The sequence below is a fragment of the Trachinotus anak genome, unplaced genomic scaffold, assembly GCF_046630095.1.
Source record: "Trachinotus anak isolate AG129_WGS33_773 ecotype Australia unplaced genomic scaffold, CSIRO_AGI_Tana_v1 ptg000043l, whole genome shotgun sequence".
Lineage (NCBI taxonomy): Eukaryota > Metazoa > Chordata > Actinopteri > Carangiformes > Carangidae > Trachinotus > Trachinotus anak.
The window spans coordinates 193,692-336,727 of NW_027273894.1; the positions used below are offsets into that span (position 1 = coordinate 193,692).

The 143,036-nt window shown below is 43.0% G+C and overlaps 4 protein-coding genes, 1 long non-coding RNA gene and 1 pseudogene across 7 annotated transcripts; 3 read left to right on the forward strand and 3 right to left on the reverse strand.

Annotated features, from left to right (window-relative positions):
• Positions 1 to 19,031: 19,031 nt before the first annotated feature.
• On the reverse strand, positions 19,032 to 22,394 carry LOC139615216 (uncharacterized). Its single transcript, XM_071473012.1, has one exon. It carries the CDS (start codon positions 20,058 to 20,060, stop codon positions 19,293 to 19,295), a length of 768 nt encoding a protein of 255 aa, XP_071329113.1. The 5' UTR covers positions 20,061 to 22,394; the 3' UTR covers positions 19,032 to 19,292.
• A 17,646-nt stretch (positions 22,395 to 40,040) lies between these two features.
• Positions 40,041 to 72,786, reverse strand: slco4a1 (solute carrier organic anion transporter family, member 4A1). 3 transcript variants are annotated; one of them, XM_071473011.1, is made up of 13 exons: positions 72,638 to 72,786; positions 56,107 to 57,207; positions 54,413 to 54,503; positions 53,370 to 53,491; positions 53,105 to 53,216; positions 51,412 to 51,566; positions 49,246 to 49,501; positions 48,904 to 49,066; positions 47,068 to 47,243; positions 45,780 to 45,844; positions 45,525 to 45,673; positions 42,725 to 42,925; positions 40,041 to 40,287 (listed from the first exon to the last, which is right to left on the reverse strand). In XM_071473011.1, the coding sequence occupies exons 2-12, from the start codon at positions 56,951 to 56,953 to the stop codon at positions 42,755 to 42,757; spliced, it is 2,307 nt and encodes a 768-aa protein (XP_071329112.1). In that variant the 5' UTR covers positions 56,954 to 57,207; positions 72,638 to 72,786; the 3' UTR covers positions 40,041 to 40,287; positions 42,725 to 42,754. The 3 variants fall into 3 exon arrangements, with proteins under 3 accessions (XP_071329112.1, XP_071329110.1, XP_071329109.1); XM_071473009.1 differs by lacking the exon at positions 72,638 to 72,786 and adding an exon at positions 58,503 to 58,591; XM_071473008.1 differs by lacking the exons at positions 40,041 to 40,287; positions 72,638 to 72,786 and adding an exon at positions 58,503 to 58,591 and having other exon boundaries at positions 42,498 to 42,925.
• Positions 72,787 to 76,783: 3,997 nt separating this feature from the next.
• LOC139615222 (zinc-binding protein A33-like) lies at positions 76,784 to 79,618 on the forward strand. Its single transcript, XM_071473017.1, has 2 exons — positions 76,784 to 77,170; positions 77,527 to 79,618. The coding sequence occupies exons 1-2, from the start codon at positions 76,919 to 76,921 to the stop codon at positions 78,703 to 78,705; spliced, it is 1,431 nt and encodes a 476-aa protein (XP_071329118.1). The 5' UTR covers positions 76,784 to 76,918; the 3' UTR covers positions 78,706 to 79,618.
• A 218-nt stretch (positions 79,619 to 79,836) lies between these two features.
• LOC139615221 (zinc-binding protein A33-like) lies at positions 79,837 to 84,094 on the forward strand. The gene is made up of 2 exons (XM_071473015.1): positions 79,837 to 80,375; positions 82,122 to 84,094. The coding sequence occupies exons 1-2, from the start codon at positions 79,962 to 79,964 to the stop codon at positions 83,217 to 83,219; spliced, it is 1,512 nt and encodes a 503-aa protein (XP_071329116.1). The 5' UTR covers positions 79,837 to 79,961; the 3' UTR covers positions 83,220 to 84,094.
• A 1,535-nt stretch (positions 84,095 to 85,629) lies between these two features.
• Positions 85,630 to 86,745, forward strand: LOC139615225 (uncharacterized; annotated as a pseudogene).
• Positions 86,746 to 128,638: 41,893 nt separating this feature from the next.
• Positions 128,639 to 130,634, reverse strand: LOC139615224 (uncharacterized). Its single transcript, XR_011687310.1, has 2 exons — positions 129,022 to 130,634; positions 128,639 to 128,798 (listed from the first exon to the last, which is right to left on the reverse strand). It is a non-coding gene; the product is annotated as an uncharacterized lncRNA (long non-coding RNA).
• Between the last annotated feature and the right edge of the window lie 12,402 nt (positions 130,635 to 143,036).

A 143,036-nucleotide genomic window follows, 5' to 3' on the forward strand; every position in this document is an offset into this window, starting at 1 on the left:
TAAGTGAGGAGCAGGAACTGCTGACAATGAGAATGAGAACTTAATCATACTAGTAAATTACAAGCTTGAGCCGAAGACAGAAGCAGCAGTTTTCTACTAAATGATCTTCTGTTTATTCAAATATTAGAAGAAAAACAACTTGGAATAATGAAAAGCTTTGTTCATGTACCTGAAACAAGAAAAGACTAATTGAAATCCAAAGGAGACAATATTCAATAAAACAATCAATGAGCACTGAAAGGCTGCTTCAGGGTTGTCATTATACTTTAATTAGCTCAGAAGATCTTTGTGTTTCACAGACATGGTGGAACACTGCCATGATGAGTGTCCATCTACATCTGAGTTGGCCTTGCTGAAGCTCTGAGTGTGTTCATAATGCTATTGACTGTGTGAGCTCATGGATACAGAAGTGATGGATGACATCAAGACCACAGACCCTCTGTTCTCCACTGGGACTCACAGTGGATTAAGTAGGAACTGAAGCTTCTGCATGTCTCCAGCTTCTGTACTGATGGCCAGCATCAAACAACATACACCAGTTCAATTCAATTCAATTCAGTTTTATTTGTACAGCACCAAATCATAATCTACATTATCTCAAGGCTCCGTACAAGGTCAGGTCAGACCTGAGTTAATTATAGAGAGAAACCAACAGTTCCCACAAAGAGCAGCACTTGGTGACAGGGGGGAGGAAAAACTCCCTTTAATAGGAAGCTTCATCAGTTCTTTCTCGCACCTGACCAGGCTGGGACTGGTCCAACTATCTGGTGCTCTGGGCTTTCACAAGGCTGATGATGTCATTGGTTCCCTTTGTGCTCCATGTGCCAACGACAGTCGTTAGAGTGACTGTCTTAGTGGAGAGTTGGTTTCGACTTCGTTAGAGCCCTATTGTGTTATAACGACAGTCGTTGGAATCACATGCCACTTGTGAACAGTTGTTTTTCTTAGAGGTTAAGTTGTTGAATCTCCTTGGAAGGGATGAAAGGGCAGCATTGTAAATTGGAGATAGGTGGTGTCTGAGGCCTCCTCCCCCGTTGAGGGATGGTTTCTCTACTTTCACATAGATGGCTTCTTTCACTCCTCTTTCGAACCACCTGTCCTCTCTGTCCAGGATGTGAACATTGCTGTCCTCAAAGGAGTGGGCTTTCTCCTTAAGATGTAAGTGGACAGCAGAGTCCAAGCCTGAGGAGTTAGCTCTTCTGTGTTGGGCCATGCGTTTATGCAGTGGTTGTTTTGTTTCTCCAATGTAGAGGTCTTTGCATTCCTCATTGCATTGGACTGCATACACCAGATTGCTTTTTCAGGTGTGTGGTGTTCTGTCCTTGGGGTGTACCAGTCTCTGTCTGAGTGTGTTGCTGGGTTTGAAATACACAGGGATACGGTGTTTGTTGAAGATCCTCCTGAGTTTTTCTGATACCCCAGACACATATGGGATGACTATGTTGTTTCTCTTGTTTGGTTTTTCTTTCTCAACCATTTTGCTACTTTTCTTTCTGGAAGCAAAAGCAGTTTTCACAAAGGTCCAGTTAGGGTAACCACAAGTTGTGAGGGCGCCTCTCAGGTGCTTGTGTTCTACCCTTTGGGCCTGTGAGCTGGTGGGTACGTTATCAGCTCTGTGTTGCAGGGTTCTGATAACACCAAGCTTGTGTTCCAGGGGGTGGTGTGAGTCGAAAAGTAGATATTGGTCTGTATGTGTGGGTTTTCTGTATACCCCAATGTGGAGGCTCCTGTCCTTTTTCATATGGACGTCACAATCTAAGAAGGGCAGACTATTGTCCTTGACATCCTCTCTGGTGAACTTGATGTTTTTGTCCACTGAGTTAATGTGTTCGGTAAAAGCTTGCACCTCTTTGGTTTTGATTTTAACCCATGTGGCGTCCACATATCTGAACCAGTGGCTCAGTGTAATTCCTTCAAAGGAGTTCAGAGCCCTGTTCTCTACCTCCTCCATGTATAGATTTGCCACAATGGGGGATACTGGTGAACCCATGGCACAGCCATGTTTTTGTCTGTAAAATTTTCTGTCAAACTGGAGATATGTAGTGTTTAGGCATAAATCCAGAAGCCGGCAAATGTGTCCGGGTTTGAGATTTGTTCGGTCTTGCAGGGAGTTGTCCTGTGTGAGTTGTTCTCTTACTGTGGCCGAAGCCTCCATGGTTGGAATGCAGGTGAAAAGAGAAGTCACATCATAGGAAACCATGGTTTCATCTGGCTCCATTTTTAAGTTCCGGACTTTACTCACATAGTCTATGGAGTTTTGGATGTGGTGTGGGGTGTTGCCCACCAAAGGTGCCAGGATATTGGCTATGTGTTTGGCTATGCTGTATGTGACTGAGTTTATGCTGCTGACAATCGGCCTGAGCGGGGCCCCTTCTTCATGGATTTTGGGGAGTCCATATAGGCAGGGGATGGAGTCAAATGGACAAATGAGAATATTCACAGGCATAAATAACAGTGGTTATAATAGTGATAATGAGCAGTTGTAGATCTGAATCCTGCTGCTCCAGAAACAGAAACAGAGACAGAGACAGAGAGAGGGAGAGAGAGAGAGAGGAGGAGGAGCACAAACTACAGGAGAGAAAAAATACAAAGTTAATGACATAAAGTAGTATGATATAAATGTGTAAGGAGAAAAAGAGAGGGATAGAGAGAGAGCGAGAGAGAGAGAGAGAGAGAGAGAGAGAGAGCTCAATGCATCATGGGAATCCCCCAACAGTCTCGCTCTATAGCAGCATAACTGAACTTACAAACCCGAGCCAGCCCTAAATGTGGAGAGGGGGTCTGATCCTGAACCCAGACTGGGAGCTGGTTCCACAGGCGAGGAGCCTGATAACTGAAGGCTCTGCCCCCCATTCTACTCTGAGAAACTGTAGGAACCACAGTAGACCTGTGTTTAGAGAGCGAATTGTCCTGTTAGGGTCACAGGGAACTATAAACCCTTAAAGGTATGACACCAAACTTCAGAGAAAAAAAATCAAATTCATAGGAAATTATCCAGATCTGCCCCAGAATGTAATGGTTTTGTTCCTGGTTCACATCCCATCCCTCCTCTAGTTCAGTGTTTTTTGTGTAATCCTGCTGACAAACAACATATAAGGGTGAAAATACAACCTCCTTGGTGGAGGTAACAAAAGAAATCAAATGTTTTTGATTAAATCTCAAATGAATCAGAAACATAAGCAGCGAGCTTAGAATCAATGTGATCAGATTTATTTTTTAATAAAGCTTAAGGCTGATGATAACGATGTCATAATGATGATAATGACTGGTCCTCCACTGGAAGGTCTCCAAGACCCAGAACCTCACATTCACAGTCTCAGGGCCAGAGTTCCCTTTACAGGACCCTGTTTACCCCAATAACATATAATAATGGGATGGTGGACATGAGCTGCTTAGCAGGGACCTGACAAGAAATCCCACTCTTCTCCTTTATCATCTTGTGATGTAGGCCAATCAATGGCCAACCTGGCTACGCCCCCTTGCACAAATATGTGGTGGAAAATTGGTGGAAAGCTGATATACACTATAATAGACTAATGTATGTTTGTATGTATAGGTTATGTGAGGGACTGGGTCATATATAATCAAAATAATAACACTAGGAAAAAGGTTGAACCGAGTCATTCCTACATTGTGATGGTGGAAAACAGGATATGGGGATACTGCCAAAGGTCTAGTTTTATCCTGTTTTAGTCAGAATAAAAGCATGGACCTCTAAACTGTAAGATGGGTTTTTTTCATATTTGGCCGTCAAAGAAGTGTGTCAGTTTGGCAATAAAACCTGGCTGCTGTTGAATGCTGTTTCTCTGCTGAGTCTATTCTTCAAATTAGAATTTTTCAACAATCTGTATATGTATATGTGTCTCATATACATCAACCTCGCAGGGTGTGGGGGAGGGCTGAGCCCCCACTGATTCTGACCTTACCCCAGACCTGATTCTGACCCTACCCCAAACCTGACCCTATTATTCAGTGCAACAGAAATGTTTTGTTCCTACACTGAACAAAGCTAAAGGCAATTATACAAATCAAAGATACTGAGAATATTACAACAAATCAATAAATGTATTCCATCTTTTAAAATAAATTTAATCGAGTTGAGTATCTACTTATAATCTGTGTAAAATGTAAATATGGTGGTTGATTATGGTAAAAATCCAGTTTTCTTTTGTATCTGTTTTGGTTTTGACATTTATTCCTCTCTTTTGTGATCCAAGTCTGATTGTGATTTGTTATCCTGCAGATTCAGAGCATCATCTCCAAAGTACAGAACAAAAGAAATGGTTGTGTATGGGATGTGATCTCCAGCTGTCAGACCACCTCTGATTTAAAGACAGTCAGGTTGCCTGTAGCTCAGTAGCTGACACAGTATTTTGTTTTTCAGACAGTGAAAGAAAAATCCTGCGTTAACTAAAAACTTTCAAAACAGAAGTTCTCACTGAATTAAACGTTATATAACTGTATTCATCTGTTCTGCAGTCATGTAGCTCCCTCCATGAACAAGCCCAGCTGGTCTTTGGTTTCTGACTTAGGGCATTGGTTCCCAACCTGTGGGCCAGGGCCCACTGGTGGGCCGCAAAGGTATTGCAAGTGGTCTGACATATCATATATTTTGAAAAAAATATAAAAAATAAAATCTAAACAATGTTTTTAAATGTCTTCAAACAAAATGATCTCTAACAGCTTTAAGACAGACTACAGGCCTCTCATTGGCCTGTAGTCCGTTACTGTCAGAAGACCATATTGTATTGTTATGGGCCAAATGTGGGCCAGAAACATTTGAGAGATATTCAGTTGGGCCATGAGTTTAAAAAGGTTGGGAACCACTGATTCACACACATTAAAACGAACATTTAAATCAAAGCTGTGACTGTTAACCAGAGAGGGGTGGGTGGACGTATGTACAAGCACGCATTCTGTTGATAGATATATTTAACCACCCTTCAAAAACCCCACAATTATCCACAATACACATGAACAAATATCCTCCCTGCTCCAGTCTTTATCAACAGGACATGGTCACACCAGCAAATAATTAAATTCATATATTTAAATGTAAATATTCCTGTATCGATACATATTCCTCTTTCAAAGGTACTTTTTTTAAACAGCAAAGAAATGAAATACTTTATGAAGCAGAGCTTTAACCTTAGACTCTAATGAGCAGTAACACAACCTGCCTGCTATCTACTGTTGATACAAATCAAATTAACACAAGAGACACAAAAGACCTAAAAAACAGTGAACACACCTCACTGACTGCTTGTTACAGAAGGACTCATATAAAAACTCTTCCATTCTCATTATCTTTGTATTCTATGAGGAAAAATATCCACTCTCCATAACTTCACAGCTAACGTCAACGTCACATTTTAAAAAGAGTTTGCAGTCATGATGCACAATGTTGAGCTAAATACTAATATTACGATGACAACACTAACACGCTGAGGGTCAGTGCCAACCATAAAGTCTCATAAAACACTCGCTATTACTGTTGTTATTGTCAAGTCTAACAATAGCATGGCAACCAGAAGCAAATAAAACTCTGTCAATAATAACCCCCCACCCCCCACTCCCTCCTCCTCCACGGAAGACACAAAGAGAATAAAACCTGTTTTCATGTCAGGTGACATCTGCTGGTGATGACATCAGCACAGCTGGATTCACATGTGATATCCACAGCTGTAGTTTACAGCACAAATAACAACCCACCGTCAGTGTCACCATAGTTTGTGTTATTGTAGGTTCACATGTACATTCACTGTTACTGTGAGGACATCAGCTCATCAGGTAGGTCACTGTACACACATGGACTCATCTTCCCAGAATCCTCTGCTTCTCAACTTCCTGTCAAACCTAGTGACACATGACATGATTTCATCAATAAAACTGCTGGTTTTGTTAAGGGGACGGTCTAATCTTTGTAAGATTTATCCGACCCCGCGAACGTGTTTCCCTTCATACAGTTTTAGACCCTGGATTTCAGTTACATAGATTCTGACTGTTTGAACTTTTATGTGTCATCAAGTAAATTATTAAAGTTATGACAGATTGAATACTGTAACAGACTGTACGAAAACACAAATGAAAAAAACAACAAAACAAACAAAACTTTTTAACTAATTTTTCAAAAAGCTCAGGAAAATGTTTTGTGCTGTTTTGACCAAAACACTACTCCGTCTTCTCTGTCTTCACCTTTTAAAAGTGTCCTTGTTAGAACAGGGAGGACAGGCAGAGGCAGGTGACTCATCATCCCTGTGTCTGCAGCATCATCCTCCTCCTGATCAAGAGCTAAATAAATTAAGAATTTATGTTATGTTTAGCATTTTAATTAATTCATAGTGTAGTGTGTAATCATTCTGTCTGACCTCCTGTTGGTCGGCCCCAGCTTTCATGTCCCCCTGGAGGCCAACAGCTGATATACAAAGATCACACAGTGAGCTCAGTGAGGAGGATCGTCTGGTCAGGGCGGAGGCTTGTGTTAATCTCACTGGTCAGCTGGAGCTTGTGCTGAGATGGATTCATTCTACAGCTATAGATGGATGAAACTACCTCAGAAGAAATATTGGTAGTTGTGTTGCCTCTACCTCTTCTGATGATTTCAATGTGATGACTCTCTGAAGGACGATGACCCCTGGTCCGCCACCTCAGCCAATCAGGACCTAGTTGTGTCACCACCTGCCGTGTGACAGGACTGTGACCTTGCAGCCTGATGAGGTCAGTGTTTCTGTCCAATCCGGTGGACAGGGGAGTGCGTTGTATGTGTGTGAAACTGGGGGGGGGGGGGGGGGGGGGGGGCATGAAACTTACATGTCCTGTCTTTGTTCTATGAACATCTTCTGCAGATGTCAAAAACTTGTAGTCTTCCCTCTGGTCTTTGGATCTGATGCTATTTATTAACCAGGTCACACATTTTTCACAAAGCTCAACAGCAGAGGATGGGACAGTGACGGGGGCAGAGGGTGGGGCAGTGATGGGGCAGTGATGGGACAGAGGACAGGGCAGTGATGGGACAGAGGATGGGGCAGTGATGGGGGCAGAGGATGGGGGCAGTGAGGGGGCAGAGGATGGGGGAAGTGATGGGGCAGCGGATGGGGGCAGAGGATGGAGGCAGTGATGGGGCAGTGATGAGACAGAGGAAGGGGCAGAGGATGGGGGAAGTGATGGGGCAGAGGATGGGGGCAGAGGATGGAGGCAGTGATGGGGCAGTGATGGGGCAGAGGATGATCTAGTTCATTTGAATCGGTGTGAGCTGAACTTTGAAGTGTGAACAACACTGATCATGTCTGTGGTCAGATTTGAGTTCTAATGGTTTTAAAGTCGCCTCATTGCTGCTACTGTTGATAATGTTGGTATGTGGAACAAACTACAATAATTATTAGTTTTACCTCTTTGTTTTATCTCTTTCACCTCACAATGTTTCTGAATCCTCTCTCTCTCTTTGAAATCCTCTGGACTCAAACTCATCTTAGGTCACCCTAATGGTACAAAAGTGGCCCAGTTTGTATCAGTGTGCCACATTATTTTTTTCCAGACCAATTTAAGCAAAAGTCACCCAGTTGGGTGGAAAACTGCTCAATCTGACAACACAAGTGACAACATGAGCTGTCAGGTTTCACAGAGGGTTTTGTGTCCACTGTACCAGATGTTTGTGTACTGTACCAACCAGTACATGTGTGTCGTTGATTATTTCACCCAGTAGACAGAGACTGAAGTGTCTGCTTGACTCCTTCTATCAGTCTGGAGACTGTAACAGCCCAGGACTCAGACCTGAGCCACAGTGCACAGTAATGATTCATAATGAAAAACCCATGTGTAAGAGTGCATAATCTGTTCATTCATTATCTCAGTCAGGCGAAAGAGTTAATGGAATGACATCTTGAAGTATGTGAAATAACAAACTAATAAATAAAAAAGGTAAAGGGAAAGACATGCTAGCTGCAGCTACATTCAGATTTGAAATAAAAGGTCAGTGTTAGTTTTATTTATAGCTGTTAGTCATATTAACTCAACCTCACCCTTCTTATTTTTAGGTAATTTTTAGTCAAATCAAACTCTGGACATAAAAAAAAAAACAAAAACAAAAAAAGAAAACAGCATCTCAGCTCCCAAGTCAGTTTATGTCTGATTGGCTGTTTACATCTGACAGGCATCCAATCACCACCGCACACAGATCCTGCTGTTTGCTGTCAGCTGTTAGATGAGTCGTTTTCCCTTGTGATGCCAGCTCATGGGAAGACTCTGGAAATAAATAGCATGTAGCCTGAGAGCCATATAGTGATTTCTCTGTATAGCCTCAGATTAAAAAGCTACATATGCTAGCCTATGAAGCTAACATTAGCCTTGTCATGCAGTGTGTCCATGCTACGTAAACACTTGCACTCTCTGTAAAGTGGATGAGCGAAGCGGCCCCCTCCCGGCCCAGGTAAATGCAGACAGGACAAATGCCATGAATGTTGATGTGTACATCAGCTGCTCAGTGATGTGTGTTCTGAGGTGATTGGTCCTCTCCTGTAGGGATGGTGGTCGTCCTGCTCCCTGCGCAGCCTCTTATCTCAACATCCTTTACACTATGTGTGATTTCCTCATTTAATGAGCACTTACTGAGAACAGCTGCTGCTGAGAGTCCGGTGATGCCACCACCCTGAATGGCAGCCTGAAGTAACAGCTCCCTCGCGAAAATAGTTATTTCGCCCCTTTAAACCGTTAAATACTAAATTTTCAGAGACTATTCGAACAGACAAGAGGGGCAAGAATGGGGAAGAAACAAAAAAAACAACAAAAAGCCCCTGCAGACGAAGAAAATTCGGAGGATGAATCTCCTTCACAGGAAGAAGATGGCGGAGCTAATGCTAACCCCAACTCAAGTGACGCTGCAAGTATGGCCAAAGTTCTGGAGGAGATTCGGGACTTCCGCAAAGATACAAGAGAACAACTAATCGATATCAAATCAGAGATGACTAACGTCAACCGGAAAATAACGGAGGCAGAGGCGCGTATTGAAAAAGTGGAAGACCGTGCTCAAAACCTGGAGCAGGTGTTGAATAAGGTGATAAAAATCGTGCAACAGCAAGAAAACAAACTACTTGACCAAGAAGGAAGATCCCGACGGGAGAATCTACGGATTTACAACATTCCCGAAGGAGCCAAGGGGTCATCGATGGTGGAGTTTGTGGAAACACTACTGCGGGACACGTTGGGGATCCCCCCGACCGCAGAGCTCCACATTGAGAGGGCGCACCGCGCGCTCGCGCCAATACCCACCGGAGACCAAGCAGACAAGCCGCGGTCAATAATAGTCAAATTCCTCCGCCACAAGACCAAAGAAGAGATTCTGCGCAAGGACTGGGGAAAGAAGAAGGTTTTCCTGGACAAGAGATTAATCTACTTCGACCAGGATTACCCCAAAGCAGTCATGCAGAAAAGGATGGAATACGCCGAGGCAAAGCGGGTGTTAAAGCAGGGAAACATCCGCTTCCACACTCCGTTCCCGGCTAAACTACGAGTGTTTTACGACGACGGGGCAGTACTCTACCAGACAGCGAAGGAGGCGACCACGGACATGAAGAAAAGAGGATTTCCAGTCAGCGTGATTACGCCGAAGGAGAGTCTGGCCAAGCAGCTGTCCCGCACCGCCTGGAGAGCAGTCGGAGGACCAAGCCGGCCGGGGATGGATGAGGAGCGAGAGGAAAGCATCAGGGAGAGGCTGCGCGCCTACAGAAGGCAGCCCTCATTCATGTCTCTAGAGGAGTTATAAGTTTGGTTTGATTTCTACCCCAAATAGGTGAGAATACACACAGACGAGGGATGCGTAACGACACTGTGTAATGAACAGAGACTTTTTTTCTTTTTTTCCGAATGCCATGGTGGGGGCCCTCAGCCCACAGGAGGGAGAGGCTTTTCCCCCACAGCCACAGACGTTTTACCTAGCTCAGCCCAGGGACATCTATCAGAGACCCCAGCCTTGGACTCATTTTTTTCATGTTCGACGTTATTGTTTGTTCAGGGAGTAGATCTGTTCAGTCTCATTTTGTTTAATCTGTTGATACTTTTACAAGTAACTACACATGGCTAGTGACAAAGTAAAATTCATCTCTTTTAATGTCAATGGGCTCTTGAACCCAATTAAACGTAGTAAAATCCTGTCTAAAGTGAAGAAGGAACAAGCCCATGTAGTCTATTTACAGGAGACACACTTGACAGACAAGGAGCATATAAAATTAAAGAGAATGGGCTTCACTAGTTTGTTTATTTCTTCATACAAATCAGGACATAGGAGAGGAGTTGCTACCCTCATCTCAAACAAGCTAAATTTTGAAAAAGTATTTGAGAGGGGCGACACAGAGGGTAGATTTATTTTAGTAAAGGGAAAGATAGATGGGAATCCAATTACCTTATTCAACATATATGCACCCCCAGGGAGTGATATCAGCTTTTTTAAAAAGATCATTAATATTATGGTAACAGAAACAGAAGGCCTTTTGACCACCTTCTTGTCCAAAATTGGACACGTCTAGTATGTACCCGCGATATGAAATCCCTTTATGAAAAAGTAAACACACTCCTTGAGGAGGTAGGCTTAATTGATATCTGGCGAGACCTTTTCCCTAATAGAAGAGATTACACTCATTATTCTGCTCCTCACTCTCTCTACACAAGAATAGACTATTTCATTACATTTGGGAAGGATAAAGATAAAATACACACCTGTGAGATCGGGACAATAGATTTAAGTGACCATGCACCAATCTACTTATCTGTTGATTTTAATCTGAGGCCAAAAAATAATACATGGAAACTGAACTCAAGTCTGCTGAATGACCCGTCTTTTAAGGCACAAATTAAATCAGAAATTGGTCTCTTTTTAGAGTTCAATGATACAGGGGAGGTCTCACCTCCAATGTTGTGGGATACTTTGAAGGCTGTTCTAAGAGGGAAAATTATTTCTATATCCTCATTTAATAAAAAAAAGAGGAACAAAAAATTAGAGGACTTAAAAAACAAACTAAAGGAATTAGAAAGAAAACATAAATTGGACCTGGCACAGGATACATTAAGAGAAATCAGAAACATCAGGAATGAAATCAATAATCTAGCCACACAAAAAATCAAGAAAAACTTAATGTTTCTGAAACAGAGACATTATGAAAGTGGATCTAAATCTATGAAAATATTAGCTTGGAAGCTGAAAAAAAAGATAGTCGAAAATACAATTCATAAAATTAAGGACCCAAGAACAAAAACAATAAAAAATAAACTAAATGGAATTCAGGAGGCCTTTGAAGTATTTTATAAAACCCTATATACTGAAGCCTCTGGAAAGAGTGTAACCCAAATTGACAATTTTCTGAACTCCTTAGACCTACCCACTCTAGATGAAGAACAAAACAAAATAATGACCACAGATATAACTGAAGAAGAATTAAAGACTGCAATCAGCAGGCTTAAATTAAGTAAGTCATCAGGATCTGACGGTTACACATCAGAGTGGTACAAAGAATTTAAAAAAGAACTAATTCCTGTCCTACTTCCCACACTAAATTGGGCCTTAAAACAGGCACAAACGCCACCTAGCTGGAAGGAGGCAATCATTTCAGCCATACCAAAAGAAGGCAAGGATAAAATGGAATGTGGATCTTATAGGCCAATTTCTGTTCTCAATATAGACTATAAACTGTTTACCTCTATCATGGCCAAACGATTAGAAGAATTTCTACCAACATTGATACATAATGATCAAACGGGTTTCATTCACCAACGCCAAACACAAGACAACATACGAAAGACACTACACATTATGGATCATATACAAAAAAATAAAATTAAAGCAGTGGTGATGAGCGTCGACGCCGAAAAGGCCTTCGACTCGGTCAACTGGAATTTTCTTTACAGAGCTCTCCATAGATTTGGCTTCCATGATACAGTTATTAAAACCATACAGGCACTATATGATAATCCTACTGCTAGGATTAAGATCAATGGATATTTGTCAAATAGTTTTACCCTGGAAGGGGGCACTAGGCAGGGTTGTGCATGGTCACCCTTACTCTTTGCATTATATTTGGAACCACTAGCCCAGTATATTAGACAAAATGAAGACATCAAAGGAATCACTATTAAAGGGACGGAATACAAGCTGGCCTGCTATGCGGATGACATTTTAATTTATCTTGGACACCCAACATACTCTCTTCCTAAGTTGATGCAATCATCTGAACAGTATGGCCAATTATCAGGGTACAAAATCAATATAAGTAAAACCCAGTTACTCTCATATAACTATAGCCCACCAGAAAAAATCAAGAGTAGTTACCCCCTGACATGGCAAACAAAATCTTTTAAATACCTAGGCATCAATTTACCAAAAGATCTTAAAAAATTATCAGAATACAATTATCTACCTATACAAAAGAAAATAAAGGAAGACATAGCAAGATGGAACTTAATCCCTTTCTTCAGCCTAAGTTCAAGAATTGAGTCTATTAAAATAAATATACTGCCTAGACTTTTATACTTATTTCAAACACTGCCAATTGAGATTAACCAAAACAAGTTTAATGTGTGGGATAAAATGCTATCTAGGTATATATGGCAAGGCAAAAGACCAAGGGTCCGTCTCAAAACCTTGCAGTTAAATAAACAGAAGGGAGGTTGGGGTTTACCTAATCTTAGATATTATTATTTTGCAGCACAGATGAGAGCAGTGATATGCTGGTGTAATCCCTCATATACTGCACAATGGAAAAACATAGAAGAAAAAACACCCCCCATCCCCATACAGGCAATCTTAGCTGATAGCAATATACAAACCCACATAAACAACATTGATAACCCATGGGTGAAATGGACCCTTAAAACATGGAAAACTATCATAAAGGAACTTAAACTCGACAATGATATTATAGCCCTCAAATGGTGTGCTTACGAGTCAGAGTTTACACCTAATAAATCAGACTCAAGATTCAAGGACTGGGTAATTAAAGGAATAACAGCCTTATGCAGAGTAATGAAAGATGGAAAATTGCTCAGTTTTGAAACACTTAAAAGAACTCATTCATTAGAAAAACAAGACTTTTATCGATATTTACAATTGCGGCACTACGTTGATACAAAGATGAAAAATGTAACAAAGGCAAACACGTTTGAATTGTTTACAAAAGCCTATAATTTGGAAAGGTTTGATAGAACTGTCTCATGCTTGTATAAGGGGCTGTCAAATTTGAAACCATATTCAACCTCATATATTAAAATAAAATGGGAGAACGAAGGAGGGATAATTATAACTGAGGAAGAATGGACAACAATGTGGAGGTACCAATGGATCTGCACCAGCTCGCAGAGGTGGAGAGAATTCGGCTGGAAAAGCCTGATTAGGTACTTCATCACGCCTCATCAGAAATCTCACTATGATAATAACTCCCCTGTCTGTTGGAGGAACGGCGGAAATCAAAGAGCACACCATTATCATGTTTTCTGGGACTGCCCTGTCATAAAGGACTATTGGAGGGAGATACACAAGGCCCTACAGGATATCTTCAAATGTGAAATACCTTTTGGAAGTAAGACTATGTTTTTTGGACTCGTACCTGGTGAATGGCCAAAAAGGGATAAACATTTAATAAACATCTTGCTGGTGGCCTGTAAAAAGAGTATTACCAGGAAATGGTTATCACAGGACAGCCCAACTTTAAATATCTGGATGGACATTACGATGGACATTTATAAAATGGAGAAGATAACAGCTTTTGTTAATCATACATTGGAGAAATTTGCTTCAATTTGGGAGAACTGGGTCAATTATGTCACGCCACATAGACCTGATTTTGATTTCACAAATTAGTGACTTTGCTATATAAAAGAATCACTCCCTATCAGTTCATAGTTCTGTTTTTGTTTTTTTTGTTTTTTTCTCTTTTCTTCTCATGCAGATGTAAAAAAAAAACAAAAAAAAAACTATGTTGGCATTTAGGACAGACAATAGATGTAAGGAATATGCATGTGAAATACCAATTGTCAATGTCTGATTCTGATTGTCAATAAAAAAAATAAATGACAAAGAGAACAGCTGCTGCAGCCACTTCACTTCAGACACAGCCTTCATTTTCCTCAGGCATTATATATATAAAAAAAAAACACAGAATGATGCCTCCAGTCTCATCCTGAAGCTGCTGTTTTATTCATATTGTAACAACAACAAAATTAGAAATATTTAATAGCATTCAGTTTAATTTACACAGTCATGTATGATTTTTGGTGAGTTTTACTAGTCTGACGTATCCAGCACTGTGCAGAATGGTCTGACTGCACCCATCATCATTCTGCTACGGGGGAAACACTCTGGCTTGTTTGCATTCCTTTAAACCAATCACAATCATTTTTGGCAGCGCTGATCCCAGGATGCAGCGACTGTGCCCCTACAAAGTGTCAGAGGGGAACTTAATTGTTTTGTTAATTCCCTGCAAAGAAAACGCATCAAAATACAACAAAGTCATGTGTCGACTGTGTGATTGTTCGATTCTTCAAGTGTAGGCTGCTAGCTCGGAGGTTGTTGTTTCCTGTACAGTGAGTCATTCTGCTATCAAGGTAGCTCTTCAACACCTGGCTGCAGACCAAACAAGCTAATTATTTATAAAGTATTTCAAACTTCCAGCAGCAACAGTAACATCCTGCTCAAACACTGATGATTCAGTCAGAACAACCAAACCAGTACTTTTACTGCAATACTTACACGTAGCTGATATTATTAATAATGTACTTTTACCATAGTGGTAGTAGTAGTAGTAGTAGTAGTAGTAGTATTTCTTCATGCAGGACTTTTATTTGTATTGGAGTGTTTTTGCATTGTTGTATTTGTACTTTTACTCCAGTAAAGGATCTGAGTACTTCTTCCACCACTGACTACACGAGTAAGTATTTAGGGCTGATTTTCATTCCTGTTCGTGGCTAAATTATTACTAATGATAATGTCACAGCAAGATTGACACTGGAGAGTTGGTCTCTTGACTGTCCTCTTACCTTGGTGCCCCAGTGGCCTCTAAAGGTCCACATCTTACTCTTCTTCTGTGTTTTATCTGAAGTGTTGATATCAATCAGAAGATATATTTGTGGTTTTAAGAACCAAAAACCATCTCAGTGTAGTTTTCCATCTCCTCTCTCAGGCTTCTCTCTGGAGCTCCCTGAACAACATTTTGACTGTTGTCATGTGGTGTGAAATTCATGTGATCTAAAGACACTGTGTTCACAATGTTTATTTCCTGGTTAGCTGACACTTGGTCCTCAACAGTCACACCTCTGACACATCAGGTCTGTTTTTCTGAAACTCCCTGTGTTGAAACACTGGACTATATCTCAACCAGGAGCAGTGGCTTCCTGGAGTCTTCCATGTTGCTGAGCAACCAGCCTCCAGTCTATTTTTTTAAACTAACTGTCTTCTGGCTCCAGTGTCAGTGAACACTCTGCAGATCCTGTGAAAAGACATTTGGCAGCTTGGCAGACACATTAACTGACAACATTTTCTAATTATGTTCATCAACAGTGTGAGGATTATGGTCATGTCACAGTCTACATGCCAACAGACATGTGTTCAGAAGGATGTCAGGAGTAACTGTGCCAATGTGATGAAGTTCAATTCAATTCAATTCAATTTTATTTGTATAGCGCCAAATCATAATATACATTATCTCAAGGCACTTTACAGGGTAAGGTCAAGACCTTGCTTTGTTACAGAGAAAAACCCAACAGTTCCCACAAAGAGCAAGCGCTTGGTGACGGGGGGGGGGGGGGGGGCAGGAACAGCTGTGTAGGTAATGGTGTTATCAATAATAATGACAGATAACAGTGGTTAATAGTAATGATGAGTCGTGGTGGATCTGGATCCTGCTGCTCCAGGGGCAGAGAGACCTGCAGAATGAGGACAGAGAGAGGAAGAGAGAGGAGAAGCACAAACTACGGGAGAGAAAAAAATACAAAGTTAATGGCATAAAGTAATCGAGAGAGAGAGAGAGAGAGAGAGAGAGAGAGCCCAGTGAATCATGGGAATCCCCCAGCAGTCTAGCTCTATAGCAGCATAACTAAGGGGTGGGTCAGGACATACCCGAGCCAACCCTAACTATAAGCTTTACTAAACAGGACAGTTTTAAGCCTGATCTTAAAGGTAGAGAGGGTGTCTGCCTCCCGAACCCACACTGGGAGCTGGTTCCACAGGAGAGGAGCCTGATAGTTGAAGGCTCTGCCCCGCATTCTACTCTTACAAACTCTGGGAACCACAAGTAGACCTGCATTTAGAGAGCGAAGCGGCCTATTGGGAAAATAGGGAAGTATAAGCTCTTCAAGGTATGATGGTGCCTGACCATTAATGGCTTTGTAGGTGAGGAGGAGGATTTTAAATTCTATCCTGGATTTTACAAGGAGCCAATGCAGAGAAGCTAACACAGGAGAGATGTGATCTCGTTTCCTAGTTCCTGTCAGTACTCGTGCTGCCAAATTTTGGATCAATTGGAGGCTTTTTACTGAATTTTTGGGACATCCTGACAATAAAGAGTTACAGTAGTCCAGTCTTGAAGTAACAAATGCATGAACTAGCTTTTCAGCATCCTTTAGCCACAGAATGGGTCTGATTTTAGCAATATTGCGCAGGTGGAAGAAGGCTGTCCTAGAGACTTGTTTTATATGTGAAGTAAAGGACAAGTCCTGGTCAAAAATGACACCAAGGTTTCTGACTGTAGCACTGGAGGCCAAGGTAATGTCATCCAGTGTCAGTATATTATCACATAGTGTATCTCTGAGATGTTTTGGGCCAGTTACAATAACTTCAGTTTTGTCTGAGTTTAAGAGTAAGAGATTACTGGTCATCCAGGTTTTTATGTCCTTAAGACACACCTGAAGCTTGGCTACCTGGTTAGTCTCACCTGGCTTCATGGATAAGTACAGCTGGGTGTCATCTGCGTAACAATGGAAATTTATCTGGTGCTTCCTAATAATATTTCCTAGAGGAAGCATATATAGAGTGAAGAGTATTGGTCCTAGCACAGAACCTTGTGGAACTCCATGACTGACTGTAGTGTTGATAGAAGAGTCATTATTAACATGAACAAACTGGAGTCTATCTGACAGATATGACTTAAACCAGCTTAGTGCGGTTCCTTTAATACCTACCATATGCTCTAGTCTCTGTAATAGAATCTTATTATCGATGGTGTCAAATGCAGCACTAAGACCTAGTAGGACAAGTATAGAGACAAGTCCATTGTCTGAGGCTATGAGGAGATCATTGGTAACCTTAACCAGAGCTGTTTCTGTGCTATGATGGACTCTAAAACCTGAATGAAAATCTTCAAACAAACCATTCCTGTGCAGATAATCACATAACTGGTTTGCAACGACCTTCTCAAGGATTTTGGAAATAAAGGGGAGGTTGGATATAGGTCTATAATAGGCTAAAACATCTGGATCAAGAGTAGGCTTTTTAAGTAGAGGTTTAATTACTGCAACTTTAAAAGCCTGCGGTACATAACCAGTTGATAAAGATAAGTTAATCAGACTTGATATAGAGGTGTTGATTAAAGGAAAAACTTCTTTGAACAGCCTTATTGGAACGGGGTCTAGAAGACAAGTCGATGGTTTAGATGAAGAAACTGTTGAAGCAAGCTCAGAGAGATGTACAGGAGAAAAACAGTCAAAATATAAGCCAGTTACAGTGGACTCTGAGGCTGCTAAACTGGACAGTGCATCTGAGCCAGCTGTGGGGAGGAGATGGTGAATTTTTTCTCTAACAGAGACAATTTTATTTGTGAAGAAGCTCATAAAGTCATTGCAACTGAGGGCTAAAGGTATAGTTGGATCAACAGAGCTGTGGCTGTCTGTCAGCCTGGCTACAGTGCTGAACAGAAACCTGGGATTATTCTTGTTTTCTTCTATCAATGATGAATAATAGGATGTTCTAGCTTTACGGAGACTTTTTTTATACGCCAATAGGCTGTCTTTCCAAGCCTTTAGAGATTCTTCCAGGTTAGTAGAACGCCACCTTCTTTCTAGCTTCCTTGAATTTTGCTTTAAAGCTTGTGTTTCTGAGTTGTACCATGGAGCTAGCTTTGTCTGACTCACTACCTTCTTCCTCAGAGGGGCTACAGTATCTAGAGTTGCACACAGTGAGGCTACAGTACTGTCAACAAGATCATCAACCTGTGTGGATGTGAAGTTAAGAGAGCTGTTCCCTACTGCATTGATACATGGCAGTGGGCTAAGTACTGATGGGATTCTTTCTTTAAATTTGCTAATGGTATTGTCAGAGAGACACCTGCTGTAATGGACTTTTTTCCCAGATGCTGTGTAGTCCATGACTGAAAACTCAAATGATAACAGAAAATGGTCAGATAAAAGAGGGTTTCTGGGAAATACTGTTAGATATTCAATGTCAATCCCATAAGTCAGAACCAGATCAAGGGTATGGTTAAAAGAGTGAGTGGGTTCATTAACATGCTGAGAGAAGCCAATTGAGTCTAATAATGAATTAAATGCAATATTCAGGCTGTCACTTTCAACATCTACATGAATGTTAAAATCACCCACCATGATAACTTTATCTGTGCTGAGAACTAACTCAGATAAAAAGTCTGAGAACTCAGATAAGAACTCAAGGGGCAGGTGGACGATATACAGTAACTAGTAGGACTGGTTTTTGTGTTTTCCAGTTTGGGTGTGACAGACTAAGAATAAGGCTTTCAAATGAATTATGATTAACTTTAGGCTTAGGATTCATTAATAAAATGGAGTGATAAATGGCCGCCACCCCTCCTCCTCGGCCTGTGCTTCGAGGGATATGAATGTTAACATGAGTGGGGGGTGTTGATTCATTTAAACTAACATATTCATCCTGCTGCAGCCAGGTTTCAGTCAGACAGAGCAGATCAATGTGATGATCAGTTATCAGATCATTGACTAGTAGAGATTTAGATGAGAGTGATCTGATATTCAATAATCCACATTTAATTTTCCTATTATTTGGTTCTGGAATAACAGTTGTATTAATTTTTATTAGGTTTTCATGTCTAACTCCTCCTCTGTTCACTTTTGATTTATTACATTTAAATTTAGGTGGTCGGGGGACAGACACAGTTTTTAGGGGGTGAATGGCAGGCGACTGCTCTAAGAGAGGCGCAGAGAAGAGTGTAAGACTGTGACTCTGCCTCCTGGTCTCAGCTCTGGATTGTCATGGCTTTGGCTTTCTAATAAACTCAGTGAAATTTCTAGATAAGAAAACAGCTCCATCCAGCGTGGGATGTATGCTGTCTCGTCTAATCAGACCAGGTCTTCCCCAGAAAGTTTTTCCAGTTATCAACAAAGCCCACATCGTTAGCGGAACACCACCTCGATAACCAGCGGTTGAACGATGACAAGCGGCTGTACATATCATCTCTGGTCAGATTGGGTAGGGGCCCAGAGAAAACTACGGAGTCCAACATTGTTTTAGCATAAGTACACACCGACTCCACATTAATCTTAGTGATCTCCGATTGGCGTAATCGGGTGTCATTAGTGCCGACGTGAATTACAATCGTATTGTATTTACATTTATCCTTCGCCAGCAGCTTCAGATTTGATTCAATGTCGCCCACTCTGGCCCCAGGAACGCATTTGACTATGGCCGCTGGTGTCGCTAACTTCACGTTTCTCAGAATAGAATCACCAATGACCAGAGTTTGTTTCCCAGTGGGTGTGTCGCTGAGGGGGGAGAACCTGTTAGAAACGTGAACAGGTTGGTGGTGAGCCGTGGGCTTTTGTTTAGGACTAAGCCTCTTCTTGTTCCGAACAGTCACCCAGCTGCCCTGACCTCCCGGCTGCTCGGGAGCTGCTGGGGGGAGAGAAGGAACTAAAGAAGACGTTACACTGGGTCGGTCCGCACTAGCTACTGGGGGCTGGCTAACTGGAGAGGCTAAAGATGTGGTTTCCATGGTGCGGAGCCGGGATTCCAAATCATTGAGCCTCGCCTCCATAACTGCGAACAAACTACATTTATTACATGTACCATTATCGCTGAAGGAGGCAGAGGAGTAACTAAACATGAAGCAGGCTGAGCAAGAGAGGGAGAGAGAGAGAGACAGAAGCTATCGCTAACTGCTAAGCTAAAGTGGTAAACAGAGCTAGAGTATAAACAGCTGTGTTTTAATGAGAATCTCACTAAGAGAAGGAGAGAGCTAAGAGTGATCGAACAGAAGTTCGACAGTACAACAGATAATTAGCAGTTGTATACAAAAATACAACTAGGATCAGCTGAATTCAGGGAGAGCAGCAACAAACACAACACCACCAACAACAATACATGACATGGTGGCATGACACAATACGCTTACCGCAGCACGTCGAAGTGTGAGAGGACTTGTACTGATCAGTGTTGTCTTCATTTGGAGCCAGACTGAATTGTGGTGGTGGGGGCTTCACTGTGAAATCAGTTGTTCTGTCTGATGTTTGTTGTCTCCTCTCTCAAGGAACACAGACTTCATAAAACATTTCCACTTGTTGTTATCGTAACTGAAATGGAACAGTTTTTCTTTCTGTTCCATTGACTTTATGAGGTTCAGTACAGCGTGATCATTTCCTCAGAACTGTGTTAATTCACTGCAACACAAAAAAAAAGACATTGAACATTTTCTCTGAGCTCTGCTCCTCATCTTTCTGTACTTGTGAAATAACTTTAAATTAAAGTCTGCCCAAACTATAATATATGGTTATTATAATTATTAATCTGAGAGCATTAAGAATGACATTCATCTATTTCATGTTCATCAAACACCTGACAAACAGCGGAATATTGTTGAGTTTTAATGTGTCCCCTGAGCAACACAGTACAACATGATGAGGGTTACTAGATGAAATACATGTAGGAAACTTTAGCAAGTTGTACTGTGTAGGTCAGTTAAAACTTTAAATAACAGGTGTGCTGTGGGAGATTTACCTGGAGCTGAGGCTGACTCTGCAGTGAAGGTAACAGATGCTCATTTATATTTACACTTCAGCTTAAATTAAAATACTGTGTTCAAACCCAAACAAACCAAGGATAAAGTTTTGATGAATGTGCAATCACATTAAAATACTGAAATATTATAAAGTTTGAGCAAAGAATATCCTTCAGGATAGAATAAGTTTTCCTTTAATTTTCAGCTTCAAACAGCTTCTGTATGGTTTCAGGAGAAATCACCATCCACAGTTTTTTTGTTTGCCTTTCCCTCTGTGTCCTGCAGTATGCACAGCTTTAGTGTCCAGTCTTCCTCAGCCTTCATCATTCTTCATCCTCCCTCATCATCCTTCATGTGGCAAATATACACCACACAGCCTTGGGTCATTCTGTTGGATGAGTTCTTTGTGGAGAGAGTAGGAACTGGCTGTAGTAATGTCAGATTATTAGACTCAATTGTTTAAACGATGCTAAGTTTGTACTGAGGGGCCCAAAGTGTACCAAAAAGAAATCAAGACTCATCAGACCAGGCAACGTTTTTCCAATCTTCTATTGTCCAGTTTTTTTGAGCCTGTGTGAAGTGTAGCCTCAGTTTCCTCTTCTTAGCTGACAGGAGTGGCATCTGGTGTGGTCTTCTGCTGCTGTTGCCCATCTGCTTCAAGGTTCGTGCATTCAGAGATGCTGTTCTGCAAACCTCGGTCGTAACGAGTAGTTATTTGAGTTGATGTTGCCTTCCTATCAGCTTGAAGCAGTCTGGCCATTCTTCTCTGACCTCTGGCATCAACAAGGCATTTTTGTCCAGAGAACTGCTGCTCACTGGATATTTTCTCTTTTCAGACCATTCTGTAAACCCTGGAGATGGTTGTGTGGGAAAATCCCAGTAGATCAGCAGTTTCTGAAATGCTCAGACCAGCCCATCTGCCACCAACAACCATGCCATGTTCAATGTCAATTAAATCACCTTTCTTCCCCATTCTGATGCTCAGTTTGAACTTCAGCAGGTCATCTTGACCATGTCTACATGCATTGAGTTGCTGCCATGTGATAGGCTGACTAGATATTTGAGTTAATGAACAGATGAACAGGTGTACCTAATAAAGTGGCTGGTGAGTGTATATCTTCAGGTGTTCTTTCACCTGCAGTAGGTGATGTGACTTCAAACTAATCTGAGAGCAGCCTGTTCAAACTGCTGTCGTCCATAAACCAGCATGAACATGATTGTGGTGCTGGTATTGGGTACTGGAAACTTTTAAAAATATGTTTCAAAAAGCATTGTCAGCAGGCCGGAGTACATACTCAAAAAAGTGATATTTTATTTAAAAAATACTACAAAACAGAAAACAAAATCAATCCTGGGCAGTTCAAAAAGAAAAAGAACCTAAGCCATGACAAACAAATTCTAAAACTGCAGCCTCACAGCAAGCTGCCACCTGCTCTACATCTCTCTCCCCTTTGACCACTGAATGGCTTGTATTTAATCTTCTTCACCTATGACGGTGACAGCAGTCCAAATCCCCACGCTGCCCGACATAATTGATGGAGTGAGTAAAGCTGTAAGCACTCAGACTGTGATTGTGAACCGCAACTTGGGAACCACCTTGGAAGGAGCTGTTAATGCTCAGACTGTGGTCATAAATCGCAACATGGGTCACATCTTGGAGAAGCTTGCAGCTTTGAAAAGGAGAATGGATGGAGATGACCAGAATGGACTAACAGAGTAAGCCGTGTCTATTGAAATACGACTGCTCGCCCTAACCCAAACAATCATAATCTAATCTGCGTTCCGGCCCCCGCAGCACCAGCCTTGGCCAAGGCCGGTGCTGGAACAACTCCCCCACGAGATCTCTGCAGTGAGACGCTTCTACTCCTACCCCCCCCCCCCTCCTCCACGGACACCTGTGGATTGTTGACTCCGTCCGGGACCCGATCAAGGATGTCTCCATGGCAACTTGCTGTGTTATCGCGATGACACCCCGCGAACTGAGGCTCTGATTGTGAACTAGACGAAGCGACTCCCCAGGCCTATGCACACACACACATTCACGGACACCTCTTACATGTACATATGCAACTCACAACCCAACCCCATCCCACGCCTTCGCCGCTTCCTCCCATCCAGCGCGGCGGGCGGGGTCCGATAGCTGCGCCTAAATGGCAGCGGCTGCGGCTGGCTGCCTGTCTGCACTGGAATCACCTCCTCCCCCCTTTCCCCCCTCCCCTGGAGCAAGTTGTCTTGAGTCACTGTGTTGTAAGATGTGTTTGTTTATATATGCCTATGTTGCTGAGGTTTTTTTCCCGAATCCCACACTGTACCCCCCCCCCCCCCCCCCCCCCCCAGGAGTATAGTTTGGGTTCTGTTATTTTTTCTCCTCTCCTCTCCACTTGTTTTTTCCCCATTCCTCCTTTTTAAATGGCGCCGCAGATGGCTGCCTCGGTGTTTTGGTGCGCTCTGCACCATTCACCAGAACAAATTCCTTGTACGTGAAAACATACTTGGCAATAAACCTGATTCTGATTCTGATTCTGATTCTGATTCTGGAGCATACCATCCTCTCAGGTATGGGGGGGATCTAAAATTCTAAACATCCCAACCCCATACTACCAATACCCACACTAAATTATCCTAAAAGGACCTGATAACACACATCTGTTTCCTCTCTCCCTGGCTGAGCAGCTAATTAACCCCACTCAGACAGACAACTGAAAATATGCAAAGTGGGTTGACCCTTCCAACATAAACCACACAAAAATATCTCAAAACTCATATACAAAACAATCAAACCCCAAAAAATTAATAGAAACATTTACTCAAAATACCAATACCCCAACAATGATAGTAACAACACAATGATAATGTGGGGGATCAGGGCACAGTGAAAAGGGGATGAAGCAACCTTTTCACAATGATCCTGAATCACTTTGACCAAAAACAGGAGAAAGTTGAAACAATTTTCCAGGATTTTTTCATTGCACTTCCTCGTCCTTTTCTGTAACAGATTTTTCACCTTTTACTCTTCATCTCCTACCTCATCCTCCTCATCCTCCTCTCCAACTCTACCTGCCCCCCCCCCCCCCCCCCCCCACTATTCTTCTTCTCTTTCTTCTTTCTTCCCCTGTGAGGTTGACGTTGACCTTTGAGACGACTGCACAGACACAATGTCCCCTCAGTACAAGCAGCAGGTGGTGTCGATAAGAGCTGTTAAAAGCTTTGTGTCCATGACGTAGGTACATCAGAGATTACCTGCCACTCTCAGCTGCTACACCTGTCAAGTATGGTTGTACGTTGAATATACAGTTTACAACATACAGTATAGTTTTATAATAGCAGTGTTAGATTGACCATTGAATTTCTTAGTAACTCTGTAGACAATGATGCATAAGTCACAGTTGGAGCTCCTCTATGGTTTGTTTTGATTAATGAATGTGTAAGAAAATATCTGGTATTTAGAAAGATAGAAATCTGTGGACATTAAAACCTTTGTGGTAGAGATTAACTACAACTCCCAAAGTATTTCTGTACAAACAGAAGAAACAGACTTTACAGGCTGCAGCATACTCATTTTACTTTACTCTGGATAAACTCAGCTACAGTGGTGCTGTGTTTTGTTCTTAACCTTACTCTAGAAGCATCATTGTGTTTTGTGACTGCTCCAGTTACTGGCTTCTTCACAACAGTCTCATGGGAGTTGTATATTTAGAGCCATCTGCCGTTATGATAGAAAAGCATGATTCTTTTCTGAAATAACTAGAACTGGAGACCATAACCTATAGAGTCCAGTAGGATCTTTCAGGGCTGGACTGTGGTCAGGTCAGTTCAAACTTCACTGGGCCAACCACAGTCCACTGGCTGAATGTGGTGATGGCTGAAAACAGAGACAATCCCAGACAAACTTGGACATCTAGTCAGTATTTCCCTGTTTAGCTGATTGGCTTACATAGTGTTTATATTTTCAAACATAAATAAGACTAACATGAAGGAGAAAAGGATAAGGACTAATATTCTCCAATGGAATTTGTTTTGTTTGCCTGATTTTGTTGACTTGCCTTGATGTTATGGTTCGTGTCTTTGTGTGTTTGTTTGTTGTCTAAGGTCATACAGTCACTGCTGCTGACTCCAGTGTGTATGTACTGTTATCAAAAGGTAGGTTTGACATTTAACTAAATGTAAGTAAAGGAAACGTCATTAAGCTACTTCCGTTACAGGTAACAGCAGTGTTAGCACCTGGCAGTGGGCCAAGCAGGAGGTATAGTATCTGCCAGCACCTCATAATATCCATCCATTCATCCATCCATCCATCCATTTTCTTCCGTTTATCCGGGGTCAGGTTGAGGTGGCAGCAGGCTAAGCAGAGAATTCTAGGCATCCCTATCCCCATCAATGCTTTCCAGCTCCTCCTGGGGGATCCCAAGGCGTTCCCAGGCCAGATGGGATATATAATCCCTCCAGCAAGTTCTGGGTCTATCCCTGGTCCTCTTCCCAGTTGGACATGCCCCGAAAACCTCCAAAGGAGGTCACCCAGGAGGCATCCTTACCAGATGTCAAACCACCTCAGCTGGCTCCTTTAGACTTGAAGGAGCAGCGACTCTCCTCCAAGCTCCCACCAGATGTTTGAGGTCCTCACCCTGTCTCTAAGGCTGAGCCCAGCCACCCTACGGAGAAAATCCATTTTAGCTGCTTGTATCCGTGATCTCATTCTTTTGGTCACCACTCAGAGCTCATGACCACAGATGAGGGTTGGAATGAAGATCAACTGGTAAATCAAGAGCTTTGACTTCTGGCTCAGCTCCCTCTTCACCACAATGTTCTGGTACAAGGTCCACATTACTGCCGACATTGCACTGATCCACCTGTTGATCTCCTGCTTCATGGGAGGACACCTTATTGTTATGTATGTTTATCACAGCTTGAAAACATTGTTTACATATTAACATTAACAACATCATTAAGTTGTGTTTATCTGCTAATCAGCGATGCATGAGGAGTAATGAGACTGATGAGAATGAATGAGAAACACAACATCTAATAACACTGATAATACATCACATACACACATCAGTCAGGTCATCTCACTAACAAGCCAGCTGAACCTGGCTGCTGTTTCAAAATGGTGGCAGACAGGTGATGAGGTCAGCTGATGAGCAGTGAGGACAGACAGGTGATGACTTTCTGACTCCCTCCTTGCCACATGTCTTTCAATAGGTGACATTTATACTCATTATAACTTGGTTAATTGTAGAGTGTTTGTTGGACACACACACTACACTGATGCTCATGATTAACATCATAGTTTTTATCAAGTATAAACACAATTTAATCTGTTAGGGTTAGGGTCAGGTGTGATTCTCTTCTATCCAATCTTCTGACTTGAGGCCAGTTTGTGATAATTGTGATTTATGTGTATTTCACTTGAAGAAATTCCTCAGATCTGTGTTTTCTCTGTTGCTGTAAGCTGATATGAAATGTGAGACAATAAACATGTCCACTGACCTGGTTCTCACAGGAACTGGAGCAGAGCTCAGGTCTCATTTACTGTGTGAGTGTATGTGATCAGTATGTGTGTGTGTGTGTGTGTGTGTGTGTCGGTGGAGCACGGAGTAATGAAAGAAAGACACACTGAGATAAACAGACATGTGGAAGCTTTAAATGGTTTTATTTGGGCTGTAACATGCACTCGTCTCCACCAGGGGATTTGTAGGTGTTTAATGGGAGGTGGAGATGAAAACAGCCTCGTTCTGGATAATGATTAGAAGATGCTTTTGCATGATTTAATTCGATAATATGTGGGAGGAAAGGCAAACCAGTAAACAACAGAGACGGAATAACTAGCTGTTAATTTATTACCTTAATAACATTAATCATGTATAAACACAAGATGAGTTAGGGAGGGATTTAATGAAGATGAGCGGTTTTCTTGGAGGAGTTGACAAAATAAAATAATGACTGTTATGTAACTGAAAAGACGCTTAAAAAAAATACAAAGACAAAATACATCAGATGGATTAGTGTACATTCACCCAGTTCATTTTTCAGTTTCAATCAAAAATGAAAAAAGAAAAACACATGAACATGTTACATTTCATAAAACGGACATTCTAGCCTCTTGACTTTTATTTTGAAATATTTACAGCTGTACCACCTGACTTCCTTTCTTTATTCTTCAATTCAACAAGGAAAACTTGCAAACATCAAAACTGTACAGTTTCTTCTAATTTAATGTTTTTCTTTGAGTAATTAAAGTTTATTAAGTACAGCACCTTTCACTGAGTAGAATCAAAAAGTAAAAGTCAAATTATTAAAGGATATCAAAGTAAAAGTAGTAAATGAAGAAAACAAACAATAAAATATAAGTAACAAAACAGACACTAAAAGACATGAGACAATAAACAATACATGAGTATAAAAACACAAGGTGACACAAAGGCCAGTTTCCATTTGTAGACATCCAAGTACAAGTTGAGAATCTGTCCTCTGAGCAGCTTTGTTTTCAGGACAGACTGGAGGCTATCGGACAGTGAAGAGACAGAAGTTAGCTGTTAGCATGCTAACTTCAGTAGAAGAACAGCCTTCATTCAGTTCAAACCAAACTTCAGCTCTCACAATAAAATCCACTCTAAGTCATGTTCTTTTGGGTCCAAAAATGTTTAGCTGGTTGTAGCAATCGTTTCCTTTTGTGAGACAGACAAGAAATGCTTCAACTTTTTTTCTCCATGAAGTTACCTTGATTAAGACTTGACTCCTCTGTATGAGCAACACACACAACACCCTAACACCCTAACCCTAGGATTGAAGTTAATAACACTCTGTTATTTCATCCTCACTTGCAGTTTGCAGTTGCTCCCTGTTTGCTTTAGTTTCAAATCTTCCCCTACACATCATGCTGGCAGACCAAGTCTTTCTTGGTCTTTACACTTTGGACCACTTTCTTTGGGGCCTAATGTACCTGGGTGTTTCCTGTCTATAGCTCCTATTTCCACAGACTTTATCTCAGAGAGAGATGGAGCTCCTTCATGGTGAAACAGAGCACACACAGACACATAGTGTGTTGTATCGACTGAAAACCTGATAAAAATCACTCCACCTGCTCTGTGTTGCTAAGATAAGGTAAAATAGCCTTTATTAGTCCCACAGTGTTAAAGCAACAAAATGGCAGTGCAGAGAACAGGAAACGAAAGATAAATAATAACAATATAATAATATACAAAATATATAGATACAAAAAATTACATATTTACAACAACAGTAGCAGCGTTTGTGGGATATTGACAGATGCGTGACGTTGTTATGGTGGTGAGTTGTCCGTTGTGAGTTGTCCGTTGCTCAGTAACCGTGTGTGGTTACTGAGCACAGTGTTTGTTGAGATATCTAAAGAGAGGTGCTGCTGTTTCTTTTTAAAGACATTTTGCTTTTGTTACGTCTGTGACTGGAGAAGCTGAATTGTGGTGAAACTATGTGGGGGAGGGGCGAGGCCAGACTGCATTGATTTCCAATAGTACTTCCCTTTAACCACTTTGTTAAAAACACCCTTGTAGCTTTGATTTACTTTTAATGAGACATACAGATCACATATTATTAAAGGTCCTTGTTTTAACTTCTCCAGTGTTTTATCTGAAGTGTTCTCCATCAGAAGATATATTTGTGGTTTTAAGAACCATCTCAGTGTAGTTTTACATCTCCTCTCTCAGGCTTCTCTCTGGAGCTCTAGTAACAACAGGCCAGTCAGCCAATTAGAAGAAAGGCTCTGAGCCTCTCTTCTGATTTGCTGATGTAAAGGGTTAACAACTAAGTTCATTGAGTGTAGAGGTTAAAAAAACAAAAATGTTAAAAATACATTGAATTCATAGAGAAGAAATTATTAAAAAAACGGTGTGCTGTAAATGGAAAAAATGTTGTAATTTAAGAAGTTAGACAGTTCATTATGTGTTAAAACAAACACTGAGTGCATTAAAAATTGTGCTTGAAATGGTTTAACAAAAAAAAAGAAAACAAGACACCCCTATAAATGTTTTTATAAATTTCATTTTATCGTATCAGAAAATGGGATTTCAGTGCTCATGTCATTGTACTGTTGTTGTTTTCGGTAGTAGCGCGATACTCTGTCATGTCAATAGGGGGCGCCTTACGCCGGAGAGAAACTCCAAACCCCTCGGCAGGTCTTGCAGAATAAATTCTGCAGTCCTGCTGTACAAAGGCCGATGTCGCTCTGCCTTTTTGTCTTCACATACAGGTGGGGTTAACTTCTCCGAATGTACATGTCTGTGTTTTAAAACAAGTTTCAAGAGTATTGACGTTATGTGTGGAAAGAATGGAGAGTTTCAACCGAGCAATTTTGAGTTCTAACTGCTTTAATGTCAGTGTTTGGGTGACGGTTGCTAACTGCTAACGTTGTTAACACGGTACAATGTGAAATGTAAACAATGAAGAAAGGGGTTTGTTTTGTGTTGTTTGGTTATGGTGACGGGCAGAAGCGTCACGTTTATTTATGGTTTGTAATAATTGATAATGTGCATGGTTGGTTTATGAGAATAAATTCTGCAGTCCTGCTGTACAAAGGCCGATGTCGCTCTGCCTTTTTGTCTTCACATACAGACCGTGGCGGCAGAGGCCATCGAGTCCCTCCCTGACACCCCTAGGTCAGGAGGGTAATACTGACTGTTTTCTGAGTGATAATATATAAAATATATAAAATATAGCAGATTTCAGGTAAACACTCAGAGAAACCAAATCCTGCAGAGTTGGATGGTGGGTCCAGGTGGGCGGGGCTTGGTGACTGCTTTGTTGTGACATCACAAAGTTCCAGAAGTCCTGACAGCTGGTTTTAAGGCTCAGTTTCTGAATACAAGCTGTGTGCATTTCTCTGTGGACTGAGGCTTTGTTACTTTCACAGTATTAATATAGAACGTAGACCTGCTTTATAATCAGAAACACATGGACATCTACCTTTAGGCTGTATGGACCTTTAAAAAACCTTTAGACTGTTTTATATTTTTAATTTACGGACCTTTAACAGAAAGTGATTTTCCTCCAAAAGCCCAAACCTGCAGCAGTAGGCCATGAGTCCTTAGAGGTCCACATGGGGGGTTCAGAGTGGATGGACCAGGATCACACTGTGCCTCAGACAGGGTCCCTTCATGGAGCTCAGTCCCTCCATCACTTCCTTCCTGTATACTGTGGGTCCATGGATTTTCAGTACTTTGAAAGATGGAGTTGTGCTATTCTCCATCAGAACCAAACAGTCCTCCTTAGACCTTCTGTGGTCAATTCACTGCTGTGTGACATACACACTGAAGATAGTGTACAGAGATCAACACACATCCTTTCAGTCACAACTATTTGTGAACTTGTGTAGAGGCTTAAGACTGGTCATGGGAAACATTTTTACTTGTTACTGTCAAACAGACGATACTGAACTCTGTGCCATGTTTTCCTCTGTCAGTTGTTTACATGTCCTTGTCTTGGAAACACTTCACAAACACAACAAACCCTCATTCATCTCTTAGAGCAGACACATATCACTCATCTTGTGTGTGGATGTACTGGACGTGTGAAATGAATTTGTATGATGTAAATAATAATCTCCACCAGGAGGTTATGGCTTCACCTGTGTCTGTTTGTCAGTCTGTTTGTTTTTCAGAAGGATTACACAAAAAAGGATTACACAAAAAGTACTGAACCGATTTACAATTTAGCAGACGCTTTTATCCAAAGCGAATTACAGAAAGGGGAACAATCAAGGTTTAGTGCGATAAGAAGCGTTAGCGCAGCAATAAGTGCTAGTGACGATTCTTTAAGTGTAGATTTGTTATGTAGTGCTAGGAGAGAAGGTGCTCTCTGAAGAGCTGGGTCTTCAGGAGTCTTTTAAAGGTAGAGAGGGACGCCCCTGCTCTGGTAGGAAGTGGTAGTGCGTTCCACCAACGGGGGACAACGTGAGAGAAGAGTTTGGATTGCCTTGAACGAATGGGTGGCAGAGCCAGGCGTCGTTCGTTAGAGGAGTGCAACGGTCGTGAGGAAGCATATGCCTGTACCAGGGCGTTCAAGTAGGTAGGTGCAGTACCAGAGACAACTTTGTAGGCAAGCATTAGAGATTTGAACTTAATGTGGGCTGCAATAGGTAGCCAGTGGAGCTCGATGAGCAGCGGGGTGACATGTGACATTTTGGGTTGGTTGTAGACCAGGCGCGCTGCTGCGTTCTGGATCATCCGAAGTGGTTGCACTGTGCGGGCTGGGAGGCCCGTCAGGAGGGCATTACAGTAGTCTAGTTTTGAGATGACCACAGCTTGTGTCAGGAGTTGAGTAGTATGTTGAGTTAGGTAAGGTCTGATTTTTCTGATGTTGTAAAGTGCATAACGGCATGACCGGGCAACTGAGGCGACATGATTGGAAAAGGTTAGTTGGTCATCAATCATAACCCCTAAGTTTCTCACCACCCTGTTGGGGGCGAGGCATAGGGAATCCGTTTTGATGTTGATGTCATGGTGTACTGTAGGTTTAGCTGGGAGAACCAGCAGTTCAGTTTTTGAAAGATTCAGCTGGAGGTGATGTGCCTTCATCCATGTGGCGATGTCTGAGAGGCAATCAGAGACCCGTGCTAAGATCGAGGGGTCATCAGGAGGAAATGAGAGATACAGCTGAGTGTCATCTGCGAAGCAGTGATAGGAAAAGCCATGTGAGCGAATGATCGGACCCAGGGAGGTGGTGTAGATAGCAAATAGTAGGGGCCCCAGCACTGAGCCCTGGGGGACCCCTGTGGTGAGGTGATGCGAGGTGGACAACTGTCCAAGCCAGGATACACTGAATGAGCACCCTGTCAGGTAGGATTCAAACCAGGAAAGAGCCAAGCCAGAGATGCCCATGTTAGAGAGAGTCGAAAGGAGGATGCGATGGTTAACTCTGTCAAAGGCAGCTGATAAGTCAAGTAGAATGAGGACAGAGGACTTTGCAGCTGCTCTTGCTTCTTTTAAGGCTTCCATCACAGACAACAGGGCAGTTTCAGTTGAATGACCACTCTTGAAACCAGATTGATTTGGATCAAGAAGATTGTTCTGTAAGAGGAATTCTGAGAGTTGTTTAGCTGCTGCCCGTTCAATAGTTTTTGATAGGAATGGAAGAAGCGAGACAGGGCGATAATTCTCTCAGCAGGGTTGAGAGAGGGTTTCTTGAGTAGAGGTGTTACCCGAGCTGCTTTGAATGCAGTGGGAAAAGTGCCGGAGGTCAGTGATTCATTTATCATGTGTGATAGTTGGCGTGATGGTTGGGCTAATGGTTTGGAGGAGGTTTGTTGGTATAGGGTCCAACGAGCATGTAGTAGGACGGCTACATGTCAACAGTTTGGATACCATACTCTCAGAGAGGGGTGTAAAGCCAGAAAAGGAGGTGCTAGCAACTGTGCTTGGTTGCGAAAGTGCAGTAGCTGATTCAGTGCCACCCAGCTGAGTTACAGAGAGACATGTAGTAGGACTGCTACATGCAGGCTGGACTGAGAATTGGCTGCTGATTGCTGCCACTTTGCCTGTAAAGAATGATGCAAATGTATTGGCGGTAAGGCAGGTAGGAGGAGGAGGAGGCGGAGGGTTGAGTAGTGATTTGAAGGCGGGGAAAAGTTTCCGGGTGTCAGTGACACTGTTGACTTTGTCGTTGTAAAAAGCAGTCTTTGCAGCAGAAACGCTGGTTGAGAAGGAGGATAAGACTGTCTGGTAGCTTTTGAGATCATCGGCTAGTTTGGATTTGAGCCATTTTCTTTCAGCAGCTCTGAGTTTGGTGCGCTGTGAACGGAGGGTGTCATTCAACCATGGGTGGGATTGGTTGGATCGAGCAGGCCTCGTAGATAAAGGACACAGTCTGTTCAGGCATGAGTTCAGAGTAGAGATGAGTGAATCAGTGGCATCATTAACCTTCAGAGAGGAGAATGTGCTGAGTGGAGGTAAAGCAGAGGCAACAGTAGAGGAGAAGTGGCTTGGTGATAGGTTACGGAGGTTACGGCGGAACGTAACCATAGATGGAGGAGCAGAGGGTTGCTCTGATAGAGTGACATTAAACTGGATAAAAAAAGTGATCTGATAGGTGGAGAGGCGTTACCACCAGGGCATCTGCGGCACAGTTTCGGGTGAGAATCAGGTCAAGGTTTTTGCCAGCTTTGTGAGTAGGAGGGCTCTGGACCAGCTGGAGGTCAAATGAATGTATTAATGACATAAAGTAATCAGAGTCTGGACTGTCTAAGTGGATGTTCATGTCGCCTAGGACAAGCAACGGACAGTCATGATCAGGAATGGATGACAACAGGGTATCTAGCTCGTCTGTAAAGCCACCCAGTTGGCCTGGTGGACGGTAAATGACAACAACGTAGGCCTTAACAGGGGCTGTTACTGCAATAGCATGGTATTCGAAAGTGTCGTAATTAGTAGAGTGCGACAGCGGAGTGAATTGCCATTTGTTGGAAATTAGCAGACCAGTCCCTCCTCCTCGGCCAGGGCGGGGGGTGTGGGAGAGGGTGTAATTAGTGGAGAGAGCAGCTGGGGTGGCTGTGTTCTCTGGTTTGATCCATGTCTCAGTGAGAGCAAGGAGCGTAAGAGAAAGGTGGTTGGTATAAGCTGTAATAAAATCGGTTTTGTTAACTGCAGATTGGCAGTTCCATAAGCCCATGGAAAATGAGGCAACAGTGTGTGAGGAGTGTTTTAGAGGCCGGAGGTTACCTGGATTTCTGCGTCTTTTGACAGAGTGTTTTCTGTGCGGACCGGAGACCACGATAGGTATGGAGTGGCACATACTGTACTATTAAGACTGTGGAGGGAATAGGACCGGTTCGCTTTGCTCGGTTAACTTGCACAGGTAAACTTGCTTGTCTTAGCCTCGTCCGTCTTCACTGAGGACGGCTGAACGTTCAGTTAACCGTGCCCTTGCACACTTCTGTCCTTGTCTTTACCTATGCAGTCTATCCGTGGCACGTCAACTCCTGTGCACATTGTTGACTTCACTATCTGTAACACCCTGTTCCCTGACATACTTCAGCAACTCCCCAACATATAGTTATCATATTTATTATGTTGAGATCTGTGAGTTTGAACAATTTTGTGCAGATATTCTTCAATTATAAAAGCAAGACAGAGCTGTGTAGGTGTGTTTGGCCTTGGTGAAGGTGTGTGTTCTACTGAGCTCTACTTCCAGAATGTTGTTGTATTGTGGAAACAGTGGTTTACACTACACACTGCACATACACATGCGTTGCTGTGTACACACCTGTCTGAGGCAAATAATTAACAAACACAGTCGCTCTGTTTTCTCTCTGTGTCTCCTTTAACAACACATTTGGTTTTTACAAGAGTGGAGAACAGTTCATTAACAGACACACACACACACACACACACACTCTGTTGTTGTTGTTGTTGTTGCTGTGAGTCAGAGAAGGCTAGCTCCATGGTACAACTCAGAAACACGAGCTTTAAAGCAAAATTCAAGGAAACTAGAAAGAAGGTGGCGTTCTACTAACCTGGAAGAATCTCTAAAGGCTTGGAAAGACAGCCTATTGCCATATAAAAAAAAGTCTCCGTAAAGCCAGAACATCCTATTATTCATCATTGATAGAAGAAAATAAGAATAATCCCAGGTTTCTGTTCAGCACTGTAGCCAGGCTGACAGACAGCTACAGCTCTGTTGATCCATATATACCTTTAGCCCTCAGTTGCAATGACTTTATGAGCTTCTTCACAAATAAAATTGTCTCTGTTAGAGAAAAAATTCACCATCTCCTCCCCACAGCTGGCTCAGATGCACTGTCCAGTTCAGCAGCCTCAGAGGCCACTGTAACTGGCTTATATTTTGACTGTTCCTCTCCTGTAGATCTCTCTGAGCTTGCTTCAACAGTTTCTTCATCTAAACCATCGACTTGTCTTCTAGACCCCGTTCCAATAAGGCTGTTCAAAGAAGTTTTTCCTTTAATCGACACCTCTATATCAAGTCTGATTAACTTATCTTTATCAACTGGTTATGTACCGCAGGCTTTTAAAGTTGCAGGAATTAAACCTATAGTTAAAAAGCCTACTCTTGATCCAGATGTTTTAGCCAATTATAGACCTATATCCAACCTCCCTTTTATTTCCAAAATCCTTGAGAAGGTTGTTGCAAACCAGTTATGTGATTATCTGCACAGGAATGGTTTGTTTGAAGATTTTCATTCAGGTTTTAGAGTCCATCATAGCACAGAAACAGCTCTGGTTAAGGTTACCAATGATCTCCTCATAGCCTCAGACAATGGACTTGTCTCTATACTTGTCCTACTAGATCTTAGTGCCGCATTTGACACCATCGATCATAAGATTCTATTACAGAGACTAGAGCATATGGTCGGCATTAAAGGAACCGCACTAAGCTGGTTTAAGTCATATTTGTCAGACTCCAGTTTGTTCATGTTAATAATGACTCTTCTATCATCACAAAAGTCAGTCATGGAGTTCCACAAGGTTCTGTGCTAGGACCAATACTCTTCAGTCTATATATGCTTCCTTTAGGAAACATTATTAGGAGACACCAGATAAATTTCCACTGTTAAACAGATGACACCCAGCTGTACTTATCCATGAAGCCAGGTGAGACTAACCAGGTAGCCAAGCTTCAGGTGTGTCTTAAGGACATAAAAACCTGGATGACCAGTAATCTCTTACTCTTAAACTCAGACAAAACTGAAGTTATTGTAATTGGCCCAAAGCACCTCAGAGATACACTATGTGATAATATACTGACTCTGGGTGACATCACCCTGGCCTCCAGTGCTATAGTCAGAAACCTTGGTGTCATTTTTGACACCAAGGTTGCAATATTGCAAAAATCAGACCCATTCTGTGTCTAAAGGAAGCTGAAAAGCTAGTTCATGCATTTGTTACCTCAAGACTGGACTACTGTAATTATTTATTGTCAGGATGTCCCAAAAATTCAGTAAAAAGCCTCCAATTGATCCAAAATGCGGCAGCACGAGTACTGACAGGAACTAGGAAACGAGATCACATCTCTCCTGTGTTAGCTTCTCTGCATTGGCTCCCTGTAAAATCCAGGATAGAATTTAAAATCCTCCTCCTCACCTACAAAGTCATTAACGGTCAGGCACCATCATACCTTGGAGAGCTTATACTTCCCTATTTTCCCAATAGGACACTTTGCTCTCTAAATGCAGGTCTACTTGTGGTTCCCAGAATTTGTAAGAGCAGAATGGGGGGCAGAGCCTTCAGATATCAGGCTCCTCTCCTGTGGAACCAGCTCCCAGTGTGGGTTCAGGAGGCAGACACCCTCTCTACCTTTAAGATCAGGCTTCAAACTGTCCTGTTTAGTAAAGCTTATAGTTAGGGCTGGCTTGGGTATGTCCTGACCCATCCCTTAGTTATGCTGCTACAGAGCTAGACTGCTGGGGGATTCCCATCATTCACCAGGCTCTCTCTCTCTCTCTCTCTCGACTACTTTATGCCATTAACTTTTTTTTTTTTCTCTCCCCAGTAGTTTGTGCTTCTCCTCTCTCTCCCTCTCTCTGTCCCCATTCTACAGGTATCTCTGCCTCTGGAGCAGTAGGATCCAGATCCACCACGACTCATCATTACTATTAACCACTGTCATTATTATTGATAACACCATTACCTACACAGCTGTTCCTGGTCTCTCTCTCTCTCTTTTCTCCTCTCTTCTCCCCCCAACCCCCTTTTTTTAATCTCCTCCTAAACCCAACCAGTTGAGGCAGACCCCCCCCCACCCTGAGCTTCTGTTGGAGGTTTCTTCCTGTTAAAAGGGAGTCTTTCCTCCCCCCTGTCGCCAAGCGCTTGCTCTTTGTGGGAACTGTTGGGTTTTTCTCTGTAACAAAGTGAGGTCTTGACCTGACCCTGTAAAGTGCCTTGAGATAATGTATATTATGATTTCTATGCAAATAAAATTTAATTGTTGTTGTTGTTGTTGCTCTGTGACTCTATTGCAGTGTTGGTCAGAATCTAAACAGGCTCATGTTGAAGTCAAAGTGTGCAGCCGTTCTCATGAAAGGTCAAACGCTCTGTATTCCAGAGGAATCATGGGAAACTGAGAGTGTACTGGTTACTGAGTCTGTGTGTGTGTGTGTGTGTGTATGTGTCTTTCCAGCTGCTCCTTGTATTGATTCAGTGTGTTTTTATGTCCATGTCTCTGGATCATATTCTACAAGTTCTTTATTCCACAGGTTCCTCAGTCTCTTCATTCAGCAGGTTCTGTCAATGTGAACGACACAACAATATGTTGACATAAAACATTTACTGTGTAATACCTTCAGTATTTTTAAAGGCGAGTTCTCCAGGACTTTAACTGAAGTAAAATGGAACGAACAACCTTCACTTGTGTTGTCGTAATATTTAATCTGATCTGTGCTGCAGTGATGAAGCTGAGGCCTGTGTTTATGACTCCATCAGCTCAGCATCCATTAAACTGAAGTGGTGTCGTGGGACACAAACGTCCTCGATGGTGGTGGACCTGATCACTGGTCAGAGGATGAGGAGGTGGGACAGGAGGAAGAGAGAGTAGGTGGATGGAGGAACCAACAGCTGAAGGAAGGAGTGAGAAACCACACTGACCAAAACTATCAAGGATCCAGTTTCCTGTCCATGATGTCACAAAGGAGCCGCCGGGTGCTGGTTATTGAACGTCTCATAGAAGAGACAGAGACAAAGGTCAGATCACTGATGATGCAGCAACTGTCAGGTCGTACCATCATCATCCTCATCCATGTGCTGGAGATGAAGCTCAGAGAAAGTTGGGCTGTGTGTGTTTGTGTTGATGTTTACTTCCTGTGTGTGTGTCTGTGTGGGCCACTGTGATTAAGACTGAGGTGAGCGTTTATGAGAGCTGGATAATAACTATGTACATGAAAACATGATGTCATGGTGATAACAAGATGTCATAGTTACTGTTTGTTTAATGCTATGTTGAATGTTTTTATTTTCATTAATTCATTTTGTTTTGTCTCCTTGTTAAAGAGCCTCTGACATCACTGTATGTTGACACATGTGACCGTCAGCTAACAGCACACACACTGATGTAGCTGCTCAAACACTGTCACTTAGCACCACCTGGTGGTCAGACCTGGGAGATGAACTAAAGATACATGAGGACACTGTGCCCAGTCACTGTTCATATCATCAGTACAAGTTTATGTTTGAATTCCAGGTTTTTTTGGCCTGATGAGGTCAAATGATCATTTAAAATTTCATCAAAAATGTTAACTAAAACTAAAGAAGAAGTAATGAACACAGCTTTCATCACAGAACTTTTCTACACATGAATCATCAGGTTTATCTTGTGACCCTCTGAGGGGTCTCACTCCCAGGGTTGGGAACCACTGGACTAAAGTACACAGTGTAGATAAAGTAGGTCAGACACTGATGTCACCTTTGATACTTTTAGGGGCTTTTGGCTAAGAAGCTTCTTTCTGTACCTACAGAGGATTTTGAAGGAATTTCAGTTTGTTATGGATTCACTGATCTATAAGATATAATATGTAGATATCAGGAGAATAGAACAGCCTGAGAGAAAACCAGGAAAACAACATCTGACTCTTTTGGATTTTTTTTTCTCTATGTCTGTCATCATTACCATCCAATCAAATTAAAGTGCAGCTTATGTTTTCATATATTTGTAATGACTGGTTTGTAGGGATTCGTTTTTTAGAGTACACTGGGACTGTACCTGTCTGTCTGTTCCCCTTTCATTCTGAACTCGGACACTTCAGTTGTAAACCTTGAACTATGCTTTGTGGTTTCAGTGTGGTAACACCAATAACACAGGAGAGTAGTTCATTCACCAAAATGAATGAATGAATGAATGAATGAATGAATTAGTGGTTAACACTGTCGCCTCACAGCCGGCCGGCAGCAGTGGGCAGGGTTTCCTCCAGGATCTCCACCTACCTGCCACAGTCCAAAAACCACACAGGTTACATTAAGTGGAAACTGGTGTGAATGTGAGCATGAATGTAAAACCTGTGATCAACCCTTCCAGGCTCCACCCCCCTAAAAGGGGGGTTAAATAAATCAAAACTAAAAAATAAATAAATAAAATTAAGAAATTTCAGCCGTTATGTCATGATTGGGAGTTTTGCATCCTGTGATTTAATACCTCATAATTATATCTCATAATGAAGAGACCCAGATATCATAATTACAATTAGTCATAATAATGAGATGCAGACATCATCATTTCTTTATATTGTGCTCCTGTGAATAAAGCAAAGTGTGTTGTGTCATAGTTTACAATGAACTGTACATTATTCATAATGTCTGCGTGTATAAAGCAAAGCTTTGATAAAACAGTGAAATAATTCAAATGAGTGTGAGATAATAAGACATCACTGAGAATGAGCCTTTGAGTGTGTGTGTGTGTGTGTGTGTGTGTGTGTGTGAAAACATGGAGTGACAGTGGAACTCAACAAGTCGTGAGCTCCCAGTCATCATGGAAACACATCCTCTTCAGCTCCTCAGTGGACTGGACTGATGGTGCACAGAAAACTGTTGTGGGCATATTTAGATGCGCAGAGGTTCACACAACACAACAGGGTTAAGACTGAGAGCAGAACAGTATAAAACAGCTCATCCTGTTTATTCTTGATCTAAATCAGAAGATATATTTATGGTTTTAAGAACCAAAAACCATATCAATGTAGTTTTACATCTCTTTTTTTAACCCTGATTTACCCTTTTCAATATCAGTTACAGAATCTATTTTTCCAAAATGTTGCAACAATGGTATTTATTCAGTATCTGCTTCTTATGAAGGAAGGAAAAAGTTGTAAATACATTTTGTGGCTTGAACAATGCTCTGCTGCTGAGTTTTGTTTTATTTGGTTGTGTTTCTCTGTATTTTGTTTGTTGCTTTTCCTGCCTCATGTTGTGGCAATGTTTTGTGTCCTCTTCTGTTCTAAGGAGATCACACACACGCACGCACACACGCACACACACACACAAACACCACACACATATACATATACATATACACACACACACACGCACGCACGCACACAAACACCACACACATATACAGACACACACACACACACACACACACACACACACCATAATAAAAAAAGATTTGAGTCACAAAGAATGATCTGTTCAGCTTTGTAATTAGAAAACACTTGACATCTTTGAATCATTCCATAAAAAGATCATTGATTTCAAGTCCACAGCTTCTTTTTTAAAAACAGAACATTTAGTACCAAAAACAAAATAAAAAAGAATAAAAATCATTTTACAGAGGGGTTTGTTGTAGCTTCTGAGCTACTTATTGACTGAAAAGCACAACTAGGAGAACTGCAGATACACATTCACATGGAGCTCTCACTCCTCAACGTCTTCCAGGGTATGGAGGTCAGTTCAACACAGGCAACACACAGCAGGTTGTTTCACCATCACATAAACAAGAGAGACGAGAGGAAGCGTTCAGGACGGAGCATTGGAGCCAGGGCAGATTCCTTCATCATCACACAGTGAATGCATCAAACAAATACATGTGCTGAAATATTACAAATAAATTATTTGCATAAATACGGTCAATGATAAAAAATAAAAATACGAGAGTTGTTAGGCCAAGCTGCTTTGGCACATCTCTGGACTTGCAGTACTATGTTAGGTCCAAATATTTGTTATACTGCATTTCATGCCAATTGTGCACCACCTTGAACTTACCAGCTACATCCCAATATCCACCTCCAAGGCACCATCACACCAGCATTTACACCTGCACCCACAGGGCTGAAATCCAAACCTGTACATCTTCAACTTTGGGGAATTTTTACAGAACAGAGGCCGCGTCCCAATTCAGAGGCTGCATCCTAATTCAGAGGCTGCATCCCAATTCGGAGGCTGCATCACAATTCAGAGGCTGTGTCCCAATCCCATGGCTTAAGAGTAGGAGAGTCCAAGATGGAGCTCATGGCTTAGCTGTGTAGCAGCTCCTCCTCTGACAGAGAACACCCTGCTCCAAAAACAAATTGTATTTACCTTTCTTTTGGCAACCAAGCTAATGTGCATGCTACATGACAGCTGGCTCGCTCGCTCACTCAGAGAGCTTTGTTCTCTCATCACTTCACTGGATGAAATAATGTTCAGAGATCAAAATGTCTCTTAAATTATAGAGAAACTGACAAGTGATACAAATGTTGATGGCTAATGTGTTAGCAAAGTTTAGCACTTTACCAGCTAGCCCTGCTAACAGTCCCAGAGTCAGTTTCCCTGATTCCGAGAAGACACAGAGAGGCGACGTCTCCATCATCCTCTGTCTTTCTGACAAAGTTAGGTTTATCTCTGTGGTTCACACTAAGACAAACTTCACTGCAGCTCTTTCTGTTAGAAGCTGAAACCCATGTGATTTCTTCTCCCATCATTTTTCCACCTCTCTGCTGTAATCTCTCCTATTCATCATCATCATCCTCGGCTCCTCTCTGTCCTGTTGGAAACTAAATGCAGCCACTCAACTCGTCCATGGACGCAAATCTTGTCAGCCATCAGGCATTGTTTTAAAAACCCTGTCATGCCTGTGTGTTATCTGTTAGCAGTCTAAACAACAGGAAGCGATTAACAGGAGTCAATCACACAACATGCTCCTGAACAGTACCGTTAGTCAACGGTGTTAATTAAAATGTCAGTGGGACCCTTAATGAAGTTTTCTTTGAGCTAACAGGCTCCAATTCAGCTTTCTCCAAGGTCAGGTCCTCTGTAGACAGCTGCAACAGATCACGCTAAAATTCACCAAAGCTGAACTTGTGTGCAGATTTAACCTCATGAGGAAAATTATTGCAGCAACACTACAGGAAATAGGAGCTTTTGTTCTATAATTTTAACATTTTAAATGCTGTCATCAGGCCTTTGTGTCAACATATACTTTCCAAACTTCTCAGTGCTTTTGTTTTGATTTAAAGTGCAGGTTTGCAAATTCTATAAAAGAGACGCATCAAAGCTGTTATTACTAAACTGAGAGCAATCAACACAGCAAAGCTATATATATATATATATATATATATATATATACACACACACACACACACACACACACACGTGGGTGTAGCTTTGTTGGTCTCCTCAGTCCTACTTTTAAATAGAAGTCAATTACTGGTCATAAATATATTATACATGTGTTGAATTATCAAAAATACACATGTGCTTTTCTAATTGAAAATATATTTGTGCTGCTGTGACCAATATGTTCACTTTATATCAATGTAAGTGCCTTTAGATACTCTTCAATTAAATGAGACGTGATGTGAAAACGATTTGGCTTCGTGATTATTGTCCTGAACAACAGAGCAGGAGGAGGATAAATGCTTCATACACATGACAAATAATACACACCACACAGGTATCAGCTGTTTCATTGGCTTCTGAAGGACGATGACGATACAAAAACAGTGATGTCATCAGATGCACATTCGAAAAACCTCATTTAAAGATATCTGTAGAAAATTTCCAATAGTACATAGAAAACTGTGTGGCACTGCCCTGTCAATCAAACACACACACACGTACACACGTACACACACACACACACACACACACAAAACATGTGTGTGTGCAAAGGCATTCTGGGGCTCTTTGTGTGTTGTGTGTCTGTATTCATTTTGTCCCTGTGTGGGCATGTTTACATCTACACATGTGTATGTGGGGGCTGGTGTCATTATGGCTGAGAGAAGGCTGTTGGTGTAAAGTGATTGCCTGCCCACCCCCCTCACCACACACACACACACACACACACACACACACTGTGCATTAATCAGCACCTCAACACATACATACAATTGGATGAACACTCTGTGTTGTCAGACGTCATAACCGGGCGTGCAGGTTGACGATGACACCATCTTCCGGCAGGTCTTTGACGGGCAGGTCGCTCATGTTTCCCACGCCGTGGTCGGTGCTCTCACAGCTGCTCTGAGGAGACTCAGGGGGGGGCTGGTACATGATGCTGGCTAACAGGAAAAAGATTGTCCCCAGAACCTGGAGAAGAGGAGGACAGATGATAGATCCTTTACCTGAGGACCAGATATTTACATATTCACATCATCACAGTGTCTTTTGTTTGATGTTGTACAGCACCTGTCTAAAACGACTCTACTCTGTGACAGGTGTGAAGAGACGAGGTTTGGTCAACTCCTTTTTTTTCCTTTTTTTTAAAAGATTTTATTTGACATGGACATCCCAATTGCATTGGACGAACCAGATGCATTGCTTGAGTGTGTTAGCGTACATGCTAATTCTCAACACTTGTCCATAGGAGGCTTTTAAGAAAAAATTATAATAACAATAACATTAATGACAATAATAATATTGATAACAATTAAAACATAATATAATGAAAGAAAGAGGTACAATAGAATGTAAAATATTACAAAGACCGTAAAAGAAATGTTATATTCAGAATTAAATACATGAATGAGCGATGGAGCAAAGGCAACATGACCAGACAGTAAACCAGTAATAGGCTATTCATGTGAACAGTGTTTTTTAGATTTTAGCCATTGCTTGAGTCCTCTGTTGAAAATGGTACTATTGGCGTCTAGTTTTAAATTAATAGGTAGGGAGTTCCAAAGTTTAGCCCCCTTTGCGGAGAAAACAGACTGACCGAAAGAGGTGTTGTACATTAGGACAAGACAATCACCACTGCTGTGGGCTTGTGTGATCGTCCTCTGAGCACTCTGATGCCTAATGACTAATTTGGAAAACAGTTGTGGTGCATGATTATTCAGACATTTAAAGACTATTTTAATATTACAAAAATTCACAAAATTCTCAAAGCTAAAAAGGTTATATTTTCTTATAATATCACAGTGATGCCATCTCATAGGTTTCTGCTCCATGACTTTTATTGTCTGCTTATAAATTGAACTAAGAGGTTTTTATGCAGTTGGAGAAGCTTGTGACCATGACGTAATGCAATATGGCAAATGCGAAAAAATCACTGTGTGCATGTATAGTTTTGCAGTTTTGACATGGGAGGTTCCTTCTAATGTCACAAAAACAGTTCAGATTTGGTTTGACATTCTTGCAAATGTACTTAACCTGACTGTCAAATTTTCAGTTCTTATCCAAAATGGTGCCGAGATACTTCATTTACTGCTTCAATTACTTCATCCTTTTGCCTAACGCCACACCCAAACATTTTTACTTTTCTTACTTGTAGTCTTCAGACCAACCTGTCCTCCAACCAGTCCTCCAACCAGACCAACCATTCCTCCAACCAGTCCTCCAACCAGAACAACCAGTCCTCTAACCATTCCTCCAACCAGTACTCCAATGAGAACAACCAGTTCTCCAACCAGTGCTCCAGCCAGAACCACCATCAACCCTCTGAAATAACCCACAGCAGTGTCTTCTGAAATAGCTTTCCTGACAGTAGGTGTACTGGATCTTGGATGTCATGGTTACAATAATAAAAATGGAGCTAACCTAAAACTGTCATGGTTTGGTTAGGTTTAGGAAAAATTGTGGTTTGTGTTAAAATAAGTACCTCCTTAAAATAAGTACTTCCTTGAAATAAGTACTTCCTTCCTTAGATGATCTTTGTTGTCATGGTAGCAATAATTTACACATGTAGGGTCCCAAAAGTGGTGCATCAAACCTTTGTTGCCATGGTTACAATAATAAACATGCACTTAACCTTGAGCAACTGTCATGCTTTGGGTTAAAATAGGTACCTCCTTAAGGTAAGTACTTCCTTAAAGTAAATACTTCCCTAAAGTAAGTACTTTCAGTGCACTGATTGAACAGATGCAGTACTTCGTGCTTATACATCAGGGTCTGTACTATGGGTCATAATAACCTGCTGACAGAGGGTTAGGGTTAGGGTTAGGACCTATGGGCTCGTTTGTTACAGGACAGTGTCAAATGATATGCACTGTTTGGTGGGATTGGTCGCCTTCTTAGCGACTCTATTCTCTAGTCTATGGATTAATTTAACAGACACTCCATTGACAAGTAAACAGTGCACTGTGTAGTATGTATATATATATATATATATATATATATACATACATAGTATGTAGAGGACATTTATCAGCTCCCTCTACAGACATTAAAGGTTTTCTACTTTTTCACATGTGGGTTAAATTGGTGGAATTCCCCTTTAATGTTTAAAGTAAATGCACCATCGTACTTTCTTCATTCTTTGTCTCTTTTAGTTTTTAACAGTGAAAGTACCAGCTCAGCAGTGAAGTGTTGGTCCAAACAAAATGTTAGAGGTCCATACAGTCTAAAAGTAGATGTCCACGTATTTGCTGATTATAAAGCAGGTCTAGGTTCTATATTATATATCCACATCCTGGACTCAGAAACTAACGTATCTTCAAATATACTGTATCTATGATGGATATCAACACTTCAAGTAAAACACTGGAGAAGTTTAAAGATGCACCTTTAACAGTGAAGAAGAACCAGCTCAGCTGGGTCCAAATATAATATTAATGATGTTTAAAGAGTAAAGTAATATTCTGTCCATGTCGTCAGTTTTTAATAAAGTTTTCAAAAATACAAAATGAACTTCTGAAGACTGTCAGTGAAAGTGCAGTAAATGACGAGTTACCCTGTGTGTTAGTATTACCTTATAAATGAGACCAGCTACTAGTGTGTACTGGCTCATGGCTGAGTTCTGATAGAGGTAGCAGGAGCCCTGCTCACCACACTGGTCCTGCCACAGTAAGCAGGAGATGTCAATCACAGAGCCAAACGCTATGGGTCCTGGGATACCACCTGAGGAGCACAGCAGCACAGATTGGACAAAATCATGGCATCTGTGTGGAGAAGATACAGCACTAATTCAGACGTTACAGGTAAAGAAACACTGCAGCTGACTTACCGAGTGTGCGCACAACAATCCACTGGATGCCCAGTCCGAAGGACCTCTGGCTGTCTGGGACACACCTACACAGCACAGTGTGGGTCAGATGTGCACTCTGAATGTCAAACTTCATTATAATACCCTGACACTTTTCCTCTGCTTCCTCAGTGCCACAGTTTGTCTTGACAGTGTAATGATAAAACATCTTCCTGTCACAGACACTGCATCATCTGTTGGACTCATTAATGAGATAAGCACAACTGTGGCAACAAACCTCATAGCATGTATCTCTGTTCCAGCCTGAAATCACAATTTTCATTCATCTGCAACCACAGAGGCAGGAACAGAGATTAAAGTTGGCTTTTTCATAATTTCTTTTTTTTTTTTTTAAATATGAGATGATTGATAATTTTCTAGCGTAGGCAGCAGGGTGGATGAGAATACTCTACAGCTCCTCATGTTGACTAATAATATTTAAACATCTAATGTCACTGAGCAGCAGGAATTTATAAATAAAGTAATCATCACATTAGTCAGTATTTATTGGGTTATATTACAAAAAAAATTTAATGAAACTTTAACATGTAGACGAGCAGACCACAGTTGTGCGTAAAACTGGGTTTTTTTTAAAGGCCCAGTTTGACTTTCTGAAATACACACAACTGCAGGGAGCTCTGTCATCACATGGAGCTACAGAGAACACACACACACACGCACACACACACAGACTCACATCCCCTGGTTGTTGCTCCTGTCAGTGCTGAAACTTCTGTGTGACGCTTCGATCTGTGATTGTATGTTTTTGAAACTAATTTTGGGGCTCAGGACAGGTGAGTCTACAGTGTCTCTGCTCAGAGAGACAGAGCATGTTCACCTGTTCACTTCATGTGACCTGGGAGTAAAGGCTGATTGTTCTGTTTCTATTGCTGACACAGACCCGCTGTTGATGGTCTTTTTATGACCAGAGGAAACAGGCTTCGAATGATAACGAGCTGTGACATTATATTTTCAGTCAGGTCTCAGGTGGACACAGTGGCTCTGTTTGACTTTTGTGTTCTTAAGTTCTTGTTACTTATTGACTGACAAAGTCGCTCTGAAAAAGTCAAGTCCAAACAAATTTGAACTGACATGTAATTCAAGTTTGAATGTGACCCATAGAGCTTTGCTCACTACTGTCCAGGTTATCTGTTACCTGAGTTCACTGATTCACCGTTATTCAATAGTGATGTGAATTTCAAAAACGGCCAGTGAGCAAACTTCAGTGTCAGCTACAACCAGACACCGTTCTCTCACTGCAGCCACGCACCTGAGTGTGGCAGTGAGAGCTGGGATGCTACAGAGGAAGGTGAAGGAGATGATGATGAAGAGGAAGGAGAGGAAGGCTGGCATGTGGTGACAGGAGCTGCCGCACTTCCCTGCCAGAGCAAAGCCATCCTCACCCCAAGACACGTTCCCCACCACACAGCTACATCCAGAGTACACCTAAACACACACACACACACACACACACACACACACACACACACACACACACACACACACACACACACACACACACACACACACACACACAGTATAACATTAAGGAGGTCATTAGTTCACACAATGAAACCAATAACACAACATACTTGTAATTTTCTGTTTATACTCTACACATCTTTAAGAATTCAACTAGTTTCACATCAGTGCAGAGGGTTAGGGTTATGTCAGACAGTTCCATCAGATTTACATGTCTGTTCCTAAAATGTTTCACACTGATGAGAAGTTATTTTGAAAACTGGAGAGATTCAAAGACACATAGACAACATCGATAATCAGACAAACACAGTAGCTGTTCCTCCTCCTCCTCCTCTCAGAGACACACCTCCTCTCAGAGCTTCTTGTTCAGTCCTCATGTTATTCATGTGACGTTGGCATTGTGTATTGAATCTAACAGTACAGGTCTGTCACCTCGTCACTGATGCACCTGAGCATCAATCAGCGTAAATAATCCAGCCCACCTGGTGTTTCTGTCTGTCACACTCATGTCCTCATACCACACACAGAACTACCAGCAACATGTAACACAGTAAAAGTTCTGCACTGACAAAGGTCAGTGTTTCTACTGATGCAGTACCTTCTCCTTAATTTTATTTACTCTGTAACCAGCCTCATATTTAACTAAAAACTATATCTACCACATAAATGAGGCAAAAGTATAAAGTAGCATTGTAGCTGCACTGTACCTTTGTACTTAGAGTACTTGAGTAAATGTACTCTGTTACTCTCCACTGTCATATATGATTAACCCTCCTTTTATCCTTGGGGTCAATTTCCCCCCTTTTGATGTTTAACATCTAAGAAATGGTTGATATCACTTTTTTTGCTTCATATTTAATGATTTTTCCTAATGTAATGGGGACGGCAGGGTAAACATAAAGTTAACATGATTACATGTTTTCAGTGTCCTGTACACAGTTTGTACACATCAGAGGTGTTTTCTGTGTATAAAACATGTAAAAAGAATCAAATATTTTACACACATTTGTTTTGGTTGTTTTTAGGATGATACTGAGGTCACTGTAACATCCAATTTTATAGTCTTTAAAAAACTTCCCTCTGCTCTAGGGCCTTAATCTAAACCACATGACCCACACCTGTAGTAGTATGAGAAAACATAATACCCATGAGAACTTTGATATTTACCTGGGGGGGAGGGGACATGTGGTTCTGTGAGGACAGTGATCAGGAGGAGCAAACATAAAATCTTGTACAGCAGCTTTCTAAATAATTTCTCTTGGTGCTCTCTCTACATGCCATCTCTCAACTGAAAATGAGAAACTGATGTCACAGCTGTTTGACAGTGACAGTGACACAGAACAGAATGTGTCTGACACAGAGGATAATTTTGAGGAGGACCCTGATGTTGAGGCATCCTCTTCTGATGACACCTTTAGTCCTGAACCTCCTGTTGTTTCTCAAGCACCAGCAGACACGCTCCAGGCCCCACCAGACATCTATGTCCAACACCCAGTTTACTGAACTGAAGTAACTTCTCATGATGCAAACAGCCTCTGCTAAATGACTGTGACTGACTGAGTTCATTTTAGGTTCATCCCATGAATGTGTGTGTGGGTGTGGGTGTGTGTGTGGGCGTACTGACCTGTTTGCCGGTGGAGCGTTCAGTGTGGTTGATGGAGCTGCAGCCAGCATGGCAGGGGGAGTAATACATCACACTGTCGGCCCCACACACAGGGTTATACAGCTCTCTGACACAACCACAGCCTGAGTTACAGCCCACTGTCAGGTTCTCCTCTAGAGAGGAGCTGCAGACGGGGGGGGGGGGGGGGGGCATCAGTCCACTCATCTTATAAAACATCTCCTGTAACTTTTTAATTTCTCAGAGGGAATAAAAATAAGTGTAAAATAACAAAAGCTAACAGATGAATAAATCATGACTGCAGCTGGTTCACACATTAAGTTTAGTTAAGTTAACACTGTGCACCTGTTCCTGGACCTGTCATACAGGTGCTTGTACTGGTCCAGCTGGTGTTTCTCCATCACACCGGACTGGTATGGTGCTGTGACGCCAGCCATCGGCACATTGGGGCAGTGGATGAGGAAGATGAAGATGGCGAGCAGGCTGACCATTGCACACATCATGCAGAAACGGATGATACCTCGACAGCGCAGGTTCAGTCTCTTCACAATGTAGCCGCCCAGGAAGGTGCCACCACCTCCTGCTGGAACCACCATGTATCCTAGGGGGGACAACAAAGACCCAGCTGTCCAAGACCAGTAGAGACAATTTGGCTCAGATCAGTGACCTGAAGTCACAAGGTTCAATGTTAAAGGTGATTCCTGACTTCTTTGAGCACCACAATCAGGTGAAAATCTGCTGCTAAACATTAAGTATGTAAAGTTTATAAAGGATAAATTCACTGAGCACATTTCCCTGCAGCACAGATTAGATACACTCAGATTATAATTTAATATGAGACTGAATCAATCTATTTCCCTCCATCATTTATAATGTACCACAACAGATCAGGGCCACTGAATATAAACATGTGATTACAGAGCATTACCTTGGATATTAATGAGAATCAGCTTAATTAAAAGCCAAGTTTCTTTGATTGACTGGGCATGTTTGATTGATCACTAAATCTGATTGCAAAATATAATCTGATCATCTGATCCACTGCAGACTGATGCAGCAGAGACGTCTGTGATGGGGGAAGAGATGATGTCACACAGCAAAAAATAAATCAATCAAATCATAAATAATCACTTGTTAGGATTTGGTCCTGTGTTCCCCTGTGTTCTCCTGTGTTTTCTGTTCTCCTGTATTTTCTGTTCTCCTGTGTTCTCCTGTGTTCTCTATTACCCTGTGTTCTTCTGTGCTCTCCTGTGTTCTCTCTTCTCCTGTGTTCTCTCTTCTCCTGTGTTCTCCTGTGTTCTCTGTTCTCCTGTGTTCCCCTGTGTTCTCCTATGTTCTCTCTTCTCCTGTGTTCTCTCTTCTCCTGTGTTCTCCTGTGTTCCCCTGTGTTCTCCTGTGTTCCCCTGTGTTCTCCTATGTTCTCTCTTCTCCTGTGTTCCCCTGTGTTCTCTGTTCTCCTGTGTTCCCCTGTGTTCCCCTGTGTTCTCTCCTCTCCTATGTTCTCCTGTGTTCTCTGTTCTCCTGTGTTCCCCTGTGTTCCCCTGTGTTATCTGTTCTCTGTTCTCCTGTGTTATCCTGTGTTTTCTGTTCTCCTGTGTTCTCTGTCCTCCTGTGTTCTCCTGTGTTCCCTATTACCCTGTGTTATTCTGCGTTCTCCTGTGTTCTCTCTTCTCCTATGTTCTCCTGTGTTCTCTGTTCTCCTGTGTTCCCCTGTGTTCCCCTGTGTTATCTGTTCTCTCTTCTCCTGTGTTCTCCTGTGTTCTCTCTTCTCCTGTGTTCTCCTGTGTTTTCTGTTACCCTGTGTTCTTCTGTGTTCTCTGTTCTCCTGTGTTCTGTGTTCTTGTGTGTTCTTCTGTGTTGTCCTGTGTTCTCTGTTCTCCTGTTTTCTGTTCTGGGTTCTCTGGTCTGTTGTTCCCTCCAGTTCTCCTTTAGTTTTCCTCTCCACCTGTTTGTGATGCAGTCATCACCTCCACCTCCGGCCAGTGTTTCAGAGCAGTTCACTTCTCCTCTTATCACCAGATCGTTCCTTCACTCTCAGTGTTCTCACACTCAACCTAAAACCTCCCGTGTCGTGTTTGTGTTGGTTTTTAACTGTTCTCCTCTGTGTGCGTCAGATTCTACCTGTTCGTCTTCGTTTCAGTATACCTGCCTCCTGTGGATTCCCTGGTACCCACCAGAAGGATCTCCAGTCTCCACTTCTCAACATCACAGTTCATTATCTAAAGCTGCTGAGAAGTGTTTGTGTAACTCTGGTGTAGTTACATGATGAAATGTCTCAGAAACATTTCCTTGTTGCTTCAGAGGAAAGTAGGTTAAAGTAGGTTAAAGTAGGTTAAAGTGGTGGATGATATGTATTTGAAGTTTCCATAGGAACAGTCAAGAGGTCAGAGGTTCTCTGATTGGATGTTAGAAAAACAGATGAGAAATTTAAAAAATACACAGAGCAGAGATTTTTATTTTCATTTGTTGTGTCACATGTTGTGTGATTTTACATCTGTATTAATCACTCACCGAACCATGTAGCTGCCTCTGACGCACTGAGACTAAACTGAGACTCCAGGAACTTTGGACCAAAGGTGGACATGCCAGCGATGAGGGTGGCCTCAGTAGCTCCAGCCAAACACAGGAACAGGAAAGTAGGATTCTTTAAGAGGAGTAGGACAGATCTGGAGAGTAATAAGACCAGAGAGAAAGAGAGAGACAGAGACTTGTAGCTCATCAACATGAACACCACCAGCAGAAGCAGCACCACCACCACCAGCAGCAGCAGCAGCAGCAGCAGCACCACCACCACCACCATCACCATCACCACCATCATCACCAGCACCACCAGCAGCAGCAGCATCACCAGCACCACCACCACCAGCAGCAGCAGCAGCAGAAGCCTCACCACCACCACCACCAGCAGCAGCAGCAGCACCACCACCACCAGCAGCACCAGCAGCAGCAGCAGCATCACCACCACCACCACCACCAGCATCACCTGCACCAGCAGCAGCAGCAGCAACAACAGCAGCATCACCAGCAGCAGCAGCAGCAGCACCACCACCACCAGCAGCACCACCAGCATCACCAGCACCACCACCACCAGCAGCAACAGCGTCACCAGCACCACCACCACCACCACCACCACCAGCAGGAGCAGCAGCGTCACCAGCAGCAGCAGCAGCAGCAGCAGCAGCAGCACCACCAGCGGCACCACCAGCAGCACCAGCAGCAGCAGCAGCACCACCACCACCACCATATAAATGAAGAATTTTAATCATCAATGAAACATAAAAAAACATTTAATTAGCCTTCTGATGTTTAAGCTAGTTGAATATAAGCGAATATATCTAATACACACCTGGGCCTGTATTCACATATCACCTTCAGGCTAAAAGTTTCTCCTAACCTGCTGATTCAGGAGATTCTCCTAAAAATAATATGTGTGTCAGTCCTAACGTTAGGACCACATCACCTGACTCACTGAGACCAGATCACAGAGAAATGTAAACGGGCTGTGGTCACCTCACATTGCTGTGCTGCTGCAATACAGACAACTTGGAGATCTGAGGCAGCTCTGAGGCAGCTCTTTGACAGGATCATGTTCATCATGTGTGTGATGCCCACACACCCACAGCCGGGACCACAGTGACATCACCACAGGTACAACAGGGGGATCACAGCCTCTCCGTCAGATTTTATTTTTTGATTATTTTTAAATAAAACAGTTCTTTCCACTGAGTGAATTGAATGTAAGTTTTTTTTATTGTAAATTAAATTCTCCAGGTCGACACAAACCTGATCAGACTCATGAGAATCCACTACTTTAGTAAACAGCACGTGATCCGTGATTATTTAATTTTGTTCATGTGTTCTCACAGGCACAGACCGGTCTTTCATCAACCAATCACTGTGGTTCTTGCGAGCAAGCTTGTCCATGGGAACTGACGTCACCACAGCAACAGAGTCTCAGTCCAAGCTCAGGAGTTTTTGTTTCCTTAGTAAAGTTGGTCTCAGCAGCTTTGAGAAGAGGATTCGGGAGAAAACGTGTAGTTAGAAACTTTTAGTCGACTCAGGAGAACTCTGAATGGAAGATCAAATGTTTTGTGAATATGGGCCTGGATCACCAACACCATGATCATAGAAGCCACACACCTCATGATGATGTCACTAAAACCATCTTTACTACACCCAGACCAGATCCTCTGCACCACCTCACCTCGGCATGTCTTTGACCGACTTTCCAAACTGAGGGTCTGAGGCCGTTGTGTGGCTCCCATCCTTCAGTTGGTGGGCCTCAGACACCCGCATCGCCACATACTCCTGAGAGCCTGAGGAGGAGGAGAAATAGCAGGAGGAGGAGGAGGAGCAGGAGGGGGAGGAGGAGCAGGAGGGGGAGGAAGAGTAGTGAAGGAGACAGTGAGCGACAATGTGAGACTGAACATTACTGCATACATCTGTGTGTGTGTGTGCGTGTGTGGTACCTGGTAGCTGTCGTGGGTAGCCCAGGATGGGGAACGCCACCAGCAGAGCGGCAGCTCCTCCTGCCAGGAAGCCGATCCACCAGGCGCCGACCCACAGAGGGTTCTCTGGAGTCATCTCTGTCCTGTGACATCACACAATCACTGTTTGAGATACTTCAACAGATGGTGACAGCACTTATTCTACACACACCTGTTCTACACACTCCAATAACATATACTGTAGGTCACTACAGTCACTGCCTCCATGTTGTCTGGGTGAATTGACCCTCTGGACACAGTCCTCCAAAATTACACAATGGAATCAAAGAAGTAGTGTCCATGGTTTGACAGACACACAGATTACACAGACTCTACAGATGTAAGTGATAGATAGATAGATAGATAGATAGATAGATAGATAGATAGATAGATAGATAGATAGATAGATAGATAGATAGATGGATTAGGTTACATGTGATATGAATAAATATGTTTGCATGAATTCAAAGGTAAAGGTGAAGTGAAGTAAATGAGGTGAAGGAAACATGAACAAAATAATCAAACAGAAATTAAATCATAAATTTAATCATCAGCCTCATGTATTAAACTTTTTTTTTTTCTTATTGTGAGGTGAGGATGCACCTGATTGACAGCAGTAACCATGGAGACATGGACAGATGGTAACCACAGAATCACTTCTGTTTGAGTCACTGCATTAAAGACTGAGTGAGTGTGAACGGGACAGAGCAGACATAATGTGTCGACACAGTGTGTCCTCGTGTTATATTAATGTCACAGGTACAGGTGTGGACCTGTGTTATCAGGATCTGATTCAGAGACACGTGCAGGGGACAGGTGCTGAGCTCTGAGAACAAGAATGTGTGGTAGAACTTTACCATTCACTTTACACAAAACACTACAGAGGTTCCTCAGTGATGAGCAGTAAATCTGACATCATCATGATCGTTCTGCATCATCACTGACAGCTGTGGAGACACAGTCTGTTCCCGCCTCTTCTGTTCTATCACACTCTGGTTTCTCCTCCTCATCCTCAGCTAACTCACCTGAGCTGGATCTCAGTGTAGATGTTCAGGAAGTATCCTCCCAGCAGGTAGCCCGCCGCCGGACCCACAATGGCTGCAGTGTAGAAGATTCCTGTGGGGTGCAGGGGGGGCATGGGTGTATCAGTACAGTGACTGTCTACTTCCTACATCCTGTTTTCTACTTCCTGTTTCCTACAGGTTACAAAGGCCCCATTGTTCTTCACTGCAGAGTTCATGTTGAGAGAGAAAGTGTGTGTGTGAGAGTGTGTGTGTGTGTGTGTGTGTGTGTGTGTGTATGTGGGGTGATGTTGGTGGTGATGATGATGATGATGGTGATGATGATGGTGATGATAATGGTGATGATGAAGGTGGTGACAATGGTGGTGATGGTGATGATGATGATGATGATGATGATGATGATGATGATGATGATGATGGTGGTGGCGGTGGCCACAGATGATGAGTTGGTGACAGTCTCACAGTCAGGTGATGATGATCATGATGAAGATGAAGATGAAGATGAAGATGAAGATGAAGATGAAGATGAAGATGAAGATGATGGTGATGATGATCCTGAACAGGAAGCCACTGTGTCACTTCCAGCCAATCAGCGGCTCATGAGTCCGGTGACAGAGCTGAACTGTGATGCCCTGGATGGAAGCTGCTGTTACATTGTCACAGCGTCATCAGAGACATTTCATCTGATCCAGGAGGAAACACTTTGAGTTCAGCTGGTGAGTAAACTGTTAGATCACAGGTCAGTGTGGGACAGACGTGTTCATATGTTGTTGTGTTATGTTCATATTCACATTCACACAAACAGCAGATGTTTGAATATTATTAAAGATGTAGTGCAAGGTCTGCCGCCTGCATAATGTGTTATTTATATATATATATATATATATATATATATATATATATATATATAACATATATACCGCATTTAAATGTATATACACTATGTGTGTGTGTGTGTATATATATATATATATATATATATATATATATATAAACTTGACATCACCTCCACATATAGAAAATTATAAAGCTATTGTGGATTCATTTTCTCATTTTCAAATTTACATTATGATTTCAATATAGTCCCCTACAGGCCTCCATAGATTACAGTGTGTTAGCATATGTGTGATTATCTGAGCTGAAAATAACATGAAATACAGAGACACAATAAATAACAAACATAAACAAAACTACTACATCATCATCATCACAAGAGGTTGCACAAGGTTACAAATAATTTATCTAAAGCAAGAGACATTATCCATGATCTATTATTTCAAATATTAAAATAACAGAGACGCAGTGGCTGAACATGAAAAGTGCAGAGAACATATCAACCAGACAGAGTCTCTGAGTCAGCTGAGAAAATCTGCTGATTCAAGTTTTTGACCACAAGTGAAACTTCCACAGCTTAAAAGACACAAGATTATTTGATTTGTTTAGATGTTTTATATTTGACTCATGCAAAGCACTATACGAATAAAGTATTATTATTTTATCATTATAAGTTAAAATTGTCACAACTCTGAAAATCACAGTCTCTCAAATTAATAATCTTTACTCATTAAAAACATTGTGTGGCAGAAAAAAACATACACAACACACAGAGGCCAAGACAAAGATCACTATAACCTATTATGAGTCTTTATCAACCCAACAACCACCTGCTATGATAATGAATGACTGATGTGACTCACCTATGTAAACAGGAGCATAGTTGGACTTGACGTTCTCATCCAGGTATGTGACCCCCAGCGTGTAGAGAGGTGTAGCTCCCACTCCATGCAGAAACTGGCCCAGCATGAACACAAAACGATAGCTGGACAACCCCCCCCCCTCCCTGTCCTGGCACGGGCTGGTGCGGTTGGCGGAGCACATCCCAGTTAGTTCGGGCAGGCTGACCTGGTAGGGGGGTGTGGTGAAGTGAGGCAAGGCAAACACCAGGGAACCCAGTGCCATGATCAGCACCCCCCATCCCAGCCAGCGAGGCTTGTGCCCCGTCCCGCCGAAGTAACTGACAAAGGCCAGGCAGACGCAAGCGGCAATGTCGTAGGAGCTGGCAATGAGTCCGGCCTGGTAGCTGCGCAGGTCAAACCGCCTCTCAATGGAGGTGATCACTGTGTTGATGAAGCCGTTGATGATCATCCCCTGGAGGAAGGAGGCCACGCAGAGGAAGAAAAGCACCCATCGGGGGGTGTTGAAAACTTGAATGGCTTTGGGTGTCAGAGCCCCCCAGCCACAGAGCTGATCCAGGTCAGTGGAGATCAGCTTCAGCCCCATGGGAGGCTCTGCACAGGGTCCTGCCTCCACCCCATACAGCTGCCCAGGAAGTGTGGAGGCCCCAGTGAAAATGGGGGGCTGAATGGGGCCATCAGCTCCAGGGCTGCTGGGGCTTCTGGGGCCTGAGACTATGGGGCTGTCTGTCTGGGAGTCCACAGGACTGGGGGTGTCCAGAGAGGGACCCCCACTGAGAGGGCATTCCTGTAGGTCCAGGAGCTCCTGCTTGGAGCTGAAGGAGGCGTCGGCATTAAGCAAGACGGGCATCGCCCCTCTGAGGGGCCCTGTGGGGGTCCTGTGGCACGGAGGAGGACAGACGTGGGAAGTCTTTGTGGGGGGGCACAGTGATATATTGTCTACCACTGCTTAGAGAAAAAATAAACGTGGATCATCTGAGGCTCGAGGTGAATGTGGTCAGGGCTCAGTCAGTCTCCATGTGAGGCTCCTCAGGTGTGTCTGTTTACCTGTCTGTACACAGGTGGACAGGTGGGACAGACTGTGTCATAGTGACAGATGACGTCCTGTAAGGACCAGAAACAATAAATACATGTGTATGAACTGAACACTTTAAACAAGACACTGAAACTTTACACAAACACACACACACACACATATGGGTAATGAAGCATAACAAGCACTCTCTGCTCCAGCAAGCAAACACACACAGATCACAGCTTTCAGAAAACAACCAGAACAACTAAGTGCAAATCAAGCTGTTTTTCACTTTATTAATTAATTAGATCAGCTGGAGACACAATATCTGAGTTTTCCTCTGATGACCACAAAGAACTAATAACACAAATGCACGTTGGTGATTTACTTCACAGCTGTGTGTGTGTGTGTGTTTGAGGACCTCTGTCATGAATAAACACCATGTAAATGTTTGACCTCCACATTCCACAAGTAAATAATTTGAAGAGGAAATTGAACTGCTCTTCACCAACTTCCTCCTCAGTCACTGGCCTGTCGACATGTGAGCTGCTGCTGATCACAGAAATATTTCATTTTCAAACTTATCAAAATTATCCATATGTAATTTATATATTTATATATTCAAACAGACACAAAGGAACTGTGTGTGTGAATTTACAGACTGAACGTGAACTGAAGGACACTCGAACTGAAGGACACTCCTACTGACTCTTACTGAACCAGGTTTCACCAGCTTTTGTGTAAATCACCCAGAGCCTCCAGAGAAGCTCCAACTGTTCTCATCTCTATCAAATCAAATCAAATCAAGTTTTATTTATATAGCGCCAAGTCACAACAGAAGTAATCTCAAGGCATTTTCCAATTGGAGGGGGTCAAGACCTTCTCTATAAAGTATAGGAAAGAAAGAGACCCAACAATTCCCACTGAGAGAAAGCACTTGGCGACAGTGGCAAGGAAAAACTTCCTTTAAGAGACAGAAACCTCAGGCAGAACTGGGCTCCAGGTAGGCGGCCATCTGCCTTGACTGGTTGGGTTTGAGAGAGAGAGGGAGAGAGAGAGTAAGAGAGAGAGAGAGAGAGAGAGAGACAGAGAGAGAGAGATGCACGAATAGAAGTACCAGTAATAAGCAGTAACAGCAACTATAATCTCTATAAAAACAACATCTTCTAAACTTGTCTGTGAACAACAGCTCTCACTTTAATTACACACAGGAAACTCATTAACTGAAGTAGTCAAGCTTAGGAAATAAAATGATATTAATTGGCAACTCCAATTAATATAATATAATTGTCAATAAAAAAATCATTTGTATCAGGAACACAAAACTCTAAATGTATATAAAATAAATCAAATTATAAATACACAATATTATAAAGCCTCCTACCTCCAGTCCAATACACATTAAACAGAGACGGTGAAAGAGGGACAGAGTCAGAGAGGGGTGTCCCTGGTAGGTTCTAAACCCGTCTCCCAAAGCCTCTTATAGTCTGGTGCTGAGGCAGCACGTCAGCTCATTCACACCCCCTCAGTGGAGCCTGAGAAATAACTGAAGCTTTGCTGCCCCCAACTGGAGCTATCAGCACTGTTGCTTTATTTTCAGCCTAAGGTTTGAAAAATTATCTGATAATAATAATAATAAAAATAATAATAATAAGAATAATAATAATAATAAATAATAAATTAAGGTCCTGTTGCCTTATCAGTGCACTTGGCTAATGATGTTCTCTTTGCTAACGAGCCATGCTGAACAGATAATGAAGACAGATTATGGATGCGACACCACAGATAAGAAGTTGAGGATGAAGACGAGACTGTCTGCTGACTGATGTTAGTCGGTCACATGTCTGAGGCAGCGGAGGCGTCCAAAGTTCAAGTTCTCTGGCCTTTGGTTCAGAGGTATTTTCTGACCATCAGCTTTTAAAGTCAAGTAGGTCCCATCCTCACAGTGAAAAAACCCGGACAATTTGGCTAATCAGCAGCTAACAAGGCACCATGAACACACAGCATGTAAATAAGACAAGTTGCTTTTTTGTTAGAGACTGTCTCCTGTGTTAACACAACCCACACCAGTCTGTCTCCAGTGGAGTCGAGATTATTACCAACCATCCTTCAGCCTCCCTGCAGGACAGAGAACATCTGACTCTCCAGAGGGACAGTAACAGTTAGAGAATGATCACATTTCTTTCTCTGATTGTGTAAATCATTACTGTGCATCACCGTAGCACACTGAGCAGATGTTTCCCACAACAGCTCTGATCAGTTTTATTATACCTGCCAAACACTAAAAAACAGATAGCAGCTACACGGTTAACAACTAATGCTAACCGGTTAAACATCCACCAAGCTGAAGACATTTTCTTGGCTGAGACCAACAAAGGGAAAGGAGAGTGAACATGGACTTGAATTTGTTGGACACTAAACAAATGATGTTAATGAATGAACGCTAATGAATGAACACTAACAAATTCTTGCTTCATGTCTACTGAATGCAACTATAAAAAGCTAACAAATTAGCCATAGAACAAATGTGTTTTTTTCTGCCCCCTCATGGCCAAACTCTACCACACCGGTTTCAACAGCTAATATCTGTATGTTCATGTGCACATAATGACATGCTCACTGTGCTTGTCATTCAAATATTTTTTTCATTTTTACCTCTGAACTAAAACGTACCGTGTAAAGTGGACTGACCGTTATTCTACATGAACATCACTGAGGACAGAAAATCTGAAGGTCCTGACAGGCTGCTGTCAGCTGTTGTCTGTCAGCTGATCACCCATGATAAGAGGAAATACTAAGAAGGTTTGGGAGGGAAGCCAGAGCATAAAATCCAATTAAAACGTTTCCGTGTTTGATAGGTTGATGGATGACCAAATAAAGCTTTCCCGTCCTGGTGGTCTGATCCAGGAGGTGAACTCTTCAGGGTAAAGGTAGAGGGGCTGAGGCATTAAGAGTTTTATAAGCCATCATGAGAGGCAGGGTAGGGGAGACATCCTCTTGTAACAGATGAGCCCACAGGTCGTTTGTCAGCAGGTTATTATGACCAATACTTGGTTTTGTTGCTAGGCGACATCTAGTGGTCACAATAATGATGACAGGAGCAAAGGGAAAAGTGCGGTGACGTAGTTTATAGAGTGACAAAGTCCACGTCAGGAGGAGGTTGGGGTGGATGGATGGGTCATAGCATGACCTTTCATTGTTATTATTGTAACCATGACAACAAAGATCGTCTAATGTTGAAGAAGTACTTATTTTAACCCAAATCACCATCTTTTCCTAAACCTAAACCAAGACATGACCATTATTATAGTAACCATGGAAATGAAGGTAGGTACGCTGCTCTCTGTACAGTCTCAGTCTGTACAGCGTCTTTATTATTGTAACCATGGCAACCAAGGTCCAGTACGCTTGTCACCATAGGGGTGCTATTTCAGGAGACACTGCTATGGGTCATATCAGAGGGTTGATGTTGTTCAGGTTGGAGGACTGGTGGATTAGACTGGTGGATCAGGTTAGAGGACTGGCTGGAGGACTGGCTGGGGGACAGTCAGTGGATTGTGATCAGGTGACAATGAGACGAACAGAGGTGGGAGTGTCTTGGAAGTTGAACCAGGGCACTTTGTTAACAATGCACTCTGGTGAGGTAATACCCTCCTGTCCTACTGTTTGTTTGTCTGTCCATAATTGCTTATGAATCAAACAAATCCAGATCCGGAAAAGTTCTCAGTGGGCTGTTTTTTCTTATTTCATTTCTATCTAATTCTATATCTTGCCTTTTAATGTCTGTTTTCAAAGTGAGATCAGAGTGAGAAGCGGTAATCTTTATCCTACCTACCGGGTCTTTTATGTTCACAGCAGAAACTTATTTTCCTTGGACTGGAGAGCCTTTCCTCCTCTCTGGTACACAAAGGCTTTTGAAGTATCAAGAGGAAGTCTCTCATGTGGCTATTACAACATCCAAGAAAAACGTCTCACACTGTCAATCTTATTCAAAGATGCCACAGTTTGTGTGAGATGTCACGACAATGGAGTGTTATGTCGTTTTACAATAAATAAACAGTATTTACTGCAGCAGAACATCAGTCTGGGTAAACTGCACAGAACAGATACTGAGACTGGAGAGGAGTCAGCTGTGAGAACCACTAACCCTGTTTGTACTGATGTGATTCCAGGAACTAGCTCTTTGAACCTCAAATGTGAAAAGCATACATCCCTAAATTAAGCTACAGCACCATTGTGTATTTGGCCTTGTCGACCCTGAGCATGTTTTCAGGCCAATGTAACAAAAACCTTACCATTGTTTGTAGAGAGAAGATATTCACAGTCTTGATATCAGCCTGAGAACTCAGAGTCTCCTACAGTCAGCTTCATCCTCCTTATTCAGGACTTGTAAAAGTGGATCTGCGACTCATTTTGAAACTAGAGCAGCACAGAGATGTTTGATTACTGGGAGACATGATTGATAATAGTTACCGGTTTGGGGGGCACCTGAGAGACACCCTCAGGTTCAGTGGTGCTATGACATCTTTACAGCTACATAATATGAAGATAAGGCAGTTGATCAAAGACGTTTGGAGCCTGGGAGGTGTCATGGAGAACAAAATAGAGACAGTACAGAAATGGAGGTCTTTGTTGATGTTAATTATTTTGTTATCAGGTCCTATGAACTTTATTTGTGCAGGTACTTAAGTCATCATAATTTAATTCTGTCATTGTCAATAATATCCACCAACATCCAAAGTTATAGCTCTGACATCTACAAAATACAACCAGTATTCCAACCTGATCAACCAGTCCTCCACCCTGATCAACCAGTCCTCTACCCTGAACAACCAGTCCTCCACCCTGATCAACCAGTCCTCCACCCTGATCAACCAGTCCTCTACCCTGAACAACCAGTCCTCCACCCTGATCAACCAGTCCTCTACCCTGAACAACCAGTCCTCCACCCTGATCAACCAGTCCTCCACCCTGATCAACCAGTCCTCTACCCTGAACAACCAGTCCTCTACCCTGATCAACCAGTCCTCTACCCTGAACAACCAGTCCTCTACCCTGAACAACCAGTCCTCCACCCTGATCAACCAGTCCTCCACCCTGATCAACCAGTCCTCTACCCTGAACAACCAGTCCTCCACCCTGATCAACCAGTCCTCTACCCTGATCAACCAGTTCTCTACCCTTATCAACCAGTCCTCTACCCTGAAGTGGAACCACTGTTAAAAACTGAGAGAAGCAGGCTGATTTAGTGACAGACAGGAAATCATGTCACTTACAGACTGACAGACTGATCCTCACTGGGCATCAGACTGCTACTGCTGGACCTCATCTCAGTCAGTAGAGCGTTTGACCTCACCCAGAAAAAAAATAGACAAACTGGCTGCACTTTTGTCTGCCTCACGCTCTGTGTGTCTACTGATCTGGCTCTCTCGCTGGTACCTCACAGCTGTATACTGACACCAGCATGTACTGTTTGCTGTAGGTTTGTTCGCAGTGTGTTTAATATAATAAGTGAGGAAATGTTCTAATTTTACTTTCTGACTTGTTGTTAGTGGTTTTATCTGCACAAAGTCAAACTAAATTAAACATGACGGTGTATACCCATCTATTGTTTTTATGAACACTATATAAACAAAGTTACACTGCTGCTGATGGTCGGGTTTATCTGCCTCAGGGTTTGCTGCAATATGTGTTAAACACAGCAATGCTTAGGGCTAAATGCTAATCTCAGCATGCTAACATGCTCACAGTGACAATGCTAACATGCTGATATTTAACAGTTATAATGTTTACCATGTTCATCATCTTTGCTAGCATGTTAGCATGAGGCTGATGATATTGTCATTACTTTGCAGGTTGTGGATCATAAAACAATTTAAATTTTGATCTAAATAATGTCAGAGTCAGAGGATCAGTGAAGGTTTTACGTCTCATCCTGAGGAGACATGGATGTTGATTTCAGGGCAATACATCCAACAACAATCAATACAATTAATGAAAAATGTGTTAACTTCATGAACTCAGCTCAAGACTCACCACACGCTAAATATTACATTTAAAGCCATATAAAGCCAACTGCTAAAGGCAATGGTGTAAGATTATGTAGCCTGTTAGCATTGAGCCTTTCATTCACTGACTGCAGATGAGAGCTTAGCCTCACTGAAAAGTCAAGTTTGTTTAATTTAGAGAGTAAAAGATGCCAGAGCATTCACACTGTTACTGCTTGACACATTTGACACTTGTCAGTGTTAAATGGGTCCATAAACAAAGTCTATTTGCAACATCTTCTGGTTATTAAATACAGCTCATTAGGTGGGTGTTGCTTGGTGCGTATGTAGTTTTAGGTTTAAAGTCTAGCACAACACTAAGGTATACAACATTACAGAAGGAAATTAACACTTTCTGACACAGTCCAGGGTTGGATCTATTGCATCCGGGCTGTTGTACTTAGTTGTTCTTCGACAGACACCCTCTCTGCAAAGCTGTAGCCTTAATCATAATCAGAATCAGAATCAGAATCAGAATCAGTTTTATTGCCAAGTATGTTTTCACATACAAGGAATTTTTTCTGGTGATTGGTGCAATTGATCAGCAACAGTGGGGCTCTCTAGCCTTGTTGATGAGGCTAATAGCAGATGGGAAGAAGCTATTTTTGTGGCGAGAGGTTTTGGTCCTGAAGGACCGCAGCCTCCTGCCAGAGGGGAGTGTCTCAAAGAGTTTGTGTCCAGGGTGGGAGGAGTCAGCTACAATCTTCCCTGCACGCCTCAGAGCCCTTGAGGCGTACAGGTCCTGGAGGGACGGAAGATTGCAGCCAATCACCTTCTCAGCAGAGTGGATGATACGCTGCAGTCTGTTATTGTCCCTCTCCGTGGCAGCAGCGTACCAGATGGTGATGGAGGAGGTGAGGATGGACTCGATGATGGAGGTGTAGAAGTTCACCATCATAGTCCTTGGCAGGTTGAACTTCTTCAATTGCCTCAGGAAATACATCCTCTGCTGAGCTTTTTTGATGAGGGAGCTGATGTTTAGCTCCCATTTGAGATCCTGTGTGATGGTGGTTCCCAAGAAGCGAAAATGCTCCACGGTAGCCACGGGGGAGTCACACAGGGTGATGGGGGTGGGTGGGGCTGGGCTCTTCCTGAAGTCCACTATCATTTCCACTGTCTTCAGAGCGTTTAGCTCTAGGTTGTTCTGCCTGCACCAGGTCACCAGACGCTCAGTCTCCCACCTGTAGGCAGACTCATCGCCATCAGAGATGAGTCCAATGAGAGTGGTGTCGTCTGCAAACTTCAGGAGCTTGACAGACTGATGGCTGGAGGTGCAGGTGTTGGTGTACAGGGAGAAGAGCAGAGGAGAAAGAACGCAGCCTTGTGGGGATCCAGTGCTGATGGTCTGGGAGTCAGACACGTGCTTTCCTAGCTTCACGTGCTGCCTCCTGTCAGACAGGAAGTCGGTGATCCACCTGCAGGTGGAGTCAGGCACGCTCAGCTGGGAGAGCTTGTCCTGCAGCAGAGCCGGGATGATGGTGTTGAAGGCAGAGCTGAAGTCCACAAACAGGATCCTGGCATAGGTCCCTGAGGAGTCCAGGTGCTGGAGGATGAAGTGGAGAGCCATGTTGACGGCGTCGTCTACAGACCTGTTGGCTCTGTAGGCGAACTGCAGGGGGTCCAGGAGTGGGTCAGTGATGGATTTGAGGTGGGACAGGACAAGACGCTCAAATGATTTCATGACCACAGAGGTCAGGGCAATGGGTCTATAGTCATTTAGTCCTGTGGGCCTTGGTTTTTTGGGGACAGGGATGATGGTGGAGGATTTGAAGCAGGCTGGCACGTGGCAGGTCTCCAGTGAGGTGTTGAAGATGTCCGTGAACACTGGAGACAACTGATCAGCACAGTGCTTCAGGGATGATGGAGAGACAGAGTCAGGACCGGCTGCTTTGCGGGGGTTCTGCTTCTTAAAAAGCCTGTTGACATCTCTCTCCAGGATAGAGAGAGATGTTCCTTTGGTAGGGGAGGAGGGGGGTTCTGATGTGGCTCTGATGTGGAGGTTAGTGTCAGGCTTGTCCCACTGTCTTTCAAAGCGGCAGTAGAACTCATTCAGATCGTTGGCCAGACGGAAGTCATTAATGGAGTGGGGGGGTTTAGGTTTGTAGTTAGTGATCTGTCTGAGCCCTTTCCAGACAGAAGCAGAGTCATTGGCTGAGAACTGGAGCTGAAGTTTCTCAGAGTACAGTCGTTTAGCTTCTCTCACCGCTTTGCTAAACCTGTACTTGGACTCTTTAAACTTGTCCCTGTCCCCACTCCTGAAAGCTTCCTCCTTTTGCCTCCTGAGCTGACTGAGCTTAGCTGTGAACCAGGGTTTGTCATTGTTATAACTCACCCTGGTGCGTGATGGGATACAGCAGTCCTCACAGAAGCTGATGTATGACGTCACAGCCTCTGTGAACTCATCCAGACTGTTGGAAGCAGTCCTGAACACCTCCCAGTCAGTGCAGTCCAAACATGCCCGCAGATCCTCTATGGCTTCACTGCACCACTGCTTTGATGTCCTCGCAACAGGTTTACACAGTTTTAGTTTCTGCCTGTATGTGGGAATCAGGTGGACCATCACATGGTCAGAGCGGCCCAGTGCAGCCCGGGGGACGGCGTGATAAGCACCACTGATTGTGGTGTAACAGTGGTCCAGAGTGTTCCCCTCTCTGGTCGGGCAATTAACAAACTGTCTGTATTTGGGCAGTTCATGACTGAGGTTCCCTTTGTTAAAGTCACCAAGGACAATAACTAAGGAGTCCGGGTTGGTCTGCTCCACACACAGTATCTGGTCGGCGAGCGCCCGCTGTGCCTCCTGCACGTTGGCCTGTGGTGGGATGTAAACACCGACCAGGATGATTGAGGTGAACTCACGGGGGGAGTAGAAGGGCCTGCAGTTTATGATGAAAGTCTCCAGGTCAGGAGAACAGTGCTGCAGGATCACTGTCACGTCTCTGCACCAGCCACTGTTTGCATAAAAGCAGATTCCTCCACCTTTGGTTTTGCCGGACAGCTCTGTGTCGCGATCCGCTCTGAAGAGTTGGAAGCCGGCCAGCTCCAGCGCAGAGTTCGGAATCGATCCACACAGCCACGTCTCCGTGAAGCACAGGACGGCAGATGAGGAAAAGTCTCTGTTCTTCTGCACCAGTAGCTGAAGTTCATCCAGCTTGTTGGGCAGTGAACGCACGTTGGAGAGAAAGATACCTGGGAGAGGTGTGCGGAGTGCGCGCCGGCGGAGACGCGCAAGCGCACCGGCACGTTTTCCTCTCCTCCGGCGTTTCACTGCGAGAGCAACGGTCAGTGCACCTCTGACCAAAATGTCCAATAATCCCGCAGATGAGTCGAGAAAAGTAGGAAAAAAATCCACTGGAGTTGTTTCTCTGATATTAATGAGCTCTTCTCTGGTGAAAGAGCTCCGGAAACCAAAGCAGAAAACTGGATTTATAAAGAAAATAAGGCAAAAAAATGCGCACCAAAACACCGAGGCAGCCATCCGCGGCGCCATGGCAACAGAACAATAATAATAATCTGTCATTTTGTGGCTGATTTTCATTTTAATTTCCGAAGCCTAAAATCAGTTATGTGAAACGTTATTTAACCAGTGTACTGGCACTCAGGCCAGTTCCTATCTGTTGATTTGGTCAGTTCCAGTCCTCCCAGTACAGTAGTCACCCGTCTTAAAACCGGGGCCTCACTGTCACTGTGGGGAATTAATGGGATGGGACAAAGTAGGCACTGACCCAATAAAGTATGCTTGGCTGCAACTGAGAGAGCAAACATCAACTAAGCCCACAGGCAACAGACTCTGCTCATTTACCCCTCACCTCTCTGCTGTTCATCCACTTCTCTGTGTCCACGTTTACGACTCCACAATGGCCTGACAGAGAGGACGGGAGCAGGAAGCTGCAGAGTACAGACACTCTGACTGAACTCTGCTCTCACACCACTCCAACTACAGCTCAACAACATTTGCATAATACTCAAATAACTTTGTACTTCTCTCCAGACAAATAAGATTTCCTGTTTTGACTAATGTTTTGACTATTTTTCAGGGGAGTTTTATGATGATGTAAGTTCATGCATTTTGACAGTATGTAGCGATCCAATCATGACCTATCAAAGAAAAGCAGCTGAGCTTTTGGAAAAAGTCACTGCTAACACCAAGCAACATTAGCATACAGTGTACCTGGGGTTTAGGGTTTGTGTTGCTTCAATTAGTGCACAAAATGTGAGACAATAGTTGTTTCTGTGGATCCTGGGCTGGATTACCAACCACAACTGCCCCCGGGTCCCAGACCTTTAGAGAGCAGGAAGGAGCATGTTAATACAGCCCAGTGGCCCCACAGCGCTTTAGTAATCTGACCATGTATGGACCTATTTTGGTTCTAGCTGTTTGAATGTGGTTGGATAAGTTGGTCAATTTTCTACGTGAGCTTTAAACTAAAGATCTAATAACTCACATATGCTCAGGACGAACAAGGATTATTTCAATAAAGGCCAAATGCTGTTGTGTCACATGCTCAGTGCTGGATGAGGATAAATAGCACACAGACAGACACACGTGTCCAAATCTAAATGTTGTATGCATCTGACAGAGGCACACACACAGTCATACACACATCAACCTCTTGCCCTACATCTCACAGACATGCCAGCACATTTGACCTTGCTGCCTCCTGTTGGTGGTGAAATCAACCGAAAGAAATGACCTAGAGAGCCAGCCAATGAGGGGCTTAGATTTCAGATGTTAGCATAGTCTAAGACACAACTTGTTCAAAAGGAAGCACACATGTGCATGCAGGAACTACTCAGTGTATTCTGACTGTCTGCACAGCCTGTGGCTGCACTTAGCCTCAGCAGTGTGTCTGCCTTTCAAGGAATGATGGAGGGTAACAGGATGCAGGAGGGAAATTACTGCAGTAAAATGTGTATTGTTAATAATAAGAAGGGATACAAAGAATACTAGTGTCACCATGAACACCTAACTGAATTAAAACAACAGGAAACAACAGAAAAAAAAGAAAAGATGACTAAATGTGGGCTGGAGTACATGTAGATGTAGTTCATCTGGTTCTGTCAGCGAGATCTGAGAAGAGGATGTGGGAGAGTCAATCATAAAGTTATGAATCCTAAAATTTCTAGGAGCTCGACTTCCCATTACACCATCATTTCACAAGATGAGAATGACAGCAGTACAGAAACTAATGTATTTATATTTGTTCTGTGAGTGACATGTGCAGTGCAGTATTCATGTAATCTCCAGATGTCTACATGAGGACAATATTAAAGGTCCACACATGTAAATGTTAATGTTGATTTGATTATAAAGCAGGTCTAGGTTCTACATTAATACTGTGAAAGTATCAAAGCCTCAGTCCACAGAGAAATGCACACAGCCTGTATTCAGAAACTGAGCTTTAAAACCAGCCAACAGGACTTCTGGAACTTTGTGATGTCACAACAAAGCAGTCACCACCCTCAGCCACACCCCAATCCCCACCACCTGGACCCACCATGCAACCTTGCAGGATTTGGTTTCGTTAAGTGTTTACCTGAAATCTGCTATATTTTTATTGGATCACTCAGAAAGCAGTCAGCCAATCAGAAGGGAGTCTCAGATCTTCTGCTCTGATTGGCTGACTGATCTGTTGTTACTATAACTCCAGAGAGAAGCACACTTCAGACAAAACACAGGAGAAGTTAAAATACGGGCCTTTAAAAACATAAAATATTGTAGTTTATTTAATTTTTTTTTTTTTTGTGGCCTTTAACAAACAATGTGTCCCATGGGCTCTAGAAAGTCACAGGAGAGCTGCAAGGTGGGAGTCTGTGGGGACTGACTCAATGTTGGAGCCAGACTCTAGTGGTCATTAGAGGAACTGGAGGTTTTAGCTCTTCACTGTTGATGCTTCATGTCTCCAACCTGGAGGTTGATAACTGGTGAGCATATATGTGCCAACATTATGGTAATTGACTCAGTCAATGGAAACCTGATCAATTATGTGCATAGAACAAGATAGAACAAGAGAACAGCTCTCAGGATGGTACAGTGGTGACCATATGCACACTGTTAAATTAGATTACAGTTCAGTCATGTTTGTAATAACAGGTTTATAATCAACAGAGATAAAAGAAATGGAAAAACAGTGACAGAGACACCTGACCCCAGCTCTCTACAACCATCATCTCATTAAATTCATGTTTGTTTTTATCATTTGAAATTCAGAACACAGAGCTGCAGCCTGTGATTCTCCCTTTTATCCCACTCATTCATGCAGAATCAAAGAGGCTGTTTGTATGAATGAATGAATGAATGAATGTTTCTGAAATATTAGCAGGTCCAGAGAGGGTACTAAGAGGATTGCAGAGGGTCATGCTTATTTATAAAACAGTGGCTAATGAAAGACTTTTGAACAAGCTGGTTGTGCTGCACAAGAAGTGCTGTAGCTGACTTGGCAGACAACATGGAAATCCTCTGTGTTTAAAGTTATGTAACTCAGATGTCACTTTAGTGGACAAAACTGCATGTGGAGCACTGGTGAGTCCTCCATCCTGCTCTCTCCTATCTGCTTCTGTGAACCGGGTCAGATAATCTCTTCAAATTAAACTGCAGTACTACACTGTGTTATCACTGTGCTGCCTCCAAAAGAAATCTGATGTTCCACATTAGGAACACCTTGTGATTTTACACTGTACATTACAGAAGACTTAGACTGAGTGATACAGCTGTGTTGACAGAGTCAGTCACTGATGAAGTCCTGACTGACCAGCCTTTTTGTGGTGAGGTGATGAGGCTCAGCCTTTGATGAGAGGACTGACAGGTCTCTGATGTTTGACCAGAAATGCCGAGTCACTGGTCTAACAGCCCCCCCACACACACACACTCACTGACTTTAGTCCAGATAAGACCTGGACCAGAATAGAGTGTGCTCAAAAGTGCACAGTGGTGACCAGAGAAGAACACACCATGTTCACATACAGACATCAGAATAGAGCAGACATCGTTTCACCCCCGGAAAATGAAGCAATGGGCAGTTTACAGCATCTGGTTATGAGTAATAGGAGGAAAAACAGGGTCCAGTCAAACTGAAACTTAGAGTCAGTGGGATGACTTAGTCACATCTACTCAGTCTGTGATGTTACTATTAGGTTTGTTTCCATATGTTCACACCCTTTACTGTTTACTGGACTTACACATGACAGTGTCTCCTAATCAGAACCATGCTTCTTCTGTGACCTGAACCCCTGACATTTCAAAAACATGATTATCCACTTTATCAGAGTTGAAAGGACTGATAACACTCTCATATCTGTGAGAGCAAAAAGACCTGGAGCAGGGGAAACAGTTAAAGCTCAATAATTAACATGTTGTATCTTGGTTTCATCTGTTCCTCCCACCTCTATGCTAAGCTAAGATAAAAGTCTCTGTGCTAGCTTTAGCTACAGAGCCCAAAACAGTTTTTGTACCAGGCTGTAAACATGTTTTAACATTTTAACATGGGAGTCTATGGAGACTGACTCACTGTTGGAGCCAGACTCTAGTGGTCGTTAGAGGAACTGCAGCTTTTAGATCTTTACTGTTGATGCTTCATGTTTCAGACCTGGAGGTTGATAACTGGTCATTGACTCAGTCAGGTGGAAACCTGATAAATAATGTGCATAGAACAAGAGAACAGCTCTCAGGATGGTACAGTGGTCTTCACATGCTTCGACCCCAGCACACATACTGTTAAATTTGATTACAATGCAGTGGAAACACATTCTAAATGTAAATTAACTGGAGACCGACACCATCATGACCCTGACATCACAGGGTCATGATGGTGTTGGTCTCCAGTTAATTTACATTTAGAATGATTATGAGTCTGACATGAACACTTTCACTTTTCTTGATAGTCACCTTGTGTTTTGCCAGTTGAACACCTTTAGTGTTAAGCAGTAGCATCAGCAGAGAAGATGCATGAAGAGAATGAACAGTGAAGCTGATATCAATGAGACCGTGAAGCTGGATTACATACAGTCCTCCCACCAGAACAACCAGTCCTCCCACCAGTCCTCCAACCAGTCCTTTAACAAGTCCTCCAACCAGTCCTCCAACCTGAACAACTATCAACCCTCTGATACGATCCACATTGGTTTCTCCTGAAATAGCGCCTCTACAGTGGCAGGTGCACCGGATCTTGGTTGTCATAGTTACAATAATAACGGTCATGGTTAGGTTTAGGAAAAGATGGTGATTTGGGTTAAAATAATGTTGTTATGGTTACAATAATAACGATAATAATTATTACGATATTAATGGATGATGGCTTTTTCATTGAAGGAGTAGGTGTAATTTTAAGAATTTCTAACTATGTTTTATTATTATTTTTATTATTATTATTATTATGAAAAACACATCATGTCTATAGAGGCTCTATATCAATTAACAACAGTTAACCATTAATGTGTGTGCACCTCCTCACAGCTGTACCACAGTATCTCTGAAGATAATTCAATCCAACAGATACACACTCCTGTTAAAGTAAATAATAATTTCAGGCTCTTCAGATCTGTAGGATGACTGAGCCAGTGTTTTTCTCTTAGTTCAAACATTTCTCATTTCTAACAGTTTGGGAATCCCCTGATGAGCCTGCTCTCATGTGTCTCCTGCATCACAGGGAACCACAGTGTCTGCTGACACTGCAGTGGGTGTCTGGTCACAGCAGCATATTCATAATGTGTTGATTGTATTTATGGGAAACAAACCGTGCAACGGTGTAGTCAACACGTAGAACACCACAAATATCTATGTTGGGTGGTGAAGGCTATGCAGAGGTTTATACAAGCTTTAGGGAGTCTGATGCAAGACTGCAAAGTGCGTCTTCATATCCAGTAATAATGACACTAAAACATTGAATATGATCACATCATTACACGTCGTTTTGCCTCTTGGCACGGCATGGTTCCCCTTCCCTTTTGGGCCCCTCCCCGTGTGGAAACATTATGTGGTCTGTCAATAATCGATTTGTTACATTAATCAAAGACAAATGGAATTTAAGCTATTATTTTGATCACGGGAGATTTTATTCAATGCGTGAAAATAACTGATGATGAAAAAATAATTTCAACATCCTTTAATAATCACGACATTAGCTACTGTTGCTTTGTTTTCAGGTGAGGGCTCCTGCGGACTCTCCTCTGTAACTACAGTGTTAGACACAGCGCAGTGTTAGGAGGCACAACATGCCCGTGGATTAGAGGAAGGTCCATGTAGGGATTAACACACCCAGAGGCTGCTGATGAAGGCTTTTGTTCATTTCAGCCTTCAGTGTGATGAGTACATCAGTAACGACGGTGATCAGACCTTCAGCACTGATCGGTGCAGACGCTGCAGATCATCATTTCAGCTGTGGTCATGTGGACACGGATGTTCACGCTGCTGATGCTGAGCAGCAGCCGCATCCTTCAACATCGCCACCGGTGTTACACATGAAATAAATAGACTCACCTTGAACTGTAGCTGCGTTTGAGTCCGGTTCTTCTCACAGTGTTCAGTCGGACGAGAGGCTGGAAATGTGTCAGCCTGCATCAATTGTACCGCTGTTGGTTAGCGCCCCTCTCTTATGGAGAGAGCAGGTTGTAATCGTGGTGTAAACCGCCTGTATGGAGGAAGATTAGTGCCACTAAAGAGGAATACGCTATGGCTTCAGACCTGGATTTAAAATTAATGAAAAAAAATATTTGCACAGTCTGTTTATTCTCATGGTTATATAGTCAGTCAGTCAGTCAGTCAGTCGGTTGTTTCATTATGTTCTGTAATTGTGGAACAAAACAATATGTTGACATAATAAAATAATTGTTACACCAGTGCTATAGACTGACTGAGGACTGATCCACCTTCACTTGTATTGCAGTAATATTTGACCAGGAGGATCTGTGCTGTGACTCTTCAATTTACCACAAATTTAGTATGTACACAGTTTTATGTGAAGCACTTTGAGCTGCATTGTGTGTATGGAAAGTGAAAGATATATATTCTTATTCTTATTTTTAACATGATGATTATTATTATTGTTGTTGTTGTTGTTATTATTACTAATGTTATTATAGTTGTTTGTCTGATTATTATTAAGCCATAAATGTAATTGTGTATTGACGTCCATTCATTGCAGCCTGTAATAAAAAATGAATTAATTATAAAACAATTTACTTAGTAACACTTACAGCAAGGAGCAGTTACTCCCTCTAAGGATGACACTGTCCATCACTGTGGTCTAGACTGAAATATCTCACCAAATACTGGACAGACTCCCATGAGGTTAAGTACAGTTATTCATGGTCCCCAGAGCATGACGCATACTGACTTTTATTCTAGTGCCAGTAGCAGGTTTGTTCTTGTCTGACCCAGATGTGTTACTACTGCAAATATTAATGGGATATTGTCAAAAATCTCTTAAAAAATGTTAAAGTAATTAAAAGGAGAGGTTATATTGTTAACAACATACAACATGTTGAGTCCTCGTTCGTCTCTTGCTGCTGCTTATGTTTGGCACTAATCACCTCCTATAGAAAACTCACTGAGTTCAGGGGGAACCCTGTTGACCAATGATATTCATTCCCTGTGGTGCTATCAGCTTTGGACCAATGGCTGTGCTGAGGCGTGAAGCTGAAGCAGCAGTTGACAGTTATGGCTGTGACTGATGAGCAACTCTGTGGTTTGGCCATGACCTCAGCAAAGTTCATCACATAGGATTCAAATGTGTGTCAGTGAGCGTGCATCCTGTAGCATTTCCTGTGACTATATTTACAGGGAAGGTAAAATGTAAAAAAACACAGTGGAAAACTGTTTATAGTCTCATAATCAGTGTTGAATGTAGAGTTTTGTGTTGCTCTTCATCAGCTCATCTCTCAGTGTGAGTGACAGTATGAGGATGTGTCAGTGCTGTGTGTGACTATGAGCATATTCAGGTATAAAAGCCATTTAACCTCATCAGTACCGTAACACATCCCAGGCCAGCAGAAGAGCTGCAGTGACATTGACTGCAGAGCTCAGGCAGTGGTTTTCAAATTGTGAGGTGGGTTCCTCTGGGTAGTGTTGAGTCACTGCAGGGGGGGGGCGTGGATGACCAGGGGACAAATATCTAGTGAAACTAAGATGAATGAATATGACTAATGTAGAAGGAAAAATTTAAAAAATAAAGTTTGCTGATGCCATCGTCCTGACCTTTACTTCATTAAATTCAATTTGGATCATTTTTTATGAGTTGCTTTTTAAAATGTTTTTATTTTTAATCTTTATTTTACCAGGCAAGACAATAAGACTAGACTCAGACCTAGGAAGTGTCAGAAAATACTTGTTTCTTCTATAATACTAAAAAAGCAGCATGAACCCCTGGCTCAAATTAACAGTCAGGAACTCATATGTACATTAACAGGTCTTTCTTCCTGTTACTGTTCCTCTTGTTCTTTCTGGACATTAAGAGATACCATCCTTGTTCAAATATATATATCCATCTTAATGACACAGTCTTATATTCCACTGTCCACACTGATCTGAACCTAATTAAAACACTCTCAGAAAGCACCTACAATATTGACATTAAACCACAGGTTACCGAGGATGCAGGGAAGCGTAAAAAAAAAAAACAAACGAAATGAAGCCAAGAAAAAAGGAGTTTAAACACAGAGCTCAGTGACTCAGAGCCTGAACTATGTAGTTATCTGTCCTGTGATGATGATGATGATGATGATGATAAATATTAGAGATGTTTGATCCAGATGTTTGATCAGATCTGATTTCATCAGATCTGATCAAACATCTTTGTTCTGTTTACAAACAGGAAGTGAAGAGAGGAAATAAAAAAATTTAAATTAAAAGTCCCAAACACACAATTGTACACAACATGTTTTGGTGTCATCATGGTAACAAGGTGACACATCACAAAGCGCTGTCCCCTTCCTCTTTACATCACATACCTCAGTCTCACACAGTCATTTCTCAGTCAAGTCTGTGAGGGTTCAGGACTCAGGTCAGAGGGACTGGGCCTAGCTTTTCTGTGTGTCCACTGTTGTTTTACTTCCTGTCTTTGTCTTGTTTTCCATCCTTCGTGATTGTCTGCCCTGCCCTGATGTTGAATGACCTGTGTTGAATGACCTGTGTTGAATTACCTTTGCTTCCCTTGTGTATTTAAGCCTCTTTTTTTGTAGATGTCCCTGTGTCTTGCTCTTGTTTCCCAGTCTTTAGGTTTCTCTGTTACATGTTCTCAGTTTCTGGACTTTCTCAGCCTGGTTTAATTTCTGCTTCAGTATAATTTTGTGTTAAATAAATCACTGAACTTTACCAGCCCAGTTTTGTCTGAAATTACAACCCCTGCCACATTACCTCATCATAGGGAGCTCCAACACATCATCTATTAAATCTGAACTGAACTGTGGAACTGTGTCTTCTAAATGATTTTAATTCATATGAATCATGTATGTGTTTTAATTTAGTCTAATGTTTTATCTTTACATTATCCTCAGTTTCTGTGGTTTGTGCAGCACACTGAGCTTCAACCTGGACTGACATGTGCTCTGCTTGTTTTGTGTTACTGTCCCTTCACTGCAGCTCAGCATGGAAACACAATCTGTGGAAACACAATCTGTAAAGCATTTTGAATGACGGATTAACTGATGAGCTTCATGTTGGTGAAGAGAACTGAACTGTTTTTTTTTCACAATATAGAGAAAAACAACAACCAGCTGCAGTTTCAACATGTCACAACTAGATTGAGACATTACACTGAGCCATGTCTCTGATGAATTCTCTAATGGTTCTATTAAATGATTAGAAACTGTATTTTACCTCTTTGTAGAAGTGAACTGTAAATCTGATGGGCTGCTCCTGTGGGATTCTGGGTATTTATCTTACCTTTAAGGCTCTGAGTGACCACTTCAGTGACAAACATGTGAGGTGTGGCTTTTCCAGGAAAGTGAAAGTTAAAAATGATGCCAAGTCCGTCAGACTGTGCTCAGAGGAAAACATCATCATGGCATCTGAGTTTTACTCCAGAGATCTGATTGGTCTACAGTTTTGTGAAGAATATATTACACTTTTCAAAGTTTATCTGAATCTGAGGCTTCAGCAGTCTGACAAACAAATCAAATGGAAATCATCCAAAGTTTCAATCTTGTCAAATTCCCTCTTTGTGTTATTGTCCCTCTGCCGCAGCTCAGAATGGAAACTTTATTTTATGATAAAAACTCTGACTTCAGATAAAGAATATTTTCAATTGTCTGAGTCCTCCTCACAGATCTGATGGTCTCTATAACCAGGAGAATGATCTGACTGGTGTTTTCAGACCTGTCCTTTAAGTGTCTTGATGTTGGAAAAGCAGAAGTCTAAACTGGATTGTTACCTCATGATTACACTTTGTTAGTGTACAACTTTTATCACCTACAGAATTATCAGTCTCAGGCTTTTAATAAGGGGGGGGGGGGGGGGGGGGTCCTCCAACCTGCAGTTCCAACTGTTCACCACTAGAGTGTGACATTACACCTCTGTGTTGGTCTCGTAATAAACAACAACATTCAAGAAAAAACATGTTTTTTTTCCCCAGGTTTCTCTGCTGGGGGTGTCACTGTGAGATTTCAGACTATCTTTCTGGAAAAACCTGGATGAGACCTGGGCTCAAAGTGACTCATCACTAAAACAGTGACATAACTAAAACAGGGTGTGGCTGTTCTGAGAAACAGGAAGTGATTGTTTGATGTGCTTAGACAGTTGGTTTGACAGAGCAGGGAAGGAGCCATGGCATCTGCTTCTTACACAGATGATCTGACTTGTTCTATTTGTCTGAAGATCTTCAGTGATCCTGTGATCCTCCTGTGTGGCCACTCGTTCTGCAGAGACTGTATCACACTCTCACTGAGCTCCCTGCCCCAGTGTCCACAGTGTCGGGCAGCAACATTGGGGAAACCTCTCCTGACCAGTCACATTTTGAAAAGTCTGGCTGAGAAAGAAGCTGAGAAGCTGAGGAGAAAGACTAGAAATGATGAAGGAGTAAGTCTGAAATTTTTCATCACTTGTAAACATTTATGTGTAGTGATGCTGAAATAGTAGATAAATTATCTAGCCTTTGTAGTGTCTGTTTTATATATATATATGTATATATATATATATATATATATATATATATATATATATATATATATATATATATATATATATTAGTGGCACTCTGGCATGTGAGGACCTGATGCTTTTCTTCTTCATATATTTAATGAAATATCCCTTAAGACTGCTGGTCGGTCAAAACTAAGATGACGTCACTTTGGGTTGTGTGAAAAAACAAAAGATTACTGTTTCAGTCATTTCTCCCTCTGTTGTATTGTAACATTATATTTTTGATTTCAAAGGTTGATGACTGGTTGTGTCCTGAGCATGAAGAGAAGCTGAAACTGTTCTGCGTCACAGATCAGCAGTTAGCTTGTATCATATGCAGAGACGGGGAGAGGCACGAAGGACACAAATTCAAACCAATCAGAGAAGCAGCTGCGTCTGTGAGGAGGGAGCTGGAGATGTTTGTGGAGCAGGTTTCTGATGATATCTGTGCTATAGAGAGCCTGGCCAACACTCAGAGGGAGGAGATAACAGAAACCAAAGAGACGTCTCAGCAGCTGATGACACAGATCTACAGACAGTTTGAAGAGATGCACCAGTTTCTGAGAAAGAGAGAAGACGAGATCAAGAAAGACCTGAAACACAAAGAGGAAGAGGCCGTAGAGAAGATGAGCGAGATGCTGAACGCTATGGAAACGGCTTTGTCTGAGAACAGAGAGCTGGAGGGAAAGGTGACATCAGTCCTGAAGATCACAGATGCTGAGAGATTCTTAAAGAGCTGGACTGAGGAAAACAGCACGATGAGTGAAAAACACTCCCTGAGGCCCAGAGGGAGGAACCTCCAGGTGGTGAATACTTCTCTGTCTTTGGGGCCTCATGAAAGTCACCTGCAGTTCTTCATGTGGAAGGAGATGCTTCAGGTGATCCAGCCCCGAGCTGCAGAGCTGTCACTGCAGACAGACAGCAGAAACATAACAGTGTCTGAAGATGGGAAGAATTTGATGTATAGTCCCAACATTGTCCAGTCTCAGCAGTACAACTCCATGTTTGCACCTTCAGCCTGTCACTTCTGCGGCAGCAGCAGGTTCAAACCAAGTTACAGTGAGGACACCTCGGTACGGTTTGCCTCTGTGTTTAGCTCCAACCAGTTCACCTCTGGGCAGCATTACTGGGAAATAGAGGTTGGAAAAAGGGATTACTGGAAAGTAGGGGTGCAAAATAATTACCTGAGCTATAACGAGCCAAAATATGTGACATCTGGTCAAAACACAGAAGTATCATTCACAGGCACACCTCGAAAGATTGGGATCTATCTGGACTGCCTCTCACAAGAGCTGTCGTTCTATGATGCAGAGAACATGACACATATTCACACTCTGACAGACTGCTCTATGTCTCTGCCAGTCACTGCATATTTCGAATACAAATTTAGTAAGGGAGCCGATCATAACCCCCTGAGAGTGTGCTGGTTCTGAGGTCTGGGATAACGGGGCTGTGGCAAAACATCCAGGATGCTGCCTCAGTTCGTAGCTCCTTTGTACTCTTACTGTTCCTCAGTAAACCTCCATCACACCACTCAGTAACTATCGGCCTGTTACCCTGACATTTGTGGTGATGATTCCATTAAAAGACATCACGCACCCCCTGCTGAACCCCCCACAGTTCACCTGCCAGGTCAGTGGATGATGCAGTTGATGTGGGACTGCACTACAGCTGCAACAGTTCGACTCCCCAGGGACATAGGTACGGATCCTGTCTGTGGATTTCAGCTCAGTGTTCAACAACATCCAAACTCATCAAGCTCACTGTCCCCGCCTCCACCTGTCGCTGGATCACACGCCCTATTACGCACCTGAAACTGTCCGGGGACATTTCTGCATATAGACTGGAGGTGGAGCAGCTGGTCCTCACTGCAGCCATAGTTTACCCCTGTACAGTACATGATGTTTATGTTAGCATGTTAGCATACTCCTCTGCATAAACAGAAGCCGTTGTTTGGTGTTAACATGTCTTGTACAGTAGAGTCATGTCCTGTTGACCTGTGTTATATCTTTAAATAATAATCATAATAATAATCATGAACAGCAGTGATGTTTAACCTATAGATAATAAGGTACACAGGAAGTGTCCCTTCACCTTTGTGCTTCACTCTGTAGTGTGACGCTGAGTTACCTTCACTCTGACTTCAGATGTGGTTGATCCAGGAGGGTTTTGTGCTTCATTTTTTTTTGCACTAAGAAGAAGGCAAAGGCAAAATAAATGAATAAACACAAGTCTACAGAGGTTGTTTCTGTAAAGCAGCACAATCCATTTAATAAAGTGTCTTTGTGCTGTAATGAGATCTAATGCTGAATAAATAAATAAAATCTACTTGATTAGTATCAGTGATGAATTGTGTAACACTGTCTGTTGGTGTTTCAGGTCACTGTGTTATGATTGACTCAGTGTTTGTTGCTGACACATTAGTCAGTGCTGTGGCACCAGATCTGATGCTGAGGTGAAGTGTTCTGGTTGAAGTTAGATTAACTGATGAGCTTTATGTTGGTGATGAGAACTGAACAGTTGTTTTGTCAACATAGAGAAAAAATTCCAACAACCAGCTGCAGTTTCAACATGTCACCACTAGAGTGAGACATTACACTGATCCATGTCTCTGATGAGTTCTCTAATGGTTCTATTAAATGATTAGAAATTGTATTTTCCCTCTTTGTAGAGGTGAACTGTAAATCTGATGGGCTGCTCCTGTGGAATTCTGGGTATTTATCTTACCTTTAAGGCTCTGAGTGACCACCTCAGTGACAAACACGTGAGGTGTGGCTTTTCCAGGAAAGTGAAAGTTAAAAATGATGCCAAATCAGTCAGACTGAGCTCAGAGGAAAACATCATCATGGCGTCTGAGTTTTACTCCAGAGATTTGACTTGTTTGCTCTGTCTAATGATCTTCACTGATCCTGTGACTCTTCTCTGCGGACACTCTTTCTGCAGACAGTGTATTACAGATGTTTTGAAGACACACCACCAGTGTCCACAGTGTCAGACAGCTGTTGCAGCAGAAGGGACATGTGTACTGACCAGCTACATCCTGAGAAGCGTCACTGAGAAAACCAAAGAGGCAGAGACGATGAAGAAACAGCATGAACACGAGGTAAGTTGTTTGTATTCATGAGGGAATGTAATCATGTTATCAAACCGATGACAGATGCAGATGTTAATAATTCTTGACATTTTTAGAATCATTTTAATATTTGTTTTCTGTCTGCAGTCAGTTTGTTCTAGTGTTAATTTTGTCAGATACTTTTACATTTAGTCTTCGTTCTCAGATAAAAAGTCCATGTCACTTTTAACCATATTATTCAGAGTCAGACCTTTTGTCTTTAGTGTAAATCTGGAAATTTTATTCTCAGACAAAAAAACACATTTCAGCCTGGTTTTAGTTGACAAAAACAGTTTAGTCTTTTATTAGTAGATTAGTTAACAAAAACAATGTGAACATTTCAGTTTAGTTTTAGTCTTGAACATGAACAAGATCAGCAAACCCTAAGAACCTGGTTCAGAGGAAAACCTGTGCTATCAAAAAGAACCACAGCCATAAATAAATAAATCCACTGTGTCAGAGAGGTGTTGACTTGACTCTGTAGTATTGTACTAGACTGTGTTAAACAGACTGGACCTCATCTCCTGTTCACTGACTTCAGTCAAGTTTAACATGTCACTAATGTAACTGCAACTGTTCAACACTGATGGGTCCTGACTATCAAATGAGTCAGACAATCACATGGTGCAGACTTAAGCATGAGCACCAAGTTTAACACTCAGAGCTAAAGAAAACTTGTCTGAAGCCCAGGTTAGTTAGGTTAGCTAACCTCGCTACATTAGCTAACCTAACTAACCTAGCTAACAGGGGCTACTGACTCTTCAGTGAGGCTAATCCTCCATCTGTGTAGCGTCGTCCCATTACCGTGAGATGCTGATACACATTGCCTTCAGTAATAATAACATTAATGTGAATTTAAAGAAGTGTAACATCATCTAACAGCACAACCTCAGGTGAGCTCAGTTTCTGTGTGGTGTACCTGAAGGGGTCTCTGCCCAGAGACTCTGAAGCCAGAGGGCCACAGGCCTCAGTCTTTATGTTTCCGTATGTCTGAACACAGTCTGAGTGTCAACCTTCTCTGTTGCCATTATCTTCTTTTCTTGTAACTATGTGTTGTCCAAGCTCCTACAGCCATTTCAACTGCTAACATGAGCCTGGTCCAAACTGATACTGCTGGAGAAGACAACTCTGGACGAGGAGGACATTGTTAGAAAAAACTTTATATGTAGTTTTTTCTCTTTTTTTCTTCAACAAAAATAGAGAGATTTTGTTAAAGAAGCTATTTATAGGTTTTGCTATTGCTGCATAGCTAACGTTAGCATTAGCAGCTGTCTAAAGAAATGTTGTGAGTTCAGCACCAAACTTCATTCTTTACTCACTAACATCTGTCTCGGGAGGTGGAAACAAACACCAATGTTACTTCTTGTCTCTATCACACCTGTTCTTCTACTGAAGTTAGCATGCTAACAACTAGCCCCAACTCGTATCTTCCACACACCTCTTTGACCATTTTTGGATTAGCTGGGAGTTAGGGGCGGAGTCAGATACTGCCAAGATGGCAACAGCGAAGGAGGTCACTCTGAGCTTCAGAAACCTGCAGGTGACATCGCAGAGGCTTCATCAGTCTGTATTTACAGTCTGTGGTTTTATCTCATGAATTATTTAATTTATTGTCCAGTTCTCAGGTTTTAGTGTTTGACGTTGCAGAGTGTGGTCACTGCTGGCAGAGAGAAGCAGAGAGAAGCAAGTAAAACACATCACATCATCTCAGCTGTTGTATTAATTATTTTTTTACAGGTGGCTGAGTTGCGTCCTGAGCATGAAGAGAAGCTGAAACTGTTCTGCGTCACAGATCAGCAGTTAGCTTGTATCATATGCAGAGACGGGGAGAGGCACAAAGGACACAAATTCAAACCAATCAGAGAAGTAGCTGCGTCTGTGAGGAGGGAGCTGGAGATGTTTGTGAAGCAGGTTTCTGATGATATCTGTGCTATAGAGAGCCTGGCCAACACTCAGAGGGAGGAGATAACAGAAACCAAAGAGACGTCTCAGCAGCTGATGACACAGATCTACAGACAGTTTGAAGAGATGCACCAGTTTCTGAGAAAGAGAGAAGACGAGATCAAGAAAGACCTGAAACACAAAGAGGAAGAGGCCGTAGAGAAGATGAGCGAGACGCTGAACGCTATGGAAATGGCTTTGTCTGAGAACAGAGAGCTGGAGGGAAAGGTGACATCAGTCCTGAAGATCACAGATGCTGAGAGATTCTTAAAGAGCTGGACTGAGGAAAACAGCACGATGAGTGAAAAACACTCCCTGAGGCCCAGAGGGAGGAACCTCCAGGTGGTGAATACTTCTCTGTCTTTGGGGCCTCATGAAAGTCACCTGCAGTTCTTCATGTGGAAGGAGATGCTTCAGGTGATCCAGCCCCGAGCTGCAGAGCTGTCACTGCAGACAGACAGCAGAAACATAACAGTGTCTGAAGATGGACTAAGTTTGCTTTGTTTTGCTGAAACAAGCCAACTTCAGTCAAATCCATTCTCTGCTTTTTCCAAAGGATTTGGCCAACGCGTGCCCCTGCTTGGAACAGGACTGCTCACACATCTTGAGGAGAGCAAGTACGTTCCTCTCTCAAACTATGCATCCAGTGTCAATCAGTTCTCCTCAGGGCAGCATTGTGCAGGTACTGAGACATGTGGACTGAAGGACCAACAAGACCTCAGGCCAACGATTCGTAAAAGACAAAGATTGAATTTAGTCAAAACTTTATTCTGCAGCTTCTGTATTTTCCAGCTGATTTCACCTTCCTCATTATTTCCTAAAATGAGTTGTTGTTTACCTTTTTATTTACTAAAGTATTTCCAAGAGAGGTCAACACAGTTTGGCACCAACTAAAGAGGCAACAGATAAAGTGTTATTTTCTACAGGTGTGAAGAGTCTGATGGAAATCCATAAACTGACATCAGTATCCAGCAGACCAACAGAAACTCTTCATGACTGATCACAGATCTGCTTGGTGATTGGTGAATATTCATTTATCTGACACTTATGCTGCATGTGGGTTGAAAAGCACACTGACCTGTAGTTTTTACCTGAGTGGCACTATTTAATCAAAAATGTATCATTTTATTCTTCTTCTCTCAGGTGGACATAGATGACAGCTCCTCATAATTTATTTCAATTTCACTCACATGTCTATAAGGATGAAATGAAGTGATGACATTTTATATACAAAAGGTCAAAGGTCAACTTCACTGTGACATCATCAAAAACACCTCTGTCCTTTCACTGCTGTAACTCAGGTAGAGGAGACTGTGACCATGTTGATTGGTGGAGGAAACAACCAGAGGAGGTGACTCTGTTTTTTTTTTTCTTAAAAACTCAAATAAAAGGAGCAGGTTAATAAAAATTTCCCTGTTGCACCAAATGTAGGTCGTATCAACACGTTGAGAGGAATTCATGACTTTTTTTCAGTGTTCATAAACAACAAGAAATGTCAGACCCTCGTCCTGATATCTGTCGTTTGTTCATGAATGAAACTGAGCACAGGTTATGGTTGCTATGGCGTTTGCATTTGACCAATCAGCAGCAGCTTTTATCCAGCACCTCATGTCTTATCTTTATGAATGCCTTCCACATCTTTCAGATGTAACAGGAAGTTCATGGTGTTTCACTGGACCTCTGCTGTGTGAGGCTGGTACATCAGTCAGTCTCTGACTTTATTTCAGTGTGTAAAAATATTCTGAGTAAAAGTTTTCTGGCTCAATCATTGTCTCAAAGTCTGTTGCACAGTATTTTAAAACAAGAGAAACAACATAGTCATCCCATATGTGTCTGGGATATCAGAAAAATTCAGGAGGATCTTCAACAAACACCGTATCCAATGCAATGAGGAATGCAAAGACCTCTACATTGGAGAAACAAAACAACCACTGCATAAACACATGGCCCAACACAGGAGAGCTAACTCCTCAGGCTTGGACTCTGCTGTCCACTTACATCTTAAGGAGAAAGCCCACTCCTTTGAGGACAGCAATGTTTACATCCTGGACAGAGAGGACAGGTGGTTTGAAAGAGGAGTGAAAGAAGCCATCTATGTGAAAGTAGAGAAACCAACAATTTAACCTCTAAGAAAAACAATTGTTCACAAGTGGCATGTGACTCCAACGACTGTCGTTATAACACAATAGGGCTCTAATGAAGTGGAAACCAACTCTCCACCAAGACAGTCACTCTAACGACTGTCGTTGGCACATGGAGCACAAAGGGAACCAGTGACATCATCAGCCTTGTGAAAACCCCTCCCAGAGTTTAAAAATACCCGGGTCTCCACACCAGATAGTTGGACCAGTCCCAGCCTGGTCAGGTGCGAGAAAGAACTGATGAAGCCTCTTGGATGAGAGGTGAAACGTCTTCCTAGACAAATAACCAAGTCCAGTTGCTTTCGATTTAAAACTCCCTTGAGATCTATGACTTAGCAAATATATAAACTAACAATATGTTGATAGAAACGTAATCAACTTTGAGTTTTGTACAAAATGTATTTGCTGTTGAGTTTTAGTTGCATTTACATACAAAAAAATTTTAAGATTAAATAATAAAATTTAAATGTTAAAAATGCTAACAGCTACTTAATAAACTCTTTAGCTTGTTAGCATAGCTCAGTTGCTTGCTCAGGTTAAATAGATGTAACATCTCCTGTCTCATAACCTCTGGAAACCACTGCTCCTCTGTGGAGCAGCCTCTTTTCCCACAGAGCAGTTAAATAAAACCGAACCGCTAAGACTGCGACGTGCTGCGGTAAGCGTATTGTATTGTTGTTTCTTAAGCAGCGATGATGTGATGATGATGAAGAAAACTCCGCTGACACCGTCTTACTTGTATATAAAGAGGTTTATTACAAAGAAGTCCAGCATCAAATCAAGCACCATGGATTGCCTGAGAGAGGAGTCGAAGCCAATGTGAATCTCCTCTGAACAACTGCTCTAACTCCCCGTCTATATAGGCTGATTGTTTTTGTGAACCTAAGGTAAAACATATGGTTTCTGTAAATACAGAAAAAGGGCTTGCTTACATAAAATGAGGGAGTCACCCATCTCCCAGTGGCACCTAGACCTTTTGACCTAAGACCTTTTAGCTAAGGTCCTTAAATCTTTTCACCCTAGTACCTTCTGACTAAGGCCATTAAATCTTATTGACCAGGGGACTACTAGCTAAACATACCAAATCCATAAATTCACACAACATAACATACAGAACTTCAGATACTACAGTATCACTTCCGGTTGTTGGTGGTGTTGTTGTTTGTTGCTGCTCTTCCTGAATTCAGCTGATCCTAGTTGTATTTTTGTATATAACCGCTAATTATCTGTTGTACTGTCGAACTTCTGTTCGATCACTCTTAGCTCTTTCCTTCTCTTCGTGAGATTCTCATTAAAACACAGCTGTTTACACGCTTGCTCTGTTAGCTACTTTAGCTTAGCAGTTAGTGATGGCTTCTGTCTCTCCCTCTCCCTCTCCTGCTCTCTCTTGCTCAGCCTGCTTCATGTTTAGTTACTCCTCTGCCTCCTTCAGCGATAATGGTACATGTAATAAATGTAGTTTGTTCGCAGTTATGGAGGCGAGGCTCAATGATTTGGAATCTCGGCTCCGCACCATGGAAACCACATCTTTAGCCTCTCCAGTTAGCCAGCCCCCAGTAGCTGGTGCGGACCGACCCAGTGTAACATCTTCTGTAGCTCCTTCTCTCCCCCCAGCAGCTCCCGAGCAGCCGGGAGGTCAGGGCGGCTGGGTGACTGTTCGGAACAAGAAGAGGCTTCGTCCTAAACAAAAGCTCACGGCTCACCACCGACCTGTTCACGTTTCCAACAGGTTCTCCCCACTCAGCGACACCCCCGCTGGGAAACAAACTTTGGTCATTGGTGACTCTATTCTGAGAAACGTGAAGTCAGCGACACCAGCAGCCATAGTCAAATGCGTTCCTGGGGCCAGAGTGGGCGACATTGAATCAAATCTGAAGCTGCTGGCGAAGGATACCGCTGGTTATCGAGGTGGTGTTCCGCTAACGATGTGGGCTTTGTTGATAACTGGCAGACTGTCTGGGGAAGACCTGGTCTGATAAGATGAGATGGCGTACATCCCACGCTGGATGGAGCTGCTCTCTTATCTAGAAACTTCACTGAGTTTATTAGAAAGCCAAAGCCATGACAAACCAGAGTTGAGACCAGGAGGCAGAGTCACAGTCTTACACTCTTCTCTGCGCCTCTTAGAGCAGTCGCCTGCCATTCACCCCCTAAAAACTGTGTCTGTCCCCCGACCACCTAAATTTAAATGTAATAAATCAAAAGTAAACAGAGGAGGAGTTAGACATGAAAACCTAATAAAAATTAACACAACAGAACCAAATAACAGGAAAATTAAATGTGGCTTATTGAATATCAGATCACTCTCATCTAAATCTCTACTCGTCAACGATCTGATAACTGATCATCATGTAGATCTGCTCTGTCTGACTGAAACCTGGCTGCAGCAGGATGAATATGTTAGTTTAAATGAATCAACACCCCCCACTCATGTTAACGTTCATATCCCTCGAAGCACAGGCCGAGGAGGAGGGGTGGCAGCCATCTATCACTCCAATTTATTAATAAACCCTAAGCCTAAGGTTAATCATAATTCATTTGAAAGCCTTATTCTTAGTCTGTCTCACCCAAACTGGAAAACACAAAAACCAGTCCTACTAGTTACTGTATATCGTCCACCTGCCCCTGACTCTGAGTTCTTATCTGAGTTCTCAGACTTTTTATCTGAGTTAGTTCTCAGCACAGATAAAGTTATCATGGTGGGTGACTTTAACATTCATGTAGATGTTGAAAGTGACAGCCTGAATATTGCATTTAATTCATTATTAGACTCAATTGGCTTCTCTCAGCATGTTAATGAACCCACTCACTCTTTTAACCATACCCTTGATCTGGTTCTGACTTATGGGATTGACATTGAATATCTAACAGCATTTCCCAGAAACCCTCTCTTATCCGACCACTTTCTGTTAACATTTGAGTTTTCAGTCATGGACTACACAGCATCTGGGGAAAAAATCTATTACAGCAGGTGTCTCTCTGACAATACCGTTAGCAAATTTAAAGAAAGGATCCCATCAGTACTTAGCCCACTGCCATGTATCAGTGCAGTAGGGAACAGCTCTCTTAACTTCATATCCACACAGGTTGATGATCTTGTTGACAGTACTGTAGCCTCACTGCGTGCAACTCTAGATACTGTGGCCCCTCTGAGGAAGAAGGTAGTGAGTCAGAGAAGGCTAGCTCCATGGTACAACTCAGAAACACGAGCTTTAAAGCAAAATTCAAGGAAACTAGAAAGAAGGTGGCGTTCTACTAACCTGGAAGAATCTCTAAAGGCTTGGAAAGACAGCCTATTGGCGTATAAAAAAAGTCTCCGTAAAGCCAGAACATCCTATTATTCATCATTGATAGAAGAAAACAAGAATAATCCCAGGTTTCTGTTCAGCACTGTAGCCAGGCTGACAGACAGTCACAGCTCTGTTGATCCATCTATTCCTTTAGCCCTCAGTTGTAATGACTTTATGAGCTTCTTCACAAATAAAATTGTTTCTGTTAGAGAAAAAATTCACCATCTCCTCCCCACAGCTGACTCAGGTGTACTGTCCAGTTCAGCAGCCTCAGAGTCCACTGTAACTGGTTTATATTTTGACTGTTTTACTCCTGTACATCTCTCTGAGCTCGCTTCAACAGTTTCATCATCTAAACCATCGACTTGTCTTCTAGACCCCATTCCAATAAGGCTGTTCAAAGAAGTTTTTCCTTTAATCAACACCTCTATATCAAGTCTGATTAACTTATCTTTATCAACTGGTTATGTACCACAGGCTTTTAAAGTTGCAGTAATTAAACCTCTACTTAAAAAGCCTACTCTTGATCCTGATGTTTTAGCCAATTATAGACCTATATCCAACCTCCCTTTTATTTCCAAAATCCTTGAGAAGGTTGTTGCAAACCAGTTATGTGATTATTTGCATAGAAATGGTTTGTTTGAAGATTTTCAGTCAGGTTTTAGAGTCCATCATAGCACAGAAACAGCTCTGGTTAAGGTTACCAATGATTTCCTCATAGCCTCAGACAATGGACTTGTCTCTATACTTGTCCTACTAGGTCTTAGTGCCGCATTTGACACCATCGATCATAAGATTTTATTACAGAGACTAGAACATATGGTCGGCATCAAAGGAACCACACTAAGCTGGTTTAAGTCATATATACCTGGATGACCAGTAATTTCTTACTCTTAAATTCAGACAAAACTGAAGTTATTGTAGTTGGCCCAAAACACCTCAGAGATACACTATGTGATAATATACTGACTCAGGATGACATTACCTTGGCCTCCAGTGCTACAGTCAGAAACCTTGGTGTCATTTTTGACCAGGACTTGTCCTTTACTTCACATATAAAGCAAGTCTCTAGGACAGCCTTCTTCCACCTGCGCAATATTGCAAAAATCAGACCCATTCTGTGTCTAAAGGATGCTGAAAAACTAGTTCATGCATTTGTTACTTCAAGACTGGACTACTGTAACTCTTTATTGTCAGGATGTCCCAAAAATTCAGTAAAAAGCCTCCTATTGATCCAAAATGCGGCAGCACGAGTACTGACAGGAACTAGGAAATGAGATCACATCTCTCCTGTGTTAGCTTCTCTGCATTGGCTCCCTGTAAACTCCAGCATAGAATTTAAAATCCTCCTCCTCACCTACAAAGCCATTAATGGTCAGGCACCATCGTACCTTGGAGAGCTTATACTTCCCTATTTTCCCAATAGGACACTTCGCTCTCTAAATGCAGGTCAACTTGTGGTTCCCAGATCTTGTAAGAGTAGAATGGGGGGCAGAGCCTTCAGCTATCAGGCCCCTCTCCTGTGGAACCAGCTCCCAGTGTGGGTTCGGGAGGCAGACCCCCTCTCTACCTTTAAGATCAGGCTTCAAACTGTCCTGTTTAGTAAAGCTTATAGTTAGGGCTGGCTCGGGTATGTCCTGACCCATCCCTTAGTTATGCTGCTATAGAGCTAGACTGCTGGGGGATTCCCATGATTCACTGGGCGCTCTCTCTCTATTTCTGTCTCTCTCCCTCTCTCTCTCTCGATGACTTCATGCCATTAACTTTGTATTTTTTTTCTCTCCCGTAGTTTGTGCTTCTCCTCTCTCTCCCTCTCTCTGTCCTCATTCTGCAGGTCTCTCTGCCTCGGGAGCAGCAGGATCCAGATCCACCACTACTCATCTTTACTATTAACCACTGTTACCTGTCATTATTATTGATAACACCATTACCTACACAGCTGTTCCTGGTCTCTCTCTCTCTCTCTTCTCTCCTCTCTCCTCCCCCCACCCCCTCTTTTTATCTTCTCCTAAACCCAACCGGTCGAGGCAGATGGCCGCCCACCCTGAGCCCGGTTCTGTTGGAGGTTTCTTCCTGTTAAAGGGAGTTTTTCCTCCCCCCTGTCGCCAAGTGCTTGCTCTTTGTGGGAACTGTTGGGTTTTTCTCTGTAACAAAGTAAGGTCTTGACCTGACCCTGTAAAGTGCCTTGAGATAATGTATATTACGATTTGGCGCTATACAAATAAAATTGAATTGAATTGAATTGAAGACTGGAGGACGCTGTAGACTCTCTCTGAGGTCAAGGCCTTTCCCATTGGTCAGCGGTAGGATTTCTATTATGACAATTTCTCCTCCACAGGCAGATCATCCAGCGTTGATCTGCAGTGTTCCTACTGATAGAAGTGCCTGTTATTTTACAGCAGGTTGCTGATGACAGACTTGTAGAAGTCATCAGATTTTTTTTTTTTTTTTTTTTTTTAGAAAATAAGAGAAGCCATGCCGTTCAGTCACCAACACTGTAATTAAACTGACTTTAACAGCTCACCTTGTGCATTATGTGCTCTCATTGCTGTGTGTGAATGTATATGCATACAACATGTGTGTGTGTGTGTGTGTGTGTGTGTGTGTGTGTGTGTGTGTGTGTGTGTGTGTGTGTGTGTGTGTGTGTGTGTGTGTGTAGGTGGTCTTATTGTACTTCTAAGTCCACAGTAAGCTACTTCATTTGTCCAGTAAGAAACTTCTGCCTGGTTAACCATGATTAATCCCCAGTGAGGAGTTATCTGTGGTCTCTGCTGTGAGGAGCCAGGTCTACTGTTGTGAACCAGAACAGTATCTTCATTAATCAAAGCAGGGGCTGCTGTCTATTTAGCATTTATTATGATATTCAGATGATTCAGTGTGAAGGCGTGTGTGTGCTGAGCCGGCCTGAATAGAGAGAGGGACCGAGGTTGAACAGGCCAGAGAAATCAATGCATGTGTGGAAAGGCTGTTCTCAGCAGTAAGAGGTCTGGAGCTCAGTAATCGAGTCTTTCTCTGCAGAATTAATGAGAGAGCTTTTCATGTTGTATGGGCCGAGGAGATCTGTCCACATCCACCCCGACTCCAGCCTAAAGAGGAGATGGTGATGTTGGATCAGAGACTTATAAAGGATGATAAAGACAAGACAAAAGACTGTGGCCCTCTCACACACAACTGAAAAAGACAGAGCCAAACACTCATCCACACAACAGAGGTACATGGAAGAGGACTACATAAATTGAAGGATTTAGATCTCAAAATAGAAATTTTATTTCTATTGTCTAAAAATACTTGATTACACATAAAACATCTTTCCATACAGTCTAAAGCTCCACCCAGTCTAAAGGTAGATGTCCATGTGTTTGTGATTATAAAGCAGGTCTAGGTTCCATATTAATACTGTGAAAGTATCAAAGCCTCAGTCCACAGAGAAATGCACACAGCCTGTATTCAGAAACTGAGCCTTAAAACCAGCTGTCAGGACTTCTGGAACTTTGTGATGTCACAACAAAGCAGTCACCACCCTCAGCCACGCCCCAAACACTGCCCACCTGGACCCACCATCCAACCCTGCAGGATTTGGTTTCTCTGAGTGTTTACCTGAAATCTGCTATATTTTTATTGGATCACTCAGAAAACACTCAGCCAATCAGAAGAGAAGCTGAGGTCGTCGCTAACTTTTAGATAATACTACATTAAGATACCAGTAATAATAATAACAACATAACACTGACTTTCATTTTTTTTCACATTATTTTCCTGAAGAAACTATTTGACTGCAGGTACTTGGCAGAGGATGATTTTGAACATACTTGTAATGGAGTAGTGAACACACACACACACACACACACACACACACACACACACACGTTCAAACACAGCTTTCTTTACTGCTCCAGCTTCACTGTAACAGTTGAGGTTATTACTCTGTATGAAGAGGAGGAGGCTGAAGGAAACTTTACTATATTTCTTTATGAGCAGCAGCCACTCATGTGCATCATATGGTGTGGATGATGTGCCATGTAAAAGTGAAGGATTGCTCACAGTTGAGTGATGTAATGCTACACAAATAATCCTGTTTAGCCTGATGAATATCACAGTCTGAGTCCGTGCCGAACATCCATCTATTTATTGGGCAGTGAGTGAGAGCTGCTGGTACAGAGGAGCCAGTGATAATGTTTACAGTGTTAAAAGAGAGGACTCGTAAAATCAGAGGAAACACAGAGGAGAAGAACGTCTTTACGGGATGACTTCTCTTATTGTTCCTGATTACTTTTGATGTGTTAGCGTCCTTCACTGTGACGTGTGGAGCTGTGGAGGGAAGGTCACAGGTTCAGGTAGTTCTGGGTGCTGACCACCAGAGGGCCCACTCTGCTCTCTACACCGTCTCCTCCTCAGCCCTCACCACAGGCAGAGATTAGTTGTCCCACTGAAAACTGCCAACGATTTCTCCCTGTTCTTTGTAATTAAAAGGCTATTACTCAGAGGAGACAGAGGATGCTGTATGTATCTGTGCAGACTGTTTGTATCACTGCTGCACACACACATTTCTTGACTGTTAACTGGGGGTAAGTATTATTGCTTTTACATTGATCTCGGTGACAGATAACAGCTACACTGCAACAGAGTTGTAAATGGAGATGGGAGCTGAAGACAATTAGCTGAGCTCGTTGTAGCCTCAGGAAACGTGGAGGGAGAGGAACAAAGGAGGTTTCACATGCTGTTTGTTTCTGACTGACAGGCTGATTAAAATGTTCAACAGTCACCTCCATGTGACACACACTCCAAAACTACTACACTCATGTTCATTTAGCTCCATATATGTATTATTTATTTACAGATGAAGGGTTTTTTTCTTCAGTGTTTGGCTACACACTGACAAATTACAATATTGAATAACAATATCTAATATTAAATGTAATGTTAAAGGTCGATATTTTACACTTTATTTGAAGTGTTGATCTCCATCAGAAGATATATTTGTGGTTTAAAGAACCAGAAACCATCTCAATGTAGTTTTACATCTCCTCTCTCAGGCTTCTCTCTGGAGCTCTAATAACAATAGGTCAATGAGCCAATCAGAAGAGAGCCTCAGACTAACAACAGGTCAGTGTTGTGTCAATAATAAATAATTAATGTAATGGAGTAAAATCTGCGATGCTTCCATTTGAAATGCAGTGTACAAGTGTAAAGGAGCATAAAATGAAAATACTTCATTTCTATTTGAGTCAGTGTATTTACCCTCATTAACCCAGCTGCTCTCCTTCACCTCCTCACCTTCACTTCTGTTTCACCTCCTCTCCCCTCTCCCCATCTCTCTTTGGTACACTGTAGATGAGGGGCTCTTGCTGACCCCCCCTAAGGTCACCTGAGCCACGGCTGCAGTCAGTGACTCTGACAGGAACAAAGGCCATAGAAGATCATAGATTTGATCTGTGTGTTCAGATGTACAGAGTTGGCCATCTTGAACCATCCTCCCTGATCCAGATTCTTGTTCTAAGTGTGGACATGACCGTCAGCCCTCTTCCTTATGTAACCCAGCTGCCCGTGTGAGTGCTACGCCTCCCCCTTCACCCGAGACTCTGCGTTGTGTTAATGTTGTTGTTGGGGCTGGGTGCGACGCGAGGGACGAGTCGGACACACAGGTGGTCAGGATCGTGGCTGAGACCGCCTGGTTTATTGACTGTCGATGCTGGCAGGCTTTTCATCCCTTACAAACCATAAACAGACACTGTGCATCAGTAAAGACATAAAAAGTGATCATACAGTATTTAAAATAAAGCGCTGTACCTCTACAGGTATTAAACCTCTTAAAACAGGTTCAGTTACAAACTCAGAGCATAAGAGAAAACCCACAGGTAGGTAAATAGCTCACAGTAACCACGGAGCTAATACACGAAGCTAGCAGTAAATACAGCCAACATACTCATATAAAACGGAGTTACAAAATCCTAAAACTTCATGAAAATAGTAAACAAACATCTCGTTACACACATTGTTTAAGTCACGTAGCATATTAACTGTTTATGGTAAAGATATTAGACTACGATGTGAAGAGCTACTTATCGTGCTGCTTACCTTACAAACCATAAACAGACACTGTGGCAAAATGGCGGCCACGCAGCGCCAAAGTAAATAAAACACGGTGCCCAGTAGTGGACAAACAGCAACAATCGTGCAACACCTAAGAGCAAAAAACAATGTACCAGCGCCATCTACTGACATGTTTAGGTAACTGCCTTACACTTACATGAATAATATCAGTCATGTGACAGGCAGATGTCAGACTGACAAATCAGAGGTTTAACAGGCTTCATTGTGTGACAGTGTAATGAAGACGTCCTGGGATGAGTCCACTGAGATGCAGCCTGTAGAGAGGACATTGATCAGAGCCACCAGACTGAGGAGACACAGACGCTTCAGTCCAATGACTTCATTCAGTTTGTACAGTATGTGTGTGTGTGTGTGTGTGTGTGTGTGTGTGTGTGTGTGTGTGTGTGTGTGTGGCAGGAAGAAGGAGGTTATCCTTAAACTTATTAGAGCAGGTGCAATGCATTGAAAATCCATCCAGTGTTGCTGTCACAGCGATTCTCCTCCATTGAATTAAGAGGGGTCAATCCTACAAATCAAGAGATTACACTGCAGGGAGACAGAGCACTAACTGCTCAATGGTGTACATACAACACACACACACGTACACACATACAGTAATGTAGGTCTACGTGTGAGACAGAAATGGATCCGTATCCAATTAAACTGATCTTGATTTATGATCATTTAAAAGACACCTTTTTTTTAAAGTAGGAAATCAAATGGCAAAAGATATTTGACTCACTACTTGGTCCCATTTACTCTCATTTGAACACAGACAGACACAGACAGACACACACAGACACACACACAAACACACAGATACACACAGATGCACACACACAGTAAACCCTGTCTTGCATGACCGGGTGGTGGTTGCTCTGTAGACGTGCTGGCAGGGGCAGAGCTGCTGTGATTGTGCTGAGTGGAACAATTGTGAGTTTGGGGACCTTGGCATTCATCACACACTCACACATGCACACTGCAGCAGCCCTGCAGCTCAGCCCGCTGTAATTATTACACCACTAGCCAATCAATAGCAAAGAGGCTAATCCTATTTCATCCCTTCATATTCATTTATGCCCGTGTCAGATCTAAACTACCTGCACTGTGATTCCATCATACTGTGTGTGTGTGTGTGTGTGTGAGTGTGTGTGTGAGTGTGTGCTTCTGCTTTGCAATCAGAGTTAAATAAAGTTTTTTTGTAGCAGTTTATTTTAATCTCCATATTTATCATCATATAAAAAACACATGAGTTGAAGCATCTACAGATAATAACTGTCAATATGACACAGTTTTAACCTTATAAAATATAAATATATATTTTAGATCAATATGAGTTATAAAGTATTATATTTATCAGTCATATGAAATAGGTTTATTATGTTAGTATAAATCTCCCCTGTTTAGTATCTGTGAGCAGTATATAAGATTAATAGATACTTTAAAACATCATTATTATTCAAATTTAGTCATTTACTTTATGCCTTCATAGGAGCTCATAGGTGCTACAACAGTATTTATTTATTTATACATACAACCTCAAACTCCCTCTGCTGATGAAAGCCATAAGATACAGCTTAAAGCTCTGGAAAGTTTACTTTGAGTTAAGACTTTAACTGTCTAATGGTTAGTTAATTCATTAATTATCTTACTAGTAGTTAGCTAAAATTAATTATCACCAGTCTGATGTTCTGATCATTTCTGTTGTTGTTGTTTTGATATTTGTGTTGTCAGACTGTGTACTTGTTGTTGCCTGAAACAGTTGTTGACTTTCATCATCAATTAAAATATTGTTAAATTCAACTTTAGGCACATTACTTGACAAAGATAAAGACACGTCTCTAAACCCTTTTTGAAATGTTCTTGTTGATAAAATTACATTTCTCTTCTGGATAATGTTTTTTTCTGTTTTCATTTTATTTTACAAAATTTGACACAAATTGTTTGTCTCATTTAAAATGCCAAATACATGAATAGATACTCACAAATATCCCTATGTATTCCTAGAACTACATCAGAGAATGGAAGTCCCAAAAGGCAATGTTGTTTTCTTCATTTGTTTAAACAACCCACAAGACTGTGGGTGGGTTGAAGTGAAAGGGTGGGGGGGTCACCAATTTTTTTTTCACATGCCTATACCTGCCCTCAGTATCAGAGTGTTACTAACAATTGATTTTGTCTTTATACACTATATATACTCATCAACTCTAAGCTGGGGGTTCATGGTGACAGTTGTGTCTCAGCAGCAAGTATTTGATACAAGTATAATTTATACAAACAACAGTTTTTATGGCACATAAATGATTCTGGAAACAAAGACGTCTAATATTGTAATTAATAGTTAATCATGGTAATTAATGATTAAAGATTTCTGTTAAGAGTTATTAGGCTGCAGCCTGCAGGACAGATAATTCTGTAATGGGTGACTACTGTAGCAGCAGGCCCGGATGTACTGTCCATACTGTATTATATCCTGTCTCCTCCCTCACACCCCCTCAGTTCACTCTGTAATTGAACTCAATCACAGACTGCAGCTGCTCTTCAGGCTGCAGCATCTCAGAGGACGGTCTGCCTCAGCACTGCTTCTGCAGTCAGGCCTTCAGTCCACTGTACAGAGCTGACCCCTCCGTTACAACTGTAATGAAATACACTGCTCAGCTGTCAACACTGAAAGTTTAATCTCACGTATTGTTGTCATAGATTTTCACTGTGGGTTTTTAGTATGAGACTGATTTTCATTGTAGTCAGGGAGCCAGCTGCAGAGGGGATAATGAATGTTTCAAACACCGTCCTCTACCCTCCTCCAAGTATTCATTGTCTATTTAATGTGATAATGGTGCAATGAAACTATTTCAGAATCTGGTCACCACATCTGACCCCACTTTGTGATTATCATATATTTAATCCTGAGCATGCTCTCTCATATGTCTGCTAAGTCATTTCGACTAGTTGTGAGGATCCACTGCGACCTCATACTTTGGGATGGCTACATCAGAGGAAGAGACTTCATGTTAAACCTGTGTTCATTCCTATATTTAACTTGATGTCGTCCATCAGTTTCCAGGTTCTGACTTTTCAGTGGTTTCCTATAAACATACAGTCATATAAAACTACAGTCGTATAAACATACAGTCGTACAAACATACAGTCATATAACCATACAGTCATGTAAACCAACAGTCATAGAAACATACAGTCGTGTAAACCAGCAGTCATATAAACATACAGTCGTATAAACATACAAAGAAACATACAGTCATATAAACATATAGTCACAAACATAATCATAGAAACATACAGTCGTATAAACATAGTCATATAAACATACAGTCATATAAACATAGAGTCATAAACATATCTTCATTTATACATAGAGTCAAAAACATACAGTTATATAAACATACAGTCATAAACATACAGTCGCATAAACCTACAGTTGTACAAACATGCAGTCAGATAAACATACAGTCATAAACATATCATCATATAAACATGCAGTCATAAACATACTGTTATATAAACAAACAGTCATAAACATAGTCGTATAAACCTACAGTCATATAAACATACAATCATAAACATACAGTCATTTTATACCAACCGCAGGTTTAATGCAGATTGATGAATGATTATTATTTATTTTATCATTATCACACTTAACCAAGACATGACCATTATTATAGTAACCATGGCGATGAAAGTAGGTACGCCACTCTCAGTACAGTCTGTCTGTTTATTATTGTGGGACTGATGTGGGACTGATGTGGACCACAGCCAAGTGGCCTGACTCTGTGTTTCCAAGATTAGAAACCAGCTACTCAGTGTTTCCCTTAGACTACTCAGTCTCTTCTGGTTCACACACACACACACACACACACACACACACACACACACACTCATACGTGTGTGCAGGCCCTTCTTCACCTTGTTAGCTCACACTTAAACTGTACACAGGAGTGAAGCTCAGACAAACACTGATGGTCTTCGGAGACTCCAGATGATTTTACTGTAATTACTTCACTTTGTAAATCATGAAATATTGAAAACTAACTCGTCTGGTTTGCTGTGATTTATGGAACTAGACCCAGAGGTTCAGTAAATATGGTTTACAGCAACACCTCAAGCCACAACACACTTGTTGAATACTTTGGTGAAGACAAAGGGTGGGAACTACAGTATGTGTAGATAATGTAGATTTTTTTCTCTGCTCAGGGTTTATGATGATCTGGCCACAGAGTGATGGAGCTGGGGGAGGAGGGACGAACACAGAAGGTAACTCATCACTGCCATGTCTGTATATGGCGTCTTGACTTTGACTTTGTGTATGTGACCTGTTGTCACCTGCTGGTGTGCAGAGCAGATAACAGCCCAGCCGCTGGTTGAGGAATTAAAGATAGTGTCCCACCCTGAGGGCCTTTAAATAGACTACACTCATCACTGACTGTATCTTTACACAGCATGACCCCCCAGTCTGTAAAATTCAACTCAACACCCGGGTCCCTCCCCCTGCCCTCTTTGTCCACAAGGTGATAAGTTAGGGCCGTAGGCTGTGAGTACACCATTAAATACCATGTATTTTATAGCAGAGGTTATTCAGCTTTTCAGCCCATGACCCAAATAAGAAGATTATTGTCTGGCCCCAGGTCTCAAGCTCATTAAAATATATTGGTTTTCATGACATCCAGGGACCCACCACCAGCTACGGGCTTGTGACCTGTTTTGGTTCCTGATGTAAAGTTTTAGAAATTAAGTTTAACAAGACACTCGACAGGATATTGTTACAGTATACGGTACATTATCATACTATAAATTTTACTTTTATTGGATCATCAGATCAGAATGAGAGTGAAGCAGATCAGTGGCTCACAGCTGTGTTTTACAGACAGATGTTACAGATGTTACTGTTAATGGGCTTTGAAAGGAAAGTCAATGATGTTCTTCCTTAAGAAGAATAAAATATAATAAAACATTTATTTTAATAAGACTGAGTCTCGAGTCATGCTGGCAGCTCTCTGAGGCTGTATTGTGTAAAGAAAACTTAGCATTAGCTAAATCTGGTAAATGTGATAATTAGCCAGTGATTGGTGTCAGAATAAAGGTCTTTGACAAATACTTATTAGAAGAGTTCATCGTGTGAATATGTAACGTCCAGTTAGACTTCATGATGACAGTGTTGCCTGTTAAAGACAGAAGTTTGTTTTTATATGCTAACTGTCAGTGACATTATGGTGCTGTTGGGTTTAGTGCAGAGGAGCACTTTCTTCACTTTCAGTTGAAAAGGGAACAATCAGCATTCACACCCAGGTCACATGACTCTGCAGTAGATGCTGGTATTCACACACACCACACAACACCCCAGTAGACACTTTAATTTTGGTGCCTTTTTCTGCTGTAACATTGTTCAGAGCACACACACTATAATCACACATGTCACCTGTCCAGCACGGTGCTGTTAAAGCAGAAAAACTGAGGGTACTGTGTGCTCGTGGACAAAAGAGTGAGCTGCAGCCCTGAAATAAGTTTTGAAAACACATAATCACTGATCGAAGTGTCTAACAGGCTTTTATCAGTTTGCACAGCAGCTAGCAGCTCACTCTCTCTCCACTGCTTCTGTTTGCGTGCCCTGTAAGTGCAGGTGATGACATCACTCCTTGCAGGTGTGTGTGTCCTCAGTCTGAACAGAAAGACAAACTGGACTGACAGTGGAAAAAGGGTCAATTAGCTTTTGTTAGAGGATTAATCATGTTTAAAAGACCTGCTTATACCTTTCTAATTTTGGTGGAAATTGGGAATTATTAGAGTCTTCTTGAATGAAGACATATCAGAGCCTCATGTTTTCATGCTCAGTGATGACTCAGATAATTCAGAAGCAGATCCACAGCTCGGGTCAGAATACCGTCCCAGTAATGTTTGAGGAAAGTCTGGTATTCCTGAGGTTTGAAGACCAGAATGATACCTGTGTAAAGGACCTCTTTGTTACCTAACGGTAACCAGTACATCAATGAGGTCTTGAGATGCGGTGACAATGAGGCTCAGGTCATTAGAAGCTCCAATTTATGAGTCATTAATTTGTGGAAGTTTGTGTAAAAGCTGCTGCAGCCAGATGATTTGGTTCTGTCCATGGAAGGGATTTGACACCCTGTCAAATGAATGTGACATTGATCCCAGCATCTCACAGCTGTATTCAGTGTGGTCCACCAGGACATGAAGATCACTACTAACCAAAATGCAGTTGTGGCCTCTGCCTCCATCCCATAAGGCTGCAGGATGTCATGGGATATCTCAAACTGGAGCAGCTAAAGTGAACCACTCTGGGATAAACCAGAACCTTTTATAAGAGCTCACAACCTCTCCTGCTGTAGAATTCCTGTTGGTTAGAATAGAAAATATCTGACAGTTGTGAGGACAGTTTGCTCTGAACTACAAATGAAGACCTGCTAGTAGCACTAGAGGGAGAATCAGGGGATCGTCAACATCATTAGAAAGGAACAATTAATCTGATAGTTGTTGAGATGTTTCTGTCTGGATCACAGCAATAGACTGACAGACAGACATTACCTTCCCTTCTGACATGGCTAACTGTTGAAATGAGTACTTTCTCAGTCTGTAAATGCAACAGACCAAGGTGTCTCAAAGATCCCGTGCACAGGAAGTACATTAAGTTGTTCTACAGTGACTTTGAGGATAATGTGCTGGCATCATTAGCTTGGTGCTACAACAGAGGAGACCAATGCCGAGCTATTGAGTACTGCATAATTTATTAGGTTTCATGAGGGTGATTATTTCAGATTAAAATAGATGTGATCCTGAATTGTTCTGCTCTGTTGCTCGGTGTGAAATGAGTAATGAGTCTGCAGACTTGGGGGTGGAGCCGGCTGGACAGATGGACCAAAGACATAAAGCCAATGAGCAATAGCAGAGGGAGACACTGGTGCGTTGAATATGTGCATTAACTTGGCATCAAAAGTGCTGAAAACTGTGATACTGTCAAGGAAGTTTTCAATCAGAAATCCACTTTTGCAGAGGTCTATGCTAAATGACTGAACGCCCCCCCCCCAGGGCGAGGAAAAGGTTAAGTTAATAGGTGTTGTACTGGACTTCACATTTAGGCTGTAGTCAGACAAAAACTACAACTAGAAATAAACAGGAAGTAGAAATTGTCCTCATCCTCAGTTCTTCCTTTTGCACACACTCAGCCTCTGTGAATGAGTGGATGTGAATTGGGCAGACATGCAGCTTGCCACTGCTGCAGCCTTATCACAGAAACACAGAGACAAAGAGAAAGGGAAACAGGGAAAGTAATGGGCACAGATTCTTCAATTTAACTCCCTATCGATTTCTGTTGTCTCCACCTCACTGGGTCCCAGGCTTTTTGCTGCAGACCTGACAGACTGAGGAACTGTGTCTCAGCTTCAGCTATGGGAGGAGTGAGTTAGTGAGACACAGGACGTCTGTGTCAACCTGCGTCTGCCTTCAACCTCCTCTGCTGGCTAGTGTCTGTGCTGTACAAGATTAAGTTAAAATTTAATTCAGTGCCATATAATCTAAATGTTGGATATGTGGTGTCACAGTTCACCAACTTCATTATTCACAGAAACTGTTAATAACATGTTAATAGTTGTTTGAAAAAAGCCTGATATGAAATCTGTAAATATGTCAATAAAATAATAATAAAATTAATTAAATAAGTTAGTGTAATTAGTTTATTAGTTAATAAACTCTGGTGGAATGTCTGCTTGTACTTTACTTAACCCATGAAGACCTTCTAAAACAGCAAACCTGAGAAAACCTGAGGATTTTCTGAAAACTTAATGTTCACTAAAACCTTAATTATTCAGCCTCTGAAGCAGAAACAGTCGAGAAGAGTCACAACCACAGACCACAGTAAATAAATATGTCACCCTCAGGTTTCTGTTTGTGTGTGTTTTTGTTTGTGTTAACTCACACTACACATTTTATCAGACTTTTTATCACAGCCTGAACCTGCGACTTTTATTCTCACATTGTTTGTGGGTACTCAAGCCCTCGCTGATTTTGTCCAGTAGAAATTCCAACAAAGTTTATTCAAATGAAATGACCATATCTTAAACAATGCTGATAGACTATGAGTGGAAAAGAAAAAAAAAGAAAAATAGGAACCGGAGGAGGAGGATGCAGGTAAGCTGTTCAGTTTTATATCTGAGCACAGTTACAACATGTAAAGATAAGATAAGATAAGATCGCCTTTATTACTCCCACAGTGGGGAAATTCACAGTCTTACAGCAGCAAAGTGGCAGTGCAGAGAACAGGAAAGCTGCAGAAACTGCAATAACAAATATTTAGAAAGATAAATAATAACAATATAATAATGTACTAAATATATAGATACAAAAAAATTACATATTTATAACAACAGTAGCAGCGTTTGTGGGATATTGACAGATGCATGAGGTTGTTACGGTGGTGAGTTGTCTGTTTCTGGTGTGTGTGTGGTTACTGAGCACAGTGTTTGTTGTAAAGTCTGACAGCAGCTGGGAGGAAAGACTTGCGGTATCTCTCCTTCACACACCGTGGGTGCAGCAGCCTGTCACTGAAGGAGCTGCTCAGTGCTGTCAGAGTGTCCTGCATGGGGTGGGAGGTGTTCTCCAACAGGGATGATAGCTTCGCCACCATTCTTCTGTCGCCCACTACCTCCACTGAGTCCAGGGGGCATCCCAGGACAGAGCTGTTCAGTCTCCTCCTGTCAGCAGTTGAGATGCTGCTGCCCCAGCAGACCACACCATAAAAGATGGCTGATGCCACCACAGATTCATAAAAGGTCTTCAGGAGTGCTCCCTGCACCTCAAAAGGCCTGAGTCTCCGTAGCAGGTACAGCCTGCTCTGTCCTACTGGGTAAAATACTCCAGTAATATTAAAACAGATCTGATTTTCTGACAGCAGCCATTTAGGCTCAAACTACAGCTGACCAAACTTTCTGACATAGAAACTGAATCGACTGACTCATGACCAGAGCATTGATCATGCAGATAATTATTCAGACTTCATGATTCAAGCTCAAACTGCACATGTAACCAGAACCCAGCAAAGCTTCTAAAGAGCAGATGGGAGCAGATGGGGCAGTAATAAGCTATGATAGATACCTTCATTTTGGACTCTGCTCTTGGTCAACGCTAAAAATTCAACTCTGAGTCCAGCGAAGCTGAACTCAACCCAAGGGTTTGTTCTCATTCACTTCATTCTCACAAACGTTATCTGATAGTGAAGGCACCACTGAGACTGATGGAGACACAGAGAGAGTTTATTTTTCAGCCTGTCCTCCCCCTCAGATATGTTGCCAGGTTTGTAGACTGGACATCTCCTCTGTGTCTTTGTGTTGTGATACCAAGCTGATTCCTCCAGCGCTGCTGTGGAACAGGTGTTGGGAGACAGAGGCCACAGCGGGACGTCTCGGCGTTGTCCAGCAGATTCTCTGAGAGCTGGCATTGGACAAAGACTCGTCAGCTGCACAGCAACACTCTGCCAACAGTGGAATACCTCATGATCCTTTTTCTTTCTCTTACTGCTGCTGCTATCAGGCACTTTACCTACACTCTGTCTGGACCAGTGTTCGGTTCTATGAGTTCACCTGGTGGTAATTAAGGATGGGTAAAATGCTTTATCCTCTATCTTGATAAATAATCATTAATGTAACGTATCAACACATTAAAGTCATAGGTTTATAACAGGCACAGATAATGTCATAAATATATGTGGGGCACCAAAACATTTTTGTGATTACTCTTTGATTATTTCAAGGCTCCAGATCAACGCCCTGGAGCTGTGGCGGGTGACGTGGTGCAGCTGAGGATCAGGTTGCTTCGTGCAACTTTAGATTCATACTGGATAAAAAGAATGAACCAACGTTTCAGTGCACACAGTCACACAACGCAAACATTTTCTGAATTACACTACGTTCAGACCAAAAGCAGGGACAGTTAAAACATTTGCTGCCAAGGAAGCTGTTGAAGTTTGTGGTCACTCTGATGTAGATGACACACAGTCTGTTCAGAAAGCAAAGTATTTAAAGGGCCCACAACACAAACATACTGTTTATCAACCAGTGTCTTTGTTGCAACTGACCACAGGGAGGGTGGAAGTTCACCACATGAGACAAACCTTGAAAAGCTTGTAAAGCCACACTTGTTTTACGCACTGCAGCTCTAGTTAACATGCAGTTCCTAGGCTACACTTCACCAACTCACCTGGAACACCTATGATGTCAGACACCTTTGTCCAGGCATCACTTTTTTATTGTGAGCAAACAGGGAGAGGCTATGAAGGTTGGAAAATTGTGACACCACAATTATCAATATGGGAACAAATGTTTGATAGAAACAAAAGTTCAACACGTTGTGTTCCTTAGAGCGGAGTAAGTCTACATTCTGATTCTGCACACACCAAACAAGACGCACCACCAACATGTCAGTGTTCACCATCAAGAGGCTGGTTCACACAGAAATGAATGACTTCTGGTTATGTTCATTCTGAATGAAAAGTTACTCCACATGAGTTCTGGAGGAACTGAGGTTTATGGTTATGATGTGGTTGACACTGTTGTCTCAGAGGAAGGCAGTCTGTAGTTTAATCCAGCTGCACGGAGATGGTTTTGTGTGATCATAGCCTGATGCTGCATCAGCAGTTGCTGAACTCTACAGTCACGGTAAAGATGGAGCTCAGTCTACATCCAAACCTTCACCATGGTCATGGGCTGTGACTAACACCCAGAAGAACAGACGGAATAGTGTACTATGTGAAACAAAACACATTAGTATGGGGGGTAGCTTCACTCTTTTCAAAGTGACGTGGTAAATGAAGTGGTTGTCTGACCACCTGACACGCTCTCTGTCTCCATCCTTGTTGAGGCTTTGTCCACCAATCAGCTCTGTTAATTGCAGTGCAGCAGTTAAAGACTGGGATGGGTCACATTATCTTTATTTACTGGTCTAATTGTCACACTGATGGCAGCCTTGAATGGAGCTATGCAGCACTGAAGACTGATCACTCACTCAGCTGAAACACAAGACACCAGGGACACGCTAATGTGTAGAGGGACGTAAAAGGGACAGTGTAAAGGAAATGTCTAAATTTATGTCTAAAATTAAGAATTTAGTTGGATGAGAAAAAAAGAGGAGAAGATGAAACAAAAGAAGACGCCAGTGGTCACTTGTAAATGATGCAGTAGAAAAAGAAGAAAACAGGAAGTAGAGTCAGTCAGAGGACATGGAGATGTGACAGCAAAATAGACAACAGAAGAAGGAGAGACAAAAAATCATACAGGGAGCAGCAGATGGTGAGATAAAGGTGTGTGTACACCTGTGGGTCAGTATGTGTGTAGACCTGTGGGTCAGTGTGTGTACACCTGTGTATCAGTGTGTGTATAGATCTGTGTATCTGTGTGTGTGTAGACTTGTGGGTCAGTGTGTGTGTACACCTGTGGGTCATCTCCAGCTGACAGTGATGCTTTCACAGTGATGCTTTTGTCTCAGTTCATTTAGGTTCACATATACCTGTAGATGCAGACAGTCAACAGAGGAGTTCCTTACTATTCTACATTTGTGTTCTTCCTCCTCCATCTCTGTCAGGCTCTTATTTCATACACTGGTTTACATAGTTCATATCTCACAATTCATCAGCTGAATTCATCCTCTGTCCTTTGCACAATACATAGTCCCAGAAGCTCAGTGACATACAACCACTCAGTGGACTAATCAGTGAAGTATTGCTGAGGAGCTAAACGCTAACACACTAGCTAGAGCCAATACAGTATGACACCACTCAGTCACAACAGCTCTCCTGCTGCTAACAGGACAATCATTTAACAGTTAATTACAGAGACATGCTTGTTCCACTGACTCTGGTCTCATAAATATCTACAATGTCTCTTTAGTGGAGCTGTTCATGAAATAACAGTGCGTGTAACCAAGGGAGTCAGTGATGACAGCCAGTGTAACTGGGTCTTCACAAAGACTGTGTGAACTGTCAGGAAAGCAGCTGTTAACAGTCTGACCACTGTCAGAAGAAGAACTATACTACAACTTAGAAAACACAGCACACAGACAAAACATTAGGTGGATGAGGGTCAATAACTCTATATGTCTCTGCTGGAAAATGGGGGATTAGTCTCTTTGGGTTGGGGCTGAGTTTCTGCCCAAGTGAAGGAGTTGAAGTATCTGTATGAAATATAAGTGTCAGTCCAGCGTCAGCAGTAAAGTGGGCGTCATACTTTGATGAAGGGGGAGTGAGGTGGTCCCGAGCTCTGGGTGGAGACTGATCGAGGATACAAGCTGCTCCACAGGGAGAAGGGGCTCAGCCTGACAGAGGATGAGGAGCTCTGACATCAGAGGGAGCTCGGAGTAGAGCTGCTGCCAGTTGAGGTGGTTCTAGTCTCTGGGTCAGATACCTCCAGGGCAAATTCTATTGGAGGCACATCAAACTAGTAGTACCCAGGGTAGACTCAGAACATGGTCTAGAAAACCTGGTCTGGGAGCAACTGGTCTGGGATCATATGGTCTGGAAAAACTGGTCTGGGAACACCTAGTCTGGATACATATGGTCTGTGAACACCTGGTCTGGGAACACCTCAGGATCCCTCAGAGGAGCTGGAGAGAGGGAGTTCTGGACTACTTTGCTTGACCTGCTGCCTCTGTGACCTGACCTCAGATAAGCGTCAGAGTGTTGCTCCGGTTGCTCACCTGGTGGAGCACGTTCCTTTAAGACTTTGTCCTGACCACAGTGGCCCAGGTTCGAGTCCGACCTGTTGCCCTTTGCTGCATGTCATCCTGTCTTTCTCTCTGTGGCTCCAAATACAGGTGAAAATACCCAAACATAACCTTTTATAAATGATTTACTTCATGTTTTGACTTTTTGAGTTTTTACTTAAGTTGCAGTTCTTTGAGCCTCCAGGGCCACCGTAGGATTGAGGATTATTTCACATGCAAAGACTCATCCCTAATAATTACATCCTTCTCTGTCTCTCTCTCTCTCTCTCTGTCACTTCATATTTCTCTCTGTCCTGTAACAAGCTACATGAGCGCCTGAGCTCCCTTTGTTAACTGTCTCCTCAGAAGCGCAGCACAGCAGACACATGCTGCTGATCTATACCACACTGCCACCTGTGTGTGTGTGTGTGTGTGTGTGTGTGTGTGTGTATATGTGTGTGTGCGTGTGTGTGTGCGTGAAGATGTGTTATTGCAACATGACTGAAAGGCTGATGTACTGTTGTGACACTGCCAACTCTCTCCTCTGCCCCACTAACACTGTCTTTACATGCAGCAAAACTACACTTTACACTTCGTCTCCTGCTCTCCTCTCCTGTTTTCGGTGAGCATGAGTGTGAGTGGTGGTGGTGGTGGATGTGCGAGTGGCGTGGGCTGCTTGAATGGTTTTCTGTCCCTGTTTTCTCGGATCTTTGCCTGTTTTCCTCATCTGTTTCTCGTGCATGATCAGGTAAGCAAATCTTTAGTTTTTCTTTTAATATGAGCATTGATAAGAGATTAGTGGTTTGTTGGCAGGGTGGCCGGGAGGCATGGCGTCCTCCGAGACACCACCTCCGTCCGTCTGGCATGGAGTGAGAATTGTGCTGCAGTGGCTGCCGTTGCTGATGTTGGCCCACAGATTCAGAACCAGGATCCATGGCGGGACGCTGCGGCCATAAAGAGTCTTAGCAGCTCCCAGTCTGTTAGTACTGAACCCCATTCAAAGTCAGGTAAAAATGTTGAGGAAACCTCCACAAGTTCTTCAGTTACAGTAACTGAGGAAAAGAGCCTCCCGAACAGTCAGGTCTCTTGTGGGTGAGATGAGATGGAGGATGACTGAGTCAGATTCTGTTTCTCTGAGTGAATACAGCAGGAACACAGGACTGTACTCTCTGGCAGAAATAAATCAGTTTCTGGACAAAACATTTGTGAAATCAGTTAAAGTGAGTGATTACTTTGCGGACACTGACAAATTCATCAAATCTGTTTCCATGTTGAAAAGATTGGTTGGCCAAGACTTGTTTAATGAAAAGAAACGCTTCTGTTTAAAAAAGCATATCATGACGCTCAGAAAATAAGCATCAGCAAAAACTGTTAGAAAGTCCAGAAGATAAATGATCATGCATCATCACAAGGTGATTTCCTTCTTCAATTCTTGTTTCAGCCTGTCTGTTTCTTTTCTCTGTTTTCTCTATGCAGAGCCTTACCATAGGGTCTTTAAACATCAATGGTGGGAGAGACAGACAGAAAAAGGCTAATGTGTTGTTCCTGCAGGAGACACACACTGTCCCTTCAGATGAGACAGACTGGGGCTTATGGTGGGATGGGCTCTGCTTCTTTAGCCGTGTTTTTTAGTTTTTCTTAAACCTAGAGAGATCTGTGGCACAACGGAAGCAGATGACCTGCCTTAAACTTCCAGAGGGCAGAGTAACCACAGATCCAGGCGAGATGAGAAACCATGCCATTAACTTCTATGCCAACCTCTTTGGGGTGGAGGCATGCAGCTTGGATTGCTGTAAAGAACTCCTGGAGGGGCTTCCCCAGCTCAGCCCAGAAGAGAGATCTTCTCTGGACAGTGAGCTGACTCTAGAAGACCTGACAGCTGCTGTTAACCAGATGTCTCTGTGATGGGCACCAGTGACTTTTTCAAGCGGTTCTGGAACATTCTGGGGCCTGATTTACCAATTCTTCAAGACCGAGTCCCTCCCTGTTTCTTGTCAGCGGTCATTGCTCTCTGCTGCCAAAAAAGGAGATTTGGCCTTGTTGAAGAACTGGAGGCCAGTCGCGCTACTTTGCACAGATTATAAGGTTCTCTCTAGAGCCCAAACAGACAGTCTTTAGTCAAACAGACTAAAGACTGTCGTGGACTTTGTTGTACACTTAAACCAAACATACTGTGTTCCAGACAGGACAATCATGGACAACATTTTTCTCATCTGTGACCTCATTGATCTGTCTAAGTGTTGCAACATTGACTTTAGCATTGTGTCCTTGGATCAGGAAAAAGCATTTGATAGGGTGGACCACACACACATATTTTCTGCACTTAGAGCTTTTGGTTTTGGTGATGGGTTTGTGAGATGGGTTAGCTTACTTTACAGGGATACACAATGTTTGGTGAAGATGGGGGTGGGGCTGAGGAGGCCAATTTCTGTACAGCGGGGTATCAGGCAGGGTTGTCAAATGTCAGGCCAGCTGTACAGTCTGGCAATTGAGCCTTTGCTATGTAGGTTGAGGGATAGGCTCAGTGGTCCCTCTCTGCCAGGGCTCTCTTACACTCCTGTTGTTTCTGCTTATGCAAATGATGTTAATTTATGTTTCCAGTGGTGGGGGAGGGGGCTGGGGGGGGGGTGTTAGGTGTTTGCAGGATGCTCTTACCCTTTGAGAAAGCCTCTTCTGCATGAGTGAACTGGGCTAAAAGTGGTGCTTTGTTATTAGGAAAGTGGAGGGACAGAACACCACCAAGACTGCCTGGAGGGCTTCAGTGGGAGAGGGAGGGTTTAAAGGTACTGGGGTTTTTTTGGTCACTGAAGGATTCCAGATGAAGAACTGGGAGGGAGTTCTGGAGAAAGTGTGCGCACGGTTGTCTAACTGGAAATGGCTGCTATCCCAGTTGTCGTATAGGAGAGTTTTTGTAGCCAATAATTTGGTTGCCTCGACTCTCTGACACAGATTAACTGCAAGGACACCACCAGCAGGCCTGATGGAGGATATTCAGCAGGCCTTAGTGGACTTTTTCTGGTCTGGAAAGCACTGGGTTCGGGCAGCGGTCATCTACCTCCCAGTGGCCGATGGGGGTCAGGGACTAATTAGCATCCAGTCCAAAGTTGCCTCCCTTAGGCTCCAGACTGCACAGAGACTGCTCTACAGCTGCAGTCAAGGATGGATTCATACAGCTCAACTGCTGCTGAGGAGAGCTGGTCATCTGGGCTATGACGAACAGCTCTTCCTCCTGCGACCTGAGGATGTGACCATGTCATTTTACAGCTCTGTTCTGAAGGCCTGGCAGGTTCTGAACATCAGCAACATCATTTGGCTGATCCACAGGATGGTGGAGGAGGTCTGTGCTGCTCTGCCACATTCCCTGAGACTGTTTGTCAAGAACAAGACTATGTGTAGTCTCTGGGATGAAGACTGTGAATACAGTTTTCCTTCTCTGGCTGTGGGGGAGTGGAAGGAAGGAGATGGACAGCTGCTATCGTCTCCCCTCCCCTTCAGGAGGCAGAGAAAAAGGCAGTTTACCACCTCTCTGGAAGGGATTAGGGAGTCGAGGTCCAGATTTTTACCCGAAAGTCAGCTGGCGGTCCCTGTACAAGCTGCCCATTGAAAAACGGACAGTGGACCTCCAGTGGAGGATTGTACAAGGGGCAATAGCTACGAACAGATACAGAGTGCACCTTGATCTAGAGCTGGGAGAGGGGTGTATGTTTTGTTCACAGGTAGAGACTCTAGAGCACCTCTTTGTTGAGTGTCCTTGCTTGACAGCACTTTTTCAGCTTCTAATGAGGTTGTTTCAGGGTTTGGGGGAGGTTTTTTCTTTAGTTTTGTTTACTTTTGGTCCAAAATACTGTGCTAAGACAAGACACGTACCGTCACAGTCACTGGAGCCGACAACGGAGAACCCAGAAGCATGACAAAGAGGCAGGCGAGTAGCAAGGGATGATCAGTTTACTTAGTCCAAAAAACAGGCAGAGTCAAAACCAGGAGATCAGAATCAGGCAAACAAATCCGACAAGGAGCAGGCAGGTATTCGTAGTCCAAGAAAGGCAAAACGGGGTCAGAGCAGGAAGGCAGTACTAGGATATGCTGGAAAGCTTGGCAACGTAGAACACAAGACAATCTGGCAGAGAACAAATGAAAATGGACTGGTATATATACTGAGGAACTAATGAGCAAATGGACTGCAGGTGAGGAGGAGATGGGCGGGGAAACCCAGGTGAAGGAAATGAGTAGATTGTATGGCAGGGAAGGATGGCAGGATCTGAAATGACAGGAGAGTTAGTGAAGTGACATGGAACCAAAATAAAAACAAACTAAGAGTTAGTGTAGCTACGTTACACGTACATTGCATATTGAACATTTTTATGTGGTTCTGCAAAGCTGGCCATTTGGCTAACTCGCAGGAATCAGGCTCAAGGTGCTGGCAGCGTGGAAGTGGTGCCAGTTCTGGAGGGACTGCTGAAGGCCCAGTTGAGGGTGGAACACTCTTACTTTCAGATGATGGACAATATTCAGGACTTTAGCCGCACATGGGCTGTTGGGGGAGTTTTATGCTCTGTGGTGGAGAGTGGGGAATTAATTATTAATTATTATAATGGTCTGATGTGATCAGGATTCTTGTTGGAATGGGCCAATAAAGGGACTTTGACAACTAAAACCTCTCCTCTCCTTGTCTCCTCTCCTCTCCTCTGTCCTCTCCTCTCCTAAATGCACTTATGAACATTACTTCTTTCTTGAAGGTGGATGTTTTCCTTTGGTTGAGTGTCAGAAACACTGACAACAACTCTGGGGGTTTTCATTCAAGACACACACATTCACACACACTCACACTCACACACACTCACACACTCACACACACACACACACACACACTCTCACACACACACATACACACACACTCACACACACTCAGACACACACACACACACACACACACACACATACACACACACTCACACACACTCAGACACACTCACACACACAGACTGTGTGACAGAGCTGTCTGCTCCCTCCTGTCGCCTCATTTGTTTCTGCATCAGGCTGCTCTCAGAGGAGGCCTCGCTTCTGCCCTTGTCAGCAAACATCAGCTCGCTTTTTCTACTCCTCTCACTCTCTCCTCCTCTTCCTCCTCCTCCTCCTCCTCCTCCTCCTCCTCCTCCTCTCGCTCTCACTTTCTTCTCCTCCACTTCTTTATTTCCTGGCTCTCCATCTTTCTGCCCGTCGTCGTTTATTTCCCCCTATCTCCCCTCACATCCTCCTCGCTCCCTTCAGTCCATCTTCCTGCTGTTCCAATACAGTAAATCTCTTCTTTATTAATTTCTTTGCTCTCACTATCTCCTCCTCTCAGTGTTTGAAGGTGTCGAACTCGCTGACGACCAAAGATACAGACGAACGTCAGTGTCTCAGGACGTCAGAGTCGCAGACACAGTGATGCATCACAGATTTTTCTTTCTGAGTAAACGACAGAAACACACTGCTGTTATGTGTCAGTGTGTGTTTGTCAGTGTGTATTTGTCAATGTGTGTTTGTCAATGTGTATTTGTCAGTGTGTGTTTGTCAGTGTGTGTTGTTTGTGTATGTGTGAATGAGTGATGTAGGTTCTTTCTCCACAGCAGAGCAGTTGAAGTGTGAAGGAGGGTCAAGTTGGAGCAGAGTGGCAAGTCAGGTTTGAGAGTGTGTGCGTGTGTGTGTGTGTTTAGGATGGTGCGATTGCTGGGGGAAACATACAGGCAAGAAGGAGAAGTGAAATTTACCGCTTCATCAAGTTGTTCAGTCTACACCGCTCATGCAATCACTCACATGCACACTCTCACACACACTCTCTCTCACACACACACACACGCACACACAGGGCACATACACTACCTGTCCTAACTATCCATCTAAGTACTTTATTTTATAGCTTTTCCAGAGAGCACTTCTCCTACACTTTTTCCGCCTTCCCCAGTTTCCCGCTCTGCCATGCACAGACTGGAAACACAGGTCAGCCATATCTCCTCCTCAGAGTCATTCATCATCATTATTATATTTCAAAGTTGATGTACCGTCAGAGTTCACTTTTTATCTGGTGTTATCCAGTCTGAAGAGCTAGTGAACTGTGTTTTGTTGTTGTTTGTTTGAGGAGGATGAAGATGAATGAGGTGAAGAGCTGACACCACGTCTGCAGGAGGTGAAGTGAACGCAGCATGTGAGCAGAGCAGCCTCTGGTTTCTGCCTGCATCTACACATGATGCATTCAGGTCACCTGCATTCTGGTCTGTTCTCTAAGCCCGATACACAACCACTGTGGTTACAGATGTACAATGGAAGAAAATAAACTTAAAGTGACTTAAACTGGTGATGAGAGCCCCATAACCAGAATATGGATATGATTCAGAGGAGAGGGTCTGATTGGCTGACTGTTTTCTGAGTGAAATGAAAATTTTGCAGATTTCAGGTAAACACTCAGAGAAATCAAATCCTGCAAGGTTGGATGGGGGGTCCATGTGGGCGAGGCTTTGGGCAGGGCTGAGGGTGGTGACTGCTTTGTTGTGACATCACAAAATTCCAGAAGTCCTGACGGCTGGATTTAAGGCTCAGTTTCTGAATACAGGCTGTGTGCATTTCTCTCTGGACTAAGGCTTTGATACTTTCAGAGTATTAATTAATTAGAACACAGGACTGGTCACTGCAAATGACACCAGGCCACTACACAGTGACTCCACACACGCCTACACAGGTGAGAATTGTACCACTTTGAATCCCTGACTAGCTGAGGAAGCTGAATGAAATAAACCACATCCCGTTACTGTTGTATTTTTGCTCAGTGGTCATTAACAGATAAGTAAAAAAAAAGTGACTCAGCAAACCTTACCTGGTTTGTGCACCAGAGCATGTGAGCAGTGCAGCGTGGGAGCAGAGGGGTGAGACTTTCTCTGGAGCATGAATCGTGTATTGTTCACTGATGGAAGTGAATAAAAAAGTTAATGTGTGTAGAGGCACTAATAAGCCTGTATGAATCCTTTTACTTAGCCCTCAAGCTGCAGCAGTGAGTCTGAACAGAGCTGAACTCTGTATTTATGAATGAATTGAAGCTGGAGGAGACATCTTCCTGTAGCAATGTGCCTGTGTGTGTGTGTGTGTGTGTGTGTGTGTGTGTGTGTGTCTATCACACCGCCAGCTGTCTTGATGTCTGCTTCCAGCTCTGTTCCTGAAGCAACGATGCAGCAGCTCCAGTAACAGCTCTGAAGCTCTCTGTTTTTGACAGCTTCTTCTTTCATGCTCCAGGGCTTTATTTTGTTTGATGATGCAAATTACTGAAATGCATAAAAACCACATCTGACTCTCTGAACTATGTGTATTAATAATAGTCACAAACACCTTTTTGGGTCTGGGTCTGGTCAGTTCTCAGTGTAGTAACTTTTCTCTCACCACCTATGGTGTAAAGTAAATGTGACTCAGACAAAACAATTTATATTGTGGCAACAGCATGAAGCTCGTGAAACTTCCAAATAAACTTTGTATTATTATTATCATTATTATTATTATTATTATTCTCACTGAATCTACTGTTTGTTTAGTCAGATAGGAAGCTACTATTTACATTTCTTCTTCAATGGTGGTAAACACATCACACATATGTCCCGAGAGCTTGATCGATAGGTCTTCAGCTGATTGTGGACACAGCACTGCACTGTTGATCAGAGCTGCAAATCTGTTGCAGTTCCACAGTTGGGATCACTGTCATAGACCAGTCTGTACCGGCATCAACAGGATCTTTGGAGAGCAGTGACTCTGGGACCACCACAGTCCGTCCTCCTGAGTCCTGTCGTCTGTCAGGATGATCCTCAGGCTGCCTTCAGTCGTCTGCTTCCATCTCTCCTCCTTTTGATTCTCTTCCTGTTGTCAACTTTCTTTTGAGTAAATACAGTTGACCATTAAAGAGAAGTGAATTTCAATCACTTCATAAAAAGCCATTAGTTTTATTTCATGAGAAGACAGTGTGAAATCAAACCTTCACACACAGCCTCACATACTGTATTTAAGCAGCTAGCTTGGCCACTTTCATCTAGAGGTACATCCCTAAGCAGTTAGCGACAATAGGTAACCAAAGCTAATGTCTTTATTTACTTTTGGTCAGACTCACTGTTTGATATGATTTATGTAAGATTTAATCGTAAATGTTCAGGACACTTGACTTAATGTCAGCATCGCTGTCTGTTGGAAAGGAAACACAAGGTGCCCTCTTGTGGAAGAAGTCACCTGTCACCTGTGAGCCTGAATGGTTGAGCACTTGTTCTGTTGTGTTATACGTCAGTAAAGAAGAGTTCAATGAAGTGTCCAGAATCAAACTATTATTCTACACACACCCCCTCGCTAACATCCCTGATTCAACCATCATCCCTGACATCACCAGCCAGCCCACTCCCACCAACCTCCCCCCTCTCTTACCATTATCTATTAAAGACCAGCAGAGATGACACCTGCCGTTCTAGATTCCCCACCCCACCTGTCCAGTTTCCCTGGTGGAGGGGCTGAGGTGCTGAGTGTCCTGGGCTGGGAGCCGCCTGAAGGTCACAGTCTAGATGTATGGATGGATGTCAGGGCCAGTGCAGCAGACGGTCAGTGAGTTCAGCTCCATATGTGAGTGACTGTGTGGGTAAGTGGGAAATAAAGAGGGAGGAGATGGTGGTGGGTGGGGTCTGTGTGTGTGTGTGTATGGGGGGGGGACAATAATGATGGAGAAAGAGAATCTTTCCATCACACTGCATTATATGAGAGAAAGTACAATATAGCCTCTCTTTCTCTCTCTCTCTCTCTCTTGCCCCCCAACTCCCCCACCCCCCTCCAGGAGAGATAGAGGGCATTCATTATCTGCCAGCCCTCTGGGACTTCCCTCCTCTTTAGGATGCATCCAGCAGTTTAAACCAGGCCAATCAGAGCAGTGGGGGAGGATAAGGTTAGAGGAGGGGGAGGAGGTGTGTGCAGTATGTGCATAGGGTGGACCGGATGTGGGGGTGGGGGCCTCACACGTTTAACCTGCCATCCAGTCCATCTACTGTAACCATGGCGATCTCCTCACATGGTGCACTGTATTTAGGGTTGTGCCTCTGCTCATCATGGACGCATTGCAGAGGGAGAGCAGCAGGGGCATCGGTTCATGGACAGCTGGTGGATGTGGATCCTCTGTCTCAGCTCATCTGGACATGAAATATTAAAACCTCTTCATATTGAACATACTCTTCATGTTCTCCTTGTGTTTTGTTCACATAATCCTTATTCTCACTGAATCTACTGTTTGTTTAGTTAGATAGGAAGCTACTATTTATATTTCTTCTTCAATGGTGGTAAACACATCACACACATGTCACAAGAGCTTGATCGATAGGTCTTCAGCTGATTGTGGACACAGCACTGCACTGTTGATCAGAGCTGCAAATCTGTTGCAGTTCCACAGTTGGGATCACTGTCATAGACCAGTCTGTACCGGCATCAACAGGATCTTTGGAGAGCAGTGACTCTGGGACCACCACAGTCCATCCTCCTGAGTCCTGTCGTCTGTCAGGATGGATCTTCTGTCTCAGCTCATCTGGACATGAAATATTAAAACCTCTTCATATTGAACGTACTCTTCATTTTCTCCTTGTATTTTGTCCACACAATCAGAATCGCCTTTATTGTCATTATACATAGTACAACGAAATTTGAGCGCTGCTCCCTTGGTGCAAACAATGCTAATTAAATAAAATAAATAAGAACCTAAAGAGAACACAAGAATTAAAAATAGAGGAGGTATAAAAAGGCAAGTGATATGTACAGATATATTTACACGTGGTATGAATGAAACCCGATTATTGCACTTTAGGCCCAGTTTTATTGCACAGGTAATTGGAAGTTATGCAGTGTGAACGACCGGTCATCCGGATTTCTTTTTGTCTTTGTTGACTGCAGTGATAGCCCTCGGGAAGAAGCTATCCCTGAGTCTGTTTGTCCTAGTTTTGTGTGACCTGTACCTTCGGCCCGACGGTAACAGGTCAAACAGGTGGTTACCGGGGTGGGAGGGGTCCTTGATGATGTTGCCAGCTCTGCTCAGATAGCGAGAGTTGGCAATGTCCTCCAGGCTGGGCAGAGAGCAGCCAGTGATCTTCTGGGCTGTGCAGACGACCCTCTGTAGTGCTCTCCTGTCAGCTGCTGAGCACCCCGCGTACCACGCTGTGATGCAGTACGCCAGGATGCTCTCTATGGTGGCTCTGTAGAAGGTCACCAGCAGCCTCTCCTCCAGGTTGTTCCTCCTGAGCACTCTCAGGAAGTGGAGGCGCTGCTGGGCCTTCCTCACCACCGCCGAGGTGTTCGTAGTCCAGGAGAGGTCATCCGATATCTGCACACCCAAGAATCTCATGGTGTGGACTCTTTCCACACAGTCCCCGTGGATGTAAAGTGGGGCCGGGTCCCCTCCGCCCTTCCTGAAGTCCAAGATGAGTTCTTTAGTTTTTGTGGTGTTCAGTTGGAGGTTGTTTACCGAACACCACGCAGTCAGTCTTTTGACTTCATCTCTGTAGTTGGACTCATCCCCTCCTGAGATGAGTCCAACTACGGTTGTGTCGTCTGCAAACTTTATGAGGGTATTTGAGAGATGTGTCGGGGAGCAGTCGGATGTGTAGAGAGTGAACAGTAGGGGACTCATAACACATCCTTGTGGAGAGCCGGTGTTGAGTGTGATGGTGCTGGACAGGTGGGGGCCAAATCTGACAGTCTGTGAGCGGTTTGTCAGGAAGTCCTTAATCCAGAAGCAGATGGGGGTGGAGAGGCCCAGGTGGGACAGTTTCTGGATCAGGATCTCCGGGATGATGTTGTTGAAAGCCGAGCTGAAGTCCAGGAAGAGCATCCTCACGTAGCTGCCCGGGTGCTCCAGATGACTCAGTGCGGTGTGGAGCGCTATGGTAATAGCGTCCTCGGTGGATCGGTTTGCCCTGTAGGCAAACTGGTGGGGGTCCAGAGTGGGAGGCAGACAAGTCCAGATGTGCTGAGAGACCAGTTTCTCGAAGCACTTCATGACCACAGGCGTAAGTGCAACAAGCCTGTAGTCGTTGGGGCTATCCACTGCTGTCTTCTTGGGGATGGGGATGATGGTGGAGGTCTTGAGGCAGGGTGGAACGATGGCCAAAGACAGGGACAGGTTGAAGATTGTGGTGAACACTCCCGCCAGTTGGTCCGCACACGCTCTAAGCACCTTGCTGGGTACTCCGTCCGGTCCGGGCGCCTTCCTGGGGTCCACTGTCCTAAGCACACGTCTCACTTCCTGCTCCTGAAGTGTCAGTGTGCTAGTGCTGACGGGGGATGGGAGTGATGCGACAGCTGAGGGCCTGACCGCCTCGAAGCGGGCAAAGAACTGGTTCAATTCTTCTGCCAGCGAGGCGTCGGTCCTAGCCGTCGCCTGGTTCTTGCTTCTGTAGTTTGTAATGTGGTTTATCCCCTGCCACATCCTTCTAGGGTTGTTTTCAGCAAAGTGGTCTTCAATCCTTTTCCTGTAGGCCGCCTTGGCTTCCCTGATGCCCCTTTTCAGGTCTGCCCTGGCCTCGCTGTACACTGCTTTGTCCCCTGACTTGAAGGCAGTGTTGCGTTTTCTCAGGAGGGATTGCACTTTACTGCTCATCCAGGGTTTTTGGTTCGCAAAAACCCTGACCCTTTTGTTGACGGTGACAATGTCAACACAGTTCCTGATGTAGGAGAGTATGGTGTCCGTGTACTCCTGGAGGTTGTGGCTGGAGAATAGGTCCCACACAGTTGTGGAGAAGCAGTCCTGTAGCTGAGAGAGGGCTCCTTCGGGCCAGGTCCTTATTGTCTTTCTCTCAGGTTTTGTTCCCCTCAGCAGGGGGGTGTAGGTGGGGGTGAGGGACATGCAGAGGTGATCAGATCCAGCCAGGTGGGGGAGGGGTGTGGCTTTGTATGCATGTTTGATGTTCGAATAGACATGATCCAAAGTGTTTTTCCCTCTGGTGGCAAAATCCGCGAATTTGGGTAGCACAGTTTTTAGGCACGCTTGGTTGAAGTCACCGGCAGCAATAAAAACCGCGCCAGGATGGGCGAGCTGCTGTTCGTTAATGGTGTTGAACAGGAGGCTGAGAGCCGTGCTCACGTTAGCATCCGGTGGGATGTAAACAGCTATCACAATGACTACCGTGAACTCCCTCGGGAGATAAAAAGGTCTGCACAAGACTGCCAGAACCTCTAAATCCGGAGAACAGTGTGTGTCAATGATCCTGCTGTTACAACACCACTCGTTATGAACGTAAACACAGAGCCCCCCTCCTCTGCTCTTACCCGAGTCCCGGTTCCTATCCTGCTGGTGTAGTGTGCGGCCTGCTAGCTCGACTGCAGCATCGGGAATCTGCGGGTGAAGCCACGACTCCGTGATGAGAATAATGCTGCAGTTCCGCACGAAGCTCGTCGTGGCCATCTGTAGCTCCAGTTCGTCCATTTTGTGGGTAATGGATCTTGCATTCGAGAGGAAGAGGCTTGGAACTGCTGGCCGGTGTGGTTGTTTACGTAGCCTAGCAGCTGAGCCCGACCGGCATCCCCGCTTCTGCTTCCTCTCTCTCCTCCGCCTCCTGCGTTTGCCGGGCGGGCTGACCATCCACGGAGACCCCGGCAGTCTCGCTATGTCCTCCGGGATGTTGTGTTTACGTTGGTAGTCATCAGAGACGAACGAATTGTGCCTGGAGCACAGGCCAATTAGGTCCTGACGACTATATGTGACTGCGTTGTTCGGAAGAAAAAGTGCACTCAAAAGAAACAATAAAAACAAGCACCAAACTGGAGAGCTAAGAGCTGCTGCACCCGTGCGCGCCGCCATCTTGAACAGATAATCCTCCGTAATCATTATGCTTCCATGGCGACAGTCAGAGCAGGAGACGTGTTGTTTTCAGGTTGTCCGTCTCATTCTCATTGACATGATGTCCCAGTAACATCTTGAAGGAACTAATTTGGTAAAGACTTTCACCTTGACTTAAGGACAAACTGAACTGAAATTTTGGTGGTCAAAGGCCAAAGGTCAAACGTCCAGGTCAGTGTGACCTCACAAAAAATCTTTCAGCCATTACTCAAGACTTCACAGCAATTAGGACAAAATTACACACGAACAGTTAACATTTGATCTGCTTCTGGATAAACACGACGTGACCTGAAACTAGTTTCAGTGGCGGAGGGATACGAGCATGAGGAGGTGATTCTACTCTTTAGTGGCCCTAATACACTGTCATACAATATCAAACTGAATGAGTCTATGTTTTTTCATATTTTCATTTAGTGTCATTTATTTTAGAGCTTTTACTCTGAAGACTGTTCAACGAGTCTCTTTAAGTGAAGTGAGTGTGGCTGAGTTCAGCCACCAGGATCCATAAAACCAGCTGGTTGGTGCTTGTAAGAATCAAACCTCCATGAAACCTGGAGTGAGGCTCAGATCAGGTGAGATGCCCCAGTTCTCAGATTTACATTCAACAGCAGCACCACTGCACCCTGTCGAATCAGACATTGACAGACTCTCCACGAGTCCTGTCATTGTGTGTGTCTGTGTGTAAACACTCACTGTATGTGTGTTCACTAATAGTGTCACACTGATGTTAACAACACATTTATTCTGATTGTACACAGTAATGACTGATTAATTATTCCCAGCTCCCATTATCATTCCATTACTGCCGCGCACGCACACACACACACACACACACACACACACACACAACACACACACACACACACACACATACATACACACACACACACACACACACACACACACACAGATGTAGAAAACACCTCCATGTGGTGAGGAGTAGGTGCTAGCAGTGGTTCTGTGCCACTTTGTGAGGCTAATTGAGGTTAATGAATGTATCTCGTAAGTAAAAACACATTAACTAGAATAATTAAGAGTACCAGTGGTGTGAGCACAAGTTTGTTGGAAATTACACAACCTATCAAACATGATTTCCTCCTGCTCTGTCAGAGGCTGAATTATGTCCTGATTGAGAATTTATATGGTGCCATAAAAGTGAAGGAGCTCTCCGTTTAACTGTTTGTTTTAGCAGCTGACAGATAATGAGGGTTATTCTGAGCGAGTGAGTATAAAGAGACAACTGAAAACAAGACAGGTGAGACAGGAAGTCAGATACACAACAGACAGACAGGTAAGACAGGAAGTCAGATACACAACAGACAGACAGGTGAGACAGGAAGTCAGAAGAAATCCTGCACCACACACACACACATACACACACACACTGCACACTTAGCCTGGAGACAGACAGAGAAAGATAGATAGAGCAGGCTGACATCACATCCATTCAGATAAGGGAGCGCTGGAGGAGATAATAAGCTGGCTCAGTGAGATAGACTGGACTCCTCAGATCAACACGATCCACCTCTGAGAAGGAGGAAGAGGAGGAAGTATAGGGGGGAGAGGAGGAGGAAGAGGAGGATGAGAAGGAGAAGAGGAGGATGAGGGGAGGAGGGGGGATGTTTATGAACTGATGTTTTACTGTTACTAATTAAATTGTCAAAGAAACTGATGAACAAACAAGTTTGAAGTGAGTTCACTGAACCTGTTTGACAAAAAGAAAAAGTTTCTTTTCAAATTTCTCACATCCTTCTACACATAAGTTAATATTAATATATATATATGTAATAATATAATAATATATGTATGTACACAATTGTATATATATTATATGTTATTTGTACAGGTTACCTGTGTTCACCCAACACAGTGCAGCACTCTGCTTTGAACCAAATGCTAACTGCTAACTGCTAACTGCTATAAATGACAAGGCTGTTTAGCAGGTTTAATGTTCACCTTGTTCATCATAGTTTAAAGTGTTAGCATTTGCTAATTAGCACCAAACAGTGCAGTGGAGGAGCATCATTAGTTTTGCAGGTATTTCTGGATGAATTGAAATGTGGACCTGATGATGGAACCAGATAAAAAGTTAAGGGAAACTATAAATATGATTCATTCTGTCCAATCACCACAAACACTAACCGGTGGCAGAAGAGGGAAAGTCCCCCTCTGGGCTCACAAGTGTCTCAGTCCATCTGATCATTGTTGGAGGACTGACTTTACAAATTGCACCTGTGTCACAACTAAAACAGTTAATGATCTAAACTTCTGCTCAGTGTTCATGTGGTAGCAGTCAAATAACCATGTTTTATCTTTACCCACAGAAAAAAACACTGAAATCCCATTTGCACTGAAGTAAAATGAGTCTCAGGGCCACTACAGAACCAAAACCAGTACTTGGGCCACATGCTCTTTTTCTTTTGGCCCAGTATACAGTTCCCCAGCCCAGATCTGGCCCATATACAGCATGATAATCAGGTGCTACTTCCACAGCTGGACCACTTCTGGTGCTCACACAGAAATTGTCCTGCCTGTCAGTCAGTGCCAGAGGATAACATCTGGACAGAGTCCAGATGTTGATGTATATGGGCCAGACTCGGGCCGCGGATCAAGGCATATGTTGGGCCATTTTGACATTTCATTCCAGCTGCTAACTTACATGTAGCATGACAAATGGTTGGCAGCTAGAAAATGTGTCAGATCACAAAGAATCCCATAACTTTAATTAATGATGGATTAACACATTTTCTTTCATTCAACTCATTGAGTGATGTTGCAGCTCTACTTGTGAGGGAACATTAAAGTTCAGGGAACCCAAGTCTGAAGGCTTCATAGGATTCAAATCAGATTGTTATTCATCAAATGTAAAATTGGATCTGACTTCATTTAAAATTAAAAGGTGTGAAAGGGAAAGAAGTGAAGGAGACCTTTTCTTCTTCTGTCTGTAGGTATTGATCTGGGATCCTTCTGTGTGTGGGAGCTGATTGATCCTGTTCTCCTCTGCTCCTCCAGCAGGAGGCCCGCTCTGTGTTCATCATGGACACGACGAGCTCCACCTCCTCCACGTGTTCATGATCCACACTGTTCGTTATCATGGAGACCTGATGAGGACATGTATGAGAGATGTGTGTGTCAGCAGACGTGTGTCCTCTGTAAGTGTGCATCTGTGTGTGTGTATGTGTGTGTGTGTGTGTGTGTGTGTGTGTGTCTGAGTGTGTGTGTGTCTGTGTGTGTGTGCGTGTCCGGCTGCTCCTCCATTGACTTTCACTTTGGCTGATACGGGATGTCAGTTTATCAGTCGATTCGAGCTCTTTATTTATGACATGCTGGATGATGTGTTGCTACTTGCTTTTTCTTCTTCTCTGAAGAGGTATGAAGAGAAACAAATGAGTGTGTGTGTGTGTGTGTGGATGGAGGGAGGGATCAATATATTTTCACTGAAAGCCCTTGTGTAGCAGGAACAGAGGCAGGAAGGAGGGAGGACAGAGAAGAGAAAGAGGAGGAGGGTGAGGAAGGAAAGAAGGAAGACACTGTACTGATGTCTGTAGAGGGTTGGCTCCGGTAGTGAAAGGCTGACACTGCAAAAAAAAACAAAAAAACACAACAGACAGAAAACGCTGCAGATGAGGTATCTGCATTTGTTTCTCTTTCAGCATCACTTTTGTTTCAGAAGTTTTTCCTCTTGTGTTGGGTTTATTTGAAGACTCAGATTGTCTGATGATGATGTAGAAAAGGTTTTTAAGTGCAAACTTTTTCTGTAGTAAGGCAGCCTGGTAGTTGAGTGGTTAGGGCACGTACCATGTTGAATGCAAGATGCTCTTAGCAGGCAGTCACCGGTTCGACTCCTGACTGGTCTGACTCTTTCCTGCATGTCATTCCCCTTTCGTGTCAGTCTCCACTAATCTAGAATAAAAGCATAAACAAAAAACAACTTTTTCTCCAGTAAATCCCCAACATTTACATATCAGTACTGAAGCAGTGACACCTATCTGACACAGGGATGAATATGACCATGACCATTATTATAAAAATGTTGGTTAGTTAAACAGATGTTGATCTCCATCAGAAGATATATTTGTGGTTTAAAGAACCAAAAACCATCTCAGTGTAGTTTTACATCTCCTCTCTCAGGCTTCTCTCTGGAGCTCTAGTAACAACAGGTCAGTCAGGCTCAGATCCTCTCTTATGATTGGCTGAATGTTTTCTGAGTGATCCAATAAAAATATAGCAGATTTCAGGTAAACACTCAGAGAAACCAAATCCTGCAAGGTTGGATGGTGGGTCCAGGTGGGCGGTGTTTGGGGTGTGGCTGAGGGTGGTGACTGCTTTGTTGTGACATCACAAAGTTCCAGAAGTCCTGACAGCTGGTTTTAAGGCTCAGTTTCTGAATACAGGCTGTGTGCATTTCTCTGTGGACTGAGGCTTTGATACTTTCACAGTATTAATATAGAACCTAGACCTGCTTTACAATCACAAACACATGGACATCTACATTTAGACTGGATGGAGCTTTAATCACCCAGCCCTAATGTAGAGCATAACTTCTCTGGTGTCATCACTTCTAAATTTTGATTATAAGCAGTAATCAAATATTAAGCTTTAAAAGAATGATGAGTATGTTTTTTGAGCTTTTGACTGAGACCCTGGGGTCATCAGAAACATATCATCATGTATTACAGCACACAATAATTAAAATCTGTATAAATGGGTGTGAAGGTCAAACAGATGAGCAGATGTTTCAGAGCAACAACAAACAGACCAGAGTTAAAACAAAATGACACAAGACAAATATCAGAAAAAGACTTTGAGCAATGGACTACAGTCAATGATTTATCATGGAAACTGCATTAAAACATTTCTTTGAATAGTCAGAGGTGTGAGCTCACACCTGACTACACAGGTGTCAGTGTGTTTGTGTGCTGCAGGATGCTGCTGCATCTTGAGGTGCTGCTGCTCAAGTGTAAAAACTATTAGATTCACTTCATTAAGATTCAGATGGAATTCAGATGTTGACACGTCTTGTCCTACAACATAATGCATGGTGTCTGTTGGCTCATGCAAGGATTCCTCTGCTATTCTGGAGCAGTCAGTAATTTCGCACAGTGAGCGTTTCACTCATACAAGAGAGTTATTCAGCTCCAAAGCTTCTGTGCTCCAAGACAATTGTGCCCAGAAACACACACACGTACACACCAGCACACACACACATGTACACACTGAACACACATTTGGCCTGATGCTTCTTCCAGTATATCACACCAAACTACTTTACTGAATTCTCCTCTATTATTGAATGAAAACATATTACTGTCATTTTTCATTTACTGGGGAACACAATTCCACAGTAAAAAGTTCCTCCCCCATTAATTTCTCTCTCCAGAATCTGCTGCTCGTCCCCCTGAGAAATGAGGAAATAAGGCTGATAAAACAATTTAGACAGATGCTCCATCAGAGCAAAGCCAAGGAAGTCCCGTCCGTATTCAGATCACAATTTTACTTACAACTCCAAGGTGGATGTGGAGGCTCAAGATGACAGGACACTGTGTATTGGGTGGGGGGGGTGGGGGGGGCACTAAGGGCATCCAGCAAGGACTGTAGGTCAGGAGGAGCCACAGTACAGCAAGCACACCGGAGTTAATACTGTTTAATGTACACAGACTTTAACGCCTAATATTGGTCAAGTGCATCAGCAGCATCAACATCCGTACAAAGACATTCATTAAATCATTTACAGACAAAGTGAACTATTAATGAAGGATATGCAGCAACACACACATAGGTTCTCAGGTTTTCAGGTTCTCAGGTTCTTATGTTCTCAGGTTCTCAGGTTCTCTCCTCTGCAGTGCATGTGGAACGTGGTCAGAGAACTGAATCTAGTCCTGATCCACCTGAGGCTGCACCCAGGGCAGACAAAAAGATTCAGGAGTTTATAATAAGGAAGAAGAGGAAGTGTTGTTTCAAAAAATTTAAAAATAGTTCAGTTTTTAAAAATGTATTTGGTCAGTGAATAACATCGATACACACCGGAGGATAGAGGAGGGGGGGGGAGGACAGAGAGGGATATGATGCATAGTGAAGGATGATAAAGAAAAGAGGAAAGAATGAAGAGAAAGAAAAGGGGTTGCAGTAAGGAGACAGTGGACAATACGAGGAGTCAAAGAAGGAGAGGAGGAATCAGAGGGTGGAGAAAAGGAGCCCTCCCCTCTTTAAGGAGCCGTGTCAGCCACTGCTGATGAATGTGGTCAAACATCAATAGAGTGTGAATGATGAGGCCTGGCACACACACACACACACACACACACACACACGGCTACAGTACATTCATTTGTCTGCACTCACACAGCACACTCACACCCCCCGATCCCTCTAAGCTCCATTTCAATTTCTATATTAAAATGTCTCCCATTGTTTTATGTGACTTGGCGCATTGCTCCATGCTCACCAGTGTCAGCGGCTGATAAATAAATCGATGTACAGTAAAGGGCAGCGTTATCATACGCCATGATGCCTCACCCCCACCCCACAAAAACCAGTGTAAAGCTGACCATCCTGCCAGTGAGCCAATGACCTTTTGTCAGCTGAAGTTACAACTGTAAGGTCAGAGTTTTTCAATCATGACAAATAAATCAGATTCTTCTCTTTATTTCGAGGTATAATTAACCCCCCCCATGATACATGACTATATTTGTCTATGATAACACAGTGTGCTGCATGTTTTCAGTCCATTAATGCACCTGTTAACTGAAAGACAGAGATTCTTTCCATCAGCTCTAACTCTGGTTCTAAAAACATTTTCTTGTTTTAAACATTTTTATGTAATAATTAGTTTTTGACCTGATAGATTATATGTATTGTTTTTTAAAATTAAATTGGTTCTTGATGAGTCGTTATATTCACAATTCTTCCAGTGCCCCCTTTTAAGTATAATTGGATTTGAAATGAATTTATAGATATAATATGTATAGATAAAGTATATTTCCACACAGTAAGTAACGTGTGGAAGTTGAAGTGAGCAGTGCAAAGTGTAAAATTAAGCTTGATTTAATTAGTTATTACTTGTATATAATATTTTAGTTTTGACATAATTCATATGTGGTTTATTAATTCTGTACTTACTAAAAACTCATATTTTCCCACATTTTTGTTGTAAATATTTTATTGTTACATGTTTCTGTTTGAGCTCTCTGACCTGCAGCTGCTTTGCTTTGTCTTTATATTTTTTCTTTGTCTCTGTCTATTGTTATGAACCAAATCACAGAAGCAAAGTCCTCATAGGGCAGTGTGGTGGCACAGTGGTTAGCACTGTCACCTCACAGCAAGCCTGGGGCCTTTCTTTGTGGAGTTTGCATGTTCTCCCCATGTCTGTGTGGGTTCCCTCTGGTTCTCCAGCTTCCTCCACAGTCAAAGACATGAACGTTAGGTTAACTGGTGACTCTAAATTGCATGTAGCGTGGGCGTTAAAGTGTTGTTTGTCTCTATGTGTCAGTCCTGTGATGGACTGGTGACCTGTCCAGGGTGTACCCCGCCCTTGCCCAATGTCAGCTGGGATTGCCTCCAGCCCCCCTGCGACCCAGTTTGGATAGATGGATGGATGGATAGATGGATGGAAAGTCCTCGTATGTGAAAACCAACCTGACCACAAACCTGCCTCTGATTCTTATATCTTTCTAATGTTTCTAATGGTTCTAACGTTTCCATTGGGCCTCGGTCAATAGAACCAAATGCTGTCCTCAACTCTAGAGAACTAGTTGTACCAATTCTAAAACCATATTCCTGTGGAGAATCTTCAGTGTCTTTCTCTCAGAGACATGTTGTGTTTCGCTGTGTTTCGTTGTGTTTCGTTGTGTTTCTGTGTCTCTGGTTCACAGGTTGAGCTGTGATGCTTTGACGGATCACTTCCCTTTTCTTGTTTTTCTTTTTCTTCACTTTCCTTGAGAAGATGTAATGCCACCAACTTTCAATAATCCTACAGATTTAACGGGTTGTAAACACACCAAGGTTTAATCACAACCGCTGTCAGTTTGTTTGTTTATTTGTGAGTTTGTTTGTAACGTGTATGTTCTGCTTGATTTCTCCATTTCTGCAGCGGCGCCCTCCGCCTCGACAAGCACTGTTTCATCCCAGTGTAATTGCATACACACCCCTCCCATCCTATAATTACTCACTTGCTCATCACACCCAGGACATGAAAAACAGAAAATGACCACATCCACCATTTCCAGCAGTGTGTGTCATCTTCATGGTGCCCCCCCACCCCCCACCCCACCTCCTCAGTCTCTGAAATGCTTCCTCTCATATTCGTTAGCATAGCATCTCCGCTCAGCCTCGGCCTCCCATCTGTCAGGCAGACTGAGGCAAATGGAGCTTTCAGCTGAGTGGTGATAAGGAATTGCAGCCACATTAAAACATCTGTCACACCTCCAGAGCAACACACAGCGGCCGATACAGAGGATGAGGCGGAGGAGAGGGGGATGAAGGGGTGAGGAACGAAAGAACGTAGAGTTGTTAGTGGGTCCTGCCCCTGTGTGAATGTGGGGACCAGAGAAATCATGCTCAAATTTGTGCTTCACCTCCTCTTTCTCCTGTTTGAATTATTATAATAATAATAAGTGCCTTGAGATAATGTATATTATGATTTGGCGCTATACAAATAAAATTAAATTGAATTGAAATTATAATCCCTGATCGATGGGTTAATTTAACCTGTGGGTAGAATCCACCCAAGACCACCCAGTGTTAAAGGTCCACACAGTCTAAAGGTAGATGTCCATGTGTTTTTGATTATAAAGCAGGTCTAGGTTCTATATTAATACATATTCATGTATAATAATGTTTAATATATAAATTATTGTTATTATTGCTGTTAATTTTATTATATACTGTAAATCTTTAGAATCTGTTAGTTTCCAATCATTTTTATGTCATCATGTTATTTTTGTATGTTCATTCCATGTATTTATAATTTTGTGATATCTCAACATTATTTAGGTGGAGACTTTAAAGTTTTTGTGACTCCCTGCTCTGTATGTTATTTGTATGTTATTAAAATTGTGCAAAAGTTAATCAAGCTAAAGAAAAACTAGATGAGTAAAAAGGTGTAACAGGGTCCAAGAACCTGATGCAACTCAGACCACCCAACACCGCCGCATTATACATTTTCCACTCCTCCAGGAAGACCACACTTTAAAGCAAAGACCACTTCAGCAGTTTATATGAACTTCATGATGAGGCTTTATTGATCAGACATGTGCATTAGGAGTCAAAGGCACATACGCATACATGCCTGCACACACACACACACACACACACACACACACACACACACCAGTGCCTTTCTTACACAGCACATTTTTTTACCTCACTACCTCTTCAACCATATCTGTATTTGCATATAACACACAAGACGCAATTCAAAAAAAGACAAAGACAAAGAACAATAAAGAGTCTCTAAAGAACAATGCAATTAATAACAGTACACACCCAACACACAAATTCACCAGTATCTATAATTACTTACCTGGCTTGTTTTATTCAGCTTCAGCAAATGACTTCAGTGTCTTGTGTGTATGTGTGATGAGATGCATCCAAACTAACATGTTGTGTGTTTGTCTCAGTCTGATCAAAGCTCACGGAGCTTCAGTTTTTAAAGCTGTTTTCCAGTGAGTTAGCTCGAGTCTCTCCGTCCATCTGCACACGTGTATGTTTGGAGTGATCAATGCACAGCTACAGCTGGTTGAAGGGGACCAAATCCATTGAACAGTTGATTTGGTTCCATTTTACCAGCTTTAGCAAAGCATTTTACAGGTGAGTCAGGTCCAACAGGAAAGAGAGGAGGTGGAGGAGAAGTGAAGACATGTCTGGATGGAGACCTGAAAGACAGAAAAAGAGATGTTTACACACAGAGAGCATCAAATGAACACTCATGTGTATGTGCACGCACAAAACACACATGCACACACAAATACACATAGCAAGCAAGCAGTCATTGATTATCAGAGGAGGCGTCGCCCTTGAAAGAGAGCACGTGACTGATGAGAAGATGCAAATTTATACGAAGAAGAGGAGCAGGAAGAAGAGAGAAAAAAGAAGAGAGAGTGAGAGAGAAGGAGAGATGGAGAAAAGAGGAGAATAAACAGTGTGTGTGATGAAAAAGGGATGAGAGAAGGAGGAAGCAGGGCCCTAAGAGATAAGAGAGCAGAGCATATATAAACGATGGCTGCAGACAAACTTGAGAAAACAATGAATTCATCACCTAACTGCCGATACTGCTAATGAAGGCAGCGGATAGGACAGCAGCAGAATTAACTCTCATTGACCTGCACAGCTATGAATAACGTCTCTCTCTCATACACAGACTCACACTCACACACACTTCCTCTCCGTCACACACAGTCTCTCCTCTCTCTCTCTGTTCCCTCTCTCACTCGTGGTTCAGAGCATTGGCCCGTGGTCAGGGTGGCCTCGCTGAGCGTGGCGACTCACAGATGATGCTCTCAGCAGTCTTCCTGCGAGCTGCACAGCTCTGCTTGTTCTTGGAGCAGTTCACTCATTTCCTGGTTCAATTAGCTGAGCTAATCATTTAATCATTAGGAAATAAACTGTTTAAGCAGAGTCTTGGCCCTGGAATCTGAGCTATTGATATTTTCCCTCTGGAAATGTTTTTCCACAACTGACTGATTTTTCTTTTTTTGTGTCCGACATGGTGTCGTCCTCTACAACTGACTGCATGTTGCTTTTCACAGATTAAAGCTGCTGTATTTAATATTTTTGTATTTACTGATGGATCAAATGAGTCTGTGTAAGAGGACAAGTTCACTTAATGAAGCTGATGAAGAGTTATCAGCGAGTCAGTTTAGAGCATTTTAGCATCTCTCAGCTCATTGTTTTGTTTTTTTGACCTGTCCTCAATGTCCTCTTGATGTGTCAATAAGCAACAGTTAGCTAGCATGTTAGCACGTTTGCCATTTCAACTTTCTATCAGTACTGTGTTTACAGTTGTCTTCAGTCAGTGCAGCCTTTAAGGTTTAGTCTGATTCATATTCTAATAATAATAATAATAATATCAAAAGATTTACATACTCAGCAGGAGCGAATGAGCTCACAGCTGAGTGAGAAGTGAATAATGACTTTTCACAGGGTTTGTTAACAGCAAAAAAATAGTATCTAAACCAGTATGTAACAGTGTGTGTGTGTGTGTGTGTGTATGTGTTTAGACATTAGAGAGAAAGAGAGAGATTAGACTGTCAATCCTGTATCAAACCCGTCCACCCCTCTCCAGATAACAAATACATCACTGCACAAATCACATGAAGAAAAAAATAAATGCTTAAACACTGAGGAGAGAGACCGAGCCTGTTCACTCTTCCCTTCCCTCTCCCTCCTCCTTCTCTCTCTCTCTCTCTCTCCCTTGTGTTTAATAAACTTGTCACCCAGGAGACCAGCAAATTGAAGAGAAGGATGCATCCTTGAAAGGAAGAGGGAGGAAGAGAGGGAGGACAGCAGGAAGGCGGAAGACAGAGGGAAGTAGCACATGGAGGAGAGGACAAGTCTGCATGGCCTGAATTCTCCACCTGTCCCAGAGCTGCTGTTGTTCTACCTCTGCAACATGCAGCACTGCAGTGTGTGTGTGTGTGTGTGTGTGTGTGTGTGTGTGTGTGTGTGTGTATGTCTGTGTGTGTGTGTGTGTGTGTGTGTGTGTGTGTGTGTCTGTGTGTTTGTGTCTGTGTGTGTGTGTGTGTGTGTGTGTGTGTGTGTGTGTGTGTGTGTGTGTGTGTGTGTGTGTGTCTGTGTGTTTGTGTGTGTGTGTGTGTGTGTGTGTGTGTTCTGTGTATTGTGAGCGCCGGTGGTTGCTCATGTGTGAATATCAACTTCAGAGCAGGAAGCTCTACACATGAAATCCTTTTCATAGCAGGATTTTCAGTAGATTAGGAGCGAATCCCTTTGCTGCGTCATCTGTGCTTTATTGTGGCGTCCGTGGCCCACACTCATCAAACGGGCAGCACTCCTTCACCCTGAGCACCTCCACTCAGATCCCACATCAAACAGAATCATTACACCCGTAGCGTCTTATCATTAACCTCGCTCAGATGCCAGCTGAAAGCTTCAGCTCTTTCAGCATTAAACTGAGGCAGCCCCATCCTCCGTCAGGGGGGGCGTGTGGTGCGCTCGTCAGTGAGTGGCTCAGGGACGTGGACCGTATGTAGGTCGTGGGGCTGCATGTGTGGGTGCCCTCTATCAGGCTGACTGTAGATAGGCGGGATACTTGTCTATTCTGGGACCGTGCTGCCCGCTGCATTCCTGCCCTTATATTGGAGACAAGGGGGAGGGAGGGGTGAGGGACAGTTGGACGCCGACAGAGACGCAGAGGTAAAGACAGTCACAGAAGCATAGTGGGAAGGTCAGCAGGGGTGTGAGGCGTCCCGGGGGACACTTATACAGTTGGTGTTACTGAGCAGCTGCCAGTCCCCCCACTCTGCATGGCCCCCACAGGAGGACTGACACTGTGAAACCAGTCCCACAGTGGAATCTGTCACTCTCACTCACCCTGATATTTTCATTTCAGATGTACGGACTGACAATGGGCCATACGCCGCCATCACTCACTCCGCCTCGTCGCTCACTGAGTGTGTCGCAGGCGCTCTGTCTCTCTGTCTCTCTCTCTCTCTCTCTCTCTCTCCTTATCAGGACAGGTGGCTTTCACTCACTCACTCACTCACTCACTCACTCACGGACTGTCAGGCCTCGCTTCTCCCACTGCGCTAAGAGGACAAGGCCCAGAAACCTCAGAGAGCATCACTTCCTGTCACACCTGATGCTGCTGTGACACAATAACCATTAAAATCTACTTAAAGCTGCAACGATCTCCTGCACCGCTGCATTTAAATGAAGCAGATCAGACACAGTGTCCTGACGAGGACAAAGGTGTGTGTCTGATGAAGATGTTGGCCGCTTGGTAATTAGCTTCATGTGAGACGCACTGTGGTGATGAAAGCAGCTGACCTGTGGGGGGGGGGGGCTGTATTTATTCCTGCCAATGACCCCCTGTGATGAGCTGGAGTGAAGGTCCATCAGAGAGCAGACTCAGAGTCCAGACTCAGGAGCTGCTGCTCGGCCCCCCCTCCCCAGTGAAGGCCCCTTGTCATGAGGTTAGCAGTGCTAATGCTGCTGCAGTCCACTGCAGACACAGGCTGGCCGGCTCCTCTTCCCCCCACCAACCCCTCCTCCCCCCTGCATTCGGACGTGAGCAGCACCCAGCGGCTGACTCAGCGCAATGCTTGGGCCTGATTGGTTGATCAGAGCAGGAGACAGGAGTGTAACAGGAGCCTTTATCCTCTGCTCAGCCACTTCCTCCCTGCCGTAACTCTCTGAGTTTTATCCTGAGGATAAAACATGTCTGCTGGATAAAAACGCTTCCTGACCTTGTGCGACTCGCTCGGCTCGGGCGCCGTCGAGTGGCCGTATGGCAGTGAACTGCTTCTTTATCAGACGGCAGCCCTCTCAGGGCTACTGCAGGCTGGGGTGATGGTATCTCTAAAAGCTGCGTCCACACTGGGGCAACTTTGACAGTATCTCTGCAGACATTAACACTTGTTTGACCTTGTGCCCATATTTCATCCAACCTAAACTCTTGGCAGCAGATTTGTTTAAAATGCCATGATCGGTTTTGGGCCTTTTAACGTCTCTTGACGGGATGTCTAATGTGTCCAGAGGACGTCACTGAATGTGTCCACTTTGTGATTACTGCAGTGTTTATCTTCTGCTGCTCCTGATTTGAGCTCACAGTGATTTAATCCTCACAGCAGTTTTATTCTTTAACCTTTTAATCTAACGGCGACACCCTTAACACGATCAATAGCTATTTAGATGATACATTTAATTATATCCTCTCTCACTCTCTCTCCTCCTCTCTGAACCAGGGTCCGACTCTTCAAGTCTTATTTCACTAGAGAACCAGGCTCTGTCTGTCAGAACCAAAAAGGACTCTTCACAGAGGTAAACGTCTTCACTTCACTGTGAGGACAATGACACTGATTTCTCCAAATTTATGTCCAGAGAATCTGAGAGCGGGAACAGCCAGCAGACCGCCTCACACTACATGTGCGTGAGTTGTGTAACAGCCTCTCAGGCCTGTCCTCAGCACAGTAACACACCATCAATAACCGTAATGAGATTAAAAAACAGGGCAACAGCAAAGATCAGCGTTTGCTGTGTGTGATTTTATGTGTTGGAAAATGCTGAGATGTAGCTTCAAATATTAAATGGAAGTAATGTCTAAAGATGGTGGTGACAGCCAATATCACTAATTATCTGCTCATAAACTCACATAAGGATATAAAACTGCCAACAGTTCAGTCCTGCACACGAGCGTCTCTAAACTTGTGGCAAAGTAGAAGAAAGAGAGAGAAACAGAGACAGAAAGAAAAGATGGGAACAGAGAGAGAGATCAGACGAAGAGAGTGAAACTGTTCAACATGTTCTTCATTTTAACAGAACCATGAACGAATCAGAGCAGAGACGACGTCCTGTCAGGGATGATGTCATGATCCACATGCAGCAGACCTGGCTCGTGTCCTCACCTCTCTTTCTCTCTCTCTCTACCTATGCAGACTGATTGTCATTCTCAGCACGCTGCCCCCCCACCCCCACCCCCACCCCCCCCACCCCACCCCATCCTCCACCCCACTCCCTCATCCCGTCCCTTAACGAACCACCACCACTTAGGTATTTTAGCAATGCATTCATTACAGGCCGCAGCAGGGCACAAAGGAGCGCTTGATATATGCTCTGACACAAAAAAAATCCAATGCAGTGGAAGTCAGAGAGGAGCTGGGGCATAAAGACCTGACACGTGTTGTATTGTGACAGAGGGACAGCAGCTCTGAAAACACAACGAGAGTGAGAGGTCTGTTTTAACTGAGGAGCTCGTTAGAGCCTCAGATTAGGATCTGCAGCAGATCAGCATCTCACCTGGTCGGCTGAGATGTAAGAGCTGAGGTGACTGAGTGAACACAGGTGAAACACAGTTGTGCTGTGGACGAAGACAAAGACGTCATGTGAAGCTTTAGGTCCACTGAAACAGACAAGCGTTTTCAGTATACTCTCTGTCCACTTCCTGCTCAGCTCTGACCAACCAGCTGCTGAATGTAGGTGAGTATTATCAGGTGAACAGCCAGATGTTTCCCAGAGGAGCAGGAGTGTCTTGGAATGTCTTAGTTTTCACTTTGGCGCCATGTTAACAGATCAGAGCAGACACACTGCCGACACCTGCTGCACTTGTGTTGCAGAATCTAGAAGTTCGGTGTCTTGCATATTTTTCACACGTGACACGTCCTGCAGCAAAAACAGAGAAAAGACCTGCTGATGTCATTTTGACATCATATCAGCAATATTACACAAAACTGACACCTTCACTATAGTTTGTGTGTCCAGACTGAATCTGAACAGACACACACAACAGATGCACACATGAAAAAATATAAAGATATTTTAACCATTTCAGCAGCTGCAGCAGGAGACACAGACGTTTCTGTCAGAATCAGACAGAATTAAAAAAGAAGAGAAATCTGACACACAACAGACACACAACACACAAGCAGCAGACACACGCAGCAGACACATACAACAGACACACAGCTGGTTTGAACACACACAGATCAACACTTCAACACAAACAGTGGAGAAGTTAAATCTGGATCTTTTCAGTTCTTCCTCCATGAGAAGATGTTCCAGCTGATCAGCAGCTCTGTGTGTGTCTGTCACACTGAGCTCCAGCTGCTGTGAAACTGCACTGGAGGAGTTTGACATTGTAGTTTTGATGCTGTTCGTACAGTGAAATCACCACAGAGCTTTTTAAACCTTCCAGCAGAAATTGTTTGAATATTCAACTCATTTTCTTTCATCTCTCCCTCCTCTTTTTTTCCACATCCTCCTTTCCTGCTTCAGGGACCTTGTGTCCAGACCAGAATGCCCTGCTGGTCTGCAGCCACATTGTTCCATAACAAACCACAAGAGTCCTGGAGTCTCTCTCTCTTTTTCCATTATCAGTGTCTCTCCCTCTCTCCCTGCTACGACTTGGCCTCTCAGCCGTGTCCAACCACAGGAGACACGAGAGGAGCTCTGATCTGACAGACACGCTGCCAGGTCATGTGACACACAACTTCCTGGTTAATGCAAACATCTTTACCACAGATGATGCTGCATTAGTCTCTCACTGCACACGCTCTGTTCAAGCTGCGTGCACAGCTGCAAAGGTGCAGAGCTGCAGGAAGGAGTCGGTCTCTTCATGTGTAGTTAGAGGTTTTTCATCACAGTCACCTTCACAGTCTCATCTCTGAACTGTGTTGGTTTCACACACAGCACTGATGCTACCACTGCTATTCACAGTTATTGTACAACTGTGATCGTGATCATCACACCAGCAGCATGCACCACTACACACACACACACACACACACACACACACACACACACACATTAACTGGTTGTGTCAACACTTGCTGTTGCTCCACATATGAATTATCCGTCACGTTTACTAAAACGACACCATCCAGCTGTTTTAGGAAACGACTGATGAAACATTATCCTTAATAAATTCAGGACTCGTTTTTTGAAAGTAGAAAAACTCACAAAGTATTGACACATGATACAGAATAGAGATCACCAGCTTTGTAAAACGATCAGGAGCCTGATCCTGCTCAGACCTCCAGGAGGATTTGATTCGGTCCAGGTGATGATCTGACAGAGAAACCGTTTTCACAAAAGGAGGCTGTAACTGCTGCGATAGCCTCGGGCCAACACACTGCTCTGTGAACCTGTAGTTTCTACAGCTGCTGATACAGCACTGCTGCTGCTGTGTGAAGCCACTGTTACAGATGGTAATCCAGCTATCATACACTGTAATAGTCTCTGTGCAACAAAATGGAAGCAATTATCTCAAAGCACACAACGATCGGTGGAACAGATCACAACGCATAACTCTTTATGGGTCTGGAGATTTACTCTCTCTCTCTCTCTCCCTCGCTCTCAGTGTAATTCATGTTCATTATGTTCCCACTCTCTTTCTCTTTGTTCCTCTTCTACATTTGTTCCCAGTCTTGTCTGTCTACATGTTTTAATGTCGTCACCACTTCCTTCTTCCTTTAACTCTTCTGTCCTTTACCTCCTTTAACTCTACCTGTCTTTCTGTCTTGCTCTTTTTTCCTCCTCAATAACACAAGTTCTGAGCAGCGAGGTGATGACAGAGGAATGCTCACCAGCCTCGTCCTCAGGGCAGACCCCCTCTCCTCTTAGATATATATGTGCACTTACAGGAGGAGCAGGGGGAGGTGACCACAGCCCCTGACTGACTGACTGACTGACTGGTTTTACCACATTTCACAAATGATGCATCTACCTTCTTCAAATGTTTACATTATGTCTTGAAACTCATTAGACTACAATATACATATATATATATATATATATATATATATATATATACAGAGTGTATATATACGTGTGTATGTGTATATATATATATATATATATATATATATATTTTAGGCTTGTCAAAGGTACCGCGATAACGGGTTAACACATATAGCACATTTAAAACAACCTCAGTTGACCAAAGTCCTGTACAAACAGCACATAAACAAATTTAACAGAATAAAATATTTCAAAGTTAAAAGTTAAAAGAACAATATGCAAAAAAAACCCAAACAATAAAACCAATGTATCTTGCTCAACCAGAGCTGAAAGCCAGTGTAAAATGATGCGTTTTAAGAAGTTTTTTAAAATGTTCATAGTCCTGGGCAGAGCTCACATGGAAAGGGAGCGTGTTGCAGAGCTCTGGGGCTGCAACTGAGAAGGCCCTGTCCCCTTTGTTTTTCAGTCTGGACCTAGGAACGTGTAATAAAAGTTGGTTCAATGACGTTGAAGCTCTGGTAGGCATGTGAAAGATTCAAAGATCTGCAACATATGGTGGCACCAATCCATGAAGACTTTTAAAGACCAACAATAAAATTTAAAAATTTAAAAAGTTTGGGAAATCAGGAAGCGACGCAGCAGTAACGTTGTGGATGGCAGCAGAAACACACTGTCCCTGGCAGAAATGAATACAAGAAAAGGGTCTTTTGAGGCAGGTTCAGCTTTACAGCCTGCATGCAGCACCTTTGAGTTATTCTGGAGAATATTCTCGACAATATTTGTCATTGTTTTGGATTGTTGCAATAATAATAAACATACATTTGCCTAAAGCAGGCTCCCATGTTGTCCCATGTCCACTCCCATGTTGATAAGAGCATTAAAAACTTGAAAAATACCCAGTTAAGATACGCATATTTTATCTCATGATTGAAATACTATTATTTTACATTTCAGAGCTGTTTTTAAGTCTGCATTAAAAAAAATAAAACAATTTTTACCAGTGTTTCTTGATTGGGAATCAAATTATGCAAAGAAAGTTACTTTATGGACTTTTAGATGCATTTGATTCGACATTTGGTTACATTTTTATTTTCCAACTCAGTTATTCCAGCTCATCCTCAGAGGGTCATGAATAGATTTAGATTTCATAGATATTTCTGAATTATTTCTCTAAAAACACAAATGTGAGCTTCACAGTGGTCTAGAGGAAAGGCCAGAGGTCACCAGACTCAGTTCTCAACCTTTGTGGACCATAAATGTTGAGACATTTCAGTCTGTACCAGCTGACCAACAGATGACCAACATCGTCACCAACAGAGCCGCGCTGCTGCCTGGCTAAAGGAAACACATGAAGTGGACCCTCACACACCAGACTACATCTGTTATTTAATGATTTTATTTGGCCAACTTAACACTTTAATAATGAACCAGTGCTTTTCCTGATTGACAACTGCTTCTCTTCAGTCTGAACACAGGATAATCTGCATGTCGACATGTCCTTGGTCAAGATACTGAACCCTTAAATTTCCCCTGATGGTTGTTCCATCAGTGCATGAGTGTGTGTGTGTGGATGTGATGTATGAATGTGTGTGTGAATGGATGAATGTGTCATGTGTTGTGAGTGGTTGATAAGACGTGAAAAGCTCTATATAATTTACCACTGAGCACCAATTAGATGACAGAGGAGGAGGGACCTCCTGCTGTCAGTCAGATCTGATCGATACACAACCACAGTCCTGATGAAGCTGTCCAAACACCAATCCTGTTCTCAGCTCCCAGCTACATCACATCGACCCCTCCCTTACAGTCTGTCACTATTCTCATGAACAGTAATGGAAATAACAATGTGTCCATGAATGCATCATATTCCAAGCGATATATCACTGAAACTCAGACTTCATATTTCCCCGAGATGACTCTCCTCACAGTGTATTCTAGAAACACTGAGGAGTCGGATGCATATTCTCTGTGGTGGGGGGCACAGGGACAGACACAGTATACCCTGTCACACCGAGAGTAAAGTAGGTTTGAGCTAAATAAAAAAGGATGTTTATTCTGGGGCGAGTTTCAGAAGAAACAATTAGAGGAGGAAATTCCTTTTTCTCATTTTTTGGTCAACTGACAATTACTGTGTCGTAAAATTGTAAATGTTATGACCTTATAAAGGCAGACGGAGTGTAATTAGAATATTAGGATGACTGTAAACCCTGGCAGTAATTATGAGGGTGTCAGTGTGAGGGGGAACCTGCATGTGGAAGTGTGTGTGTGTGTGTAATCTCCAGTGAGCAGGGGAAACAGTAGCAGTAGAGGAGGGGGATGCAGCCCACCACCATCACAGTGCCCTTGTTCCTTTAATTACTTCCCTCTGCTTCACAGCTTCACTGCATAACAATTATCCTGTGTTCATTTGAAGGGAGCAGACCCTCTCTCCTCATATCGCTCAGAGACCGACAGGTTCCGATGTCAGCAGCATCACCTCATGTACTGAGAACACTGGGGGGAACGTTAAATTACACTCAGTCTAATACAGCTGTCTTTTACCTCTTTTCCCTCCTCTGCATCATAAGTAAGAGCTGAAGCTGCCCGTGGCATTGCTGCCTCCAGAAGTGAAATTCTCCTCTTCCTCCCTGCTTCACTCCTCAGAGGACCTGAACGTGTTCGTGTTCGAGGACAAAACAAAGTGCAAAGTGATGGAATAATGTCCAGATCCAGCTGGTGTCCTACAACAGCTGTCACAACGACCATACAGGAGACACACACACACACAGGCGGATGGGAAGGGGTTGGGCCTTTTGCAGTCTATTGGAGTCTAATTCAAGCAGATGTCTGTTTAATTGATCGAAACAAATTACCTCAACATTGATCCCTGTCCCGGCGAAGGGACTGATCGGCTTTTTGGAGGTGCACTCTGTGTGTTTGTGTGTGTGTGTGTGTGTGTCTGTGTGTGTGTACAGTGGGATGACTGGTCTCTGACCCACTCACTGAAAATGCATAACTCAATCGCTAAGTGATAAATCGTAATTTGGTTTCTGTGTTTTCTCAGTCGATTCCCAGTTTCCCTTTGAACTGATGCAGCATCGCTCTCTCATTAAAACTTTGGGCCAATTAACTAATTGACTTTTAAGGCTCATAATTATGAGTAATTCATTATGTTCCTGAAGTCATTTATAATCTCTTTTGTTGTCCTGTTTTAATTTGTCTGAGGTGATTTCAGAGACTTGTCGGCTCATGTTCCCGCTCTAATGAGCTCAGTGTGTGTGTGTTGTGTCACGCCTCTGTAATGACTGAGTGTATGAGCAGTTTGTCTGTGTAAACTGTGAAATTACACATTTACTTTGGCTCCAGCTCGTCGCCGATGCTACAAATAAAAGCTGCGTCTACAGGAGGAGAAACAAATCAGCGAGCTGCTCCTCTCAGCGCTGATACATTAAATCCATGTAATGTGGATGTATCGGAAAAACCTGCAGGATGAATCAATACTGTGGCTGTTGTGTGTGTCTGTATAAACATTTCATTTACATTACAGCAGCACATGTGATGGAGTCTGTGTGTGTGTCTCTCATGTGCCTATGGTTTGAGGAATGACTTTGGGGGGGGTCAGATGTACACCCCCCCTGAGATTCACTGTAGAGACATAAACATATAAGGAGATATAAAAGGCTGAGTCTGTGTCCTTGTACCAGGGAGAGATGACATATACATTACCACTGCACTGTTTCAACTTCCATTACTCTTCACCCCCATTATATTCTGGAGATCGCTGCTGATGCACACTCTCTATAAACATGATTAAAAGAAAAAAAACACTAACACTCTCTCTCCCTCCTCCCTGCACACACAGGTAGACATATATGCATGCACACAAACCAACAATCCATGATATCGTCATGTTTTGTGCACACACAACAAAACTGTTAAAACACTAAAGGCCTCAGTTTTCAGCCACTTTCTCCTCCATTCCTTCTCATCATCACTAAAATGAACAAGCAACAAGAATTTATCTAAATTCATCACCAGTGCAAACACTATCTGCACATTAAAGCTCCACACAGTCTAAAGGTAGATGTACATGTGTTTGTGATTATAAAGCAGGTCTAGGTTCTATATTAATACTGTGAAAGTATCAAAGCCTCAGTCCACAGAGAAATGCACACAGCCTGTATTCAGACACTGAGCCTTAAAACCAGCCGTCAGGACTTCTGGAACTTTGTGATGTCACAACAAAGCAGCCTCACCCCCTCAGTCACACCCCAAATACCGCCCACCTGGACCCACCATCCAACCTTGCAGGATTTGGTTTCTCTGAGTGTTTACCTGAAAACTGCTATATTTTTTGTAGATCAGTCAGAAAACAGTCAGCCAATCAGAAGAGAGGCTCAGATCCTCTCTTCTGATTGGCTGACTGACCTGTTGTTACTAGAGCTCCAGAGAGAAGCCTGAGGGAGGAGATGTAAAACTACACTGAGATGGTTTTTGGTTCTTAAAACCACAAATATATCTTCTGATGGAGATCAACACTTCAGATAAAACACAGGAGAAGAATAAAACATGGAGCTTTAAAATTTTTGTCTGTTCATTCATAGTAATTCAAATGATCCACTTCTTCTTCTTCTATTTATTTCATACCCTCGTCAGGTTTTTAAACAGGTCTCATCTGTATCACACACAGAGCATGTATGTTATATCCCACAGACAGACTTGTATCTATCATGAGAAAAACACTTCATAAAGTGTGTTTCAACATGAACAGCTTTACAACCACTGAACTGTTTGCTATAAACACTCTGATCCTGCGACCCATCACTGATGCAACAAAATCTGCAGTGAAATTGTGTTTCTACTTAGAGATTTATAAAACACAGATTTGTGTAGACACAGACACAAAGGAGGAGAAAACCTGCAGTTCTCGGGCTCCAGTCTCAAATCTAAAACTGTTCCTGAAGTCAGAGGATGACGGACTGCTGAGCTTTATCAGTAGTTCACACATTCATGCTCATGTACAGCTGTGCTGCAGATGTGGCATTAAATGTGTTTTGTTGTTACAGTCAGTGTTCCACATGACTGATCTGTATGTCACTACTGCTAATCCCTCACTGGGCCTGTGGATTACTAGCTCTGCCTTTGCCCTTTTGAGGACTCCAAAAAAGAGGAGCCAGGCAGCCGGTCAGCTGGTCAACCAGTCAGTCAACCAGTCAGTCAGCCAGTAAACCAGTCAGCTGGTCAGCTCTACCGGCCGGGGCCAAGGAGAGCGGGGAGAGAGAGAGCCAGGGCAGCCCTGAGAAGAAGCTGGAGGTCTTGGTGTATGTGTGTGTGTGTGTCTAGCGCTGAACGAGGCAAAGCGGTGCCGCTGGTTTACTTTTAGTGGGGCCCCCCCAGTCGTCCGGCTTTGGCTGTCTCAGCACGGTGCCGCAGTCAGCATTGTTGCATATTTAATGTCCTGATGAGAGCTTCCACCTGCTGACACAGGCAAAGTGACAGAACAATACCCGCCCACCCCCTTGCAACCCCACCCCGAACACAAACACACATACACAGCAGCCCTGAACACCATCATCAATCCAGTTTCCCTCTCTGTCTCTGCCTCGCCTCATCTCACACACTCACTCACCACAACTCCTTCCCTCCACTCCGATCCCTCTTCAGTCTACACTGCTCTCTCATTTCCCTTTTGCCCCCCAACCCCCCACTGTGCCCTTCCATCTTTGAATTCTCCCACAGTACGATGACCTTTCATTTGCTTCTTACAAATTACTGCAATAAATCCCTCTAACATGAAAATACACTAACACACACTCAAACACACTTGTACTTACTCACAAACACACAATTAATGCTGGGGGGGGGGGGGGGGGGGGGGGGGGGGGGGGCTTTATGAATATGTCCCCTGCTGAAGTGTGTTTCATGACTTTTGTGAGCGGCCTCGTCACAGTCAGAACACTGTGTTCAACAGACCTCTTCCTCTTCTTCTTCTTCTTCTTCTTCTTCTTCATGGTGTCCAGTTCACATTAAGCTAAGATTGTTAGGGGTGATCCAGCTGCAGGTCTCTGTCAGTGCAGCAGCTGCCACACAGGCACACAACACCCCGGGGTGCAGACCGGATCAGGCCCAAATTACCACACTGGAACTGGCCCAAATAACACCTGAACAGGGACAGGTAAACGCTAACTAGGTCACATACAGTATTTATACACAAAGTAGG

Excerpts from the sequence above, each read along its gene's own strand:
- LOC139615216 (XM_071473012.1), bottom strand. The coding sequence starts at position 20,060 with ATGTTTAGTTACTCCTCTGCCTCCTTCAGCGATAATGGTACATGTAAT.
- slco4a1 (XM_071473011.1), bottom strand. The coding sequence starts at position 56,953 with ATGCCCGTCTTGCTTAATGCCGACGCCTCCTTCAGCTCCAAGCAGGAG. Across the intron at positions 45,845-47,067 it reads GCTCTCACTGCCACACTCAG|GTGTGTCCCAGACAGCCAGA; the intron begins GTGCGTGGCTGC and ends TGTGCTGTGTAG. Across the intron at positions 42,926-45,524 it reads TAGCTGGTCTCATTTATAAG|GTTCTGGGGACAATCTTTTT; the intron begins GTAATACTAACA and ends CCTCTTCTCCAG.
- LOC139615222 (XM_071473017.1), top strand. The coding sequence starts at position 76,919 with ATGGCATCTGCTTCTTACACAGATGATCTGACTTGTTCTATTTGTCTG. Across the intron at positions 77,171-77,526 it reads AGACTAGAAATGATGAAGGA|GTTGATGACTGGTTGTGTCC; the intron begins GTAAGTCTGAAA and ends TTGATTTCAAAG.
- LOC139615221 (XM_071473015.1), top strand. The coding sequence starts at position 79,962 with ATGGGCTGCTCCTGTGGAATTCTGGGTATTTATCTTACCTTTAAGGCT. Across the intron at positions 80,376-82,121 it reads AGAAACAGCATGAACACGAG|GTGGCTGAGTTGCGTCCTGA; the intron begins GTAAGTTGTTTG and ends ATTTTTTTACAG.